General features: G+C 52.9%; 1 protein-coding gene across 3 annotated transcripts; it reads right to left on the reverse strand.

Moving 5' to 3' along the window:
- Positions 1–12,815: 12,815 nt before the first annotated feature.
- Positions 12,816–101,414, reverse strand: ARHGEF10 (Rho guanine nucleotide exchange factor 10). 3 transcript variants are annotated; one of them, XM_060085739.1, is made up of 29 exons: positions 101,330–101,414; positions 86,653–86,732; positions 81,134–81,322; positions 80,206–80,484; positions 78,472–78,535; positions 75,965–76,041; positions 73,889–73,945; positions 71,608–71,771; positions 69,230–69,346; positions 66,316–66,430; positions 63,371–63,477; positions 58,707–58,784; positions 58,300–58,479; positions 56,489–56,605; positions 54,378–54,470; positions 51,348–51,518; positions 49,704–49,849; positions 48,677–48,858; positions 40,277–40,392; positions 39,766–39,893; positions 39,492–39,592; positions 37,995–38,116; positions 37,164–37,250; positions 35,150–35,355; positions 34,397–34,554; positions 31,875–32,017; positions 24,080–24,254; positions 17,176–17,298; positions 12,816–14,524 (listed from the first exon to the last, which is right to left on the reverse strand). In XM_060085739.1, the coding sequence occupies exons 2-29, from the start codon at positions 86,687–86,689 to the stop codon at positions 14,013–14,015; spliced, it is 4,044 nt and encodes a 1,347-aa protein (XP_059941722.1). In that variant the 5' UTR covers positions 86,690–86,732; positions 101,330–101,414; the 3' UTR covers positions 12,816–14,012. The 3 variants fall into 3 exon arrangements, with proteins under 3 accessions (XP_059941722.1, XP_059941721.1, XP_059941723.1); XM_060085738.1 differs by having other exon boundaries at positions 86,623–86,732; XM_060085740.1 differs by lacking the exon at positions 69,230–69,346 and having other exon boundaries at positions 86,623–86,732.
- Between the last annotated feature and the right edge of the window lie 41,450 nt (positions 101,415–142,864).

A 142,864-nucleotide genomic window follows, 5' to 3' on the forward strand; every position in this document is an offset into this window, starting at 1 on the left:
GAGTTAATACCCTGAGAACATCCTTAAAAAACATCTTTGTTTACTTGCTAAGTAGAATACATCAAGATTTGGGTTAAAGGAAGCAGAAACTGAGCAAACTATCGGGAAATAACTTTTTTAAATGATTAGTTAGGGACTTCCCTGGCAGTCCAGTGGTTAAGACTCCACCCTTCCAATGCAGAGGGCACGGGTTCCATCCCTGATGGGGGAATGAAGATCCCACATGCTGGGTGGCCAAATAAATAAATAAAATTGAAAAAATATATATCAGTTAACGCTAGCGGAAACAGACCTTTTGGAGGCTGAAATAATTCCCATCATGCGCCATTTTTATTTTACCCATTGTATGTCAGAAATATTTTAGAATCTACTGGGATATTTTCAGTGCATCTCTCTTTACCTTTTTACATGGAGACCGCATGTAACTAGCTTACCCTCATGATTTAAAGATGTCTGGAGGGGAGTTTAAATGCATTTCCCCAGCACCCGTGCCGTCTTTTCAAGAGATACATTGCGCTGGCCCACAGCATCAGGGCTTCATCTGGCCTCCCCGCCCACCTTTGTGGATAAGCCTCCAGTGACCACCCAGCTTTCCCCAGTCACAGGTGCTATCCCCACAGAGGTCCTGGTCGGTCCTCTCCACCACTCTGCCAGCTTCCAGTGATCTGCTAATAAGTCATATTTAACTTCTCTTCCCACTGGATTTTACAGTGCTTGGCATATACTAAGTTCTCAATAAATATTTATTGAAGGAATGAAAAAATAAATGAATTAACTTAAAACATCCATGCAGCCTCTACACCATCTAGTAGAGGAGTGTGGGGAACCCCATTTATTTTCAGACTTTAGATGTTTTATTTTTTAAACTGCACTCTGGCCCCAATATGGTCAATGGAAATTGCAGAGGAACATGACATTTAATTAGGAGTTCATTCAAATGCCAGGGACCTCTAGATTTCCTGAAATTGAAGCTAGGGTATAAAAATGTCAAGAAGAAGGACTAGCTATCTTAAATATTTTTAAAAAACATCCATTTCAAGAGTATTTCAGGGGCTTCCCTGGTGGCGCAGTGGTGGAGAGTCTGCCTGCTAATGCAGGGGACACGGGTTCGAGCTCTGGTCTGGGGGGATCCCACATGCCACGGAGCAACTACGCCCGTGAGCCACAACTACTGAGCCTGCGCGTCTGGAGACTGTGCTCCGCAGCGGGAGAGGCCGCGATAGTGAGAGGCCCGCGCACAGCGATGAAGAGTGGCCCCCGCTTGCCGCAACTAGAGAAAGCCCTCGCACAGAAACGAAGACCCAACACAGAAAAATTAATTAATTAATTAATAAACTCCTACCCCCAACATCTTCTTTAAAAAAAAAAAAAAGAGTATTTCAAGAAAACTATTTTACTGTTTAAATCCTCCACAGCTCAGGGAGAGCCTGCTCGCGCACGGTAGACTTGAAGCGTGCAAACATCGCCACGCGACACTGTGCCCAAAAAATGGAACCGAAGCTCATGGAATCATCCTGGGCGTGATGGTTTACAGGCCCCTGAACGCAGAGTCTGGGGACCCGGGTTCCAGGTTCGGGGGACTCTGAAGCTGCCTGGAGCAGTGGAGAGAGCAAGCCTTTGGAATTCGGCCGGCTGGATTTCCAACACCAATTTCACCACTCCAAGTCCTGTGCATTTTGGACAAGACACTGTGCCCACTGTCCTTCTGTGTAAAGTGGTGGTATGGCTGCCCTCCCCACGGGACCGAGATGATGGGCACAATGCACTTCGTGCCTCGGGTCTTAATCTTGGGGGAGCACCACTCACACTTGTCGCTTCTGTCACTGCCCCCCTGGGTGACCTCCAGCAGATATTTTTACCTCCCCAGCTGTGTGCCCCCCATAGAGTTTGCATCGTGCGCCCAAGGGGGACTGCTGGTAAGTCGCAGCTGCTTGTTCCGAGCCCCGTTAGGACCCTGGATGGTGTTTTCCTACGTGTGCTACTGCCAGATAACAGATCATTTCCCCAAAGTTTCAACAGCTCATAAGAGTTCATGCACCACCCCCACTCAGCCTTCCAAAGGGAAAAAAAGAAAAGCAATTAAATTCCAGTAGCTGTCAGGAATTGATCCAACTGCTACAAAGCACTTTGAGTCTCTTGGCATGAAAAATTAATTAGAATATCTGTGTGTTGTCGTGGAAACCGCATTCCCTGGTTCATCCTACCCATTTTGTACAAAAGGAAAGCCCTCTTCCCCCCAGTGCCCCCCTATATTCACCCAAGCCCAGCCTGACTACTCTCTTCGGCTCTGATGAACTCTGGGTGCGTCTGCATCCTTTCGTAAGCTGCTCCTGAAATACTGGAGGCTCTTTTTCTCATGTCTGAGTGTTTCCAAGTATCTTATAAGCCGGTGCCTGAGAACCCTGTGCTCAGAATAGAGGATGCTGCCCAGCTCTCTGGAACATCACGGACTCTGGACTGCTAACGGTGCACATAGATGGCACCGTGCACCGGTCGTGTCAGTGCAAACATTTCATATCATACACAGTCCCTGGTCCAAGCTAATGCCTTAGTTACCCTGATTGGAACAGGACAACAGAGGCCTGTCTATTTAGCCTCATGCAACGGCCAGTACTGTGATGGGGCGAAGTCATCCTCAGTCACTGCCAAATCAGTGATCAAGTGATGCCTCGTTGGGCTGAGCGCCACTCTCTACTGCGCTGCACCACAGTCTGCGTGGACTCCATCAGGCGGTCCTGCACGCACTTTTCCTCAGCAGACTGCAAGCTAGCAGGAGGCGACAAATTCTCGTCAATGAGTCAATATTACCATCATTAAATGGACAATAAGTTTATTAGTATCGATCCTAGTAAATCTTCTTTTGGAAAAGAAACAAAAATTTGATAGTTATTTTAAAGTATTTTCAAGGTATGCATTTATAACGTTAGAACAAGTTATCTGCAATTAAATATGACTTCACAGAAGTCTCTATATAGTGTATCTATAGGTAAGTGTAGGCAGAGTTCTGCAAAGTACTACGTGTAGACACACACACACACATGCACACGCAGGACCCCAGGAGGAGGGGCCTCCTCCCATTTGACAGCTGAGGAGATTTAACTCTCAAAGGGTGTAATGCAACTCTTCCATTCTGTGTGAGGTGGCGCAGGAATTCTGGCCCAACCCTAAAGCCCTTGCTTATATTCACAGTGAAACACTGTCCTTCCAAATGAATGAATGACTCCACGCTTCAGAGAGCAAATCCAGAAGGCTTATGAGCACGAGAACCATACTCCTTGTCCCAGGAATCCGTGTGTTACAGATAAAATTGGTGTCCCAGCGCATCTTGTTGCTTCCTTTTACCACACTGACTTCCGCCCCGAGCCCAGAGAGGCTTTGTGCTGTGAGTTAAAGGTGAACCTGCAAGCTTACACTGCCCTTGCGGGGAGGGGTGCTGCATATGCATCTTGGGAGGAGTCTTGCCCTAAATGTCATTCCGCTCAAGACTCCTACTTCAGACAGTGAGCCTGGAGGAAGTTTCCACACAGGAATGTCATGATGCTTGCCCGTAACTCTAGTAGGAGACAGAGTGGGACAAAAGATGCTCCGGCCAAGGGGCCAGCACAGCCTGCAAACCTGGTGCTGATACTGGTGGGGCTGGAGGACCCCAGGACTCGGGCCGTTGCTGTTATGCCGGAAAGGGGGTCCCCAGAACCGGGGTAGGTCTTGTCGTCAAATAATTCTGTTCTCAGTCACATTGCTGTCAGCTAGTAAGGAATATAAGTGATGGCTTTGATGACCTGCAAGGTTACACAGGACAGAAATCCAAATCAGAAGGTATGCGCTGTGTTACTGAATGCCCCGCTGATTATACAGTGACTGCAAAACAGTTTTAATTTTTCAAGTCACCTTTACATAGTAAAAGCCTAACTAGTAAATCCTTCAAGGTATAAACTAAATAAGCACCGCTACCTGATAGTACATTCTGGTTAACCCCAATTGAAAGGTTCTTACAGGTGAACTGTGTCCCTCTCCCCGCCAAAAAATAATGTTGGAGTCCTAACCCCCAGGACCTCAGAACGTGACCTTATTTGCAGATGGAGACTTTCTGAAGGGAGCCAAGTTAAAATGAGGTCCTTACGGTGGGTCCTGATTCAATAGGACCAGCGTTCTTATAAAAAGAGGAGATTCAGGGCTTCCCTGGTGGCGCAGTGGTTGAGAGTCCGCCTGCCAATGCAGGGGACACGGGTTCATGCCCCGGTCCGGGAGGATCCCACATGCCGCGGAGCGGCTGGGCCCGTGAGCCATGGCCGCTGAGCCTGCGCATGCGGAGCCTGTGCTCCGCAACGGGAGAGGCCACAACAGTGAGAGGCCCGCGTACCGCAAAAAAAAAAAAAAAGATTCAGGCACACAACAGACACACGCAGAGGGAAGCCGTGTGAAGCCTAAGACAGATCTGAGTGGTGTGGCCACAACCAAGGGATCAGGGACATCAAGGATGACAGCGAACGCCAGCCCCTGGAAGAGGCAGGCAGGACCCTCCCCTGGACCTTCAGAGGGAACGTGGCCCTGTGACACCTTGATCTCAGACTTCTGCCCCAGGCTGGGAGAGGATACATTTCTGTTGTCTTAGCCCCTGTTTGGGGTGCTTTGTTCCAGCAGCCTTGGGAAACAAATACAGAGGTTTTGTGTCTTCTCTACATAAGCACTGCTTTTCAAACTGTCTGTTGTAATGAATCAGTTATTTCTTTCCTGTTTTCAATCTATGATAGCCCGACCTTTCCAAAATACAGTAAAAATGAATTGCTAGAAAAAGAAAATGTTTTAAATGACATGCAAAATGCAAAGCCACGTTCTTAGTGTTCAGTTAGACACACGATCTTTCTGTCCCACTGCTGTACACGTTTCCACACACTGCTTTCAGTTTTCGTCCTGGCAGGGGGTCGGCAGACGGGCAGTGGGCCACATGCCACCTTAGCAGGCCAGCTCCAAGGACGCCTGGGGATGGTGAGTGGGCAACTGTCCCTGGGAAGCTGATACTTTTTCATGCCCCTGCTAAGACCACAGCACACAGGGTGAGCATTTCCCTGTCTTCCCAAACAATGTCTTATTGTGGAATTAAGCAATGCACCTGTGAAAAATTAGTTGGGGGTTGGCCGTTAAAATGTTTGAAAATGGGCTCTAAACTACTTCCAATAAATCTACGTGGAAATCTAACAGCCGGCCAGGCGGGCCTCTCTCTCCTGCTGATCTGGGATTCAAATGGGCGCCAGGAAAACACTTTTGAAAAACCGCTAACATCAAACTTGTAGGGCCTCTCTCTTTGAAACCCCCAGGCCTTCTTCCAGGAGGTGGGGACGCCCTTGATGTATTTACAAGAGCGCTGGACACGGATTACTTGCTGTTTCCCTCAGGCCCCCAGCTTCTGCTCTCAGCCTCCTGGGAAGCAGGCCGGCAGCTCTTGGCGGGGAAGGATGGGCTCCCCCGACCGGGGACAGCTGCGGGCGCCAGGAGCGTGTCCCAGCAGCCACTTCCCCTCCGCCACCCCACCTCCACCCAGCGGTTTGCTCTGCAGAAGGTCCAGGCAGCAGAGAGAAGAGAGGGCCGGCTGGGCTGGGGCTCCCTCAGACCTCAGAGCCCCCGGCCCATCTCCTGCTGTGTCTCCCCCCTACCCTGGGGTCCTGTGGCCTCGAGGTCTGAGGCCACAAGGGCAGAGGACTCGGTTGGTGGGAGGGGACACGGGACGGCTTCTCTCCTCACCATCCTGGATAAACAGATAAAGGCCACCCTTTCCTGCCGCCCCGAAGGTGACAGTGCCACCCAGCCTGGCCTGTTCTCTCTGAAACCACCCGTAATCCTGTACGTGCCTCTGCACGCTTTCAGCAAGGCCCTGTCAGGTGCTTTCCAAGCCATCAGATAAACTCTTTGTTTATCTGAACTTTCAATACAGAAAAGAGGCTTAATCTCGTGGTGGGGGCGGGGGGAGGAGGGCCGGCCTCGCCCTCATCCCCACCCCCATCCTCCACCCCCAGGGAGCATCTCCCAGGCCTCATGGCCCTTCTGCAGTCACCACTTCTCCCAGCGGGACCACCACCCCAGGGCCCAGCTACCCTTCTCCCACCTCTGCTCAAGGCCCACCCCCTCGGTGAAGCCGCTTCTGGGGGCTTCCCACCCGCTCTGTGCCCACATCTCTGTTCAGAGCTTCACTGCTGCACTGGTGCGCCGGCCCAAAGCTATCTGGTTCCGGGTCCGTCCCCCCACCAAGGTCTCCTCTGCAAACCCAGCTCCCAGCACACAGGTGCTGCATGGACAACACTTTTTAATCCGTGTTTGTAGCTGCATATCTACATCACACCCTGTCTTCATCGGCTCAGGCTGCGGTCTGTTTCTTTTCGTTCTTTCTCACAGTTCTGGTGGCCAGGACCAGGGTCCTGGAGGTCTGGATGGCACCCTCTCCCTGTGTCCTCACGCGGCAGGCAGCCAGCACACTCCGGGTGTCCTCCTCTTCCTCTAAGGACACAAATCCCATCATGGGCCCCCCCTCATGACTTCACCACCTTCCTGAGCACCCCCCTCCTGACACCATCCCACTGGGGTACGGACTGGGGGACACACACAGGCCATAGCTCAGCTTTAGAGAAGAGCTGAAGGTCGTACACCATATAGGACCATCTCTGCCTGAGTATTTTGTTCTCTGTGCTTTTTCTTATCTCCCCCTGAAAGTATGTGGTTTTGCTTTTATCACTGGAAAGAAACAGTAAATGTGCTTATTTTTGACAGGTTTATTTGGAGAATAAGCCCCACGGGAACGCTGCTGAGCATCCAGTCCCTCAGCTGTCACCACTCCCCGAATCAGCCCCCAGTCAGCAGGCCTTGCCTTACGCCCCGTCTAGGAACCCCTCCCCGGGTCCTGCTGCCGAGCAAGGCCTCCCCCTGCCCAAGACAGCAGCCAGCCTGTCCTTAGGCCCCCCAGGAACTGGAGAGTCCATAAAAGGACTCACTGGGATCTGACAGGCCCCCCGGGGTCTCCCTGCGGGTGAAACGCAGCAGGCGGGGCTGCGGCGCTCAGGGGCTGGGGGTTCGGGAGCCTGGGCAAGCTTCCTGATCACACCTCCAGTCTCAGGGACCTCAGCCTGCATCTGGGTTCTGGCCTTGTCCTCAGGCACCGGACATGGGCAGGGCCGAGGGGAGCTGTGTGTGCCCGGGGGCAGGGCTGGATGCCCTCGGGGTGCCCTGCTGCCCTGGGGCCCCCACCCCCTCCCTCGCTGCAGAAGGCAGGAGGGTAGGGAGCAGTTCCCGAGCCTGGAAAGACCCCGGCCCACGGCCCACGTTAGCAGAGATCAAGTGAGCCGCCCCAGGTGCACCTGTACCCGCAGGTGAAAGCAGCCCCCCATCCTCAGTCTTCCACCCGGGCCTAAGGAGGACACGTCAGACAACGTTTCCTGGTGGCAGGCCTCCCTCCACCCTGGCGGGTTTCTGTTCTCAGCAACGGTGCAAAATGGGGGCGCGGGCTTCCCCAGAGTCCCCGGAGAGCGGCCCAGTGTGGCCCCGCTAACTGCCCCTACATGGGGTCTATTCCTATGGAAACGAGACTTTTTCTTTAGTCTACAGGACTGTATGGTTCCCTGTGGCTGCTCAGACAAACTGCCAAGAATTCAGTGGCTTAAAACAAGATAAATCTATTCCTTACTGTTCTGTAGGTTAGAAACCCAACACGGGTCTCATCGGGCTGAAATCAACATGTCGGCAGGGCCAATTCTGCTTGGAGAGTCTGGGGAGAATCCGTGTCCTTGCTTTTCCAACATCTAGAAGGGCCTGTAGCACCTCCATCCGTATCAAAGCTGGCAGGCAGCACCTTCAAAGCTCTCACTGACCTGTTCTGTCATCAGGTCTCCTTCTCTGGCCCCGACCCTCCCGCCTCTCTCCTATAAGGACCCCTGTGATGATACAGGACAGCCAGATGGCCCAGGATCAAATTCTCATCCCAAGATCTGTAATTAGTTGCAGCTGCAAAGTACCTTTTGCCACACAAGGTAACATATTCATAGCAGTGGATGACGAGCATGTGGACACCTTTGGGGCCATCATTCATCCAGTGCAAGAAGTTACTGAGATGGGGGTTGTTCAAGAAGTAAAGTGAACAGCCCAGTGGGGACAGCACGTCACCCAGGTCAGGGAGAGGCCCACCTGCCCTGAACACCCAGCACAGGGACTGGCCCACTGCACACAAATACCATGTATGTGTTGAAAGGGTGAAAACATCTAAATAAGGGAGAAACGGATGGGCTCATAAGGATAATCGTGAATTATAGGACCTCAGGTCCAGAGGAGAACAGTATGAAGAGAAACAGCTGCGGGGCTTCCCTGGTGGCACAGTGGTTGAGGGTCCGCCTGCCAATGCAGGAGACACGGGTTCATGCCCCGGTCTGGGAGGATCCCACATGCCGCGGAGCGGCTGGGCCCGTGAGCCATGGCTGCTGAGCCTGCGCATCCGGAGCCTGTGCTCCGCAGCGGGAGAGGCCACAGCAGTGAGAGGCCTGCGTACCTCAAAAAAAAAAAAAAAAAAAAAAGAGAGAGAAACAGCTGCTACGTATTGATACCGACTGTATGCCAGGCACTGAATGAAGACCCTCCAGCCATTGTTTCATCTAAATCTCCTGCCAACTTCATAAGGCAGCTTCTACTAACTCTGTGTGCAGATGAGAAGACGGAGGTTCTAAGAAGTAACGAGCCCCTGGCTGGATGTACAGTAAACACAGCAGTAAAGCCTGTGCTCTTACCCCTGGTTTGTGTTTCTAGAAAACTAACTGAAATGGAATTCAGACGCAACACAAACTTCACGCACCAGGAAGGTGGCTTCACATAGTTTCCTGATCATCAGTTTGGACAGTGGGATGGACCTTTCTCCCGGGGGGGAGGGGGGGAGGCGGGGGCGGGGATGCAGCACAGAGCGCGGCGGTCGGCATATTCTTTCTGGAAATTCACAGCCCCTGATGTCAACCGTGGACCCTGGGGAGACACGAAGTCTAGGCAGAGGATCCTCGTCTAAACACGTTCTGTGCTTGAGGAATTCAACAGCGCGTCTGTCGCGAGTGTGAGTATGTGGGCAGCCAGAGCTCACGTCCGTCGCTTGCGTAAATCTGGATACGCGTACGCTGAGCTTGCTTAAAATATCGTATATTAAGGTGTCTCCTGCCAACACGGGTTTCTCTTTCTCTCTCTTGGCCAAGTATGAATCCATATCTTCTTCAGGCTATAGAGTAGCCATTACAGTGAATCTTGCTTAAAGACTAATTTAAGTAAGGGTGTTTGAATGTGGGCTGTTTGCCCCTGTTCACCCCTGTTAGTCTGTAGGAAAAGTTCTGTTTCAGGACCTAAACAAGGTATTTTTATACTCAAATTAGAATAACACTGCTCAAATGAGACAGACCAGTGAGAAGTCGGGGACATCTGGGAACAGAACGGGAATCCTGTGTGTTCACATCACAAAAGACACCACACTGTGTGATGTCTGCAATGGGCCTCAAGGAAACAAGGAGGAACCTCCGGGACCTGACCTCAGCCCCGGGGATGTTCGGGGCGTCCTGTGCCCTGCGGGGTGCCTGGCACCATCCCTGGCTGCTATGCTCTGGATGCCTGTGGCACTCACACCCGCACAGCTGGTGACCAGACACTGCCCCATGGCCCCCGGGGCGGAGGGCCAGTTCACCCCGATTGAGAACCACTGAACTGAAGACAGAACAGGAATCCCATATGTTAGCACCAAAAAAGAAAAGAAGCAATTATTTTCAATGAGCAGAAGAAGATAAAGGTAACTCCCCATTACTTACGGACTGGAGCATCACACGCGCTGTCCCCTTCCTCGCCTGGCGCAGGTGTCCGGCCCTGACAGCTCACCTGCGGACGCTGGGGAAGAAGGCTTCCTGGCTGCTTCTCAGAGGCTTGCACCATCCCTTCGGGGGCTCCGCTGGCTCTGGGCAGGCCCCCACCACCTAGGCCTCAGCTTTGCTGCCCCCAGCCTGCTGCCCACGCTCCACACACGCCCTGGCTTTGCCGTCAGGCAGCAAACAGCATCCCGGACACTCAGGAAGGTCATCCCCTAAAAGGCAGCCCTACGTCCTTGGCTGTACACGCCAGACAAGGTGGTCTATGTGACCCTGACTTACCAATACCCCCTGGATGCAGGTGGACGCAACCGGGTTCGGAACTTCCAGGAGGCAAGACGCGCTAATGGGTGCTTGATTATCGCAGCAAGTGGCAGGAAACACTGAGGGAAGAGCTCCTGGATCCCCGATTTCCGTGGGCGGCTTTTCTGAGGTCTGTGCTCCCAGCCCTTGGTCTCCCTGCTCCGTGCCCTGGCTGGGCTCCAGGCAGCCGGTCACACAGTCCTGGCCACTCCCTAGCCTCCCAGTAGAGGCTCCAGCCCTTGTCTCCCTCCTTCCTCCTCTGTGAGTCCAGCCCTGTCATCCAAGATCTGGTAACTTCGGGGAAGCACGCGGGCCTATTCCAGTCCCTCTGCTGGCATCTCCTGCAGCCTCAGTGCACCCGCCAACTGGCCTCCCCGCTGCCCGGCCCAGCCCGCTGGCCCTTCTCCGAGCCGGTGTCCATCTGCGGGGGGACGTGAGCACAGCGGTCCTGGCCCCGTGTCTGCGAGGCTGCAATGAGCTGCCCTGGGCCCCGCACTGCAGTGGGGCCCGGGGGACAGGCGAAGCTCCAGGGTCACAGCCTTCCATTAACAGGTGACAACACGGAAGTTTCTGCCCTGACTCGGCCCCTGTCTACCTCGGAACCAGGACTCGGCCTGTTCTTACCAGAACCAGGCAGAAGTGTCACCAGATACGGGCCTGGAAGGCGAAGGAGGCACCAGGAATCCACCTGGAAGGACCAGGATGGCATTTCCCCCATTAAGATGCTGCAGAAATGTGCCTTCATCCCCCAGAAGCTGTCAGGCAGCAAAGAACTCACTAACCCACTTTGCAAGGGTTAATTCTTTCAGACTCTGAGGGCAGCCCTGCCAGCCCAACAAACGCGCTGCTGGGGCCTTGGGCGGGGGCCGCAGGGGTGTGTGTGCCCGCCGGCAGGGTGGCGGAGGGGATGAAGGGAGAAGAGGTTTCCCAGGGAGCAGGAAACGCCCTGGGCCTGGATTAGAACCGACACACAGGTAAGGAAACCTCCAGAAGAGCACCATGCAATCATCTACTCATTTTTATTTCCACATTCACTCAGGTTTTTTTTTTTTTTTTTTGCGGTACGCGGGCCTCTCACTGCTGTGGCCTCTCCCGTTGCGGAGCACAGGCTCTGGACGCGCAGGCTCAGCGGCCATGGCTCACAGGCCCAGCCGCTCCGCGGCATGTGGGATCCTCCCGGACCGGGGCACGAACCCGTGTCCCCTGCATCGGCAGGCGGACTCTCAACCACTGCGCCACCAGGGAAGCCCTCACTCAGTTTTTTTTTAAAAGAAAATAAGTGAAGTGGCTGCAATCTCCACACACTGCTTCCCTCAGGAGCCATGACTTGGCATCTGATGGCGGTTCTATGTCAATGCAGAGCTCCCACTACTTTGAAAGCTTTATGCCTGAAAAATATCCAGTTTTATGAAATGCTTTCATGCATGTATAAATCTAAAAGCCACCCAAAAAATGTGCAGTCGCTAGGGCTTAAATTATGTCCATTTGACAGATGAGAAAACTGTGGCTATAATTATCCCTCTGTCCCCAGGATCTAGAACATTTTTATCAAATTCAATATATGAAAATATTTACAGAAAAAGATACTTCGGGACATGATTTAGAGAATCAAATCAGATGATTCCACTTGCAAAGAATCCCATTTCCTGCAGCGTGTCAGAGAGAGAAGCAGTTACATGTTCTAATTCAGGGAGTCCTCCAGCCCAGCATGAATTCTGTTCAGGCCCGGAGTCCTGTCACCGGAAAGAGACCGTCTGGAAGGAAACCTCCTCTCCGGGCTCCAGGGTCCGGACTCCTGCTCTGAGCACTGCAGGTTCAAAAGGCACAGCGTCCCTCTCCCACGCTGGAACCAGGGGCTCTCAGCAGGGCCGGGTCCCGGAGTGACTGCTCACACTTTAATTAGAAGATGGGAATAGAATAAAGTGATGTTGAAAGCTTCACCACACAGCTGGAAAGTAAAAGCTGGTAAAGTGACAGATGGGCGTGAGTGACAGCAAGGCTTTCCTAAATACGTCACCAATATTACAATGTAAGTGGAAACCTCGGCTGGCACCATTTTTATTTTTTACTTATTTATCCCATAAGAAAATGTAGTAGTGGTAAGTTGAGTTTTCTGAGGTACTGATGAAGACCGAACAGTCTTTGAGCATCAAGGTTTAAGTAAAAGGCATATCCAAGTACTTCTGTTTTATGTGGACACTGAAAACACGGAGAAACTGTATATTTTTAATCAGTGCAAACAGTATGGAGCTGACTTTAGACACTTCTCTTTATATTTTATATATTTTAATATATAATATATATATTTATAATATAAATATAAAAAATATAAAAATATATAAAATATATATTTATATATTTTATATATTTTAAACTAATTCAACTCATGATGTCACTCAAAATAAAAACAGGCAAGTACACGCGCCTCTAGAGAGTTTCTCAGCACCGACTTGGAATTCAAAGCACTCTTTCACACGTACATTGTACCCGTCTCTGGAATCCACACGTAAACTCCCAAACCAGCACGTGGGGATGCCACATTGGAAAGGACCACCTGACCGTCCCTCGAACCTAACTGCCCATTTGCGTTTCACAGGAAAAAAGGCAACTCACAATATTGTATTTTTAAATAAAAAGACTTTATTCATGAAGTAAGATAGCAGCTAATAGTTTAAGGAAGGCTGGGGGAGATATTTCTTTCACATGGGGGCACACATGCACCTTGGAAAATATTTGGCAAAGTCATAAAATTAGCATTTTTAGTCACCTGTAAAGTGCTGAGACGTTCATCTCGGGTGGACCTGCATTGTTTATTTAAACATCCCGTAAGTAGAACATTGATAGATAACTACACGTGGAGCATAGCGAACTCACGGATCACTTGTGCACGACGCCCACAGACGGGGCCCTAAGTGCCCGTCTACCGACCAAGGGCCACCTTTCCTGTGTCCTGTGTCCGCCGCCAGCACCGGCGCCCACCCTGACCGGCACCGTGCGTCCTTTAGGACATGCATTCAAAGCTAGAAGCGTCCCCGGTCGACAGATGCAAACACAGCAGGAAAGGATGGACCAAGACACCTTCTACATCTCCTGAGACACTAAAACACACACGTCTCCAACGTGGATATTTTGGCATTGACGCTTGAGTCTAAATGTTGATAGGCACAGAGGAGTTTGGCTCAAAGCAAACATTATTTGTGAAATGTTACAGATAACATAGTGGCTAAAACTTCGTTAATTTTTTTAATAGAAAAATGCGATATAAAAATACTACTTTGTTAAAAATATACAGTACACGCATTATACCACTTTGGAAAACTCAGTTCAACTCAGAAAACATATAACACCACCTGGCCTGGTATGTGTTACCTGGCTTTCTTCATTGTTACAAATTCTATTCTGGAGTTAAAAGATATACAATATAAATAAAAGTAGTGAATCTGAATCAAGTACAATTACTTTAAGAATTGTTAATAAACCCCTCCACCAGTGAATATGCTGTATTTCCCCATGAGCTCTGAGTCTGAAAGCTCTCTAGGCGACAGGCTACGAGAACAGGTCTGCAGCGTCCCGTGTTTATTAAGGACCATGGGGGTCAGAGGTGCAGCATCCTCCCGGGACCCCCACCCACTCAAACACGGCGTCCACCCCCCTTCCTCGTGCGCGTTCACACGGGGCTCCCCTGCGTGGGGTGGAGGGAGGCGCTGCCGGAGAAGCCTCCTTGACGATATTGCACTTTTCGGCCCCGAGACGGCTGGCGATTCATGCCCAGGCAGCGCAGATGCGGCAGGACCGCTCCGGGTGTGTGACTTGGCTGAAAGGCCACCCCCGGATCTTGACCCTGGCTCACACGTTCAGCAGGGGAATCTGCCAGACCATGACGGACGAGGCCAGCTCCTCCGGCCGCTGTTGCCTGGCCTTCCTGCTCACCCGCCGGTGGCCCTGTCCCCCGCAGGCCACCAGCACAGAGCTGGCCTTGGCCTTCCTGGCCCGCCGCCCTCGGCCCGGGGAGCTGCAGGGGAGCCGCAGGGGGTCCTGGACCAAGCTCTCCTCTGAGCGGGGCCCCAGGGAGCCTGAGCCCTGGGAAGGCGTCGGGGACCCAGACGTGGAGGAGACGTCGCTGGCCTGGGCGAGGGAGCCGAGCGAAGACCCCAGCCAGATGGCGTCGGGGCCGCTGCGGCTCGGGCAGGGCCCGGGCCCCTCACTGGGGAGCGCGTCCCTCTGGTCTTCATCCTGGGGGTCGGCACCGGGGGGCGGGCTGTCCCTGGGTTTGTCTCTGTCCGCTTTGGGGGCGGCTGTGGCCACGACCAGGAACTTGACGGGCCCGTTGTGAGCATGGTAGGAGACCAGGCCTCGTCCTGAAAGGGCACAGTGCTCAGCAGGGCCCCGCATGCCAGGCAGGGCCCCGGGCACCCCCCATCCACACGGTAAAACCCAGCACTCGACAGCTCAGAGTGAAAACAGCTTCCAGACCACGTTCTCGTGGATTTCTAGTGAAGTCCAAGAATGCCCTCAAAACCATGGTCTAAAATACAACTGTGGTTTTCGTCAGCGGTATCTCAGCTCTGGTACTTGCATTGTACTTTGAAAGTGATAAAGTAGCTATTTTCCTGTTCTCTGTATAAATGCCTTCTCGTCTGCTCTAAGATAATATATTTAGGAAAAATTTTCCTAAATCTTGGTTTTAAAAACTTAAATGCCTGAAACATGTCAATGTTAGGAATAAGATGCCTAAACTAGCTTCCTGCCATTTTTCATTTCAAAAAGATTCTGTGGTTTAGAATAAGTTAGTCCTATGGTATTGATTAAAATGGGGGCTCTTGGGCTTCCCTGGTGGTGCAGTGGTTGAGAGTCCGCCTGCCGATGCAGGGGACACGGGTTCGTGCCCCAGTCTGGGAAGATCCCACATGCCGCGGAGCGGCTGGGCCCATGAGCCATGGCTGCTGAGCCTGCGCGTCCGGAGCCTGTGCTTCGCAACGGGAGAGGCCACAACAATGAGAGGCCCACATACCGCAAAAAAAAAAAAAAAAAAAACATAAAATGGGGGCTCTTCAGTTCAAGGGTGATGTGAATTGAATTTTAAAAGGAGCACCAGAAACTCCCTGTAGGTCTTTTTTATGAAATGCAGACTCCCCCATAACACCGAGACTCCAAGGGCCAGGCGGGAACGGGATGTCCATTTTTAAGCGCCTCGTAGGTGAGGTGACAGAAATGGGGGGTAGATGCCCTTTTCACCAAATGCTTTGAGGCTGAAACAGGGCCCTGGCACCTCCCTCCCACTCTGGCCGAAGCAGAGGACATTACAGGATTCCTCAGCTGGGCGAGGTGACTTCCTCAATGAGCTGAAGGACAAGTCAAGAACTCCACCAACAGCAGGTACTGGGGGAGGGTGAAGGGATGGGGACGCCCAGACACCAGGCATGGAGGTGTGATCTGACGCGACAGCCCAGGGGAACATCCCAGCATCACCTGGTGAACCTGAATGTGAGTGTTTCCTACACACCTGTGGTCCCCTCCCGGACACACAGCCAGAGGAACCCAAGTCCCTAAAAGAAGGGGTGGCCAGAGGAACCCCCACAGAGGCATAGCACGTAACACACAGAACAGGAAACAACTAAATACCCACTGTACGTCACATGGGGAACAAAGCCACGCTACAGAGCAGTGACACGCATGAGCTACAGTCACGTGACCAACAAGGACGCACCTCAGAAATAATGTGGAAAGAAAGCAGTTGGAGAGGAATACATACACTATGAGACAATTATAGAAAATGCGAAAACGGCACAATTAAAGACTTCTTTTTTTAAAAAGGTACAAGTTAGCAAAACTATGGAGAAAAACCAATGGAACGGTGACGTGAGACCCAGCAGGAGATCAGCTGTTTGGTTGTCGGGGAGGAACGTCCCCCCAGCTGTGACATGAAGGGCTTCTGACTCCTGAGCCTTTACCACTCAAACTGCCCATAGTCACCATGTACAGCTTCTGCGTGTATCACAGGCAGGTCATAACGGAGAGAGCAGTTAAGAAATGAATACACCAAGTTGGAATTCCATGATCCTAACAGGTGGATCATGACAATAGGAATTTATCTAAAGCACAGACCTATTTGCAGTAGACCCGTGAGAGCTTGTTGAGGGAAGGAAAGGCTGCCTGCAGTCAGAGTGAAATACTCCAGTGTTGACAGCAGGAAGAAACTATAGATGGAGATCTTTATTAACGTTTCAATGAGTTTCCTACAAATCTTTTTCTCTGAGAGTTATTACATAATCGACATAAAATTTTAAGATCTTGGTTTTACTTAACTTACGGAATTAACATTTCTCTGTATCATGCCAAGCTCTCTGCAAACATCATTTTCACTGGCTGTGTTACGTTCTAAAATGGCAACGTGACCACTGTCTTAAGCGTCTCCCTACTCCTAATTTTGGATGTTTAGGCTGTTTCTTGTTCTTTCTGCATCATGGTTTATTCCTAGATTTGGCTGCTTCACGAGACAGACTCCTGAATCGGAAACCCTGACTCCTGACGCAAAAGCATCTTCAAGTCCTAAACACCAATGTGCTTTCCAAAAAGGCTGTGCCCGTTTGAACTCCCCACAACACTGCAAAACAGCACAACTGAGCTTTCTCAGATGCTGGGCCTCCTCCTTTGCAAAACATAAAAAGCATCCATTTTCACTGAGCAAAACTGTATAGAATGATCAAAACCAACAGCTGGCAAAAAAGGTAACGTGCAAACACGTCTTGGGGATAAGGGTCTCCCTGGACCACTGACGTCAGAAACGGGAAGACAAAAGTATGACCTGATGATTCAAATTAATAGACATAGTCTTTATAGTAGGAAAGAAAGGAAGGAAGAAAGGAAGGGACGAAGGGAGAGAGAAAACCACCTACGTAATTTACACTGTTTAAGCAAAGACACAGCTGACCACAGACCCAGGGGCTTGACGAGAGTACAGTACAGGACGGAGGCCTGGGAGATGCAGGCGCTCGGGGGGTGTACTCACCAGTCACCTTAGGGATCCCCTGCAGACGAGGGACGGGCAGGGCCACCACGACGCCCAGGCTGGTGCCGACCATCAGCAGGCCGTGGCAGACGAGCAGGCTGGTCACAGACAGCCGCTGGTGTCCTGGGGGACAGGAGAGGCTTGTGCCCCACAGTCTGGCCTCTGCAGCCCACACGCTGGGGCAGGGGCCCTGGGAAGTGCCCGGAAGCCCTACAGACCCGCCAGAATGCTCCCCGGGCAGCCCCGAGCCCTCCCGGCCAGCGGGTGTCACCGGAGCTCTAGCCACACACTGCGACTCCTTCAGCCGGACGAGCAAGAGAGAGATCTGGGGGGCGTCCTGGCTGCACCCCGGCACAGCACGGCCACGGCCTCAGGACACGTGCACGGTGCTCTCAGCACCGCTGGGGTGGCCCTTCCAGAGCCGATCTCACACACCCCTGGCCCGAACCCTCCATGTAAATCATCCACTTCCAAGCAGAGCTGCACACACACACGTATACACATGCGCACACACGCACATGTCAGACGGCAGCCCTGTGTGAGCAAGAGCCCCCCTAGGCAGGTAAGAGGAGACCTCACAGGTAGGACGGGCTCCCAGCGCAGCCCGTGCTCAGCATCACAGGGGAGAGACGCAAGCGACCACCCAAAGGTTCCGTCGGACGGAGACCACTCACGGCCTCGGTGGGGAAGTCCAGGAAACGCGGATACCAAACACTGGAGTCCAAGGGCTTTGGAGCTTCTGGCTGTTTGCTCTGCTTTGTTTTGTTTTGCAGTCGAGGCTCTGAGGCCCAGAGAGGTGGGTCAGCCTGACAACGTTAGGAAGTGGAGTGAAAGGTGCGTGTCTCCCCGTGACTCTCGTCTCAGGGACTGAGTCTGGGCCCCGAGCATCCCACCCCTGCCCTGACCCTGCCCACAGCACCACCACCTTCGACAGGGGCTTTAAGCCCCTCCTGGCATCTCTGCTCAGCACTGAAGCTGGAGAGCAGAGAAGGGTCGTGCGGGCTGCTCCCAGGAGGGACTGGAGGGCACTTCAGAACAGCTGGATCCTTCTGCTCTCCAGAAATGAGTCATTTTCAGTATCTCTGCGTTTGATCTAAGTTCATCTCAGATAAAAAGCATGAAAACAAATGGTCTAAACACCAAAGCCAAAGGCAGGTCACCATGTCCACTGAAGTTATTTTATGGTTATTTAGGCAACGGAACACTGAAACCAAAGGAACACTGAAACCAAATCGAGACAATGGCTACAAAAACTAAAGATCTGGTTTTACCTCTAAATACAGGCATATTTTTTGAAGAAAAGCTAATGTAGTAAGTTCCCAGGAACCCAAATGCGTGCCCATGGGAGCAGCTGGGGCTTTAGAGATGCCTGGGACCTGCGTGTCTGTCTACACCTGGGCCGGGAGCTGTCATTTCCAAACGCCAGGGAGAACTGCAGAAGCCATTTAGAAACACGGCTTTGGGCACAGCTCACAACGATTGCTATCCAGGAGCAGGTGGTCCCATCGTGGGGCAGCCCTTTGGAGAGGAGCTCCATGGACCAGGGAACGTCCCAGGACACACGGGTGTGCCTTCCAGAGCAGAAGCCTCACCTGATGCCACGTGACCTAAAGATTCCCCACAGCTACGCTCGAGACAGAAAGCAAACCCGCAAAGCTGAGACCCTCCTCTCCAACCCTCCTGGAACCTTTGGTGGAAGCAGCTGGTGGAGGCGACTTTGGGAACTGGCTCACTGCTCTGTGTTTTGTTTTGTTCCAGGGAAGTACGGCCTCCGCCACTGCCCTGGTGCACGGGGGCAGCAGGTTACTTTCCATCTGGATATCTTACTTTTCAACACCAACGTGGAGAATGTCATGACAACAGGATGGACAGGGGACAGAGCTATTATTTCCCTTTTGCAGCCACTTTCTGAAGCCACCCTCCTGGAAGGAATATAGAAACTGGGGCAGTAGTATAGCCCTGTGGTCCTAGATGTGAATAAATTTCCTTTTTAACACACGAAAGTATTGGGAACAATAAAAACAAGCAGACTCTCATGACGTGGTCTCAGGGCTCGGTTCAGAGGTTGGCTGTGGGTTTTTATATCATTTAAGTCCACCCACACCCTCATTTTGGCAGCCAAGTCCTGCATATAAGCGAAAACTGTTTGTATGAATAAACTGTTTTGTGATTTATTTGATCGTCCTGAAATATTTTGGTCTGGGAAACTGAGTTTCCTTTAATTCTTCTCCAAAAAAGGAATTTGTGAGTTAAATTTTCTTTCACAGAGAATATATCATTTTTAAAATATTGGCCTAGGACTACTAAAGAAGCAAATGAAATACTTTTAATCTACCACTTGTCTTTAAAGAAAACTAGTGAGGAAAAGGGAATTTCAAACAGCCCACCTCCACAGTGAGGGTTAACAGATCCTCATAAAATATGATGTGAAATATTTCCAACCACTAATAAAAACATTAAGAAGATCTTACTTTCAAATTACAAAGGATAAAAGTTTACTACTGGGCCTCCCTGGTGGCGCAAGTGGTTGAGAGTCCGCCTGCCGATGCAGGGGATACGGGTTCGTGCCCCGGTCTGGGAGGATCCCATATGCCGCGGAGCGGCTGGGCCCGTGAGCCATGGCCGCTGAGCCTGCGCGTCCGGAGCCTGCGCGTCCGGAGCCTGTGCTCCGCAACGGGGGAGGCCACAACAGTGAGAGGCCCGCATACCGCAAAAAAAAAAAAAAAAAAGTTTACTACTTATTTTCATTCATAAATGCATTCTGAAAGTGACCTTTTATCCCCCTTAGGAATCTTCCCGCCTCTTTGCCTGTAAATAGCATATTAGGAACATCTGACTTTTCGTCCTGTCTCCAGCTTTTACATCTGTGTTACGTTATAGGCAGTGAAAATCTGGGAAACTCTTTAGTCTTTGTAAAGAAACTCCTCTCTCCAGAAGTGGATCTTTCTAAAGAGAAAGGACAAAACAATTCAAAGGCACAGAAGGTGCCCTGTGTGGCGTCGGGATGGGGAAAAGTCAGCGTGTGGGGAAAGGTTACGAAACATGACGAGAAGGGGAAAAACTACATGGTCGGTGGGAAAGACCAACGGAAACAACCCCGGGGCTTCTGGGAGGTGCTCCTGGGAGGACACCCCCAAACCTTCACTTCATCATAACAAACACGAAAGCAGGGAAAACCGGGATGTTTTTCTTTCTAACTAGTTTGAAAGCCTTCAGTTCCAGCGAATGATGGTTTGTTCCATTTTCAAAGTGGTCTAGGATTCATCTTTAATTTCACATATGAAAGTTTAACTGAATGGTAACTAGGGAACGTGGACATTTTCCCATTCCGGAGGGTCTGCAGACAGAGCTGCTGAGAGGTGTCCAGGCTACTCCTTGTGGAAGCGCCAGCTGGGGCCTTCTGAGCTGGCCAAGCTGCGGGCAGAGGGGCCACCCACTGAGCATCAAAGGGGGAGGTGGGGCGGGAGGGGTGGGGCAGAGACGCCTACAAAGGCTGCAGTTGGCGTGGGGCGGCAGTGAGTTAGCGACAGGAAGGGGCAGGGGGAGCTGGCGGCTGTGTGATGCGCGCTCTCCGGGGACCCCACTGTCCTCTCACACGGGGACACAGGAGCACGGGGAGGCCGGCCAGGTTTATTCAAATGCTCGCAAGAAACACACAAACAGGGGAGAGAGTAGGAGAAGCAGCCAGTCTTCCAAGTGTGCTTGGAAAGGCTATGACTGGAACCCACTCCTGGCTCCCAACCGGGACAGAGACCAGGGAGGCGGGCAGCTTAGCGCCAGATCAACTGCTGGTTAAGGAAGCTGCCGGTTAGCTCAGGATCATCTGCTGGTGAAGGGGCTGCTGGTTAGCGCAGGATCAACTGCTAGTGAAGGGGCTGCTGGTCAGCTCAGGATCATCTGCTGGTTAAGGAGCTGCTGGTTAGCTCAGGATCAACTGCTGGTGAAGGGGCTGCTGGTTAGCATGGGATCAACGACTGGTGAAGGGGCTGCTGGTTAGCACGGGATCAACTGCTGGTGAAGGAAGCTGCTTGTTAGTGCAGGATCAACTGCTGGTTAAGGGGCTGCTGGTTAGTGCGGGATCGACTGCTGGTTAAGGGGCTGCTGGTTAGTGCGGGATCAACTGCTGGTTAAAGAAGCTGCTAGTTAGCTCGGGATCATCTGCTGGTACAGGAGCTGCTGGTTAGCAAAGGATGGCACCAGAGCCCAGGGGACACGAAACCCACTCCTCGGTCTGTTCCCTAACTCATAATTAACCTTGAGTTTAGTTTAAGTTGCTGAATTCCCTTATGATGTGGTTGATGGTTCTTAGAAGTTACACTGACTTTTGTATTAGACAGAAAACTGTGCCACTTCATTTGGTTACGTCACCCCTGGAAAGCAATGTGCTCACTCAGTGGGGACCAGGTAAGGCTACTCTGACGGGGGGTGGGGGTCTCAGCACTTTTTCATCCAAATACCCTCCCCTGACTGTTCTGGACGAAGAGGAAACAGCTGCATCCTGACGTGACTCATGCAGCCTCATGACCCGGAGGAGATGCCGCCCTCTGAACCATGGGCTGTAACCACCTCGGGGGCCGGGAAGGTTGACCAACGGCCCCTCGAAACGTGTGTGCTGACCCCAGGCATCGTCATCCACTGTGTCTGCCAAGTATGATGTGGTTTATGGCAAAGCGCTCGAGCTAATGGTGCTCAGAACAGAGCTCCACACCGGACAGAAAGATGCAGCTCATCACACGAGTCACAGTCCACAGGGGAAAGCACACTGAGACCTCTAGGGAACTAAACAGGGTTCTCAATTCTGCTACAAAAAAGGCATGAGTTATAGTATAGTATAGTAAATTTCTTTTTCAAATTGTGTTCTTTCTGGCCTGGGAAGTCTTCATCTCTAGAACCTACTGGAATTTTATATTCCAGTGAGAGCACGAAAGGACAGTTTACACGTTATTGCCGTATATACGTAAAAAACCCATTTGGGCAACGTCACGAACACAACTCTAGAATGAGGTTTACATACGTGTGTCCAGGATGATGGTGGTCCAAGGACCTGCAATTCCACAGGCTCACACAGGGTGCAAACACGCACTGACACAAGTATCTAAGTGTCAGAGAGGACACAATGAAACACTTCTCACCGTGAAACACTGGCCCAAGGGTAAGACGATTCAAAGAAGGACAGACAAGACATGGGTGTCTGGCCTCCCTGTTATCAAAAATGTAAGAAAATCAGACCAACGTCAGACGCCTTTCTGAGGACCACATTCAAGAGCCACTGCCCGGGCGCAGCAAGAGGACTCTCATTCTAAGTGTCCCTGATTTCTGCTCTAACTGTCCACCTTCCTCACAGTCCACCAGGTCCAGCAGCTACAAACCTGGGAGTAAAATATGAGATGCAGACAAAGCACAAAATCCCCGGATATTGGTGAACTTGGAGGTATTTCGCACACAGCAGGCAGATGTGGGAGAGCACGCCACCCAAAGGCTCCTTCTGCATGGGACGCGGGCTCGGGTGAAAGAGCCCTAAGTCCTGACACAGGGGTAGGAGGCCCAGGGTGGCGGGGGCCCCGAGGAGGGAGGCAGGGACTGTGTGCAGTGATGGTGACAGCAGGCGGGGGCACACCTGCCAAGGGGCCCGGGGACATGGGGCCACCAGGTGTCCCCACCTGACCACACGGTCTCCTGGCTCCACAGGAACCCAGGAGGATCCTGACCTGAACAGTGAAAGCCACGCGGGTGGATGAGAAACAAGGGAGTCGTTAACTGGGGGGTGGAAAGAAGGAAAGAAAACAAGGTGAAGCCGGTGGCCCAGGTGCAAACAGGTTATGTGGTCACGGGTACGTGACCGCTGGGCTTTGCTCCAACGGGGACTGGGGACTCGAGCGCCCTGGGAGGGCTTCCTGCACAGGTCTGTTCACGTGGTGTGGGTGGGAGCCCACGCGCTGCACACCAGATCTTTCTCTTCTCCAGCTGGGAGCCGGGAGATGCAGCCAACGTGGGAAAGGAGGGGAATGCCGTGCGGCGTGAGCCTGGTCCTTAAAAGGCCTGTGCAGATGTGGGCCAGTACACACCAGGCACACACACCTGTACACAGCAAGCAACGCATACACATACGAGTTACATACATACACACATTTGCAACATGCTTATATACACTAGCCACACGCCCGTACATAACAAGCCCACACGTGTACATACTAGCCACACACCCGTACATAACAAGCCCACACATGTACATACTAGCCACACACACATACATAACAAGCCCACACATAAAAAGCCCACACGTGTACATACTAGCCACACACCCGTACCTAACAAGCTCACGTGTGTACATACTAGCCACACACCCATACATAACAAGCCCACGTGTACATACTAGCCACGTGCCCGTACATAACAAGCCCACACGTGTACATACTAGCCACACGCCCATACATAACAAGCCCAGGTGTACATACCAGCCACACGCCCGTACAAAACAAGCCCACATGAACATACTAGCCACACGCCCGTACATAACAAGCCCACATGTGTACGTACTAGCCACACGCCCGTCCGTACCTAACAAGCTCACGCGTGTACATACTAGCCACACACCAGCCACATGCAGCTCCCACACCCCGCTCCCGCACCTTGGCTGGTTTGACACCCGCTGCCAGGAACACCCTTCCTGCGTGGGGCTGGCGGAGCCCCGTGGAGCCCCCCAACCAGAGAGTCTCCTTTTCTCTGACCTTCAACCTCAGATCCTTGCCCCTGCCCCCTGCCCCAGTGCTTTATTAACAGCACTAAACCGTCTGCGATGGGTGGCTCTGACCTCTAAGAAGGGCGCTTTAGTTCGGGTCACGCGACAGCCCCGAGCCCCGGCCCCGGGGGATGTGGCACCGCCCACCAGCGCCCCAGGGCTCACCTGGCAGCATGTGGTGGACCGGGGTGGCGACGTTGACGTCCTGGAGATGTTTGAGCGTCTCTGTGTGGAAGAGGCGGAGCGTGGACCCTGAGGTGAAGGCGATCCAGATGCCCACGCCGGCAATGGCCATGTGTGAGACCACCATGCCCTCCTCCTGGTGGGCCTCCAGCTGGCTCTGCGGAGACCAAGGAGAAGGCGATGGCGGGTCGTCGGGGGTACAGCACGGAGCTGCATCCCATGTCGCCGTCACGGACCCGCCCTTTGGGCTGTGCATGAAGCCTCGGGTGGCGCTGTCGTCCCCCCCATGCCAGGGTGTCCAGCTGGCGCCACGGATCTCACCTGCCCTCAACCACCTACAGCAAGGGCACCGTCACCCCAGATCCGCAGGTGCTGAGCAGTGCCCCTGGACACCTGTGGACCATCAGCACCCCCAAACCTGAGCAGGAATGAGGGCCACGTCTGCCTGCGAGGAGGCCTGTACAGGCAGCTAAGCCCCGGCCGAGCTCTCAGGGTTCCCTCGGTGTCCAGCCCCGTCCGGTCCCCGGGTGGCCACCTGCAGCCTCTCTGTTTGACCAGGTCCTTCCCGAGCCTCCGGGCTGTGCTCTGCCCCAGGTCTCCATCCTGACAACCCTGCTCCACGGGGCCCTCGAGAGAGAACTTCTGGAACTTGTCCCCATGGTGGACGGGCCGGTGCTGGGCAGCTGTGGTGCCTGCCTACCAGGGATGGGGGGGCAGGTGGGGTGAAGCTTGGAGACACAGTGAGAAGAAACACTAGCCTCAAAGAAGTCCTCTTAGCCCACAGCAGGTCACAATCCTGCACAGCTCTCTAGCCTGAAAAGAGGTAACTTAAAACCCCCTAGGAAAACAGGCTTACACCTCTGTCCCCTTCCTCAAGGACTGAGAACAGTGCGGGAGGCTCTTTACGACCCACTACGTGGCCAAGGGGGCCGAAGGCGCTGTCCCTGCACGCCTACCCGCGTGGAAAGGGCTCGCCGGTTAGCCCCTCACGCTGCACCCACGCCGTGCGGCACTCCCGAGCTGGACCGAGGCGGACACGTGAGTCTCTGATTTTATCGGAAGGGAGGCTGCCCGTCCAAGGGCACCACACCTTGTTTTAAGTGAAGACTGCAGCTGGACAGGCAGGGCTGGAGAGCGGCCTGGGGGTCGTCCTGAAGCCGGGACTCAGGCGTGACAGTGATCCTGGAGTTCGCAGACGCCCCCGACGACCTGAGTGCCCAGTCCTGCCATCACCACCTGCCCGGGGCCACGCGTTCCCTCCGGGGTCCCCGCGCACCTCCCGGGAGGGAAGACGAGGACCCTGCTCTCGGGGCGGGCAACTGGCTCGGGCCCTCGGCCCCTCCCACAGCCAAAGCTGGGGGGCCGCCGTTCCCTCCAAGACGCCCGTGCTATGCTCACCTCCACAGACGCCTCCGTCCCCGCACGTGTGCACCCTCCCACAGAGCGACCCCGATCATCACAGGTCTAATGTAAACACGCGTCAGTGGGGACGGGCCGGTGCCGGCGGTTAGGAAGGAGCCCCGGGTTCTTACAGAGTGAGACCTCCTGAGTAAACACGTATGACTGGAAACGCTGGGCCACACGGCAACTCCACGTTTCACTTTTTCAGGAAGGACAGACTGTTCTCCAGCAGCTGCCCCGTTTCACGTACCCACCAGCGATGCATGCAGCTCTCGACTTCTCCACGTCCTCTTGGCACTTGTTAATGTCCCTTTTCTATCGCTGTCATCCTCGTGGGCGTGACGTGGTGCCTCATGGTTGCTTTGGTTTGCATTTCCCTAAGGACTAAGGATGGTGCACACCCTTCCCTGTGTGGCCGACTGTGTATCTTCTCTGTAGAAATGTCCGTTCAGATCCTTGGTCCGTTTCTGAACTGGACTATTTTTCTTTAGATCGTTGAGCTGTAAGTTATAGAAGCTGTTTGTTATGCACACTTGGCAGATACACGATTCGTAAGCATTTTCTGCCATTCCGTGGGTCGTCTTTTCACTTTGCGGACAGCCTATGGAGGTGGCTTGGGCTGCCCTGTACCACAGAAACAGACATGGCTTTCCTCTCCGGCAGGCTTCAAGGGGAATAGCTTCCATGCTGTTTTGTGAACCGGTACAGAACCCCTCAGAGGAAGCCCACTGCCGAGACCAGGGCTGCAGGAAGCGGGAGCACAATTTCGCGTCCCACTGCCCCGTGTATCACCGAGCAGTTAAGGTTTCGGTAGCAGAGCGGCCCACCCCACCCACGTGTGCTGAGACTTGGCCTCACAGCTCTGTGTCTCTGAAGAGGAAAGGCCCGGCTGGTCCTTCAGGTCAGCTCAGGACAAAGCGCTCACGGCTCCCGGAAGGCCATCTCTGGCAGAGCAAGGCAGCTCCCAAAGAGAGGTTAAAAAGGGAAGAAAAGGGCTTCCCTGGTGGCGCAGTGGTTGAGAGTCCGCCTGCCGATGCAGGGGACACGGGTTCGTGCCCCGGTCCAGGAGGATCCCACATGCCGCGGAGCGGCTGGGCCCGTGAGCCATGGCCGCTGAGCCTGCGCATCCGGAGCCTGTGCTCCGCAACGGGAGAGGCCACAGCGGTGAGAGGCCCGCGTACCGCAAAAAAAAAAAAAAAAAAAAAAGGGAAGAAAAACGTTACATGACACTGAGAAGTCCTTGTGCTACCTGAGCGTAAAGGAGCACAGGTACTCGCTCTCCTTCTGGCTGCTGGCTCTTTCACAGTTACTGTTGAAACTTCTTGTGGAAGAAGCGAGAAAGTCATGGTCTGCTGGTCCTCAACCCCAGTTTCTTTCTAAGCACTCAGCAAGCCGGGGGAGGAGGGAGCCCAGAGCCGCTGCTGGTTGGGGCCCACCCGCTCCCTGCCCTCCGGTGGCTCCGTTCGGTTACTGCCTTGGCCGATCCACTCCCATCCTCTGTCTTGCGGGCCATCTTGTCCCATGCGTCCTGCATGCTGCTTCCCGGCCGTCCTGTGGCCACTTCCACCGCTGCAGCGGCTGCCCGGATCCACCATTGTCTGCTCACGGGACTTCGGCGTCTCACAACTGGCTGTTTTGCTTTACAGAAGTGCCTCATTCGGCAAGATCTACCTCAGATTCTCCCTCTCTGTCCTCCACCCACGGGGAGTGGAATTTTCCCGACAGAGTTCTGGAACAACCTTCTCAGTGAGTCTTCAGTCCCCAATCTCACCCCTCTTTCAACTCCTTGCAAAACGAAAATCCTCGGAGGAGACAGATTTCCTGGCGTCTGTCCCTTGGTTAAATCCCCACACGGCCGCCGTCGCGCACAGCGTGGCGGGGCTCAGGACGTCACGCGCCGATCTGCCCCGGGAACGGAGCCAAGCGCGGTTGCCCTCACGGTCACGGCCTCAGCCTCGCCAGCGCTGCCCAGACGGGCCCCATAAGCACTCACGGCAACAGAGGCTGAAACCCCGGGAACCGAGGAGGGGCCCGCACGCTCCTGCGTGCGAGGGACCAGGTGCCCTCTGACCACACCTGCGCCAACCCCACGTCCCCACGCTCGGACTCACCCTGTTTCCGGGCAAAGGTCCTCCAGGAACCGCCTTCTCACGTCCTGACACACAGCACTCCTCCTCTGAGATGTCGTGCGTTTCTGCCGCCTGCCGAAGTCCTCCTCTACCCGGACAGGGCAGCTTTTCGGGCCTGTGACCCTCGCGGGGTCTCGGGCTCAGAGGGCTCCGCACCTGGTATGATGCTCTAGCTGCTGGCATCTCGGAGTCTGGGCTAACTGACTTTGGACACGGGGCCCTGCAGACGCCGTAGCCAGTCCTGACCCCAGACCTGCCCCCAGGGGCCAGGTAGCTGGTGTTGCCCTCACCTGTTCTGACACCGCACCTGGCCTGTGAGTTCTTCTTGGGCTTTGGGTTTTTTGTACAGGACCTGTACTTCTTAAATGCATGACACGTTTGTGCTGGATGATGGGTGATGTGAACAATAATTTATCTCTGGGATGCTGGCCATTGTCTCCCACCTTCTCAGAGGCTTGGTTTTCTGTGTGCAAACAGGAACTTCGGGCAACAGGGTGTCTGAGTCTCCTGCCACCTTGAAATCACGCGGATCTGAAGGTCTCTGCAGAGAAGCAGGGCCGGGACCGGCAGAAGGTGTTCAAGAACCGGTCTGCCTGCCAGCTTGGGCCTGTCGCCTCTGTGCCCTGCATTCGTGTCTTTCTATACGAGGACGGGAATTTGTCTCATCAGGAAAAAAATGCATCAACTCAGAAAATGCTCTGCTACTAGGTCACCTGTAGTACCTTACGCATTGCATTCTTTCGTTCTATTTTTCTCTTCAACGCCGGGGGTAGGGTTGGAAGGAAAGTTTTTTCTCCTTCTCCTGTCCTTCTGTCTGTCTGTCCTGAGTCAGGAACACTGCACATTGCAGAAAATCGAGAGTAAGGAAGAACAGGTCTTACTTTAAACAGCTCCAGTAATTAAACCGAAACTACCTATGAAATCGGGGCTCCGAGGAACAAAGCCGTGAGGGCAGCACCTGCAGAATCCAGAACAAACCGCCTGCTCCTCAACGTCAGGTTGCTTTCAGAGCTGCGTCCGTGTTCCTAAAGCTCAACGCTTTCTTAAAAGGCATGAAATAAACCCCGTGAAGAGGGCCCTACGTAGCTGGGAAGGAAGAAAGGCGGCGCCCCCCACCCCAGATCCAGGTGACTGCAGCTTCATTACGTGCATTTAACACTTACGCTTCCCCGTCTGCTTTCCCCGACCTGGCGGGAAGGCGGGGAGTTTTATTCCTGCCGCGCTGGGCACGCACAGCCCGCCTGGCTCGGCATCCCTGGGTGAGGTGCTCAGCGCTGCCCCATCAGAACGCCAAGCTGGCGCTGCAGCCCCGCTGTCCCCGCTGCAACCGTGCCAACCACGAGAACATTCACGCCCCTGGACCTCAGACCTCACACCCTGCTCAGCCCACCGCAGAGCGAGCACAGCCTCGTGGCCCCACGTCGCTGGCCCTACAGACAGGGCACATTCAGGGAGTTTCCCTGTAGCAGCTGCCCTCACCCCAACCAAAGAGGCTGCGGACACGCTGTGGTTTCAAGCCTGCAGAGCTGCACCGGTACCCCAACTGTGGTTTCCCTGCCCGGCGGAACTACTGGATAAATTACGTTTTTTTAATAACAGAGCAGATTTTGCTTCTCTCTCTATAAACACATTTACTCATTTTGGTACTAAAAATGCACAGAAGGGAGGCTTTTATTTAAATCCAAATATGTTACTTCTGAGTCTTCAAGATTTACAGCATATACATCCTGGGGAGCACGTGGAAATAACCCTTTAAGGTCATAACGTAATGTTAGTCTGGAATCGCCTTGGTGGCAGCTACAGAAACCATCATTCCGGCTTTCGGTACGAATTTATGGCAAAATTAACGTATTGGTTTTGGAGAGATGTTCTAAAGAAAGATTGTTACGTTATTATTCCTTCTCTGTGAAAAGAAACAAATACAGACTAACAGAATGCTATTTCTGGCTCTTGTATATTTACTCTAATGATAATTGATTCTAGTCATAAATAGCAACCACTACTGGGGCACTCTTTGCTATAGCAATATTACCTCTCATTTTCATGAGGAAGTTGGTTGATCGCCAGCTTATGGATCAGAGCCTGAGGCCTAGGTAAGCGGCTCACCTGCGACCACCGTGCAGTGCAGGGTTGAGTTAGGATCTGGACTCTGACCCTCACTACGTCACCGATAAGGTGCGACACTGTAGGTGTACAAGGCAGTGGAACACAACCCAGCAGTGGTTACAGCATCTATAAAGTCCCCTGCACAGGGGCCGTGGTTAATGACCCCTCCACACCCCACTGAGGGCTTCTTATTACTCTGAGGCATGTGAAGTAAAAAGGAGCAGGTGGAGAGAAGTAGAAACAAGAAGTTACCATAAAAATACTGGGCAGGGACTTCCCTGGCGGTCCAGTGGTTAGGACTCTGCACTCTCACTGCCAAGGCCCTGGGTTCAATCCCTGGTCAGGGAACTAAGATCCCACAAGCCACGCGGTGCGGTGGGGAAAAAAACAAAACAAAACAAAACAAAACGAGGAAAAGCAATTTCACAGGTTTGTCTCCTGCCTCCTATTCTGGACATCAGCCCCATCTCCTCTACGGCTGGCCGGCTGACTGGCTGACCCCGTCACTTGAGGAGGCTCCGTCCTGCGGGCCCCTGGGGAGGTCACGTCGGAAACAACACAGATGGAAGAACAGTTTGCGGTCTGACAGCAAGAGCGCCAGCCTGGAGTCCACGCAGGACCGAGCTCCTGGCCGCAGCACCTCGGCTCCTGGGCGTGGACCTGCTCCCCAAGCCGCCCACAGGGATTCGGGGCAGCATCTGAAGAGGCCCCGGATCCACAGAGAGATGGGCCCACCCCCTGCAACCCTCACCTGAACACACTTCTCTTCCCACTACCTTCCTTGTGAGGGTCGCGAGATTTTCACTTGTAGTTCACTGGCTGCAAAAGCACCCGTGTTATAGGAGTTTCCTTAGGGCAGAGCGGAGCGATTTCCTACCTGATGAACAGGTAGGAAATAAGTAGGTCTGTCTCGTCTTTAACAATAGAAGGCCTAATATGGCTAAACATATTACACGTGTATCGCATGTTTTAGTAATGTGGCTAAAACATTCAAGAGGTCCAATGAGAAGTGAAATTCATCTTCTCCACGTGTATATATGTACATACACACATACACGTATGGCTACATGTTTACGTACACCCACGTGTGAGTACACTGTGTGTGTGTGTTGTGAGTACGTCGCCTACTTGTAGTTCTTCTTCTGTGAGCTGCCTTTTCAGGTCCTTTGAACGTTTTCTATTAGCTTGGTTTCTTCTTCTTCTTTTTTTTTTTTTTGCAGTACGCGGGCCTCTCACTGTTGTGGCCTCTCCCGTTGCAGAGCACAGGCTCCGGACGCGCAGGCTCAGCGGCCATGGCTCACGGGCCCAGCCGCTCCGCGGCATGTGGGATCTTCCCGGACCGGGGCACGAACCCGTGTCCCCTGCATCGGCAGGCGGACTCTCAACCACTGCGCCACCGGGGAAGCCCTCTGCTTTTTAATTTAGCAAAAATTCTCTTTATATGAGAACACTTGGTGGCAGATGCAGCAAATATTTTATCAATTTTCATTTACGAGAGTTTCAATACAAACAACACATAGTAGATGTTAAAAAAAAAAAAAAGGTTCTAAAACTTTACCAAATTTATCATATTCTTTACCATGGCAACTTCTAGGTATATGACGTATCTGGAAAGTTCCCTCTGCTGCAAAGTAACGGTACCATCCTACTGTTCGTACCTTGTAAGTCTGTGGCTTTGTTTGTATTCTAACACCCCTCACTCCGGAATGCCTACGACGGTGAAGAGCTGGGGCTTGAGATGCAGTTCTGGTTTCTTCCAATGACTATGATCTCTACTGAATAATCCATTTATCACACTGACTTGAAACGCCTCTTCAATCAAACACTAATTTTCCACATGTCCCTGAAGACTTACTAGTTCGTACTGAACACACCTTTTAAAGTAACGTTTGTATTAACAGCAGGTAAATAATGGACAATCAGTCCGTGGATGTGGCTAGACAAGGGCTGTGGGACTTTTGAGTTAATCCTTCCTTCTAAGCCACACTAGGAGGGGTTTTCTTTCAGCACAGAGCCGCAGGCAGGACACTGCCTGAGCTCTCTACCCGCGAGAGGCGATCCTCGACATCAGCCTGGGAAGTTAGTCGGACTGGTTCTGAAGTGCGTCTTCCCGCACTGTGTAACCACGTAAGATGACTTACCTCCACGGCATGAGTCTCCACGCTGATTACAGACACTTGACCTCCAGACGCCGCCCACAGTGTGTCTTCCATCATTAGCAGACTTCGAACTGGGAGGACGCCTAATTTTATCACTGTTTGAGGTTCGGAATTCCAGGATCCATCTTAAAAGAAGATATTTCTTTCAATTTCATTCAAATCCAGTTTCTCAAACAGACATTTCTCCAAAGAGGAAATACAGATGGCCAACAGGTACATGGAAAGGTGCTCAACGTCACTCATCATCAGGGAAATGCAAATCAAAACCACAATGAGATATCACCTCGCACCTGTCAGAATGGCCATCATCAAAAACACAAGAGGGCCTCCCTGGTGGCGCAGTGGTTAAGAGTCCGCCTGCCGATGCAGGGGATACGGGTTCGTGCCCCGGTCTGGGAGGATCCCATATGCCGCGGAGCGGCTGGGCCCGTGAGCCATGGCTGCTGGGCCTGCGCATCCGGAGCCTGTGCTCCGCAACGGGAGAGGCCACAACAGTGAGAGGCCCACATACCGCAAAAAGAAAAAAAAATAAATAAATAAAAACACAAGAAAATACAAGTATTGGTGAGGATGTGGAGAAATGTCAACCCTTGTGCACTCTTGGTGGGAATGTAATAAATTGGTGCAGCCACTGTGGAAAACAGTATAGAGGTTCCTCAAAAAACTAAAAATAGAACTGCCGTATGATCCAGCAATCCTAGTCCTTGGTATATAACCGAACAAAACGAAAACACTAATTTGAAATGACACTTGCACCCCAATGTTTAATGCAGCACTATTTACAGCAGCCAAGACCTGCAAGCAACCTAAGTGTCTATTAACAGAGGAATGGATAAAGAAGATGTGGTACCTATATACAATGGAATATTATTCAGCCATAAAAAAGAAAGAAATCTTGCCATTCGTGACAACATGATGGAACTTGAGGGCATTATGCTAACTGAAATGAGTCAGACAGAGAAAGACAAATACCGTATGATCTCACTTCATGTGGGATCTAAGAAAGCCAAACTCATAGAAACAGAGAGTAGAAGGGTGGTTGACAGGGGCTGTGGGTGGGAAAATGGGAGATGTTGGCAAAGGGTTCAAACTTCAGTCATGAGATGAATCAGCTCTGAGGATCTGGTGCACAGCATATGATTACAGTTAATGACACTGTATGATACACTTAAAAGTTGTTAAGAGACTAGATCTTAAATGTTCTCACCACAAAAAAGCAACAGTAAGTATGTGATCTGATGGAGGTGTGAGCTGCCAGACGGCGGTGATCATTTTGCAGTATGTGTCAAATCAAGACACTGTACACCTTAAACCTACACAATGGTATATGTCAGTTATAGCTCAATAAAGCTGGGAAAAAACGTTCAAATACCCCCCTCCCCAATTAAATAAATCAAAATAAAGCCTAAATAAATTCATAACACTGGAAGAAATGGACACAGACACTCCAAATCAAGTTGGGAGGCTTGCTGAACCAGACATATTACAGTAATTTCAAAATTTCAACTAGTTAATAATTCCCATGAAATTTAACCTCTACCGGAGCAGTGGGAAAAACAACTTGAATGAGCAAAGCCGTGCTACCAAAGCCGGACAAAGGTCGCAGAGAAGAGAAACAGAGAATCCCACGATAAACACTCACACGATTCTAAATAAATGTGTATTTAAACACAAATCACATCCAGCAGGAGAGAAGCAACGCGTCCTCGGCAGAGTCATCATGCCCCGAGGTGCCCCTGATCCCGACACCCACCACCCGCCCCCCGAATCCACCTTTAGAAGGAACTGCTTCTGCCCGTCCAGCCCCTCTCGTCCCAGGGACCTGCAGCAGCTCCAGCCTCAGGACCCCCGGGATGGACGCTCATCCTCCAGGGCTCGCTTGACTGCCGTCCTCCAAAGAGCCTGGACCCCAATGCCTGCAGGCGCTCCTCCCAGGGCTCCTGAACCCCCCAGTCTCCCCACCAAGCTGGCCTAAGCCCTAGTTTTATGGTCTGTTTATGGTACAACCCCTCAGGGTGTAAGAAGTAGGATTCTCTCGAATCTGTGGCCACAGGGGATCAGCCCAGGGTCTCCTGAACCAAGCTGATAATCAGATTCTCCCTGTGGTGATGATGACACTGGGCCCCCAGCCTGGGGGGGGGGGTGTCCCAGGCACCAGGCTGGTGACAGCCACACCACACCAAAGGGGCATGCACCTCACTCCATCCCAAAAGAGAAGCCCCGAGGGCCTTGAGCAAGGGCAGGATGAAGGCCTGCACTGAACTCATCACCCTGGGGAACACAGAGAAGCCAGCGGGAGGGCTGACTTTGCAAGACGTCCGCTGCTCTTGGCGGGTGGCTCTCTATCTCACACCCTCCTTTAAGGACCGAGCGAGGCACAGGTACCTCAGGACCAGGGGTGATAAAAGCTGACGAGCCTCGCGTTCTGCGTGAAAGTCCCTCAGCCCACCCCAGGCGCGGCGGTGACCCCTGCCACCCTGCAGATGCGCCTGCGTCACGCTCACCGTCCGCTCTGGCGTAGACAGCCACGGCCCCGTTGACCAGACCGGCATACAGGCTGTGGGGCGTGCAGGCCAAGCTCATGACTGTGGATTTCTCGGGAGTGAAGAAGTGCTGGAGCCGCACCTTCTTGGAGCCTTGGCTGCTCTTATAAATGGAAATGCTGGAAGAGAATGTCAGCTCATGGGTACATTTGCTCACAAGGAAAAGCGCAAGCCTGCCGAGCAGGAGAGCCACGTCCAACCCTCCTGTCCGTCCCCCGCATCCTGCCACTCCTTCCAGAAACATCCCACTTGGCCATATTGTAAACGCTGCTACCACTTTGATCTCTCTTTTTTCTTTTAAAAGAGAAGTTCTGCGTTATTAAACAAACAAACACCTTAGTTCTTCCTATAGATCTAGGAACTTCACATCAGGAAAATCATCGTAACTCTCCTTTACACTCTGACCACGTTCCGTGTGAGAATAACACAGAACCAGGCTCTGTTTCATTCCAAAGTGTAAGAGTGACGTGCACTTTAAAGCATGAACAAGAATGAAGCGTGTCCACGGCAAAGGGCAGGAAGAACTATAACTTGCCCCGCAAGGAGTTGCTGCCCCCGGGGTTTCCTAGGGTGACTTCCTCACTCACTGGCTCCTTCAAAGTCCTGGACCCAACAGTCTCCACCCACGTCCCAACAGAGGGGGGTCAGGGAGGGGCCGGCGGACTCCGCCGCCTCGCGGCTGGTAAAGCCCAGGGGCCCATGTGCGACGCTCACCTCCCCTCCTCCGTCCCCAGGCAGACGGTGGGGACGTCCAGCACTCGGCCCCCCATGCTCTCGGGCTCCCGGGGCCTGTGCTCTGCGGGCACGTACACCATGCACAGGACGCGGGACTCCACGTTGAAGCACTCGATGACCTTGGGGCAGGAGTTTTGAAAGGAGACGATGGCTATCTGACCCATCTGACTGGTGCAGCTTCCGATCTGGGGGGTTCAGGAGGGAAGAAGTGGGCTAGAAGGGGCGCCACAGCACGTGCACGGCCGACACCCCACGGCCACGGCAAGATCCGGCTCCCACGTGGGAACCAGCTGGCCGACGACGACCAAATAACCTTTAAAAAGTCTGCTCACAGAGCCCCGCTCCCTCTGCAACATGTTTGATTAGGTCATCTTTTTAATTTTAATAACAAGAACACAGTTTTGTTTTGGTAAAAGTCACATTTATATCCTTTAAAAACCACAAACCTAGCACCACAGGATGGTAAAGGCCTATCGGTTCACAATTCAAAGTCTGAAAAAGCAGGCTGGTATCAATTTTAAACCAGGCCTTGCCTGAAAAAACAAGGACTTAAAAAGAGACAAAAGGGGGTGAGAATAGATCTCAAAGTTGGTCCCCAGCATTTAACACGTCAGGGAGTGTTGTTGTTTTTCTAGAACTTGTACTACCGCTGCCTTGATATGTATGAGCCCCCTGTTTGCTGGATCACTTAGGAACACTCAGCAAGGTTTGTTTCCCAACTTAAACCTAAATTTGATTGTCTTTTCAGTGGGAAGGAGCCGGATCCTGTTACCAGGAAGAGCTCTACATGAGAACGCTCGCCTGGTTCCGGGTGGTGTGCACTCTTCACAAATTCCTCTCCTTTTCCATCAATATTGAGGATGTCGTGACCCTCTCCTTATTCTAACGGATTTTCCCCTTCTGATCAATAAGCATCCCGCCTTTCCCGGGACAATGTCAAACTGCCAAGCCCACCCGGGCCAACAGGAAGCGGGGGTCTGACCAGGTGCAGGTCCTGAGATGGAAAAAACCTCCTCTAAAATTCAAAAACCCTGAGGGAATTCAGCCCATCCCTTCGTTCTGGGCTGAGTGCAGAGAGTTATCAGCTCATCAGGCTGTTTTCTTTCCAAAACTCAACCAGGGACTCCAAGCAGGCCAGCGCTCTGGCTGTGAGACGGGGCGGGGTGTGTGGGGAGTTACGTGGGGTCAGGACACCCGGGAGAGAGCCAGGTGGGGCTGGAAAAAGGACAGAGGGCCCATCGTGGAGGAGGTCTGGCAGCTCCCCGCGAGGGGGGCACCAGGAGACCTGAAAACGCACCACACGCGCAATGCCTCTGGTTTGCACGAGCCAGCAATGTCTACTGCAAACGCAGGACCGTTCAAAAGCAGCGCTTCATTTGGAAGAAACTAATTTTAACTGTTAAGTTCCCAGAGTAAACAGCCAGCACGGTCTTGGAAGAGAAAAAACTCCATGCTGTTTAACCGCTCAAATTGAAAAAAATATTTCAGTGATTCTATTAGTTAATGGACATTGGACTGAATTTAATCTGGTTACGTTTTACAGGAAAAAGAAAAGAGAGAAATGTTTTAATGCCTTAGAATTCGACACCTTTTCCAAAAGTGATCAGCCCCCTTTCCTGTTTGTGACCCCCATGTTTATAAACACAATTTGAGACACACCAGCCACTAACAATGAGCTATCGGACCACTCAAATCTGTCACTTCTCATCTCATTAGCTGTGGATATGGATTCTTCGTGAACTTGCATTGAAAACAACCAAAAGGGGCTTCCCTGGTGGCGCAGTGGTTGAGAGTCCACCTGCCGATGCAGGGGACAGGGGTTCATGCCCCGGTCCAGGAAGATCCCACATGCTGCGGAGCGGCTGGGCCCGTGAGCCATGGCCGCTGAGCCTGCGCGTCCGGAGCCTGTGCTCCGCAACGGGAGAGGCCACAACAGTGAGAGGCCCGCGTACCACAAAAACAAACAAACAAAAAGCAGACAAAAGCATCTTACCCACAGGAAACCATGAGCCGTGGAAAACGAGTCTGGCTGATTCTCATTATTTAGGTAAGGCTCAGGATTATAAACGGCGCATTCGATCTAAAGGGGAGAAAACAACCAAAGGCCTGAATTTAAAATGGGCCTCTAAGGAGGCAGAAGGCACGTCTTACACGATGACAGCGTCCTGACATAAACCACAGCAACTCCAAAGGCTAAGAGAGGGAAAGATCGATGTATGAGTCTCAGAAATTTGCTTTTTAGAAGCAACACCTAAGTGTGCTCCGGGTAGCTGCAGCTCTGGGTTAAGGCCACACCGACAGGGCCCTTGCCTCTCCCGGGGAGCAGGCTCTGCCAGCGGGAATGGTCCCCATCAGCTGAGGGAGCTCCAGGGAAGCCCAGGTTCCAGGACTGAGTGTCAGCCAGAGACCAAAGTGAGAAAGAAAAATGTGTTTCTTAGAGAAAGACACACCCACACGTCTCTGCAGTCTGTGTGGACACTGGCCGCAGTGCTTGAGTCCACTGCACAGGGACACTGACAAAACGCCACCCGCAGACGGGGCCTGCTTCAGCCAAGAGTGGGCAACATGCTTCAGGCCACCGGAAGGTCTCCAATTATGACCACGTGGGAGCCGAGCTGCCCAGCGAGGGGCACGGAGCTGCCGGACCTGAGCCGTGGGGCCTGATCGCAGGGCCTCGGAGGAAGGCCCAGCACCGGCTCCGAAGAGCAGCCTCTGGCTTCAAACCACCACCCTCCTAAATGACTTCTGCACAAACGGGCCCTGGAGGGGCCACGCCCAAGGCTGCCCCGGCACCCCTTCCTGGTAACAGCCCTCCGCCCGTCACCTTGAACTCCTGCTGCTTGGCCACGGTCACGGGCATGTGTCCCACGAGGAGGGGGTGCCTCTCTTTCTTGATCTGATTCCCGTCGTCCTCCACGTAGAACCAGCCCAGATGGTTCTCTTCCTCTGTGCCCGCGCGGGGGAAGGGAACAGAGGTGGGCGACGAGCACAGGCCCGGGGGCAGGGGGAGAGTCTGGCCCCTCCTTTGGGTAAGACTGGAGAACTGAGGGTTTTCCTTCTGGAAAACAGCGCAGCCTCTTCTCACGGGGGAGGCTGCAGACTTGCGGCTTTATGAGGTAAGCGCTCTGGCCCGAGTCTAATGGACGCCCACCGCCCCATTCCCGCCTTGCGGACCAGCCATCGGCTGGGGGCGGGGGCACCACGAACCATCAAAGCGCAAACCACCCGGGTCTGGTCTGTTTTCCTCTGTCCCTTTTTCAAACTAACTGAGATGTTTAGATTCAAACACCAGGGACAGTGAGAAGTTCTCTAACATGGCACAAAACCATGGGCTAAAAAAGTACGATGAAGTGAAGAAATGTTTTACTACAAAGCAAGTCGTCCGTCTCAGCTTTGAAAACGTGACGCATCTGAAGATAAACGGGAGCTTATCCTCAGAGCCTATCCGTGTCCCTGTTCACGGGGTCACCCTGAACCTGGCCTGATACACCACTGAGTCATTCAGGGAGGGAGGGAGCCCTGTGCCGAGGATCACAGGCCATCCGGATGGCCCTCCTGCCACCAGCCTCAGATCACAAGGCCTATTTCTCTTCCGTATTTTATTTTCGGTTAACATTTCGGATTGTTTTGCACCTGAATGAGAGTTTTACACACACATGGATGCAGGACATCCCCGTGTTCTGAGTAACAGAACTGTGTGTGTGTAAATAACATCCATGTATCTTATCCCACCCACCCATCTATGTAAATGTTTGATACACGGATCAAAAGAAGGCAAGGCTAAAGGGACGTAGGGACAAGAAAATAATCAGAGTCACTCCCATCTCTGATAGGACCACAGGACTTATTTTTCGTGCTTAGAGGGTCTTCTGGGACAATTCGGTCCACTCCTGTGTCACCTGATAGTTTCCTTTGAGGTTTATTTCACAGGTGAGGGGTGAGGGAACAGGCTGAGATGAACCATCACTTTCTCATCCCGTGGGCCAGACCCAGGGCTGGGTCCTGCCTCACAGGCCACAGACTCAAAGGACTTTCACTTGGGTTGAACCAGCTCAACTAATCTTAATGTTTTGTTATAATAAAAGTGAGTTTTTTTCCCTACAACCCTTAAATTATAACACAAACGTCTTAAAAATCACCGCACTAGGGTTGATTTTTCCCACGTGGAAACATTCTTTCAGGTGAATGGATGAACCTGTTGTGAAGTTTACTGCTCAGCCATGACCGTATCCTCTTGGGCGTGCATTTCATCACAGAATAGGAACGGACACTGTGTCTTGTCTGAACATGCCTCATTTAGCTGAGATCAGCTGGCTCTTACCTAGGGCGAGCTTGGCCATCTGCAGGTTGTTGATCCAGGACTCCTTGATGGCAGCGGTGAAGGTATTGAACACGGCAGTGAAGAAAGTCGGCCGGCCGGACCTGCCGGGGAGAAGAAAAGACAATGCACTCCACGCAATGGGCTCCATCGTGTGAAACCCAGTCACGGGGCCTGCCCCTCAGATACAATCCCCAAACCGCGAAGACATGCACGTCATGACAAAGGGCCCTGTTCTTAGCGCTGGCCCGGAGGCTCCCTTCCGACATTTACTGACTTGTCCTGCTTCCCCGGGAGCTGTAACTGGATCCGACAGCAGTCGGCCGCTCTGATCTCCTCTTCCTTCTTCAAAATAAGTCTCTGTAAACCCGAGGTCCAGTCGTGGGCTACCGACTGGTTCAAGTTCTAGGAAGGAAATACACAAGCACACGTAAAGATGTTAATAAGACAGGACCATCCCGAGGGAGAGAAAAAAAGTGATGCTGAGACATGAAAAACCCAGGGAGACCAGTAACACTCATCTGATCAGGAAAAAAGCACCCTTGGGAGGCAGGTCACGTGGTGCAGGGACATTCCTAAGGGAACTGACACTCAAGTCAGCCTCCGGATGAACAAAAGTTACACCAAAAGCGCTTCACCTTCTCCGAAATAGGAGAAAATACACCATCAGATCGATTCTTAAAGTAACATCAGTTCTCGCTTTTGGCAGAACTGGGAAGTGGGATCACATGCTGACAACGACTTAGAAATTAAAAGAGAATTTTAAGCCAAGTGGCTTCGACTGTTACCTGATAGTTTCCTTTGAGGTTTCCAACCAGTTGAGAGATTTGACCGATGACATTTAAGTCATGCAGCAAGTTTTGTAAGTCTTGATACAGCTGCCCCGGCCCCATGTAAACTCTGTCTGCAAAACAAGACAACGAAAAGAGCACAAATCTCAAGCGTGTTCAGGCCGGGGCTTGAGGAAGGAGACACAAGAACGGAGTCTAGTTCATCCAGATTTTTCTAAAAGTGAACGTTTTCAAGTAAGTAGATGCTTTTCCCTTTTCGACCTTTCATTTTGACATAATTTTACACTTTACAGAAAAGCTGCAACAGCACAGAGTTCCCTGCACCAGGTCTTGGATGTTAAGCTCATAGAACCACAGAAGCATCGTCCAAAGCAGAATTCACATTGCTGCAGCACCACCAACCAGCGTGGGCTCTACTCAGACCTCACTAGCTTCCCCACGGAGGTCAGTTTCCCAGGGACCCAAAGGCGGGTCCCACGACGCATGAAGTTGTCACACCTCCTTAAGTCTCCTCCAATCTGCTAGGTCAGTGCCACAGGCCATCTCTCCCTCATGACCTTGACATTTTTGAAGGACGCTGGTGAATTAGTCCATCGGATGAGTCACAATTTGTATTTTTAAAGCACTGTTGATGTAATCACTATTAGTAAAAGGTCCCTGGTCTCTAGAAATGACCTTTAATCGCAACCAAAGTTTCAACAACCGCGCTCTTCCCAACGCCAACGTGAGCGCCCCAGTGAGCCTTCTTTAAACGCTTTTTTAAAACGATGGAGAGGAGGCCTGCAATGAGCTGGATGGGTGCACAGGCTCCCAGCGCCCGCGAGAACAGCACCCACCGCTGACTCGGGCTGATCATTTAGCCAAATGATCTAAGTCTGGGGGGACATTAAGCAAGCGGTTAGCACACAAAGAGCTCTGAAGCTACTGGAGGGTTTTGGGGGTGAAGTGGGTGGATGGTAAGGATGGTGACTTTCTTTTTTTATTTTTATTTTTTGCGGTACACGGGCCTCTCACTGTCGTGGCCTCTGCCGTTGCGGAGCACAGGCTCCGGACGCGCAGGTCAGAGTCCATGGCTCACGGGTCCAGCCGCTCCGCAGCACGTGGGATCTTCCCGGACTGGGGCACGAACCCGTATCCCCTGCATCAGCAGGCGGATTCGCAACCACTGCGCCACCAGGGAAGCCCTGGATGGTGACTTTCTACGCACCTCAGTGTAACTCCTGCCTGACCGGTGGAGTCATCTGGAAGCCCTGTGTGAGCAGCCATCCCAGGGGGACAGTGCAGAGATTTGGAGCTGATTTAGAACTCTGCCTTCTGTGTCTGTAACCAAGAGGATCGTAAATGAATAGGTACCTGGAAAGCCTCTTTACTCTTTATCAGAGAGTAGGTAAAGTGCAAGGTTCACACAGAGACGGCAGAACAAGAAAGAAAAGGAAGGAAGGAAGGAAAGCGCGGATTCCTCTGCGCAGCTTCTGAACACAGGGACGCCCCGGAGGTGGGCGGATGGTCCTCGGTGTGACAACAAGAAGGGCCCGGGCAGCCCCAGGGCAGCCGCACTCGGACTCCTGGGTCAGCAGGAGCCTCCTGCCGACCCGACACACTGGACTGATGCCATCCACTGCTCGGCCCAGCCTGTCCAAGCAGAGGGAGGGCAGGGTGGGAGCCGGGGAGGACGAGGCCCAGCGTCCAGGGTGGTCTAGAGTCACGTGTCGGAGCAGAGAGGTCGGCAGGCGCCCGGGACAGGCTCTGGAGACGGGGAAGGACAGGAAACGGGAGGTCACAGGACCGGGCCTGGCTCCTCCTTAAAGCTGCGTTCACGAGGCCCCACCAGCCCCATCCTATCTCATCAAGGGTAAAACTAGCGCTGCCTGAGTCACCCCATCCCCAGAGGAAGAAGAGGCCTTTTCCTGGCGGGTTAGAGAACCTCCCTTATCGGGACTAGAGTTTCTCCGCCTTTACGCGACGTGAAAACATCTCAAAGTGCACACATGTGGTGAGTGTAAGAGATGCTTTATGGAAGGGCACGCTGGGGACACAAACACACAGACAGCAAGTAAGATGCTAATGAACCCAGAGGACGTGCACGAAACACCAAAGCATCCACTCAAGTCACACAAAACGGAACAAAGAGCTGTCGCTCTTTTCCCAAACGCTACTTGCAGTTGAGGAAAGAATCTCTTTTTCTGGCTAAATTCATAGAAACAACAGATCTGCAAATCAAGATTTTTGTTGGGTGGATTTCCCACCATCTGGTCACAATGCCCAGCACCCTGGGTTTCTGGGAGCAGACGGCTTCTCACTGCGCCCGTCTCCATGGAAACCCCTGCACTTTGGCTTGAAAATTCAGGGTTTGAAAGCTAAGTGGAGTCCATGTGGCCAAGGAAACAGCAACACTGTCCAGAGACTCCCCGTGGTGCGGACTCAGGCCCTGGCGGGTGTGGACCGGCTACAGCTCTGAGGCCGAGGCCCCTGAGTCACACCAGCCACCTGGGTGGTGGGAGAGTCCGGGGCCGGGGGTCTCCAGGCAGGAGGCGTGGCGAGGAGGAGTCAGCGGGGTACGGAGGCACTGCAGGCGGAATCCAGCCCAGAGACAGTGGGCGGTCCTAGGGGGGCGAGGGGGACGCAGGGCGGGGGCTGAGTAAACACCCCACTGAACGAGAGACGCAGACCTGCCCCACCCAGCAGTCAGCAGGCCTCGGGACAAGCTCTCCTTTCCAGAACTTTCCTTTCATTCAGAAAAGTTTGATATCTTACAAATCAAGGACTTTTTACCGAGGAAGAACGGATTGTTAAAAGTTAACACACCTTCAGGGCACAGTCTGGCGACTGGATACGCACACGTCTGTGGGAGCCTCTCTCCCACCCTCCCGCCTGGACCGCGCGGTGGCCTCTGCCCGGCAGACCAGCCCCCGCCGAGCACCCTGTCCCTCTCGGGCAGCTGCTTCCGCCTGGGGAACACACTTCTCTGCTTCCTCTGATGGCGAGGCTGGTGCCTACAAAGGAGCCCGGGTCTAACAGGGAACTTTCCCTCCTTTTCCTTCCAGAACGGAGTCGACCCAAAGTCGCATCTGCAGCTGAAAGAAAGCTTGACGCCCTGCAGAGCGAGCATCAGCTCTGGGCCTGGACCCTGGGTCCAGGGCCCCCCAGTCTGCCTCTGAGAAGCAGCAGAGCTGGCCTCACGTGAAAGGTTAAAGCCGACCCCACGCAGGTGTCACTCCTGTTTGTATCATGAAGAGCACCTCCTCCCTGCCCCTGAGCACTTGCTTCTTGTTTATTCTTCGCACTTTGTCTTCAGCTGGGTTCACTTCTCCAGTTTTCGGTTTTATCTGCCCTTCTCCCACCCCGGCCTCTGCACTTGACTGTGGAGACCCTCCCTCCGTCCCCAGAGGGGCTCAGTCCTCCTCATCCCCTGCAGGGATGCTGCTCCCTGGAGTGTAAGGATGCTTAGGTCTCTTCCAGCTTTTTTTTTTTTTTTTAAGATTTTTTTTTTTTGGATGTGGACCACTTTTAAAGTCTTTATTGAATTTGTTACAATGTTGCTTCTGTTTTACGTTTTGGTTTTTTGGCCGAGGAGGCATGTGGGATCTTAGCTCCCGGACGGGGGATCGAACCCGTTCCCCCAGCATTGGAAGGCAAAGTCTCAACCACTGGACCACCAGGAAAGTCCCTCTTCCAGCTTACTTTTAATCATGGCAGTAGCCCCCTCCCTCGTTCCTGAGCTGCTGTACCCACTGCCCCGGCTTCCCCCTTCACAGCCAGATGGCAGGGATCCGGGCACCTGTGTTAGATTTCAGCCTACAGAGGGCACGCGGTAAATGCTTCAGGATGGGAGGTGGCACTGGTCCAGGCAGGCTGTCAGGCTGGCCTCCCATTCTCTCTGCGAAGTTCCTGATGGCAAACAAGGGCCCCATTTCCAAACAGGGGCGCCTGGCTCCCTGGAACTGCCATCTGTCCCCCTGCAGGCTGCCGGCGGGGGGCGGGGGGCACAGGGCAGACCACCGCCGACACACACGTCAGCGCCATGTCCACCATGGTTCTCCCTGGCCTGCATCCCTGCCCCACGACAGGAAAGCTCCACAGCTGGACGCTGGTCCAGCCGCTCAGCGCCCCAGAGCCCAGGCCGGTCCTGTGCCCCTGCAGTGTGTCTCACTCTGCGACAAAGAGGCCCAGCTACGCGTCTGGCTTTTACTGCCCGTTTTAAGGATTAAGTAAGAAGTGGAGAGCCGTGGGCACGATTTTTACAAGACGGCACGTGTCAGTACTTGCACATGAAAAAGTGCTTCCCTTGAAACCAGATCTAGCTGCTTCTCACCTGCTGAAATGTCTCAGGAACCTCTCCTTGGGAAGCGTTTGCTGCTGGGTGGTGAAGGTTTCTCCTTCTTATGTACGTGACTCTCTGAGGGTCCGGCAGCTCATCCCCCCAAGGCCCCTGCGGAGCTGGTACTGTGGCCACGGCCCCTCACACCCTCCACGGCGCCCAACTGGCACAATTCCTTGCAAACTGGGGGCGCTTTAGGGCCCACTTGTGGGAATGAAATGAAGAAAACACTCTACAGCGTCACCTTATTTCTGGCAGAAGGGAAATTTATTTTCTAATAAACCCACCTCCTGAGAAAGCGTGGAGCAGGGTGAAAATAAGATGCTATTAGCACAGAATTTTGCAAAGTCAGTTCCCGGGGTTGGAAGCTTAAACCAACCCAGGGAGCCCAGCTTGCAGGGCCCTGCACTAGAGGTAAACGTTTAAGGCCATCACGTGTCACAACTCAAGGACACGGAGGGTGCAAAGCAAAGGCACGCAGCAGGGGCCACGCTGTCTCCACCGCTGAGTAACAGACCCAATCTTGCAGCACTGAGCTTCAGAACAGAGTCGTTCAAACAGCAGAACAGTCACATGAATATCAACGGGGAACAGGACTTCTAACTTAGCTGACGGGGCTTGAGTCCCATCTTCCAGCACATACAGAATTAGCAAACTTTAGTTTGTTAAAAACCATTTTTTTTTAATCTAGAAGGCATTTTGAAAACCATCTACTCCACACTCCCCTTTCACAGCTCAGAGCTAAAAATTAAACCCACTTTAAGGATGAGGAAACTACAGAGGCACGCACTCAACCAGGATCCCAGGCAAACATCTGCGCCCAGGGCGCTGACTGCGTCTGCCAGCATCGCCCCTGATCGCCAGACTTGGTACCCAGAGCATCCTGTCCCCCGCCCCCACCCCCCCACACTGTCTGTCCACTTGGCACCTCGACTGGTAACACCCTGCACTTAAAATGGGTGAACTGTGTTCATCTGTATCATTTTTGGGGGGATTCCGCATATAAGCGATATCATATGATATTTGCCTTTCTCTGACTTACTTCACTCAGTATGACAATCTCTAGGTCAACCAGAGGGAAAGAATCGGGGGGAAGGATCGTTAGGGAGTCTGGGATTGACATGTACACACGGCTGTATTTAAAACAAATAACCAACAAGGACCTACTGTGTAGCACAGGGAACTCTACTCAATATTTTGTAATAACCTATAAGGTTAAATCTTACAGGGAAAAGAACAGATATATGTATATGTATAACTATCACTTTGCTGTACACCTGAAACTAACACAACATTAGATTGTTCATCAACTATACTCCAAAATAAAATAAAAAGTTTAAAAGAAGCAACATGTAACTAGGACTATTAAGAGTTTCGGACAACGTGAACACCAGGCTGGGCAGTGGCTCTGCGAAGCGCCCTTCCCAGGACACCTGGACCGAGAACATGTCCTCCCCGGGACTCTCCCCACCTGGATACCTGCACCAAGACACCAGCCAGTCAAACTCCCACTGTCACAATCTGCTGATGATACAGACCTGTTAAGGCACCTATGGGCACCTTAATTCTTTCTCCTCAAGAAGCCAGCATTGCCTAGACATTAACAATCACCTTCAGTCTGATCTCCTTTATTCCAAGAGACAGATATTTTACTGTGTTACCAGCAACTGTTTTGTTTTCCTTCTCTGACCTTAGCCTTTGTTCTCCTGGCGTCCGACCACACATGTAATGGAAACCGTAAGAGTAAGAGGATCCTCGGATGGAGACGGATCAAGGGCCCCCGATTCTACAGCAACTTCTCAGGTCTTAAGGTCTATTTGGGGACCACTCAGGGGTCTCGGTCCGGCCTTTAAGGACTTAGCAGTATCACCAGTTGTAAAGCCAGAGTGAGCAGCTAGATAACCTGGAAGCCAAGTTCTCCCTCAACTCAGAATGAAGAAAAAGATGTACTCTACAGAGTGACACACTTTCTTTGATGGACAATGCGGACTACGTATCTGCATCTGCCATAGCTGACAGGAGCTCGTGACGACATCTAGGGCTCAAATGCAGCAGTAAACTTAGTCCAGGTTCTTTCTTGCGTGTAATGTTTTACAAATTAAGTCATCCTGCTTTCTGCTTTTTAATACTGCTGACTTGAATCTTATTCTAAGTTGGCTCAGTACGAACCATAAATTAGAAGTGGAACGTGAGAACGCAGTGTTCCCTGTAACACAGCATCTATTTCATGGATCGAAGGCATCCTTGGAGATCTGAACACAATGAGACAATCTTGATCACAGATCCACCTTGGGATTGCTTCCATCGTAATACACACAAAGGCATTATTTTTGTTCACAAAACCAAGACATAAATAGGATTTGCTATACTTCCAAGTAATTTAAACGGATTTTTAAGAACATTTAACACACAAAATCTTCACGTGGCTCTTACTAAGTAAAATTTTAATCAATCAAGTCAACTGGGAGACCACCTCTCCCTCCCGCCCTTTCCCACTCTGTCCCCCTCCCAAAACCACTCCTCGGCTGGTCCCTCCTTACAAAAATCTGTGATACAGTTTGGTATTTCGATGGTTAGTTGAGACGGTATGCACTCAAAACGGTTATTTAAACAGGAGCATGATTTTTTCATTAGCAATTCAGGAGTTCAGGAGCATGTGCTCAAGGAACTAGCATCCCAAGCAGACACCAAACCACAAGACTGTTAACATCAGGCGAAGAAGAAGCACGAACAATAAAAGAGACGCCCCATCAGATGGGACCCAACAGTCACCGCGACCTGTTCCTGTAAACCCAAGTGAACGTGCAAGTTCGCTCAGAAAAGCTGCACCTTTCAAAAGCAGCCTCCTTCTGCACGTGTCAGAAACAACACAGTCTAAAAGGTTATTGAACGCACTTTTTTCTTTTCTTTTTTTTTTTTTGCGGTATGCGGGCCTCTCACTGTTGTGGCCTCTCCCGTTGCGGAGGACGCACAGGCTCAGCGGCCATGGCTCACAGGCCCAGCCGCTCTGCGGCATGTGGGATCTTCCCGCACTGGGGCACGAACCTGTGTCCCCTGCATCCGCAGGCGGACTCTCAACCACTGCGCCACCAGGGAAGCCCCACACTTTTTTTTTTTTTTTTTTTTTTTTTTGCGGTATGCGGGCCTCTCACTGTTGTGGCCTCCCCCGTTGCGGAGCACAGGCTCCGGACGCGCAGGCTCCGGACGCGCAGGCTCAGCGGCCATGGCTCACGGGCCCAGCCGCTCCGTGGCATATGGGATCCTCCCAGACCGGGGCACGAACCCGTATCCCCTGCATCGGCAGGCGGACTCTCAACCACTTGCGCCACCAGGGAGGCCCCCCACACTTATTTTTAATATTATAAATTTAAATATAAAGGCTCATTTTATATATAAAACAATTTATGGAAAGTTCCCATTCACTGTACTCTAAGTGCTCCACAATTCAGGGGCCGAGGCCAGTGAGTAAAATTTAGCCAGGCTTTACTTGGATAAAAACAAAGCAAAACAAAAAGAAAACAGAAGAAGAAAGTAATGATTATGACACCAAGTTCAAAATCTAGAATCTTCAGACCGTTTAGTAACAATAACTATATTATAAGACTGTTGAGCAAGTGCTGGGACCCTCTTCCCCCGATTCTCTGTGAAAGGCACAGGCGGGCACCACCTCCGTGGAGACCGAAGGGGAAGGGGCGGCTGAGACCACCACCCAGGCCCATGCTCTCTGGGACCCTCTCTGCATCCACTCAACGCGCCCTCCGGAGAGAGCAGGGCCCCTGCCGCAGCTGCTGGCGGGAAGTGCAGGACAGGACGCGAACCAGGAAGAAGGAATGCATCCCAAGGGCAGGGGCCCCACCCCCGGACCCCGACAGGGACAGGCTCAGAGAGGAGCCTCCCGGCCGGCACGTGTGTCCACGTGCGCCAGCCAATGTTAAGCACAGGCTCTAGGACCGTGTCACCCGACAGATTTACCGTCTTAACCAGGTCTCCTGACACGGTGAGGGGCTCAGGACCGAGCAGGTTACATCAGAGCTATGGTGGCCCCAGACCTGCAAGCGCGTCCGAAATGCATCACTCACTTGGCTTGGTGCCGGCCACCACTGCCAGGCTCTCGGGCGCGGGCACCACGGGACCCCTGCCATTCTCCCCCGTGCCCTCGCTGCCGCTGTATTCTATCACTTCCACGTGCCCGAGAGGGACGCTCCACTTCAACAAATACCTCTGGCCGGTCGATGTCAGGGCACCGCTGTCATGGGAGGTGCTGCAAGGGGCAGAAACCCTCGTGTCAGGCACAGCCAAGGAATCAGTCATGGGACGCCTCATCCCTTGGAGACTCAAGAGAGACGCCTCTGAACTGCGGGCCTGAGTGCTTCTGGCGTTCTCACCAGGACTGACCATGCGGTTCCACAGTGGGTTTTCACAGAGAATAAATATACCCAAATTTTATAAGAAAAGCCATCAAAAACATATTTATAGAGAAGCAACTAATGAGAAAGGATTTGAACGATGATACGGACAGGAATCATAGCTGATTCAGGATGGCTAGAAACGGAGTTCGGTTCAGTTTCCAGCTCTGACATCTGCCTGACGTTTACAGAGAAAACCCACCCACACGCCCCTCAGCTCCACCAGCAGAGTCAGGGACCCTCCCTGGAACCATGCAAGTCACAGGGCGAGAGGCTGAGCTCTGCATACACATCTGTCCAGAGTGAAGGGGAAGTGAAGGCATCCACTCACCGAGACATAGACCGCCTGTGACCACGGAGCTCCCCGTGGGGCCGTGCATCTTACTGGACACTGACCTACTGTGCGCTGACCTGCCAGGTGCTGACCTACTGGGTGCTGACTTACTGGGTGCTGACCTACCGGGCGCTGACCTGCCGGGTGTTGACCTACTGGGTGCTGACCTGGCGGGCGCTGACCTACTGGACGCTGACCTGCTGGGCGCTGACCTACCGGGTGCTGACCTACTGGACGCTGACCTCCTGGGCACTGACGTACTGGGTGCTGACCTGGTGGGCGCTGACCTACTGGATGCTGACCTGCCGGGCGCTGACCTACTGGGTGCTGACCTGCTGGGCGCTGACCTGCCGGGTGCTGACCTACCGGGCGCTGACCGTGGCGCACATGAGCACATCATTCAGCATGAAAAGCCGGCGCTGCTTGGTTTTCACAATCTCCCCGCGGTCGTTGTAGACGGTTTCTATCACGTCGTCGGAGCGGACGAGGTAGCGACTCCCGCTGCTGAGAAGCTGGACGTTCAAAGACCACCGAGAAAAAGAAGAACAATGAGAATGAAGCCTGGCAAAATACACACGCAGACGTCAAGGTTTTACGGATTCTTTTTCCTCTACAGATAATCCCTATATCCCCAATCACGCTTCGTGCACGTATGGCATAGAGTTCAAAAAGTGGCTTTTTTTAAAGGAATCTACACAGTGGCAGGGATCTAACTTCCTTACGCGAGCAGTTTCTCTAGCTATGAGATGCTGACGCGGCCACGAGGGCTCCGCTGGTTTTCACCTGTCACTCAACGTGCTCTCTTTCAGTGACTCCTCGGAATACACGCTCCAACCCTTACAGACGGTCACCCCAACCTTTCTGTTACTTATTAGGACACCGTATCAACTGGGAATGTCTGTAAGTGAAAGTCATTATTCTGTGATTTTACTTTTCCCAAGGACGGCATACGGAAGAAAACATCCTGACTGCTCATGGTTGGCCATGTTTTACTTCTCTGAGCCAAACAAAGTACTCTTAGTTCTTTGGAAAGTGGCTTCATAATTATTAGTAAAGTGACATAGGTCATACAGAACTTATTTTAGCCGTTCAGCCCAGCAGGAAATACGGAGTCCTTGGCCCAGACGTCCACACTGGCCGGCCGAGCTCACGGGGATGAGGCTGCATCCTCACTAGCGCAACAGTAAGAAATGTGTCACCGCCGAGGGCCCTCGGGCTGTCGGGGGTTCCCATTCGGGTACCATAGGGAAGCAGGATTTTAAACGACATGAACCACCTCGAGAATATCAGTGAAGGGAATTTTCTGCTTATAAAAATTCCTGTACAAATCCTTTGGAGAATCAGGGAAAACCTAAGCTTAAAACATATGACAATAAAGTTCTTGTAGTTAAATCACTGGATGTCAGTATCCAGTAGGAAAGTACCCCTGCTGACAAAACAAAATTATTTAACACAGCTCATATCCATTAACCTCTTCCTGTGGACTAGAGCTTCAGATGAAAACGGCAAAGCCTATGTGAAATTGGATTATGGTGGCAGGAAAATGGCTTTGTCAATATGAAGCTGGGGTACAGCTTTGCTGAGGAACTGCTTGCATGCTGTGTTCTGCGTTCCTGCTTCATGATAAATACAGCCCAGTCCACGCACCGTGGATACAAGTAAGAATGTATGTGAATATCTATGCTTCAAGTAGGACTAAGATGAAACACTGCATTTTGAAAGTAAAATTCGGCTAAAAGAGTGGCTCTTAACCTTTTTGGGGTCCTGGGTCCATTTGAGGACCTAGTCAATTTGCGAGCCCCTTTCCTGAGAAAACGCACAGACTACGAAGGCTCTGTGCACACTGTGCAGCGTTCGTGACCCCGAGGCTCTCCATGGAGCCTCAGTCAAGGACTCTGGGCCAAGGGACTCGCCGACAGGTTCCAGGAGGTTAGTACTAAGTGGCTCAGACAGCGAAGGCTCATTAGCACGAGGCAGAACAGCCTCTGCGCGGAGTGGAAGGCTCCCAACCTTGTTCAGGTACCGCTCGTTTGTGGCTTTTGCTATTTGTTTGATTTCGCAGCGTTGATCCGCGTCCCTCTTCCTCTCGTTTAACTTCTCTGCAAGTGTCTCAAGCTCCGTCAGCGCCATCTGGAGGGGCAGCCGGTCGGGGTGTCCTCGGGGCGTGTTCTTCAGCATGTCCTTGAGGAGAAACAAGGCAGAGGGGAGGCGGACGTGTGACGCGGCGGTGGGCGCAGCGGGCGGTCACCACGCACCCCCGCCGACAGCATCCCGTGACTCTGGCAGCCAGAGGCTGGCCCTGGCATCCGCTGCTTCTGGGGAATAAAGTAAGCCCTGGGAAAGGGTAACTAACTCAGTGAGTCACAATTTGGCTGAACGTTCAAAGCTCCTTTTGCAAAAACAAAACCGCCTTATTAAAACGGGGATGGGAATGGAAACAAGACACCCGTTTCCAGGAAGGGACCCATCCCTACTGCGAGCTCGCCAGGACCTCAGAAAGCTCTGCTCGCTGGTTAACGGTCAGGCTGCTGCTCTCAGCGTAAGCCAGACCAGTGGACCCACAGACGGCCAGAGTCCCCTTCCCGCCGGCGGGTCTGCGTCCTGAGCGCCCGACTCTGAGCCGCTGGTTCGGGCGGAGCGCGGAGGCGCGGCAGGAGCACAGCACGGGCACCGACGGCACCGCGGGCGTGGTGAGAGCCAACTCCAGGCTCTGAGTCAACTTTCGAGGGGGACGTCTACGCGCCGGGTGCAGTCACCTTGCCGGCTTCGCAGAGGAGGGCGAGCAAGACCAAGGCCTCCCTGCCCGGGCCACCCGGCCCACCCGCCCCCGGGAGCTTCAGCAGCAGAGCCCTGTCTTTTTAAGCTTCCTGTTCTCTTCGGTCTGGAAAGAACTCGCCTAACGATAGCACATTCCCTGTTTGAATGAACAATCACACACTGCTCCACGCGATGGTTTCCCTGTGAACCACATCAAACCCTATAAAGCAAAATGAATCATCTTCACAGGAGCTCTGGTACCAGCAGGGCAGCTAGGTCGTGCCCGCCCGGATCCCAGCACCATCTGCAGAACCAGCGCCGCACGTGGACAGACAGCTGAGCGGAGGAAAGGGGGGTGCGTGGCGGCTGCCAGGCTGTTACTTATTGGGGTACAATACGGGGGAGAACATGGGAGTCAGGATAAAGACAAAGGCTCCTGGGGGACTACGTAGTGGAAACCGGCAGGCCCAGAAAAGCCACGGCCACAGCCTGATCCCGAGCTCTGGGGGACGGCTATAGGGTCCTCGCAACTACAGGTGACAGGCCCCGAGAGCTAAGGAGGGTCAGGTGTGGTGAGACGCGGAGAGGCAGGGGAGCGGCCGGGGGTCAGAGGCACGGGCCCCTCCACGCCGCCCCCCTTCACCGCCCCCTCGGCGCACGCGGACGCAGCAGGGCTCGGAGCTCGGCGGGAGGGGAGCGCCTGCCCCATCTTCCACCCACTCCTCTCCGGGACCAACTCCCAGGAGCACCTCACCCACAGAGCGGGGTCCCTGCACGCGGACCTGTACGTACCTCTGACGTACGGAACTACAGAAGTGCAGACACGGCCCCTCTCTGACGCCGACCGCGTTCTCCTAGGAACCGGCCCTGCTCTGTCTGAGCCCCCTGCCCCTGTGAACTGCCTGCGCTCAGACAGCAGGAGGGACCGAACACCTGCCCGCGGGAACCGCGTTCACACAAACCTGGAACCAGCCGTCTGGGTGCTGTGCCGCCATCAGGCCGGGGTGAAGGCTGTTTTCTGCCCTGGAGGGTCGGGGGCTGGCACCCAGGTGGTGCGGGGGTGGGTGGGATGGGACGAGCTGTACAGGAAGCTCTAAGGAACCCGGGAAGGGCCAGGCCAAGCGGCCGCATCTGTCCACGAGGACGTGTGCTTAAACCAAAAGCCTGGAGTCTATTGTAACTGGATTCGGACTTTAAGAATTTTCATCTGTTCCTGCTCAGCAAACTGGAACATTTAGAGGTAAGTAAAAATAAAAATAAAAGGAAGGAGCAAACTTCTTACAAGAAGCAATTTTTAAAATTTGGAGCCGTGTGACGGGTGGGCCCAGCGAGGCCTCAAGGCCTTTGACGCACCCTCCCTGTCCCTGGGGATGATTTCACGGTTCACCGTTCATCACTTTTAATGACCCGGCGAGCCAACAAGTCGCCTGATTTAACTATAGAAACGAGCTGAGTGTTCACTGAGAAACCGGAAGGGGCGGAGGCCACTGCAGACCCTCCTGGGAAATAACCGATTCAAACGCCTGACGCTCATCTAAGGAGGGTGAGCCCTGAGCCCCCAAGGCGCGCGGGTCCCAGGTCTCGGGGGCCTGACAGCACGTCACACGGCAGGGCAAGGCCCTCCTGATCCGACGATGCTTTATCTCTGCACTCAAAGCCAGTTCTACTCTAAATGAACGCACGTACCTAACTGAGAATTCTTAGTCTGAAAAAACACAGGGTCGGAGTATCTGGGAAATCTCTCTGCGCAGCTCCCGCTCTCCAAGCAGCGGGCCGGCTCCGCGGCTGACCGGCGGCTTTCTGGGCCTGCCCCTCCCCTCTGGGCACACACCTGACCCCAGAGCAGGACCCTGGACATCTGGTGTCTACCTGCCTGGTGACCAGCCCGCCTCCCCCAGTGCACGAGCGTGTGTGGTTAATGAAAACTCACTCGGCTTTGCCCCAGTTCAGGTCCCTGGCCCGGGGCCCCTAAAGCCCTCGGAATTTCCTGAGTGATGGAGGGAGGGGCGTCTGGTGTTCATAACAAGTCCCTCTCACACCCCCAGAGTCTATGCTGATGAGGGGGGTCCCAACGGGCCCAGGAGAGGAGCTCAGCACGGGTGGGGGCCACAGGGACCGGCAGCTGCAGGCTGGGGTCTCGCCGCCCCCAGCGCTGCCCTGATGTAAGCGACCCGGGAGCGGGGGCAGCTGAGAGCCTGCCGTCTCCACGAGGAGATGCTTGGTCACGGAGGGACGGACGACGGCAAGACGGGACCACTGGCCGAATCGCGCAGGAGGCCTCACCTGGAGCAGCAGGATGAACTGCGGGAACCTCTGGATGGGCTTCATCATCAGGCTGTGCAGCGTGACGCGGTCAGGGCTGGCTTCCTGGCACTGCTGCGGGGTGACAAAGGGCCAGCACTCGCGGCTCCCGCCTGGACGCAGCCCCCAGGGGGGGAGCTCGCACCTCCTCCCCTCTATGGAGAGGCTGCCTCCAGACCTGCTCCAAACACCTTCTACACCTCATACACCGCCAACGCACACTGACGTCATTCAGTCTGCAGCGAGCCCTGGCTGGTTTCTGAACTGGAAGCTTCAATGTTTTTATTTGATGTTAAGAGCCATTTATGAGCTAATTTCAATACTCTAAGAGTCAAACTAGTTTCTAAGATTCTACAATCACAACAAAGTGCAGCTACAAAAAAAAAAAAAAAAAGAAAGAAGAAGAAAGTGACAAAATCCCAAATTGGAGTAGCACGGGCCCCTAAAGGCACCTGCCCTGCACCTGGGGCACAGTCCCTGCGGCTGCCACGGCTTGTCCTGCATTGGGACAAACCTCCCCACTTCAGCCCTCGCTCTGCTGTGGAGATTCGGGGAGCGGCTGGGGCGTGTCCGTGTCCTGGCAAGTCTCCCCAGGGGAGGCCAGGGGGAAGGGAGTCCAGGGCCAGGCGCCCCCCTCCCTCCGCAGGGGAGGCTTCTCTGGAAGGAGGGGATGCCCCAGGCTGACCATTTACAAACTGGGGAGGAGTCCCCAGCTCTCTCCAGCCGAGGGGCCACATGGTGCAGAGCCTGGAGCCCGGCTTGACCTTGTGGACACCAGGTGCCTGGGGTAGGACAGGGGACTGGATGGCCTGCCTTCCCAGGCCGCCGGGGGCTGGCGGCCTGACGGTGGGGCTGCGGTGGCCTCCTGTCAGGTACTGTTGGCACCAGCAGGACCACAACAAACTCCTCAGAAAAAGTAGACTTTTTTTTTTTTTTTTTGCGGTACACGGGTCTCTCACTGTTGTGGCCTCTCCCGTTGCGGAGCACAGGCTCCGGACGCGCAGGCTCAGCGGCCATGGCTCACGGGCCCAGCCGCTCCGTGGCTATGTGGGATCTTCCCGGACCGGGGCACGAACCCATGTCCCCTGCATCGGCAGGCGGACTCTCAACCACTGCGCCACCAGGGAAGCCCTGAAAAAGTATACTTTAGATCGTCCCGTGTTTCCTTTCTCCTGCTGTGACAGGGGAAGGCCAGAGCGCCGACTGCAGCTTTCCAGAGTGGGGTCGAGCTAAGGACGGGCCACCTCCACCCGGGTCCTGCTTCAGTGGGAGCCACCATAGCACATGAGAGGGAGGGGGTGTAGCTCAGCCTAAATAAGCCTTCACCCTGGGCGAGGATACCTCCCAGGGTTCACTGTGCAGGTGGTAGAACCTTCCAAGAACACAGTTCAAGTAACAGGAACAGGCTTTGGTCCCAGGTCGTAATGCAAACCAGAGCCTCAGGCAGATGAGACTCCGGCCCCGGGGACTCAGTCTCTGAAGGGGAACTTTATCCTGGTTCCACGGGCGGCGAGCCCTCCGGGCACGTTTACACCCCAGCCTGTGACGGGCGTCTTCTGACGGGGATGCCGCTGATTCAATGTCACCCATCAAAACCCACCGGGGACTCTCCACAGCTGCCCTTCCCGGGAGGATGGGGAGCCCCCCACCCGATGTCAGAGGAGGAACGGACCATGCAGCCCCCCTACCCACTGCGGGGGCTCATCTTTAGGGGGTCTGCTCACTGCCTGACCCAAAGAAGCCAAGGAGCCCCTGACCGACTCCAAAGGCCCCTTCTAACCCTGTGCTGAGCAACAGCTGGCCACCTGGTTTGGGGTCTGAGCTCCACTTTCTGAACCCTCCCACCTATCCACATATGTCTAAGGATGTGCAAATGAAGGTTATTTTCAAAGAGCTATGTTGTCACTAAAAACCTCATCATCCTTTCCAGCATTGATCCAACACCTAGGGTCCTGCTGGTGCTAAAATCTTTACAATAAATAACATTATACATTTAGAGGGAAGGTTTGGTGAAATTTCACTACAAAGTATTTTGACATCAAACCTGTTATCAGAGGGTGATAAAACACACAAAAAATGTTTTAAGTGCCTACCTTTAAAAATTCAAGGAAAGCAGGTTTTGTAGCACACGTTTTCTTAAGGATGGCCACAGCTGTGCTAAAATTATTCACATATTCACTGTAAGCATCCAGCACCATGGACTTAGAAAACTGAAATACAAGAGGAAATTGAGAAATGTAAATAATGCAGAGTCCAACTGCTTCCTCCCCAAGCTTACAATAAAAGGGTGGAAACCGTGCCAACGATAACCTCTCGGTCACTGTGATGTTTTCATGGGATAAACTTCACTATGACTGTGTGTGATCACTGTTTTCTTTAAGCAGACTTGCTAGGAATTTTTCAACAGCTGGCTGATCTTATTTGCCAACGCTCTTTAAGGCTGACCTGCTCAAAACTGTGGCAGTTTGGGTTTCAGTTAAGAAATGTTCCTGACTACAGTCATATAAAGATGGTGTTTACAGACATCCTCCTTTAAATTCCTGCTGACTGGCGCACTGTGGATTTCACCTCCAGGACAGAATGTCCTGCACCTCAGCATGTGGGGGTCCCAGCATCCTGGCCTGACCATCCCCTGGAGATGCTCAGGGGAGGACAGCTGACTGCACCTGTTTCCCCAGGCTGAGGGGCAATGCCACATAGGTCCACTGCCCAATTTTCCCAGAAGCACAAAGGTTTCCAGAGGCAGAGACATTGGCCTCACTCCCTTTTATTCTTCTAAGATCCCACATATTCTTGAGGATGGACAGCAATTCCCGTAAGTAGATGTGGGGCCACTTAGAAAAGAAATGCTTTCATCTAAATTATATATTTTTAAAAAAGATTTTCTTCTACATTAAAAAAATGTTCCCAAGGTGAACATGTTAAGAAGGATAGACTAAGAGTTGAAACTAATATATAAAATAGGCAGAAATGCCATAAAAAAGTAAATGTCCAATATCTCTTTTTTATTTTTCATAAAGATCACTGAAGGCGATTATGCAAATTAATTTTAGTAAGAACTCTCTTTCCACGTTATGTTCAAAGCATACTTTATATACCTCAGTAAGCACACGCACAGAATATATAGAAAAAAGGTTTCACGTATCACATTACAGCATTCCTCTAAGTATACAGACACTTAAAAATCTTTCAAGTTCTTGTCCCTTGACAGCGCTGCCCTCAATCAACTTCAGAATTCCTCTGCTACCTCTAGATAGGAAACTAGCCAGTCCACAGTGTGGACGATTCACAAATGGGCTGAAGATAAATGGCTCAGACCCACCCAGTGCTGGAGCTCGGGGCTGCGGCGGCTCCTGCTGGGAAAGGTCAGTGCAGCTGTGGGACCAGCTCATGTCCCCTCGCGTCCTGTGTCACCGTGGGGCCCGGAGGCTACGTCCGCACAACGGGACACCAGGTCAGGGAGCACAGGGCTGAGGGAAACAGGTGGCTATCTTCCCACAAGGCAGTTCCCAGGAGGGGTGAGACCCTGCGAGGGCTTAAAGCCGACAACCCCACAAAACCGTTCACAAGCAGGGCCCTGACTCGGCGACGAAACCATCATCAAATTGCCTGTGATGCCTCCCAAGCTTGACGGTGTGTAGCCTAAAGTGTTCCAGGGGCAGCTCCACCGGAGCCTCTGGACGTTTCTCTCTACATCCTTCCCCTGGGCACACACGCGTGCTCAGCTTCCTGACCTCAGACCGGCCCCTGCGGAGAGCTCCGCAGTGTGGGCCGGGGTGCTGTGGGGTGCAGCTGGGCTCGGGCCGGCAGGACACCCACCCACCCTGAGGCATCCGTGGGAGAAGGGAGGGGCCCTGAGCCCAGGGGAGCCCTGCAGACCCTCTGGGCACACCGGCTCGGTTACCGAGGCCACGAAGACGTCTCCGATCATCTCCACCGAGTCCCACTCGGCCACGCGGCTGGCCAGCGCAATCTGGAACATGCAGTGGCACTGCAGGACCTCCTTGACCCGGTAGAAGACCGTCTTCAGCTTCCTCTCGCTCAGGATCTTGGGCTCCATCTCAGACAGCGGCTTCTCGTATTGCTGAGGCAGAAACGCACAAGGACGGCCCAGGCTTTTCCCAGGGTTCATGAAAGAACACGGAGAAACTCACCTGTGCAACTACGTTTGTGTCCAAACAAACCACGCAACTTTTGATGTCAATACACAGACACAATTCTCAGATTCTTTTAAGAATTTTGCCAATTTGAGTATTTTATAATTCATAGGTTCACGAAACATATCCATTATACAATGTGGCATTTAGATACCTCCAAAATCCTCGTAAGAGCATCCACGTAGCTCTTTTCACTGTCGACAACCGAACCCAGAATATATCTTCTTACGACCTGTTGAGAATTTGAAAAGACAACAGTCAAAACCTGCCTCAGGGCTTCCCTGGTGGCGCAGTGGTTCAGAGTCCGCCTGCCGATACAGGGGACACGGGTTCGTGCCCCGGTCCGGGAAGATCCCACATGCCGCGGAGCGGCTGGGCCCGTGAGCCATGGCTGCTGGGCCTGCGCGTCCGGAGTCTGTGCTCCGCAACGGGAGAGGCCACAACAATGAGAGGCCCACGTACCACCAAAAAAAAAAAAAAAAAAAACCTGCCTCAGAAAACACAACAGATAAATTTGACTTCTGTTGAGGCTTGTGGACAAAAAAGATTTTTGTTTTCAAGACAGTACATAAATGAAAACTCCCAAGGCCTTAAAATATATTAGTGCATTAACTACCGACCATTATGGGCACAAAACATTGGTTCCCCATCATTACAATTCTGTTATTCGTAAACCTCAAATTATAAACCACAACTACAGTAACACAATTAAATTATGGCATTAACAACAATTTCATTCACTCATCCAACAATAATGAACTAAATTAACGGATTGTATTTTATGTGCTGAGCATGGAATTACATGGTATTTCATGTATACATTAAGCACAGAAAAAAACCCTTCCAGTCTTGACTCAAAGAATGCTATTACCACACATCTAAAATCATTATTCCAAAGTTATTAAAAAACTTTTGGAAGGTGGAGGTATAGTTTTGTTTTGTTTTGAGGCCATTCGAAGCCTACAAGGCTAAGAACGCAGAGAGTAAATTACCAACATCAATTCCAGGTGCAAAAACTCCTCCAGACCTGAGATGCCTGCATTTCAAACAGTGACATCACTTTGGGATTTGTTTTCATGACTAGAGGACACACAGGCGCAAGTTTCTGGCTGTAAGATGCCTGTTTAAGGCCAATGACGACACTGGGAACTTTTGTCCAGTTTACACACCGTTTGCAAATAAACGTCAAGTGGAGCATAGAAATGACAAGGCTGCTCCTAACCCCACCCCCGGCAGCCCCATCCCAGGAACTGCGACGCCACCTGGCGGCAGAAGGCACATCCTCCGAGGGCGCGCCTCTTGCCAAGTCACCGACATCCACAAGGGAGCGACTCCTCTCCTTACAAAAGGGCTGCTCCTTCACAAAATGAAGGAAAAGCGCAACCTTCAAGGACACTTAAGGAAGAAAGTGATGTGTGTAAAAGGTAGATGAGTCCGGAATTAAAGCACAAGCACATGCGGCCGCAGCGATGACCCCTCCCTCTGAAACGAGGGTGGCACCCCACGACCCAGACACCCCCAAACTGCGGATGGTCAAATTTGGACCCGCCTTCTCCCAAAATTCAGATTCCCCCACACTGTCGCAACTCTGGGATCAGGATATTTGAGGATTTGGGGGGCGTCTAACCTGGGAATTAAATATGTTTTTTTAAGTCCTGAGATGACAGTAATGTGTCAGGTCAAAGGACCTGGAATTGGTTTTACTGAAAACTACAGAGTAAAACCCCAAATCTCCCCCAGATCCCAGGGCTCCCGCAGGTCGGGTCGGCCCCTCAGTTAAACTCAGTGCGCGGACAGCACGGCCAACACGGGCCCCCAGGCCTCAGGCTTCCCGGGACCCTGACCCCGAGGCTGCAGGGAGACCTCAGCCCTGGACCAGCTTTCCTAGGAGGCCATGGGGACCCGCAGGAGACGTGCCTGTGCCAGGAGGTAATTAGAGCAATGGAGGAGGAGAAGGAGGTGGGGGGGGCAAAGGGGAGGGGAGGGCAGGGAGGGGGAGGGGGAAGAGGAGGAGGAGAAGGGGGGGTAAGGGGGGAGGGGGAGAGGGGGGAGGAGGAGAGGGGGAGGGGGAGAGGGGAGGGGGAGGAGAGGGGGAGGGGGAGGGGAGGGAGCCGGGGAAGAGGAGGAGGGGGAGGGGGAGGGGGAGAGGGGAGGAGGAGGAGGAGAGGGGGAGGGGGAGGGGAGGGAGACAGGGGGAAGAGGAGGAGGGGGAGGGGGAGGGGGGAGGAGGAGGGGAGGGGGAGGGGGAGAGGGGAGGAGGAGGAGCGGGGAGGGGGAGGGGGAGGGGAGGGAGACGGGGAAGAGGAGGAGGGGGAGGGGGAGGGGGAGGAGGAGGGGAGGGGGAGGGGGAGGGGAGGGAGACAGGGGGAAGAGGAGGAGGGGGAGGGGGAGAGGGGAGGAGGAGGGGAGGGGGAGGGGAGGGAGACAGGGGGAAGAGGAGGAGGGGGAGGGGGAGAGAGGAGGAGGAGAGGGGGAGGGGGAGGGGTAAATGCGAGGGGGAGGGGAGGGAGACTGGGGCGGGGGAGAGGAGGGGGTAAAGGGGAGGGGGAGAGAGGGGGAGGAGGAGAGAGGAGGAGGACAGCAGCCCCTCCCAGTGCCTGGACCCTGGATCAGAGGCCAGACGGCAGAGTATGCTGGCCTCATCCTTCAGCTTCAGTGCCACCTTTCAAGTAAATGACAACCCAGGAAATAAAGGTTTTCCTCCCACCAAACAGGGCATGTAAAGAACGCTTCATATGCAGCATTTTTCCTGACAGTTATGTTACCTTATATCAGCTTTGGAAGAAAAAATTCAAAGAGCACTGACATCCGGGTTTAATGTTTTAATGGAAAACTCCCCGGAGAACAAGCAGTAACCAGTGGGGAAAGCAACCTCTGTGAATCAGGGGGTAAGGAGGAAGCCTGCGGGGAGCGGCGCAGAAACCAAAACACAAACCCTCTCCGGCCGTCGTGAGCCTGGCGTGGCACGTTCAGCCGAGGGCCACCACACGCGTCACGTCACTGTCTTGTCGGGCCACGAGGAAGACACCGCAGACGCCATGTCCCCGTTTCAAGGGAAGGAGGACGGCGCTCGCGGAACAAGTGAGCAGCCTGGCCGGAATCTCCCCTGCCCCAGTGCGGGGCCCGGGGTGGGAACTGGGCTGCAGTGGTGGCGCCTACAGAGGTGCCCTTTCTGCACCAGGGACCCGTCCTCGCTGTCACCACCCGGCCCTCTGGGGGACAAAACTGACTGGCAGGTGTGTGTATCTGTTGAGACCCTGCGGGGTCAAAACTCCCTTGTCCCCCGTCCCCTGGCCGACCCGCATGCCCCTGCCGTCTCCAAGTCTCGGCCTGGCCGGGGACGCCCCGCGGCCACATGCATCTGCACGGCGGCCACAGTCCCTCACCCGCAGGCCCCCCACGGGGAGGCTCCACGTGCCTCCCGACCACGTGACCCCCACACTGTCCGGGAAGAGGACCCAAGTCCTGGAGCCCCAAGGGAGGCCTCCCAGGAACATCGAGAGTATTTCTGAGCAATCGATGCCCTTTTTCAGACTTGCGAGGCTAAAACTAGGTGGGCGAGCCAGGAACTTGGGCAGCCAGCAGGGGGCAGTGAAGAGCAGCCTCTCTGCTCCTGCAAAAACCGTCGGCCCGTCCCTGCCAGCAACGCGGCCACATGTCAACCCCAGAAGCACGAGGGAGCTGAGGACACGGGATGCAGGGGGCACGGGACCCGGACACACCCGCTGCCCAATGCCGCCTGACCACGAGGCCCCTCTGGGCCTGGGTGTCCTCCTGTGACTGTGCTCCACAGGGGCGCACGCAAGGATGAGGGGGATGACCTGTACACCTGCCTGACATGTCCCCTCCCGAGCACACAAGCCTGGCCTCTCACAGCCCAGCACCCACACACCAGACACTTCACCAGCACCTTCAACCTGCTCTGCTGCCCCCTGCAACCCAACCAAGTGCCAGCTTCCTACTCCAGCCTGACCTGTGGCTAACAGCCCCTTGGCAGCCTTTTCAGCACAGCTTGTCATCTTTCTTACTAGACTCTGAACTTACCACAGAGGATTTTTATGTGGTTCTGTCTGCACGCCACATCTGTGCACGCGTGTCATGTGTGTGATGCATGCATCTATCAACCACCTTGTATACCTATCACCCACCTACGTCTATCTACCTACATCATCTATTTACAACATCTGTCATCTCTCTCAGTCTCCATGACCGGCATCAGGCTGCCCACGTGGGAAAAACTCAAATCACACCCCACCCAAAACCATCAACCCCTGCCCCCAATCCCCCCAACTCTGCGGTACACCCTTGTCTCTGACGCCCTTGTTTCTGAAGTTTTCCTTTCCTTTTACCCAAAGATAATCAAATGGAAACCACGGAATATCTTCCCTCTGCTACCTACAGTATTTTCATAGATGAAGAAATTCATTGATATTCGGCTAACTTCGTGAGTTGCTGGAAATCTATCTTTTAATCTCAGACTCAGGCACTATGTACACACACACACACACACACATGCACTTTACAGTCACATCTAGTCCCTTTGTAGAGGGGACACTGTCCCATCAGTGTGAATGAGTATGAGTATAAATGACCCTCACAAAGAATGCAGACATTCCACGCATTTTCACAATTACACTGGGGCTGATACTCAAAATATTTAGGCCCGCTGCTGGGTTAACCCCTTCCTTGCTGGACCAGGAGAGGCCAGTGGATGAGCCCAGGTGGATGGAATGGCTGCGAGTCTGTGCCAGCAGGTAATTCCCAGCCAGCACACCCGTCCTGGTATAAGCATGGGGGTATTCGCCCTGCGCATCCTACCTGCTGCTGAGACAAGCCTTCGGGCATCGGGGTGAGGATGGCTTCTGGGTGCTTGCAGTCCACGTCAATGAACAAGTTCTGCTCCTCTTCAAGACAGGATCTGTGGTCTTAAAGGAAGACAGAATGTGCTAGTTTCACACTGAAACAGGATATAACATCACAGCTCAGTAAAGCTGCTGTCAAAGCAACACCTTGGGCAGACACCTCAGTTCCACGTCTCCTTTCCACCCAGCAATGAGTAAAGTAGTTTTAACAAACCCAAGAAAATATCCTTCCCACAAGAGGAATGTGGTGTTTGTCGATATTTGAGATTTTCAATACTTGAAGTCTAACTTCAAAAAGCCGAGGTGTCATTTGAACACCTAGATGGCAGGGTAGAAATACATATTTCAATTTCTTAATCTATAACATATCAAAGTCAGAAACAAAGAAAAGCAGCTATGAATGACTAAGAACCAACACTCCATAGTCAGGGAAAATGAAGGTAACTTCCTGAATTTCTCCCTTTCTCACTAGAAATCTGAAGAAGCACAACTTCCCCAAGATCAAAAATTCTAGACCAAAATTAAATTCGTTTCTAAAAACTTAGATGTAGCTAAGTAATCTAAAGAATTCACAAAACAGCTAGAAACCAGAAAAGCACAGGAATTTTTAGGTAATAGGAACCTAGAGATGATCTAATTCAAAGATACAAAACCCCAGCTGCACAGAAGAACTGTCAGAGGAGCTTTAAAAAGCCTACAGTGTCTATACACCTATTGGAACGGCCAAAATCCAGAGCACTGACAACAGTAAGTGCCGGTGCGGATGTGGAGCAACAGGAACTCTCATTCATCGCTGGTGGGGATGCAGGATGGTGCAGCCACTTTGGGAGACAGTTTAGTGCTTTCTTATAAAACTAATCATACTCTTGTCACATGACCCCGCAGTCATGCTCCTTGGTGTTCACCCAAAGGAGCCAAAAACTTATAACCACACAAAAACCTGCACACGGATGTTTACAGCAGCTGTATTCACAATCGCCAAAACTTTGAAAGCAACTAAGATGTCCTTCAGTAGGTGAGTGGATAAAATAAACTGTGGTCCAGCCAGACAATGGATATTATTCAGCTAAAAAGAAAGGAGCTATCAAGCCATGAAAAGACATGAAGGAACCTTAAATGCGTATCACTAAGTGAAAGAAGCCAATTTGAAAAGACTACAGACTGTATGGGTCCAACTAGAAAAGGTAAAACTATGGAAGCAGTAAAAAGATCAGTGGTTGCCAAGGTTTGGGGGGAGGGAAGGATGAACAGAGGAGTTTTAGGGCAGTGAAACTACTCTCTATGATGCTATAATGATGGATATGTTTCCTTATCCATTTGTCCAAACCCACAGAAGGTACAACAGCAGGAGTGAGCCCTGATGTGAACCATGGACTCTGGGTGATGGTGATGTGATAGTGTAGGTTCACGACTGTAACACATGGACCACTTGGTGGGGACGGTGACAGTGGGGAGGGGAGGCTGTGCATGAGCGGGGCTAGGGGTTTAGGGGAAATCTCTGTACTTTTCACTCAGTTTTGCTGTGAACCTAAAACTGCTCTAAAAACAAAATAGTCTTTAAAAAACCCACAACATCCCAGCGTGAGGACGTCTCCCACAGAGGCCCACTGACGGTCTGGGGGTGGAGGCCTGGCACCGCTATTTGTAAGAGCTCCCGGTTCCTCCCTGTGAACTCCAGGGCTAAGAGCCGCGACTTTATTAGCCCAGGCTTCCCACCTGACAGCTCAGGAAGCTAAGGCCGCAGGGCTCAGGGGTGTGTGTAATGGGTCGCCCTCCCCCCAAACCAGGGACAATCCTGTGATACTCTGCTCACTGTCCCCCTGGAGCTGGCTTCCGGCCTGCCCCGTGCACCTGGACCCCGTTCCCTTGCGATCCTGGCTCAGGGGTCTCGGGTGGGCCCGAGTCGGCATTTCTGAGCAGCCCCCCAGACTCCGGGGCCCCTAACCCCAACCTCTGCACCTGTGGGGCTCTGCCTGTGTGCCCTCCCACGAAGGGCGCCCTCTGGGGCACCTGCCCCGCTGCCAGCTCCCCACCGGGGAGCACACTCTATCTGAATCCACATCCCCGTCTCAGCCCCTGACACACTCTCCATCCTATGTGAAGAGGCTGGCGGCTCCGTGAGGATCGCACCTTCTTTAAAGGCCCAGGTGGCTTTACGGCCAGTTACAGTCTTCCTGGGCCATTCGCAGGGGAAACACGTGACCTTAAAGTCCTCTCCCTGCACGGTTATCAGCAACCCTGCACTGAGCCAGGCACCGGCTTTGCACATCAGAAGTTCGTACCGGCAACAAAGAAACGTGCTTCTGAAGGACCAAGTCAGAGTCAGGACGGTCATTCCGCACGTAAATGCTCAGCTGCCCGCACAGCCGGGTACCTCCTACCACACCAGCGCACAGACGTGCTCAGACGCTGGAGAACCCTCGCCCGGAGCTTGCTGCCGACGTGAACACACCCAGACAGGCTCTATCTTTCTGACACACAAGCGCCATGGGCTCCTGCCCTTGAGTGAAATGTTTCACAAAACCTGAGAATTCTAGAATCCTCTCACCGGCACAGAGGATCCTGAGTCCCCACTTTGAGCCCATCGTACTCAGCCTCAGCCGTGAAGGGTCAGGAAACGTGCCCAGGAGCCCCAGGCACCGTGAACGCACCCCCGTGACTGTGTTCTATTATCAACGACCCTGCTGAGAATCCAGGGGCTCTGTGGGGGGAGAGCAAGCCCCCGGGGGGACCCCCGATCACCCGACTGCTGGGAGGAGCCAGTTAACGGCGGGGGGGGGGGTGCGAAATCCACCCCCTGCGAGAATTCACTCAACTTCCTGCCGCCCCCGGAGTCTCCGCTGCCGCTGCCCGCGCCGGCCCTGAGCCCAGGCAGCCTCCCCGAGGTCGCGCCCCGCAGACCTGCAGAGACGAAGGACTTCGTCCTGATGAAGGAGCGGCCCCGCTTCACCACAGCCTTCGTCTTCTCCAGGCCATCCTTGGTGCCCTCCTTGGCGGCCTTCACGAGCTTCTGCATCTGCAGGAAAGGCAGGCCGGGTGAGGGTGGGATGACTCGGTAAAGCCTCCTTGTTGCTTTTACTCCATTTTAAAAGAATACTGTCAAGTAGTTTGCGCTTGAAACATCATCTAAAATTGGCTTTTGATCTGGGAGAGCTTTCTTGGCTGTTGTGAAAGTGTGTGTGTGTGTGTGTGTGTGTGTGTGTGTGTGTGTGTGTGTGTGTGTGTGTGTGTGTGTGTGTGTGTGTGTGTGTGTGTGTGTGGTTTGGGGCTGTTTGGTTTTGATTTCGCTGGTTAAAAAAAAAAGAAGGAAAAACAAATTTACAAACAGAGCCCTTCCTTAACATAGTTTTTAAAAAGTCTCCTGCTGTGTTTAAAAGTCAGTCTTCGTTTTTATTACAAACACTTGCAAAGAGCTTTGCAGAAGCCGAGTGCGGAGAGCTGAGGCCACAGGTGTGAACAGTTTGCCCAAGGTCAACGGACAGACGGCAGGAAACAGTGGAGCCCCTGGCTGGAGACCCACCAGCTGGCTCAGCTGCTGGGCACTCCCCAGCCTCCCCCGGGCTCCCCGTGGAGGCCGGTCCAGCGGCTCACGGGCCCTTCGTACTGATGGTCGCAGGAATGGCCAGATGGAGAGACCTGCCGGGATACAGACAGAGGGACAGCCTGCGGGAGGGGTCGGCAGACCCCCTCCTCCACGGAGACTGAAGGGTTGGAAAGACCACCGGCCCCCGCAGGTGGTCCATCCTGGTTCCCTCAAGCCAGGGTCCTGGAATAACACTTAGACTGGCCGTTAGTGCCCAAAGCTTCCAATGACGTGCTTTGGCATTTCACCCACATTTCTTATCCTTAGACTCTAACGTCTGAGATATTGGCCACTGGGTACCGAGCGACTGATCCTTTAGAGAAAACCCAGATGGCCTCTTATGACACAAGCCAACACCCTTCGGGTCTGTCTAGGTGCCGGCCTCCCTGCCCTCCTGCGATCCTCCCCTGGGGGAGAGGCTTCAACACCCGCCCGCTCCCCTCCAGGGCTTCGCCCAGCCTCCCTCCGGCGGCCCTTTCTACGGGGGGCCACTGCCCAGTTGCGCGTTTGTGCAGAGCAGCGCCGGCTGAGGGGCTCTCGGGGGCTGAGTGGGCACCCTGGACTTGGGAGCTGTGCCCCTGGGGGGTTCCCACTTGAGGAGCCTGCAGCCTGGTGCCGGACACTCGTAACTCCAGCCCTGAGCGACTCTGCAATCCCTCGCTGTCCCCGCGCCTTAGGCTGCGTCCCTGAGGATGTGCCCCTGGCCCACCACCCACCTCGACGGACACCAGATCCACATCACACTGCCTGGCTGACCTCGACCCGGACGCCCAGCCACTCACCACCGCTCTACCCGCCAGGTTAAACGCGGCAAAGCCACTCTGCCTGCTCCGAGTCCTGTATCCCTTCATCCAAACGCGGCTTCGTCCGCTGACAACCCTGGACAGCAGTCCGCTGACAACCCTGGACAGCAGCCCGCTGTCCCCGCTTCTCCGCAGCCACCGCTGGTGCCTTGTGCCGCCTGTGCGCCCCTGCCCACCCGGCTGCCGGGCGCCCCTCCTTAACTCCCTACCACCCCGTCGTCCACATCCCGCCGCCCAGACCCGGGCTGCACACGCTGTCCATGCTCCCTCCAAGGAGTCAGAGAACTAGGGACAGACGGATGGCCAGGGAGCCTGCAGGGGGCCGAGCCCCGGCTCCAGGTGAAGCCACACAGGTGCCGGGTTCCGGGCGGAGGGAACGGCCGCCCAGGGTCGCACGGCTGCAGCAACACGCCAGGCCCTGCTTCTCCTGCGGAGGACGGCAGCGCGTAGCCAGCCCCAGACGAGTCACCCTACCTGCTCCTTGCCGCTCTGCCGCCGTCTGATCGTGCACATTCCCCTCTCTTTGCTGAGCTGGCCTGCCTCGTACCCCTTCCTGGATCACCTGGCCCTGTGCTCCCTGGAAACACCCCCACCCCCAGCCTCCAGATTATCCCAGGGGCTCCGCCTGTTTCCTGCACGGAACCAGCCCGACACTGTGCCGGAGGAGATGCCATGATTCCAGGGGCTTCGCTCTGGCACCGAAAAGTGTGGAACAGAGCCGTGACGTTCCAGAGACGTTTCTGAGTGAACACCTGCCTCAGGTAAGTGCCTTTCAACACGTGTGAACAAATCACAAACGTCAGAAGGACGAAGATCCCACTGAAGGAAAGGTTACTTGACAGTGCCCTTTTAAAACATCTCAAACAGTGGACACCACGACATTCACACCCAGCAGTTCTCGACTTTGTGGTCTCAGGAGCCCTTCACACTCAGAAAAGTCATCGAGCAGCCCAAACGGCTCTGGTTTACCTGCTTCATCTATGTTATACTACATAAGGAGTTAAAATTGAGAAAAATGTTGAATATTTTTATTAATATTCATTAAAAAAATATTAGACCTATGACATTTTGTCTCAGGTAACGTTTGATGAAAAATTACTACATTTTCCAAAACAACAAAAAAAGTGCATTGTTTTGCACGTGGGGGAAGCTGCCTCGTGTCTGGCGTGGAGACGGTGGAGCCCACGTCCCAGCAGGCGTAGGTCACGCCCTGGGGCCTCCGTCCACACGTGGGGGGACGGGGCGGGGACAGAGGCGAAGGATACCCCGGAATTGACAGGAACTCGCCACTGCCCGGGTGGCCCTGGGGTTCCCTGGACCGCACCGTGAGAACCACCACCCCGGCAGAACTGGGAAGCTCTGGGGCTGAGTTTTCTCGTTAAAGGACAGTCTGTTTTTGCAGAAGCGTTTTCAGCGTGAACCACACTACCTTCAGTTCATGTTTGTGCTTTAGCTGCTGAATCTCTACCGCGCCCACCGCGTTTGCCACCAAATGTCTCATCTTTTTCTCATAGTGCTCCTTTAAGCGGGTTAGGTCATGGGAAAGCTACAGTACAAAGAGATACAAGCTTTTCACAACACGCTCTTCCCGGTGCTTTGAGACAATCTTACATTGAAAGGACTTGAGCAGCGTCTGGTGGGTGATGTTCACGCACCAAGGTCCTACTGCCCTGGGCGCCCCCTCCTAGCCCACCGGCTCTCGAGAAATAAACACATGAGTGAGGAAAACACATCATCAGAAGACAAACTCCAGGTGAGGCAGACTGGAGACTCTTCTATGCTAAACAAGGGCAAGTAAATGCACAGAAGAATGTGGGCACCATCACGCCTTTACGTTTTGGTGAAATTAAAATGATCAAAACTGTAGAAATATATATAAAATTATTCCGTTGTGTCAGCACCAAAGCAAAAGAAGCTTGAATTCAAGATTGCATTGATGGGGGAAATGATTTGGGGATGACCACGTAGATGTTTAAGTCTCCAAACTGACATAACTTTCTCTGCAGCCCACGGGGATGGGGTGAAATCTTGTAATTCACTCCTCACGTGATCACAAACGTCTCCAATATGCAAACCGCGGCCCCTGATCCTTAATGAGTGTTTCCCATGTCAACCCAGACAAGGACACCTCAGCAATTTTTTAATAAAATCTGAGACTATGAGGTGAGTCTTAAACGACTTACAGTGTCATTTTGGCAGCTTCTAAAATACGACTTTTTAAACTAGGAAACTTGGTACTCCTTAGAGCTGCCCTCAGGACGCTGCCCCACAGGACGGACGTGTGCTGGACCTGGTGAGGACTCTGCACTCACAGCCGCCCGGGGCTGGCCCTCCACCGTCTCTGCTGCTGGGCCACCCGGCCTCCTCTGTCGGCATTGCTGGTGGTGCATCTGGGAACACGGGTCCAGCTGGACGGCCAAGAGGGCAGAGTCTCCACTCAGTAATCATGCCCACGGCTCAGGGGCCATCGCCTGACCGGCCCAGTTTGCACGTCATCCACCAGGCCCGCTGAAGACGAAATTTACAAGCGTTTTAACCGCTCTCCAAGGCCCCACTAGGTGCCCCATCCTGCTGAAATCAGGCCCCAGTGCTGTATTTAAAATCTCCATTTAAACCTGGAATGTTGGACTCGGCTGTAACAAGCCAAGTGTCACCTTAGTTACCAGCTCCGTTTAAAAGTACAGCTGTAGCTTCATTCGCTGCTTAAGTCTCAGCTGTAATAACTCCGGTGACAGAGACAGCTAAGTTCTGGGGAAAGCTTGTTAATAATATTGAGTAGCTGAGTTGACCACCACCAACTGGTAGAGTCTTCTTGAGTTTCAGGACAAGATTCCAGACTATGCGAACACTACACGCCCGTAGTAATCTGTAAGCCGCACCGACGGGGAGGCCACGTCCAGGGGCCCAGCGGCCTGGTTACGGGGCTGCAGGCAGGGGGAGGCGTAACTGATCGATCGTGCCGTGACTTATCGATTCTGCTGTGATGACGAGGCACTAGCCACAGCATCCACCAGCGTGCAGCCTGCATCTAGACCTCACGCAGAAAGGACATGGAGCGCGCTGACGTGACCGTGGACGGCAGTGTGAATCACCCTTTTACCAATAGCCAAAACACCCAACGATGAGTATTTGGGGTGGCCAGTCACCCCTGGACACCGGACACCTCAGTGGGGTGATTTCCCTCAGCAGAGCCTCTCTCAGGTCCCCACCCTCCAACCTCCAGCCCTGGAATCCACTCCTGCAACCTGGAGCTTCTCCCTGGACCCTCATCTCGGGAGCTTCACACACACACAGCCTCCCTCCCTTTAAGGCTGCTCCTGGGCGGCTCGGGCGCTTTCGTCCTGTGACATCCTTTTGTAACATGTTCTATTTTTATATCTTCCTGTTTGTGTTGAGAACACTGAGGTTCAAAACATCCCGTAAAGGACAGCAGGGCTGTGCTGTGTCCCACCCGGCCAGGCTCCATCCATGCAGCGGGCTGGGCACAGACAGCCTTATGTGTACGCAACACAAATATCCAGGGAATGCTTATTTACGTAAGTAATTCAAGATAGCGAACTCGCTTAGGGCCTCTGGAGGGATTTAGTTTATATAAATTTAATTTTCCCATCCTGCCGAGATTCTATGATGTGAAATAAGGGGCGCCTTCTCTTTTGCCAACACCTCGTGCTTTTCTCAAAGTACATATCAACGGCTTAAAAAACGACCGTTTAAAATAGTATGTGAATGAAAATGACATCTTAGAGTCGCGTCCGCACGTCCACGTGAGAACGTTTTCTCTCTCAGGCGCACAGACCGGACACGTACCTGCTTTTTGTGGTCGCTGCGCAGGAAGGACCGGGGGACCCCGTTTCTGCTCTCTGAGTCACTCTGCTCCCCGTAGCTCTCGAATTCGCTCGAGCTCCACCCGTACTCCAGGGAGCTGTTGCCACCTTCGTCTCCATTCTCAACATCATCATAAATCATTTCATCTGAATGCATAAATGCCAAAAGGAAATTTAAAACGTAGACCCTCACTGGCTATTGTTCTGTTTGTGCAGGTTCGTCATCTGACCACATCGCTGGGAGCTGGCACCTCGGAAAAGCTGGGAGGAACGGAACCTCAGGTGTGGTGCCCCCGCCCCGGAAAGGCGCTGGACTGATGGGCGTGGGGTGGCAAAGCTCTGATAAACCCCCAGCCCCATCCGCGTCCTGAGGACCACTGGTCTATGAGAAGCCACCACAGTTATACCAAATGACGTCTTGCCCATAGAGAACTTCTGACAAAGGAAGATTTTTCTTTAGATAAACGTATGGAATAGAAACAGATTAGACATACAGACAGATTAACAGATCACAGACAGATGGATGATAGAGATATTTCAATATGAATGCAAGTGAAGCTTACCGCAAACAATTATAATTTTTGCTTTCGTGCTAAAACTAGCCCATAGTACCTATAACCTGTTAACTGTATTTAAATATCTTCATCACATCAGTCGTCTTAGAATTAATGAAGAGCACATCTGTATACGCCGCCAGATACGATGCCAAAGGCACTGCCTGCAGAGGGGACACACCGGTCTAACGGAACAGCTGTCACCTTCAGCAGGGGCACCGCCAGCCCGCCTTTTCTTGCCGTTTGGTTTCTGAGACCCCAGATCAGCCCATCTGCGCTGGGAAAGGTCTACCAGGGAGGATCATTTACTCAAAAATGCATTTCAAACTTGGTTTTACAGCAACCTGCCTTTAGTCTCCACGTTATTTGCAGCAGGGACTTAAATAACTACCCCGGAGCACACTTACTCTAAGGACCTGGCAGGTTTATGTAGAAAGAGGGCCGAAGGTAAGCACGGGTCTCCTGTCACGTAGGAATCTCGGGAGGAGGCCTCCGTTAGCTGAGGCCCTAACAGTGCTGGGGACCTGACAGCGTCCAAAGCATTTGTGGGATGAATACATGAATCCACGCTTTTAATTAGGAAGTTTGCCGTCGGTTTGAAGAACATGTCCTCTATTGGGCTGGGAAAGTTCCCTCCTATCAGGAGTTTTGAACACTGGAAGGCATGGTACCAAGTACATTCTAAGCGTGTATCAGGATGAGCGTATGGTTTGTGTCCTTCGCCTGGTTCTGTGGGAAATGACACCTAAAGAACCAGCCGATGGTGAAAGATACCTGAACTCTGGAGACAAACCTCCAGGGTTAGGATGGGCTTTGGCTCGTTTGCCGAGATGCTGCCAGATGTGTTTTCCTGACATTTCATTTGGGGTTGCTCTGCATCACGCCTTTCGGGCAAAGGGGGCCCTAAGCTTGTGCTAACACCCTCAGGGGGATCAGAGGGGGTCAGTTCGCTTGCTCACTACTCTTGCCTGCTTTCTATGGGGTTCAGTACCCCTTCCCTTGAACTATTCCTCTAGGGTCTACAAGCGGTCAAGCTCTCCAATCTGCGTCTGAGGTTGCCTGTTTCTCTCTTGTTAAAGGACAGGACTTTGGTTGGATGTAAAGATGTGGGCCAGACACCGAGTTTTCTTCAGCATTTTGGGAACATCCTGCTGTGTCCCAGCCTGTCGAGAAGCTGCTGTTTTTCCCAGATTGCAGTTCCTCCCGGGTGACTGCACCCTCGCTCCTGTTGCTGTTAAGATATTCCCAGTGGGCTGTGCTCGGCAGTTGGAATTGTACATGCCTCGCGGCGGATTCATGCTCATCCTGCTTTGAATTTGTATTTCTACAATCCGGGAACTTACATCTGTAATTCTGGAAAATTCTTAGTAATTCCTTCCTGCATGACTTCCTGTATATCATTTATTAGAGACATGCTGGCACTTCAAGCCTCCATGTTTCTTCCCTTCCCATTCATATTTTTCACATCTGTAACTCCTCCTGCTTCTTTTTAGGGTAACTGAGAAAATTACCCTACCTTGAGGGCTGGGATATAAACATGCGCACACACAAAACTGTACCGCACAGCATCGGTGAGACACCGTAATCTTACAAAACGTGATTACAGACACACACAGCTGTGCACCTAAGGCTTCTGCCTGCCTGCCTACATCCGGAGGGAAAGACGGTAAACTGCATCTCATAAAACTCCACCCCAGACAAAAATCAAACCTGGCTCAGAGTCTGAATTTTCTCTTGGCACGTCATCATAAATGGCTTCTTCCGGATCTGGAAGAAAAGGAAGGGAAACTTTAAAAACCGACCCCGACCCAGGGAGAACATCCTGCACTTCCTGCACATCCTGCACAGAGCTACAGACTCCTGTGATGCTACAGCTACTCAAGAAGTTAGTGTTATGATAAGGATGACTCATGGGGCCTTACCAAAGCATGAGCACTGTTTTTAGGGCAGAACATTTCCTTGGGATGGAAGGACATCTCTAAACAAAGCGGTTGTGAAATGTATTCAACAGGAGTTTTATGGTCTCCAAGCCAATTTATTCCATGATTTTGCATTAAATTACACGTCTCTATGCGGCTCTTTATAAACATTTTTAACTTTATGCAGTTGATGTGTTCTGATACACAAAAATTACAAAGGTGGCGTGCAGTCTCAGAAACAAAGGGACAGCTTCACTGCTGCTGTCGGGTAGGAAGCTTTAAAATCAACCAATGGCTTCATCTCATTTTTCACCCCTGCAGATGAAACGTGGCCACACGCGCATATAAAAATGCTGAGCTTTGGGGCTTCCCTGCTGGCGCAGTGCTTGAGAGTCCGCCGGCCGATGCAGGGGACACGGGTTCGTGCCCCAGTCCAGGAAGATCCCACATGCCACGGAGCGGCTGGGCCCGTGAGCCATGGCCGCTGAGCCTGCGCGCCCGGAGCCTGTGCTCCGCAACGGAAGAGGCCACAACAGTGAGAGGCCCGCGTACCACAAAAAAAAAAAAAAAAAAAAAAAAAAATGCTGAGCTTTGAGGACAAAACCTCTCAAACTGCATTACGTGAAACGTTAGCATCCTAGGAAACTGTAAGGTGTTTTCTTTAAAAAAAAAAAAAAAAAAAAAAAAAAGGAGGGATCCTCCCCGGGCAGATGCTCCATGTGAGTGTCAGTGGTCCTCCAGGAGATCAATGGGGTTTGAAGTTCATGCACGTATTCGTAAGAGCTCCATGCTCTACAGGGAGGCCAACCAAACTACAGGGTCCTCCATCCTGGAACCCACGAAGGTGACTGGTTACTAACCAACGCAAGCCAAGATGACATAAATACAGCCTCGCCCTCCTCTGACGTGCGGCCACCGTCCCCTCCCCACATTCCCAGGACCCAGCTTCTTCTCGTGCTGTGCTCAAGCTCCCACGTCAGAGAGGCTTGCTGTCCCGGAACAATGTTTCTCGACTGTGACCACGGTATTTGCACCCCCATGAGACAGTGTCGGGGGCTGCTGATGTACAGACCTTACTTTCAAATACAGCTGTTCTACTAATAAAAACGAGTCATGGGAGAACGTCAGATTTTACTTGGGAAATAAAATTGCTTGAGGAGAGTGAGGTGACAACTTAATCCTGTAAGGATCCAGAGGTAATAGCCCCTTAGTAGAAGCATCTACTTATGCTGAGTTGTTTGTTCTGACAATGTCATGATTAAAACCAGAATGAAACATTCCAGGGGAGAATTTAATAATTAGGAGATTAAGATGGTTCTACCTTGTAAGTCAATCATATAAGATAATTACACAGAAATTAGTGAGCCAGTGGATAGTAAAAGGGATAATTAGAAAAGCCTCACTTAAAAAAAATAATAAAAAACAAAATTAGCTCTGCTTTCTACACCACACATGGAATAGAAGGTCTGCTGTACCATCTGGTCAGTGGCCTGGCTTAAGCATCCACCACTCCCTCTTCAAAACGGCACCATGAGAAATCATCTCATTGGGGATGACAAGAAACAATGTCTTGTTAATGCCTCAGTCCCCAAATCTCTAACTTTTATGACAAAAACCAAGATCTGTACTAGAAAGAATCAATCAGGAAGAGGGAGATGCTGGGATGCAGAGAGCAGAGATGATCTGATGGGAGACAAAGTGACAGCTTCACAGGGCCCTGGGGAAGCATCTACACAGTCAGCTCTGGTCAGTACTTCAGGTGAATGGACGCAGGACAAGAGAATAATTGGCTGAGGCTGACAAATACACACTGTCCCAGGGGGGCTCAGGGGTGGCCCTCCAGACTCCCGGCAGCCGTGGTACTCACTTTCCATCCAGGCTGTATTGGCCGGATCTGCAACCCACCGGGCGAGGGCACTGTCCTCCTTATGGACTGGACCTTCACTTAAAGAAAACACACCAGAACATCAGGATGTTGACAATCCCTCTAGTGATTAAAAAGTCACTGTGCATGCAAATTGGGCACTTTCCCAGGTAGCATTACGGGATACGCCAGGTTCAAGAGTTCCTCCACAACCATGTATAAATAAGTGCTTTTGAACGCCTACCACACACACACCACATGTCTAGCACAGCATCCAGTGCAACAGGACATGAAGAAATGCAGTCCCTGTCCCAAGAGGCCTGACTCATCCTCCTGTTTCTCAGATCTTGCAGAGGGTCCACTATGTGCCCCAAACGATGCTGGGTTGTACGGACACACCCAAGTGAGACTTGGGCCTCTCAGCTCCAGCAACAGGGCAGACTTCAGTACAGCACTTTCAATATTGGATAGAAAAACCAGGCAGGAGATCAATAAGGAAACAGAGGATGTAAACAGCACTACCGACCAACTGGACCCACCAGACCTCTACAGAACACACCCCCCAGGCTTAAGAGCTACAATTATAAAACTCTCAGAAGTAAATGACGAAAAAGCTTCAGGACATTGGTTTTGCCAATAATTTATTGGACAGGACAACAAAAACACAGGCAATAATATGAAAAAATAGATAAACTGGGCTTCAACAAAATTAAAAACTTTTGTGCCCCAAAGGACACTACCAAGAGAATGAAAAGACAACCCACAGAAAGGAAGAAAATTCATGAATCACTTATCTGATAGGGGGTTAATATTGAGACTATATAAAAAAATACCTACAACCCAACAACAAACCCAATTCAAAAATGGGCAAAAGGACTTGAATAACATTTCTCCGAAGAAGACATGCAAATGGCCAATAAGCACAGAAAAGATGCTCAACATCATTAGTCATCAAGGAAACACAAATCAAAACCACCACGAGGTACCACTTCACACTCACCAGGATGGCGATGATTTTAAAAAGCAGGAAATACGTTTTAAGCTTAGAAAAATTGGAGCCCTCACACACAGCTGGTGGGAATGTAAAATGGTGCAAGCTGTGATGGAAAAAAGTTTGGCTGTTCCTCAGAAAGTTAAACATAGGATTACTGTGTGATCCAGCAATTCCACTCCTAGGTATGTACCCAAAGGAATTGAGAGCAGGGACCTGAATAGATACCTGTACGCCAACGTTCACAGCAGCGTTATTTACAGTAGCCAAAAGGTGGAAATGACCAAGTGTCCATCAGTAGATGGGAAGATAAACAAAATGTGGTATATACACACAATGGAATATTACTGAGCCTTAAACAGGAAGGAAATTCCAACACACACTGCAATACGGATGAACCTGGAAAACATGGTGCCGAGTGAAATGAACCAGACACAAAAGGACAAATACTGTACAATTCCAATTATATGAGTTACCTAGAGTAGGCAAATTCATGGAGACGGAATGCAGAATAAAGGTTACAGGAGCTGGGAAGAGGGGGGATTGTGGGTAGGGTTTCTGTTCGAGATGATGAAAGAGTTTCAAAAGTAGATAGTGGTGATGGTTGCACAACAATGTAAATGTATTTAATGCCACCAGATTTTAAACTTTAAAATGGTTAAAATGGCAAATTTTATAGTATATATTTTTGCCACAGGTTAAAAATGAATAATGCAATATACCAAAAACCACAGAATGGTCCACTTTAAATAAGTGAAATGTACTATGGTACGGGAATTATATCTCGATAGAGCCGTTTAGAAACAAAAAAATAAACACACCTACCATGCACCAAGCATGTTCCCATGCTAGGTGGTAGGTGCTCTAAGACTTGGTAAAACCTGGTCTTTGTCTTTGAAGAATTCAATCTAGTAGCAGAAAGGGCCACAGAAATAACAGTGGGAGCACAAAGCCATCAATCAGAATGCAGGTGTGTGCACACAGCTCTGGAAATGCAGAGGAGGACAGTTTCATGAAACGAGACATTTAAGCTGGGTTTTGAAGGGTGAGTAGGAGTTTGCCTAGGGGAGGGGATTTTCCTGGGAATTTCGAGCAGATGCAACAGCATTTGTGAAGGCAAGTGGCATGAAAGAAAGGCTTATAATCAAGTCAGTTTCAAGAATTTTAGATGAAAGCTGGGTTAGACAAAGTTAAAGATCCTTTCTCCCCCTCGGGATTCTGAGAACCTTTACAAGGTTAAGTACTCTGAACGTCTCTGGCAGGGAGACGGGAGTGGCGCGTCATCCAGCTCTCTGTGGCTGTGGACCCACAGTTTTCTCTTTTTCTGCAAAGCATAATGTTAACGTCTTAAAGAGTCCTAGTGTTCAGGAAGACCCGATCTGGGGTCCCTGGGCGAGAGGGCAGAAAGACCACGGGGCGGGGGAGGGGCCTGGGCAGTGAGAGCCTCGGAATCACTGCGCACGACATTTCGGGAAAAGGTCTGGGACTCAGAACATCTGTGGAAAATTAGTAAAGATACCTGTTGGTTGGATCCTCAGAACTCAAGGAATTCAACTGGCTGTCTTCTGTTCCTTCCTGTGTCTCTGCCAGGAAAGAGAAAAAGTTCACATTGTTTTATGCCCGAAAGAAATGTTGAGGAAGTTGTTTTTTATCCTCAAAATGGTTTCGTATTTTCCTTTCTTATCAATGAGAGGTTTACCTTATTGTGAAGATGATCAACTGATAGATTTAAGATTTTCAGTTTTTAGATCAAACGTATTCAAAATAGGATTATGATGAAGAGTGACACCCAAAGGTCTTATGAAACTACCTGAAATAAAACGGTGCCCAAAGAAACCAAGCTAGAGAAACACCATAATTCTCTCCTGTTTCTTAAGTTTTCATGGGAATTTGCAATTGTGATTTACTTGAAAATGTGTCTACATGACAAGCTCAAAAGATTCCCAAGGAAGAAGTACTGACGTTGGTGGTACCTGACAACCAAACTCCCTGTTTCCCTCAACTGTCTTAACTGGGAAGGAAAGAACCCTCTTACTGAAGTTTCACACAAATATGTCCTGATCATGCTCCTGTGACACCAGTGTCCTCGGGGCTACTCCTGCCCATCAGGACGTCCACACCTGGGACAGTCCTCACGGTGCGTCCCAGCGCAGAACACGGAAGCAGAGCAGGTGAGAGAAGGGAAAACTCAGCCGAGATGCCTTTACTGGGCTCATAGGTTCAGGGCCCTGATAAAGGACCCCAGAGAGCCCCCAGCCCTTCCTCCAAGGGAGGACACAGAGAGAAGATGGTCTATGAACCAGGAAGGGACCTCTCCAGACACCGCACCTGCTGGCGCCTTGACCTTGCACGTCCAGCCTCCAGGCTGTTGTCCAGAACCGACTGCCCTTCTCCAGAGGAGGGATGGTTTGTGTCTTCAGCTGCCCTCCTGACCTGGACGTGCGGGGGGTGGGAGGGGAGGAGGGAGTGGCAACTGCCCACGGGCTTTGGCCGGGACAACGGTGAGCTGTACACTCGGGCCCCGGCTGCTCCCACAAAGCACCGCCGTCTGCGCAGCTTATGGACAACAGCCTGGAGGCTAGACGTGCAAGGTCAAGGCGCCGGCAGGTGCGGTGTCTGGTGAAGTCCCTTCCTGGTTCATAGACCATCTTCTCTCCGTGTCCTCACTTGGAGGAAGGGCTCGGGTCCTTTATCAGGGCCCTGAACCTATGCATGGGGGTCCATCCTCATGACCTCATCACTCCTGACACCATCACCTTGGGTGTTTGTTAGGTTTCAACATGTGACTTTCGGGGAGACACACACTCTCCCTTTAAACCTAAAAACTCAAGCCCTGCAGAAACAGCTGATGCTGAAGCAACGCAGGCGAGGGTCATCTGCGCAGATGACGGAGGCGGATGCTTAAACCACGTCCTCGAAGCTACACACCTGCTCCTTCCCGCTAAGTGGAGGTGAAAGCCGTGACTCACTGAACCAAAACCCCGGTCACGGAGCTGGGCCCCCTCAGCACTGCGGCCCCCGAGAGCCGATATCACAGGTGAGGGGACAGGCTCCCTGCACCTGCCCGGCTTCCCGAGGAACCTCCTGATTCTCCCGACTCCTGCCCCTCTCCCGGGTCCTCATGTGCCTGCTACACACGCACGCACACGCACGCCCCAGGTGTGCAGTCTGCCCTGAGAGACAGAGAGCGCCTTCTGCCCTCCCCCCCACCCCGCCCGCCCCGCGAGGTGAGGCACAGGTGCGGCAGCACTACCTGCGGGGCCCGCGGGGGTGAGGACAGGGCTGGAGTAGGCGGGCAGCAGCAGGGGCAGGCCGGAGGGCACGGCGTAGCCGCAGGGCACAGGCACCGAGTACCCGCTGGGCACGTGCAGGCCCCCGCCCTCCCCCTCGGCCTCCGCGTCCGGAGGCGGCGGCTGGTCCTCATGGAGGGGTGTGATGTCGATGATGGAGTAGGGGTTGACTCTCGTTGGGCCCCCGGGTCTCAGTGGTTCTGCCAGGGCGTCTGTGTCTGCTCCCGTCCCATTTTCGTGTCCTGAGGGTGAGAGGAGACCGTGGCAGACACCCGGCCGTCAAGGGCACGGCCGACACGCCCTGCTGGGCTGAGGGTCCCCAGGTGACCCCCAGGCGACCCCCAGGCCTGGAAGCACTGTCCTTTGGGGCATCGGTGGGGTCAGCGCAACCTTGGGGGCGGGGCACGCAGCCTGGCTGAGCCCAGGGAGTCTCCTCCAATGAGGCGAATGGGTGACAAGCCGCCAGAAGTGGGGGGTCACTAACCGTGTGGACAGGTGGTGACGGTCCCAACCAGACCATCGGTGAGTGAATGAAAGTCACCAACTCCACCCCCAAATTTTAAAATATCAATTAAACCTCTACATTTCATCTCAAATGGCATTATTTCGAAAAAATGTTTTATGCAACACAGTGACAAACTGGTGAGGCCATTTTTATTAGAAAATGACAATACCTGTTTCCTCCAAAATATAAATAGAAAGGTAGGTAGACAAGACTGAAAATCATGGAAAATAGAAAACAAATAAGAGAATCTCAGCCAAACTTGAGTCATTTCAGCTCACGTCGTATCACAGAAACATCACACATCTCGGGCTCCCGGACCCCACCTTCCCCAGGACGTTCCAACCCGCAGGTGGGCCGGCTGGTCGCTGGGTGGCCCAAAGACGCACCTGATCCGGCCGCGGTGTTGGTGGCGGGGACAGTGGTGTTGGCGGCGGGGCTGTCTGCTCCCGTGTCCCCAGCCTCGGGGGCGGCCGGAGCCCGTCTGTCTGCTTCTGGAGCCTCATCTACGCCGTCGAGATCCAGCTGTTCCCCCTCCTCTTCCTCGTTGTTGTTAGTGTCGTACTTGGCTTCATTCTCTGAAGTTTAAGGTAACGTAAACCACAGTGTTAGCATTTGTTACCGGAAAAACAGCTTCCACGCTCCTAAACACACAGCAGCCAAAGTCAGCCAGCGATGAGCACCCAGATGGGCACCCGGAGGTGTTGGCGGCGCCAGGACACGCCCTTCCCCCATCCCCCGCCGGGCTGGCCCACTGCCTTTCTTTTTTTGGTTTTTTTTTTTGCGGTACGCAGGCCTCTCACTGCTGTGGCCTCTCCTGTTGTGGAGCACAGGCTCCGGACGCGCAGGCTCAGCGGCCATGGCTCACGGGCCCAGCCGCTCCGCAGCATGTGGGATCTTCCCGGACCGGGGCACGAACCTGTGTCCCCTGCATCGGCAGGCGGACTCTCAACCACTGCGCCAACAGGGTAGCCCTGGCCCACTGCCTTTCTACTGGGAAGAGTTTCGTGCCATCAGGCTTTGGGGCAGCGATCTGGGTTTCCTCTCAAAAGGACCCACAACTCACAATCTGGAAAGAAAAAAGCAGGAGAGACAGAAAGGAAGAGAAAAAGCACTTCCCACATTTTACACCCTGGACTTAGAACCACATTAGTAAAAATCAAGTTGGAATAACATTAAATAAACCAACTGGCGAGGAACAACGTGTAATTCAGCAGTTCCTACGCGATCAGTATAATGATTTCACCCCTTCTGTTCATCCCGGCGGGCGGCGTACCATCCTCACGGTTAAAATCCACAGCTGTGAGCTACCCGTGTCACCTTGGTCATGAGAATTCTTTCCAACACTGCTCTCTTTGGGGGAAAGTGAGAGGGGATGCAAGGATTTGCTCATATAAGGGCTTTTACATGACAAACAATAAGATCCCTCATGCAGACTTTTAAAAGAAAAAAAAAAGTCAGTTGAATTTAAAGGATCAGAACATTGTACCTGCCCTAATCTCAAATCACTAGGGGGTGACTTTCTTTAAAAGTCTTTTTCAGGAAAAAAAAATGCATATGCTGGAATTAAGATGTGAAATGGCATTAAAATCCTCTGTGTCTACCTGAGTTTGCCCCAGCATGTAGCTCGGAGTCCGAGCTCTCAAGAATCTCAACCCTGCCCGGCGTGATTTGTTGTTACTAAGTCAAAACATAAGCTGTTTTTTTCCCCATCACTTTTGTCAGGGTATTTAACTGGTATTATTTCCCTGTCACATGCCTTTGGCAAACATGAATTTAAGGAAATGATGACAAGTGTATTTAGAAAACGTTCTGGAAAATTTTATTTTTCTGTTGAAGAGATGTTTTGCTCTAATATGTGTTTGTCGGTTTATTTCAGTGAATAAACTGAGTACCTAATGATTTAGCAACAAAAGAAGGACAGAAAAAGGCAGGCAGCTGCAGGGAAAGCGGTGGGGAGGGGAAATCCGTCAGTCCCAGCCCAGCCCGGCAGATCGCAACTCCTGGCAGAAGTTAGGACCAAAGGCCACACACAGTCCACACAACTGACCAGGAGCCCCGGGCATCAGAATGGACTGGCTGGGGTCCCTGGCACTCCCAGCGGGAGAGCGCTGGCCGCAGGGGTCACCACTCCTCTGTGAGCAGACAACCCTCCAGGACAGCTGAAAACCCATGAACACCTTTTAAAGATGTGCCACAAATTAACACATTAAGGGAAAAAAATAAAAGAGTATTCGTAAATTCAGAGATCGGAGCTAGGCATATTGTTCCTGGGGCTTGTAAGACCATAGCTGATTATAATATGCAAGCTTAACCCAAGATATGTTTCTCTTTATTTCAAATGAAGGCTATTTGTTTCTTAATTCCTTTTACTGTTATGAAGGCGAGCTTTAAGAAGCACCAGGCTGCGAACAGCCCCACCAACAAGGGGCTATTCACAGCCGTCCTCTGCTGCCCCTAGGCTCTGCGTGTCACAGCTGGGACCAGGCCCCAGAGCAGCAGGGTTGCGGAACAATGCCGCCCCCGTCACCCGCTGGCACACCACCCGCTGTCCTTCACTTCTGCCCGAGCTTGTCACTGTCACCGGGCACCTGGTGAGGACTGTCCCGAAGCAGCAGGAACATGGTGACATTGCTGACTTCCTTTCCCCACCACGACTCACTTTTTTTTTGTTTTGCTATTAATTATAGAAAAGCTTTAGCTGGTAGTGACTTTAACCATCATCAAAGTGTTGAGTTCTGCATCCTGAGACATCCTGGACCATCTTGTAATACAGTGTTTACATCCCGGAGCATCTTCTAACTTGACTCTCTGAGGGCCTCCAGGGGCCCCGCCTCTGTTATCCCAAAGGAGAAGGAAACTGAGGCCTGGAGAGATGCACACATGCCCCCGGTCATCCGCTTGCACACCTCAGGGACTACGCTCAAACCCGAGCAGCCATGTGCAAAGCCCTCGAAGCCACAGGTTTCTCCGCCGCACCCCACCTCCTCCCAAATCCTGCTTTACCCGGACGATTTGACTTGTCGTCAAGGAAGCTTCTGGAAAAGGCACAGGCGCCTGAGGACAGGTAACGATGTACATGGATAGAGTTACCTCACCTGACATGTATGACACTGTGCACAGGATACTATGCAGCCACTGAGAATGACAGCTGTGAAAGCTACGTGATGACACGGAAAATACTGGTAAAGTTTCAAGTATGACACAAAAATGTACACTCAACAATCTTAAAAATATAAATTCAATGGCTGCAATTATGCAGAAAAGAAATATGAGGGAAAAGACAGAGAACGGATGAAAACACACGTGTCCCAGTGATGCTGGGGAGAACGGACCTGGGTGATTTCCAGCCCCTTTGTCATGTTCAAGGGAATTTTTTTTTAAAGATTTAATTTTATTTATGTTTGGCTGCATTGGGTCTTTGTTGCTGTGTACGGACTTTCTCTAGTTGCGGCGAGCGGGGGCTACTCTTTGCTGCTGTGCTCGGGCTTCTCCATGCGGTGGCTTGTCTTGTTGTGGAGCACAGGCTCTAGGCATGTGGGCTTCAGTAGCTGCAGCACGCGGGTTCAGGAGTTGTGGCTCACGGGCTCTAGAGCGCAGGCTCAGTAGTTGTGGCGCACGGGCTTAGTTGTTCCACGGCATGTGGGACTTTCCTGGACCAGGGCTCCAACTCGTGTCCCCTGTATTGGCAGGTGGATTCTTATCTACTGCACCACCAGAGAAGTCCCTCAAGGGAATTTTTAAGAGGACAGTTTCATTTTCACAATGGGGGAAATTATACCTAAAGCATCACTGAATCATCAAAAACGACGCCAGGCTGTTATCCCCATTGCTAATCGTCACAAGTGTTAACTACCCAGAAAATCTTGTATTAGAGTATAATCATGTTTAAGGCATGGTACTAACATGTTTAAATCGTGGTCTTAGCCCTGGGCTGTCAGCCAGGAAACAGCCATCGGCCCGGGGAGATGATGGAGCTGGTCCTCTCCCGGCATCCTCAACACCCCACGTCGGCAGGACCTCCCCAGGCTCCCCAGAGGAAACCTCCCAGGCGGCCCATGTAGAAGGTGGTCCACGTAGAAGGTCCCACCTCCTCCCAGCTGCAAGTCATCTCCCAGCTAAGAGGGGCCCTGCCTGGGGACAGGGTCGGGGGAGTCACCCGTGAACAGCCTGGCCGGATCAGCTACGCCCCGGGAGCGACAGGCCTTGCCGGTGAGACTCGCTCGCCACCGTGAAGACAGCAGGCGAGCAGTGCCCGGGAGCACCTGGTGCTGGAGCAGCAAGGGGTGGGGTGGGAAGCGGCCCACCGCGGGGAGAGGACGGAGGGCGCCCGTGGGAAAGGCGGTGAACTCTGCTCGGCCCTTAGCGCCCCTCCAGCCCACCGAGGGACCCTTCGCTCTCTGCGCCCATCCTCTTCCGTCTTTATTGAGGTATGAATGACAAATAAAAACTGTGTATTTACGGGGCAGACTGGATGATTTGATCCACCTGTACTCTGTGAAATAATCACCGCCATCAGCTAGTTAGCCTCCAACCCACACAGGTACCGCCTTCTCTCTTCTCTGCTTTTCCCGCAGGCAGAACATGTAAGCTGCCCTCTCAGCAGACAGGCCTAAGCATCTCATCCCTGTGGCTGGACCTCGGACGCGGCCGCCTGCCAGCTGAGTCCCCGCACAGGCCTGGCTGCCACCTCGTGGTGCCCGGGTGTCTGGCCGTGTGCCCTGGGCCGAGGCCTGTCCCAGGCTTGCAGGCCCGCCTGCCAGGACGCGGTGCTGCTGGGCCAGGCCCTCTCCTCCCGGGACCAAGCGCAGAGGTGCCTCTGGGGGTGAAGGTGGACGGGTGTTTCTGCAGAACTCGGGGAGTGACTGGGAGGCCGAGTCCCTGGGGGGTGAGCACTGGCCGACACCGGGCGTTTGCCGAGAGCAGGGCAGGCAGGCGTGGCCTCCTCTGCGGAAAGCAGACCGTGTCCTGGAAGGACAACGCACCTGCCACCAGGTTTGAGCAGCACGCACGTCACCCACAGTCCTAAAAACCAGGTGCAGGTGCTTCTGGGCCTGCCTTTTGTATTCTGATGCCCCCAACAGCCGATGCCCCCTGAGCACCTCAGAGCCCGGCAGCTCCCTATCCTGCATGGGTGCTGAGGGTGCTGGTGTCCCTTAGAAACAGCGAAACGGCACAGAAGACAGCGATGGCTGGTTTCAGTGAAAGGCCAGGAAGGAAGGAGCGGGAGGGCAGTCAGAGGGTAGGAGGGAGCCCACTGCCCGGGCCACGCTCGGGAGCGTGCGGCCAACACCAGGAGACAGCCCAGCGCACAGGGGGCCGTGGGGACCCCAGGCCTGTCTCCGAGAGGCCACGCTGCCCGGCATCGTCTGGGCATCACCTCCTTGACGGGGATGAAAAGTGGTGAGCGGTGTTGGTCTGTCTCGCTTTCAGTTCCAACAATCAAAGTCGGGTCTAGCCTGGAAGACCCCAAAGGCCAGCCACTCACACTCAGATCAAACTGCGGCCCAGAAACAGGCCCCAGAACCCCTGGCAGACCTGGAGGGAGCCGAAAAGGAGGCTGCCTTAAGCTCCGCTGGCAGGTGTCCAGTGGCCGCAGGGTTCGGCCTAAATCTCGTCTCTGAAATGGGCCGTCACTCCCCTTACCACCTCCAGGTGGTTCTGATGGGTCGGGTGAAAGTAAACACAGGAGACCCTAGACACTGGTGTGGGCACCACAGGGACAGGTGGAGGGGCTCGGCCAGGACCCGCAGGCCTCCGCCCCTGGGGTCTGGGTAGACCCTCCTCCTCCCCAGGAGCTCCTAGCCCAGGCCCCACCCCAGAGGCTGTGGGTTAGTGATGCCCAGGGCATGGAGCCTGGGAAACAGACCCAATTCACCTGCTGCGCCACCGGCCTGCAACCTGTTACCTTCCCGGGCGGGAGCCGGCGGGCCCAGCTGGTCCATGCTGCCGTGTCCACCTCGCTCCTGGGCTCGGAGGATCCGGGACCTGCGAGGAAGAAACACGCTGTCAGGGCCGGGGGAGGGTGGCCCTGGACGCCTCTGGGCACCCCGCCGACAGCCTGAGAGAAGGAAAACGCAGACTCCATCCCTAGCTGCAGCAAAAGACCTAAGGACGTGAGGACCGCAAACCACCTCGAAATAACACTCAGGGCCAAGCCAAATGGAGACTGCCAGTGTCTTGACGTCACCTTGAATTGCAGCCAGGGGTTGATTTTTGCAGCTGGATTCAATGGCCGGACCCCTCCCGGCCCAGGACGCCTTGATTCCCTGCTTAATTTCACACATGTTCTAAGGGGAGAAATGGACACATAAGTCCAATGGTTTTTCTTCCTCCTTCAACTAAATCTTTAACAGTTTTGAGTGAAGGATTAATTTCTGAGGATGAAGGAGGAGGCTGACCGTTTCCTCAAGCCCTTTCGAGCCAGCGGGTCAGTAAACCCTTGGGTACGGGCCGGATGCCTGCGTCCTGCTTTGTTTTCTTTCTTTTTTCTGCTCTTCCTGTTTCCTCGCAGGCTGGTCTAAGAATGAGTGTGAACCACCAGGCCGTGAGAAGGCTGGTCCCGCACCCCTCCGCATCCTGTGAACCAAGGTCCCTGTTTATGGATATTGACACCACCAACACCTGCCTGGATTCTTCTAGAACGGTCGCAGGAAAGCAAACCTCACTCGGGAAGCCACACTTTGCAGAAGCACCTTCCCAGTTCTTGGGGTCCCAGATGAGGCCCAGGGAAGCCCCTTGGTGACAGCCTAGCCCCACGGATGACACACGACACTCAGTGACGCCAACCGAGGCAGTTCACCCTCTCAGAGAGAAACTGCAGCGCTGTTTCCAAACCATTTACGACAGACACGTTCAGAGCACATGGGTCAGGGAACTCGAGTCCCAGAGAACCTGGAACAGTAAGTGGACGACCAAATCTTTCTCCACGGGGAGACATGCCGGCTCCTGAGAGCGAATGTAAAACGACTGCTTCCGTTTCAGTCAACAAACCCTCAACCAACACCTGCCACATCCTGGTCTGTGAAGTCACAACAAGGGGACATGCATGCACACATGCACAGCCATGTGACCGAGGTGTGTGCACACACACATGCTCACACGTGTGCACACACATGCAGAGGTGAGTGCACACACATGCTCACACATGTGCACACGTGCAGAGGTGAGCGCTCACACATGCACAGAGGTGAGTGCACACACATGTTCACATATATGCACACACATGCACACAGAGGTGAGTGCATGTGTGCACGTGCACGCGCGCGCGCCCACACACACACACACGGAGGCCCAGGGGGCTGCAGGGAAGGAACAGGAGGGAGGATGGGAGGATTCGGGGCCTCAGAAGCACACAGAACCGGGGTGATGTCTGCCGCCGTGTCCTCTCCCAAGAAGTAAATCAAAATACCCGAGTGCGTATGTAACATCCCGTTGGATTCACATCGGCTTCATGTGGCGCCAGGCCAGCAGTGACATGACACAGACACCCGGACCGCGCCCACGGTGCTGAGCCTTAGGTGACGCCCGAGAAGGAAGCAGGTGGGGCCGCTGGGCGGCCCTGGACCCGGTGGTGCCAGGACCCCACAGGCAGTGCTGGGCAGGACAGACGTGGGTCCGCAGGAGGAAGACAGTGCCATCCCCGCCCTGGGAGGAAGCGAGGAGGAAGAAACTGGTCGGGGCTCTGGGGCGATGGGGGCTCCCGGGGCGATGGGGGTTCCCATGTTACTTCCCATCCTTACCACTGACTGAGGACGGAGGCTCCGCCTCGCTCCCCCAGCATGAACCAGCCAAATCCAGAGCAGTCCGAGGACCCGCCAGGTCGGTGAGAACAGGGCCCAAGCTGCCAGGGAGCTGGGCGTCAGAGCAGAGCACGCCCCATGCACCCCTCTGTGTGACCCCAGCACCGTCCCTCGCAGACACTGCTGGCACGTTGCCCGGGCTCGTCCAGAACAAGTGGGACACACAGGCACGCGGGACCTGACGGCCACGTGGCTTTCCGTGTCCTATAGGTTCGGGTTTCTCAATCACGTCATTTACTCACCTTAAACCATGCTGGGCAAATCTCATTACTGCTACTTGTTTCTACTGAAAATGCACAAAACAGAGTCAAATTGACTTCTCGTTTCCCACTGCTAACGTGTGGGACAAAACAAAGAAAGACTATGCCTGTGCTTTTTCTTACTCTGATGCCTGATCCTATTAAACCACCACCGCTCACCCTCAGAGCGCTCCCAGGATGCCAAGATGGACCTCACAGCCATCCTAGTCATCCTACCCGAGGGTGAGAAGCTGAGAGAGCGCGGCTCTTGTCTCCAGAGGCAGACCTGGGACTGGAACCCAGGCCCCTGGTGCCTCGGTCTGTGTGTGTGACTGCGTATGAATTTCAGTCAGAGCACGATACTCAGGGACTGTTTTCTTCCAAAATCAGCATCCATGGGAAACTGCCTTCCTGGAAGCTCACACACACACACATACACAGGATCTGCCTCTGGATTTGGGGGGCCTGGGTGTCCGTGATCTGAATTCCAATCCGTGCAGGCAGGCATCACCCAGCACTGAAGTTTCAGCCCCTGGACGTCCCAGCAGCCCTAGGAAGCCTGCTCCCCGAAACTGGGCACCTGCCGTCTCCCGGCTGCCCTCCAGGTGTTTTTAGGGACGGGATGAAGCCTGATCGGCCCACGACCGACCTTGGGACGGAGGTCAAGTCTCGCTTTCACAGGGCTCCTCCCCGGCAGACGAGCAGCAGGAAATAATGCCAACCTGGGCTGCAGGGCCGTGGGGATTATCACTGTCATTTCCCAATTTAAGCATCCTAAGGAGAGATTTCATTGTGCACTCAGGTTGTGGTTTCCAACAAACAGATGACACATGCAGTAGAAGCCGCAGCCCGGAGAGACGGGCACAGAGGTGGTCCCTGCAGTGCGGCTGTAACTCTGCCGCAGAGCCTGGGCGGCGACACAAGGGCCCCAGTCACTTGATTTTTTTAATTTCATGGAAATAGCCTGAGCCTTTGCTCCAGTGAGGTTTCCAGCACCTTGGCCGTCTCTGCAGAGCTGCAGGGAGAGCACCGTGGACGTGTGGATGCTCTGAGGGGCGGGACCCGCCGCCCCTCCCAGCAAGTATTCCCTGAGCAGGGGGCTGGGATCCTGGACTCGGGAGCCAGTCCGGGGAGACCCTGCTCGGGTCCGACCCTCCAGCTGGACAAGCTCGGTGTCCTCGCTGTGAACCGAGGTGACAGGGACATCTCTGCCGGCGGCCATGGGACTGGGAACAGACAGCACTGAGGTTGGTTCCCCAACTCCCACCCCGGCCTCCGTGCTGTCCAGTCACAAAAAGTTGGGGGACAGACTGCAGGCTGAGCCTGCCCCCGATCCACTCAGCTGGGACCCGTCGAGTCCACGCACCAGGGACTGCGCCACGGTAGGTCAGGGGCACCCAGCGTCCCGCACGAGGGCTGGCTGTCCACTTGGAGCGCAGCGGGAGCCAGTGCACCTCAAGCCCGGGGACAGAGCCTGGGGTCAGAGCCCGGCGATGCAGGGGACGCAGGAATCCTCACGGCTCACGGCCGCTGGCGCTGGGTCCACCGTTGCCTAAAACCACGAGCTTCCCAGAGACCTCACGTCAGGAAGGTTCTGTCTCCACATGGAGATGCAGGAAGGAAAAACGAAAAGCTCACAGGACCTACGGTATGAGTCCTGATGGAAAGGCTCCATCTAAGTTTAACCAAACAAACTCCAGGGCAAACAAGCACACCAACCCTTTGCACTGAACATTGTCATAGATTTTTAAGTGGACATAATGCTCACAGAAACAAGAAGGAAGGAAGGGAGTGGGGAGAGAAGGAGGGGAAAGAAAGAAAAGCACAGCTTCTCCCTAAGCCGAGCACAGAACTTAGCCGTCAGGGACGTCTATTTTGTGCTCGTCGAATCTGGACCACAAAGGGCACAGCAGTGCAGAGCACACGTGGGGCCTCGCTGGGGGTGTGTCCTGGTCCCGTGTTTCTCTGCTCACGTCAGACTGAGGCCACTTCCATGGGGCCTCCTCCCCTCCCCTCAGAAAGGAAAAACGTGAATAGAAGTGATTTATTCCGTGTGGCAATGGCCATTACACAGCATCCAACCCACAGATGTTCACCTGCTCACCATCTTTTCCAAATGGTCCCCTGTCCAGCGGATCAACCCCTCAGAACTCCTGGCGGGGTGCTCCCCTGGACGGAGGCTGGGAATCGTGTCCCCCCCCACCCCAGGCAGCGCACGCCCTGCCGTCCACACCCGCACTGTCTCGGCCCTGCTGCCCTGCCTGCAAATCTTTATGGACCAGCTCCCTCCTGCACACTCCTGACCCGAACTCTCACCCTGCGAACAGCTCCCGGGTCACCTCTGCGTGTGTGTGTGTGGTGTGTGTGTGTGTCTCTATCTCCCTGTGTCTCTCTCTCTGTATCTCTGTGTGTGTCTCTGTCTCTCCATGTCCTCTCTCTGTGTCTCTGTCTCTCCGTGTCCCTGTCTCTCTATCTCCGTGTCTCTGTCTCTGTATCTCTGTGTGTGTCTCTGTCTTTCTCTGTATCTCTGTGTGTGTGTCTGTGTCTCTGTCTCTCTGTATCTCTGTGTGTCTCTGTGTCTCTCTCTCTGTCTCTCTCTCTGTCTCTGTCTCTGTATCTCTGTGTGTGTCTCTCTGTATCTCTGTGTGTGTCTCTCTGTGTCTCTCTGTCTCTCTCTGTGTCTCTCTCTCTGTATTTCTGTGTGTGTCTCTCTGTGTCTCTCTGTCTCTCTCTGTGTCTCTCTCTCTGTATCTCTGTGTGTGTCTATCTGTGTCTCTCTCTCTGTCTCTCTCTGTGTGCCCACCCCCTGGGGAGTCCACGTGGCTTGGGAGGGGGATACAGCCCTGGAGCCTCCCCAGACACTGTCCCTGCAAACACCACAGGCCGCGACACATGGGCCCAAAAGAATGAACACGTGGAAGCTTGGCTGATGCCCAGGCCATAATCTGCACTTTTATGGGGTGAAAACATGCATTTAATTATTTATTAGGGCCTCCTAATAAGGAACAAAATGCAGAACTGTGCCTGACACGGGGTCTGCTTTCAGAAGAACGCTTGTGGGGGACAGGGGTGGACAAGGGGGAGGGGGAGGGGGAGGCGGGGCGATGCTCCTGCCCCCACTCTCCCTTACCTTCTCTGCCCCTCACTCTTCCATCCCTTAAACACCTGGACAACAGGCCTGGCCTGGCCCAGACCAGACTGGCCTGGCCTGGACCGGACTGGCCTGGACCAGACTGGCCTGGACTGGACTGGCCTGGACCAGACTGACCTGGACCAGACTGGCCTGGACCGGACTGACCTGGCCTGGACCAGACTGGCCTGGACTGGACTGGCCTGCACTGCTGCTGTTCTGTGCCAGGTCCCTCCAGAATCCAGCAGGCCCTGCCCCCAGCCGCAGGTCCACATCAGCCGGGATGCATGCGCCCCGAGCCAGACTCAAGCATCAGGAAGACAGCTACCCCACTGCCCCCCGAGGACCAAGGCACCCAGAGACTCACAGCACAAACGCTTCACGCCCCACGGACTCCTGAAGCCTGCCCGCATCCAAGGCCCCCAACACGGCTGTCCATGGCCACACAATCCAGCCTGAGAGCCTTCTCTCAAAACCTCAAAACCACCTAGACAAAAGCACAGTCGCTTCATTTCAAAACTTACCAAGGACGAAGTTAATTCTGCCTTTAATTGGCAGTGTCTTTGAGAAATGTTTTCATCAAAGGGGGTATTATATTCATAAAACAAAACAGAACAAAGTTACTCTTATGAGGGGGTCATCACCGGACTGGCCTCTGTGTCTCCGTGTGTGACATTCTGTGCCCTCTCAGTCAGCTGGTGGGCATCTCTTCCTCCGATTAATTCTTGGGCTGCAGCCTGTCCTCTGTCTTGTCCAGGCCTCCCTGTCACATCCCCTGCCACACATGTTGCTCCAAGGACAGGCACAGAGCACCCCAGCCGCTGGCAGTTCAGGACTTGACCAAGGACGCAGAGCAAACAGGCACCAAATCACCCCAAGGAATCAGGGGAGGAGGGCGGCAAGGGGGGGAGATGGCAGGGAACGCCCCTCCCCCCTCCTGTGACCCACACACGCAGCAATTTCTTGCATGAAGTGAACCCCAACTTTCAGAAGCAATCCTTACAGACAAGGACATCCAGCCTCAGGAATGGAAGGAACTTGGGAAAACCCTGAGGCTGACGTCCATCCCCCTGCCTTCCTTGCAGGGGCACCTGGGTCAAGGTCAAGGGTGACGGACTGTGAGGGCCCTGGCCGAGGGGCTCACATTCCGGCAGGAGTTCCCGTTATTTACAGGAAACACAATGAAATTCCTCCACAGAGAAGGAAGTGTGCTGTGCGAACGTGTAATTACATCAGTCGGATGCAGACGAAGCCACTGTCCCCGCAAAGCTCCCTGGAGCCTTTCATCACGCGTCCAGGGGGAGCAGCTCAGCCCGGTGTGGGGTGGCCTGGCTCCACCTGGTCCCACCCTACAGACGCCGTCCCCTGGGATGCTGGCACTGCCCACACACCCAGCACTGGCTTGGGCCACACTGTGGACCACTGGGGGGCGGGAAGGAGGGCTGTGTCCAGGCAGCATCTGCAATCACATCTGCCCTGTTGCAGGGGGGCTGAGACTCCCCTAGGACGGGAGGAAGGAGGGCAGAGCTGGAGTGCAGCCTCAGTGTGGGGAGAGGAGAGAGGAAGACTGAGGGGAGAGCAGCACAAGGCGAGGGCAGGCCGAGGAGGCGGGCCTGAGGTGGGGACCTGTCCAGGGCGGAGCCCTGTCCTCAACTCAGAAGGCGCCACAGAAGGTGTTTGATCAGGGACTGATGTGGCCAGAGTTGCCTTTTCAAAAGGCCACGCTGGCATCGGGTGGACAGGGCATCGGGGAGGAGGGCCAGGTGGATGGAGGCCATCCCCCAGGAGGCTGTGGGGCAAGAGGTTAGGCTCATGACCACGAGGATGATGGGAATGAGGAGGGGGAGGCAAAGGAGACGGCACAGAAAGCGCAACTATGGCAGCCAAGCTACAGGGATGGGCGCCTTCTGTGAATTTTCCCGCTTTCTTCTGGTGGTTGATGAGCAGTTTCACACCATCGTGGTCAGAAAAGATGCTTGATATGATTTCAGTCTTCTTAAATGTGTGAAGACTTGTTTTGTCGGCTAACGTGATCTATCCTGGAGAATGTTCCATGTGTGCTTGACAAAAATGTCCATCTGCTGCTTTTGGATGGAATGTTCTGTACATATCTCATAAAATTCACTAAAGTTGCAGAACATAAAGATGTCACAAGAAAAGAAACTTATAAGCCAATATCCCTGATAAACACAGATTCAAGAATCCTCAACAAAATACTGGCAAACCAAATTCAACATTATGTGAAAAGGATTTATTCCAGCAATGCAAGGAAGGTTCAACATCTGCAAATCCACCAATGTGATGCACCATATTTTTTAAAAAAATGAAGGACAGGGGCTTCCCTGGTGGCACAATGGTTAAGAACCTGCCTGCCAATACAGGCAACACGGGTTCGAGCCCTGGTCCGGGGGGATCCCACATGCCGTGGGGCAATGAAGCCCATGTACCACATCTATTGAGCCTGCGCTCTAGAGCCCACAAACCACAACTAGTGAAGCCCACGTGCCTAGAACCCATGCTCTGCAATGGGAGAGGCCACCGCAATGAGAAGCCCACGCACCACAACGAAGAGTAGCCCCCACTCACCGCAACTAGAGAAAGCCCGAGTACAGCAACGAAGACCCAACACAGCCAAAAATAAAATAAATTCTAAAAATATATAAAATAAAAAATAAATTTAAAAAGGATAAAAATCATATTATCATCTCAATAGATGCAGAAAAAGCATTTGAGGGCCTCCCTGGTGGCGCAAGTGGTTGAGAGTCTGCCTGCCGATGCAGGGGATACGGGTTCGTGCCCCGGTCTGGGAGGATCCCATATGCCGCGGAGCGGCTGGGCCCGTGAGCCATGGCCGCTGAGCCTGCGCGTCTGGAGCCTGCACGTCCGGAGCCTGTGCTCCGCAACGGGGGAGGCCACAACAGTGAGAGGCCCGCATACCGCAAAAAAAAAAGCATTTGACAAAATTCAACACCCATTCAAAACAAAAATTCTCAACAAAGTGGGTACAGAGGGAATGTGCCTCAACATAATAAAGGCCATTTATGACAAGCCCACATCTAACATCATACTCAAGAATGGAAAGCAGAGAACTTTTTCTCTAAGATCAGGAACAAGACTAGGATGCCCACTCTCACCACTTTTATTCAAAATAGTATTGGAAGTCCTATACAGAGCAATTAGGCAAGAAAAAGAAATAAAAGGCATCCAAATCAAAGGAAAAAGTAAAACTGTCACTATTTGCTGACGACATTATATATAGAAAACCGTAAAGATTCCACCAAAAAAATTGTTAAAATAAACAAGTTCAATAAAGTTGCAAGATACAAAATCAATATACAAAAATCTGTCGCATTTCTATATGCTAATAATGAACTGTCAGAAAGAGAAATTAAGAAAACAATCACATTTACAATTGCATCAAAAAGAAAAAAATCTAGGAAAAAAATTTAACCAAGGAGGCGAAAGACCTATACACTGAAAACTATAAGACACTGATGAAAGAAACTGAAGAAGACACACATAAATAGAAAGATATTCTGTGCTCACGGACTGGATGAATTACTATCATTAAAATGTCTATACACTACTCAAAGCAATATACAGATTCAATGTAATCTCTATCAAAATTCCAATGGTTTTGTTTTCACAAAAATAGAACAAACAATCCTTAAATTTGTATGGAAACACACAAATAGCCAAGAGAAAGAAGGACAAAGCTGGAGGCATCACATTTCTTGACTTGAAACTGCACTGCAAAGCTATTGTAATCAAAACAGAATGGTACTGGCAAAAAAATAGACACATAGACCAATAGAAAAGAACTGAGAGCCCAGAAATAAATCCATGTGTATATGTTCAATTAATCTGCAAGAAAGGAGGCAAGAACAGTTAAAGAGGAAAGGACAATCTCTTCAATGATTAGTGCAGGGAAAACTGGACAGCTATATGCAAAAGAATGAAACTGGGTCACTACCTTACACCATACACAAAAATTAACTCAAACTGGATTAATTACTTGAATGTACAGCCTGAAACCATACATCTCCTAAAAGAAAACACAGGTGATAAAGTCCTTTGCATCAGTCTTAGTGATGAGGTTTTGGATTTGACACCAAAAGCAAAGGTAACAAAAGCAAAAATAAACAAGCGAGACCACATCAAACTAAAAAGTTTCTGCACAGCAAAGGAAACCATCAACAAAGTGAAAAGACGACCTACAGAATGGGAGGAAATATCTGCAAATTATCTATCTAATACGGGGTTAATGTCCAAAATACATAAAGAACTCATACAACACAACAGCCGAAAAACCACCCATCTGATTTTTGAAAACACGGGCAGAAGAACTGAATAGACATTTTTCCAAAGAAGAAATTCAAATGAAAAGATGCTCAACATCACTAATCATCAGGCCATCAACAGACAGACAAGAAATAACAAGTGTTGGTGAGGATGTGGATAAAAGGGAACCCTCTTGCACTGTTGGTGGGAATGTCAATCGGTGCGGCCGCTATGGAGAACAGTATGGAAGTTCCTCAAAAATATAAAACATAGAGCTACCATATGACCCAGCAATCCCATCTCTGGGTATTTATTCAAAGGAAGTAAAACCAGGATATCACAAAGATATCTGTCCACGCCCCCTCTCTCCTCCCCCCCCTCCCTCTCTCTCCCCCCACCATCTAATCCACCAGCAAATGCTGTCAGCTCCACCTTCAGAGCACACCCCCAATGAGGTGAGCCGTCTCTCCCTCCCTCCGTGGCCACCATCCATCTCTTGCCTGAGTTTCTGTAAAAGCCTTGTACCTGGCCTCCCTTCCCCCATTCCTGCTCCTCTGTAACTTTCTCGAGGCTGCACTCAGCGTTCGCACCCCTTTCTGTCACTTGTCTCCTCCCCAAGGTGGAGTCCTGCCTCAGCCTCCATCACTCAGCACTGCGGCCACCAGCCTTCCTGCTGCTCCCAACACACTCCTGCCGCAGGGCCCTTGCACGGGCTGCTCCTTCCGCCCGCAATGCTCTTGGGTGGACATGAGCACGGCTGTCACTCTCCATCAGGTCCTCACTCGAACATCACCTTCCCGGTGAGGCCTTACCTGCCACCTTTGTGAGCAGCAGGCCCCTCCCCCCAGCACCCCCAGGCCTGTCTCCTGCTTTATTTCTATCATCATCTAAAGTACTATCTACTTTCCTGTCTATAGTGTCTCCCGGGCACAGGACACAAGCCCCATGAGAACAGCACCTGGTCCATCTGCTCACTGCCTAGTCTTGGGACTGAGGGCACTTGGTAGTCAGCACCCAGTAGGTGCTCACTAAATATCCATCAAATTAATAAATCCCTTCCAGATTTGCTGCATCACGTGACCACCTGCACCTCTTCCCATCTGTAAAAAGGTTGTTCCTTTTCTTTAAAGTTTAAGTACAAGAACTTGATTTTTAAAACGCATGAAAACAAAATGACATTGAATGTATTTCATCAGGGGAGAGACGGAGGCCTAAGGTGATGGCCTAACATTGGATTCCCTGCTGGAAGCTCCGGACAGACGGCAGGCGCGCCCAGGGAACGGGGCCACGGAGCACGCCCAGGCGCCGGCAGGGAATGAGCCGTGGGCACAGCACCCTGGTGTGAACCCTCCTCACCTTCCCCGGGGTCCCCACCCTCCTCCCACAAAGGTGGAGAAGGCGGCGGCTCTTCCGGGGCGAGCAAGAGATAAGGCAAGGGTCCCGATGCCCTCCTGTCGGCCCAGACTGGCTGCAGCGGCCGCACACCCTGCAAACAATCTCTCCGGCCTGCAACTACCTGGGATTCGTTTCCAAAATACTTCTGTCGTCTGGCAGATGCTGCACCTTTCATTCCTTCCTATTAAATCACCAGGAGCAGCACGTGTCTAAACGCTCCTGCAGAGCAGAGGCCGGCGGCAGGCCCAGTGGGCTCCCTCCAGACCCCGGCTCTGGACCTGAGACGGGGACTCTGTCCTCCGCAGAGCATGGACCCCAGCAGCCTGAGTCTGATTTTAGTTCCAACTGAAAAGCGATCTAGGGCACGCCAGCCGGGACAAGAACTCTGAGACGGAGGCCCATGCCCGGCACTGCTCTGGGAGAAGGGCCCCACTGGCTGAGTCCCTGGCCACGGAGGTGACGTCCAGCCCAAGCTTCCCTGATGGACGTGAACTGGTACTGCCCATGTGGCCGCTTCCCAGCGACCTGCGGAGCCAAGTGCTTGAGAACAAAGCATGAGTCAACATCTTATCACTTTTGCAGCAAGAGGGCCGGCCGGCCAGGGCCAGGGGCCAAGTCTACATCCTCGGGAGGGAGCAGGCGGCCAACCCCACGACGAGCTCCAGCCCGGAGCAGGCGCCGCTACCCGGCCAGGCTCAGACCTGCACACACAGGGAGGGAAGAGACACGCCAGATTCCTGCCCTCAGAGCTCGGCGTTCCTCACCCAGAAGCAGCCTCTGGCTCCCGAAATGGGATCGCAGACTGAGAAATGACTCAAGTTCAAAGTTCGTATCTGTTTGACTTTGGACTCTGAATGTCCACAGTGCTTTCTTAAAAAAAAAAAAAAAAAAAAAAAAAGATGATGTCCACACATGAGGCTCTGGTTCCCCACAGCCTGCTGGCCTCCAGCCCAAGAAAAAGAGCGAAACCTCAGCCCAGGAAGCACAGCCTGCCCTCAAGACCCTGACACACCTCGCGTGTGAAAAGGTCCGCTGCTCCATGTAGCTATCAGTGTACAGAGTATTGGGGAAGCCTCACCTATTCCTTTTGTTTTCTTCCTAAATGCCCAGTTCAGGGTCACAGGTGACTCACTGAGCCAAGACCCTGGAGTCTCGGACAGGCCACCAGGTCACTAGCCACCACCCCCACCGGTGGAAGGCTAGCTCAGCCATCTGTGCGGGAGTGCAAAGCATCACCCTCACCCACCCATGACCTTTCTTCACAGCTCCCTTTCCCGAGGGCACTGCAAGGCTGGAGAAGCTTTTGGCGCTGCATTTTACTTCAAAAAGTAATTTCTAGTATCAGAACGTAGCTCATGGAAGAGAAACACTTTAAACCTAAAAAAAAAGATAAAAACTTTAAAAAAATCTTTTGAACATTCTTTAATGAAACCATAAAACATCAACAACTCAGAGAAAGCACCTTCTACTAGCAGGTACGCATTACTTTCATGATATAAAGAAGAACAGGAAATGAAAGAATAACACCAGTGCCATGACAGCTCATTTTTATAATCAAAGTTTTGAAACCGTGCACACAAAAACAAAGCAGCAGCAAAAACAAACTTTGATGTCTGGATCTTTGAAAAGCCTGAGTTGGGAAGGAGAGACAACGAGGTGGGGTATGGTGGGTAGGGGCTGGTGGCAGATAAGAGGGTCCTTTGCCAGCTCTCCTGTGCCTCACTGCTCACAGCCATCACCCCAGAGCTGGCCCTGCCCCCCACCCACAGACCTGCACGCCCCTCTGTACCGTAAAGCTCCCAGAACTTCCCGCCTCGTTTTCTCAAATTACACTTCCAGAAGGCTTAACTGAGAGAGCAGTAACCCTACCCCATAAATGTTTAACATCTATGTTCCCCTTCTATCTTGTTTCACTCCACGTATGTTTCTACCTGTGCAAACTATGAATGATGTATGACGTATAGATGAATATGCTCTGAATATCCCAAGATGTGAATTTTTCATTGCAGCTTTTCTATCATGCCTTGTGCAATAAGAACATTGTATTTTTCAACAGGGGTCTGTATTATTGATATTACAGAGTAATACAGCCAAACTCACAGCATTTTTATTTTGCTCTAACTTATGCAGAACGTCCTTATTTTAAAGCGCATTTCCACACACTTGCGTTCCAGCAATTTCCAAAGTGAGTAAACAAATTCTGTGGGGACCTGACTCCCCAGGGTGGGGTGAGCGGTTCCAGAACTCAGCCCAGGGTCCAAATGCCACCAGAATCCCTCGATCTCCAAGAATTCCCAAAGAGTCAAGAAGTTCTTCTAACCCCGCCCGAAAAGCTGCAGAGAAAACGCAGCACGTCAAAATAACAAGATGACAAATTTGGTAAAACGAGAAAGTCAAGTTCGACTTTTAAAAGATAAAAAGCTATATTGAATAACTTTGGATTTTACCTCATCCCTAAATGTCTATAACTGCTTTGATAGAATCTGGCCTGTATGGAGAGACTAATCTATTACGAAATACCACTTTCTATGAGTGACTTTTCTTATGGCGTGAAATCAGGAAACCATAAAGAGTCACTGAGTCACCTAACTGCACATGTGGCCACTAAATCATATCCCAAGGCCAATCAAGTAAACACGGTGCGAGCTTAAGGGGTAAATTATATTTTAAAATTACACAGAGTATATCTCATCTTTCCATTATAATAAAAGTTATTTCCTAGAAAACAATTGTCCAAAATATATTTTTTAAGCAATAAATGAACAGTGAAAACGTTATCCCTCCCAAAGTTCTACCTGAAGGGATATCAAGTAACTCTTGCACAAAATCCAGAACACTGATGACTACTTTATTTTTACTTTGTGGCTCAACCAAAGAAGAGCTGAGCTAAAAATCCATTGCATTTTGAGTTAATGAGAATTTTTACCTCTAGTAATTGAAAAGAATATTACATTGCACCAGGTACGTCTGCTGCTTTCTCAGAATGTTCACGTCCTATTAAAAGCTGAAACATTTACTCAGATTTTTACGTTCAAACCGAGGGTCTCCCAGAGGGGAGGTGTGGCCAGGTGGGGATGAGCAAGGCACCTGCCGACCACTGGCAGCACACCCGCTTCAGTCTCCCCGGCAATGGTAGATGGGGGGAGGGGGAGGAAACACGTACGGGTTTTTTCAGTACAATAGTAATTATTTTCACCCTAAAGTGGGCCAAGGACTTTTTCCTCTATCGGAAAATATACATGACTGTTCCCCACCTAAACACCCCAACTCGCCACTCCTCCTGCAACGTCACTGGGGCCCCGGCCTGGGGTCCCTCCTGCACCCTCCTGACAGCCGGTGGGGTCTCGACCCGGCTCCCGTTACCGCCGGGACTCGCGGTAAATGGAGGCTGTCCCGGGCCTCAGCTCCGCCACCTGCACGGTCCGTGCCCGGGGGCAGGGTGCACCCCGAGTGGCCCTCGCACAGTCACCCAAAACCTGGGGCGGGCGGGCAGCCTGGACTTCAAGGAGCGGTGGGATCTGGCCAATTCGGGGGAGTTAGGCAGAAGTGCAACTTTCAAAGGAAAAAAAGGAAACTCCGAATCCCCGCGATAGGTGGGTTCGCTGGAGGCGCCGTTCAAGGACCCCCGCCCGCCTCCGACCCGGTCTCACCCCGCAGGACCCCCACCCGCCATCCGCCATCCGCCTCCCGCCCGCGCTCAACCCACAGGACCCCCACCCACCCCCGGCACACACTCACCCTGCAGCTGGGACAGGACCCCGGCCCGCCGTCCCTCCGAGGACCCCTCTTCCCTCCTCTTGTCCGCGGCACCGGGATGCGCCCGGGCCCCGCCCCGCCCACAGGGAGGCCGGCCCACCCACACGCCGTGATTGGCCTGATTGGGCGGTGCCGGGCACCCATTGGCTGCCGTGCCTGCCCGTTCCTCGGCGGCGCCCCGCCCCCGCGCCCGCGCATTCCTGCGGAGCCACGTGGCCACTCGCACCCCCTCCTTCGGCTCAAAGCCCAGCCTGGCTTCGCCCACGTCGGCTGGGGGCGCCCGACAGGGTCCCTAGACCCGTGTCTTTTCCCCGCGGAGCCCTCGGGCTGCTCACTCGTGGGCAGGGAGGCGCCAGGCAGGGCACCCCCAGACCCCCAGACCCCCATCACTTCCCCGGGGAGCCCTCGGGCTGCGCGTGCGTGGGCAGAGTCCGCCCGGCAGATCACACCCCTAGATCTCCCCACCCCCCTCGCTGTCCCCAGAGCACCCACCCCTTCCCTTCGCTCGCTGGCCCTGCCAGCAGGGGCGTTCCTGGCTCTTCAGAAGGTCAGCTGCCCCAAGGCCCGCCAAGTGTTTGGAGTTTGGAAATGCAATGATTTCACATATTGCCGAGACAATTTTTAAAGCTTGCCTTTTACTGGAAAGCGCTCATTTTCACCTTTCCCTCGACGGTGAACATGGGTTCTAGAATTCCGTATCTTGTAAGAGCCAAAAAGCAATGCTGTAAGAGAGAGAGCTTGACCCTGCGTTTTCACCCTTCAGCGCTTATTGGGCCTAAAAATCATCCTTATACTACGAGCCCATTTGAGGTTAAAAATCCACGCATATGCTTGGTTCCTCACAGAAGCGCCTAAGATAAACAAGAATTCCCTTCTGTGCTGTTGGAATTGTTTGCCAGGAGCATTTCTTTGTTTTATAATTTAAAAAAGGAAGCATAGGGCTTTCCTGGTGGCGCAGTGGTTGAGAGTCCGCCTGCCGATGCAGGGGACACGGGTTCGTGCCCCCGGTCCAGGAAGATCCCACATGCCGCAGAGCGGCTAGGCCCGTGAGCCATGGCCGCTGAGCCTGCGCGTCCGGAGCCTGTGCTCGGCAACGGGAGAGGCCACAACAGGGAGAAGCCCGCGTACCGCAAAAAAAAAAAAAAAGGAAGCATATTATTGCTCTAATTTTCGCTATAGGACAAAACTCGAGACAAAGCATCTTAAACAAGAATACAAACCAAAATGACAGCTGAAGAATGTTGCCTGTTACCTGGTGAACAAGGTAAACAGATGAGTCATGCCCTAAGCTCCTCTCCCATCTCCTGCCCAAATCTCTCAATCATAGAAGTAATTTAAAGTCAGAACGTTAGAACTGCCAGACACCTTAAAGATCTAGGGTACCATTCACTAGGTTTATAGAAGGAAGACAATGTAGCGAAATGTCAGAAAGCTAATTTGAACGTTGAGTGCCTTTAAAGCCCCCATGCTCTGTAAAATTTCTTTCCCTGCAAATTGTGATTCATATAAATCATAGCTACCATATAAAGACTACAATGGTTGGGAAAAAATAATAGTAGGTAAGGGAATATTTTAGCAATGTTTATTATTAGCATTCTCTAATTTTATGGAAAAAGACTGAGCTGTTTTTAAATACTATTTCAGACCTATCTTAGAGCACCCTGGGAAGATACTAGAGCCTGAATCAATTGAAAAAGATACTTCCTCTCAGTGTCTTTAATATCAGAAACATTATCTGGGGTCTCTTTTCCTAGGGCTCTTTGAGTAGCTTATTCAAAGTTCTCCTACCCAATTTTCTTAGTAGCCATGGTGGACAGAGGTAGAAAGACCAAGTGAATTAGTTCTGTTCACCACACAACAAGAAAATCCTGTTACATGTTGTGTTTCTGATCTAGTGGAGCAGAGATAAGAGGGAAATTATACTGTATATGGATGAAACAAGGGATTGGGAGTCGATGTGGGGATCCTATTTTGGTTTCTAACATTAACAAAATCCTGTGTGACTTACACAGGTCTCTGAGCTTCCATCTCACCATCTAGAAAATGGGACTAATAATATCTACATCATAGATAAGATGTTTAAAAGGGAGAACTATACAAAGAACGCAGTATGATGTCTGGGAAGAGTAGATGCTCACTAAGCCATAATATAAGTTGGATCTAACTTTTTTTTTTCAGGAGCAAGAAAACATATTGAATCACTATTTCTAATAGATGGCTCACAATTGCATTTTAAGAAACTTAAGGAAGTTCAGGAGGCTGCTATTGTCATCATTTTTCACTCAGAAATCATGTTATTTTGGACCATGGGGACAATACAGTAGCAGCATCATAACTAGAAGCACAGAGTGCAGCTTCCCCATTTCCACAATGGCTGTGTTGACCCCCTAAGCTCAGGGCCACCAGGAAGGGCAATGCTGAAGTGGGTGGGGCATGGTGCTGGGGCAGAAAGAACTCTGATTGAAGCCTCCAGTGCTGTCTAGTTTATTCTAGTGTTCTTCAGATATAGCACCATTCCCTGTAAGCCCTGCTGTGGAAGAGGATCAGAATTTCCACTGCAATTTCCTCTTTGACCGGTGGGATATTATATACATATATGGAGAGAGGGAGAGGGAGAGCGGGAGAGAGAGAGAGAGAAAGGGACTGAATATGAGGAAGTGGCGCACACAGGTATGGAGGCTGACAAGCCCCAGGATGTGCCACCTGACTCAGGAAAGCCAGTGAACCAAGGGAGCCGATGGTGTGAATCCCAGTCGGAGGACAGGAGAAGATGACCTGAGATGACCCAGCTCATCAATGAGGCAGAAAAATGGGGAATTTCTCCTTCCTCCGTCTTTTGTTTTTTTCAAGCCCTCAGTTGATTGGACGATCCCCATGCACATGGGGTGGGGGCCATTTACTGAGTCCACGGGCTCAAACGCTAATCTTCTCTGGAAGCACCTGGAAAAAATGTTCAATCTGGGTAACCCATGGCCGTCAGTTGCCCCATAATATTAAGCATCACAACTACACATTGTTGATGGGAGTGTAAAATGGTACAATCATTTGGAACATTTGTTTTGCAGTTTCTCGTAGGACAAGCACAGCAACCCCCCTCTTAGGTATTCCTTCAAGGTACAGGAAAACATAAGCCCGTAAAAAGACCATAAAAAGAATTTTTTAATTCGTTAACAGTTCAAACTGTTCAAAACAGTGCACATAGTTCAAAACTGGGAAAAGTCAAATTGCATCAAAGGGTGGCTGTAGCCACGAGGTGTGATCTGGTCCCACAGGAGAGCGCTGCGTGTAACAGTATCAGAAAGGACGGGAACAGAAAGGAATAAACTGCACGCAGTGGCTGAGATGAACCTCAAACACACTGCGTTGCATGAAAAGAGAACAGACCTGGAGCACACCCTCTGCCCAGAGCTGCGTGTCCGTCTCTACAGAAACGACCGCTGTGGCGGGTGTGTGCGTGCCTTCGCTCAGCCCCAAACCAGCGGGCTGGGCCGGAGGTGGCTGGCGAGTGGGAGGGGCTCCCAGACCCTGTGCCCTGATCGCAGCCTGCCTGCGGCATCTCCACTCCGCCCCGCCCCTACCCGCGTCCCCTCCGAGGGCCGGCAGCCCAACGGGACACGAGGGGGCGGGGGAGGGAAAGCAAAGCCAAGAAGCGGCGACGAGGCGGAGGAACCCGGCAAGATCAGTGAGGCGGGTCCCGCGGCTGCTGTTCCTGGCGTCACGGGAATCTGGAGGGCGAGAAGGAAGCATTGTTCCAGGCGGAGACAGGGCTTTTCTGTTCCCAGAGCCCTTGCCGCGAGGCCCGCGCTGTTTTCTCGCTTTGCTCCGTGTCCAGCGGGGGAGGCGAAGGGCCCCGAGAAGGGCAGGCATCGCTCACCAGCCGCAGACGTGGGTCGGGAGCTGCGTGCAAGGCCTCCATCCCAGGGCTTCAGGTTCACATGCAGGCTCCTCTGAGGCCGGCAGGTGACACCTGGACTTGTGTGGGCTGGAGCGCTGTGTCTCTTCCCTCCCTCCATCCCTCCCCCCACCTCCTCTCCTCTGGCAGGATGGTTCAAAGTTTGGGGATCTGGAGCTGGAAAGGAATGTCCAAGAAGGGACAGAGAAGGAGGACGGGTGTTCTAGACGCTTCTTTCCTGCTCGGAGAGCCCTGGTCCTGCCCAGAATAAGCTCTGATTCTCAGCAGGGTGAGCACAGGGGTCGTCGGTGCCGAGGAGACACGCAGTCAGGAAGGTGCCATGATTCGAGGAGCCCAAAGGAACGCCCCGCACCCCACTCCTGTGTGTAGGTACATCTGTTTTTCTGACCTGGTGGCCTGAGCTTCTCTGCCGGTGAGAAGTAGGGCATCTGCAGCCCCTGCCATCCTGTAAGAGGCCAGCACACCTCAGGGTTGGGCAGTCAGCCACCTTGACCTTATTATCGTCCAGGACTGCTAGGAAGAGCAGGGGGAGGGGGAATGCAGGGGGTGGGGGAATGCAGGGGGAGGAGGAATGCAGGGGGAGGGGGAGGACCGTGTCTAGGCTCTGGGAATTCTGGTGCCGAGTGGTCCGAGCAGCGGAGGAGAGGAAGGAGGCTGCAGTGGACAGAGGGGCTCAGACTGACCCCACCTGCAGTCCCGGCTTCTAGTTCTCCCCCCCTGTTTCTGGAGCTGCGTCACCCAGGACGAACCTCGAGGATGTTTCCTTCGCTCGGGTTCATTCCCATCCCCACAGGGATGATCCCAGCCTTGACCATCCCACGGGGCTGACCCCCCGACTGACCGCCGCTTCTCCCTCTCAGCAGGACGCTGACTCCCATTGTATCTAGAACTGCTGAGGCAGAGGGTGACCTCCCTTTGCCCACACCAGCAGGACGTGAACGCCGTTCTCGGAGACACGTCGCCCCGCTCCTGCCCAAGGCCACCGCGGTTACTTTGTAGTCCAGGGTCAGACCTCTGCTCTCTCTCTGCTTCCGTCCACCCCACAGATCCGCACCCCAACTTCCAGACCTCCATCACGGTGCCTGCAGGCGGGCCCCACCTCTGTTTCTGGGACCCTTCACGTGAACTCTGAACGAGGGTGTGTGTCTGCAGAACCCGAGCTGAGATGCCCACCGCTTCAATTCCCAGCTCCCCTGCCCGCTGCGCCCCCTCCCGCCTGGCTGTCGTGACACAGCTGTGACCTAGCGGACAGATGTGTGTCTGCCCCCAACGCCCGACACAGAGCTCCGCAGTCCCCTGGGACTTCCTGGGTGATGGGAGCATGTTTGTTCTAGTGAGGCAGCTCCAGGATGGCTCAGAAATACTGAGCCAGGATGAGAGGCTTGGCACTTCCAGCCCCACCCCCATCCTTGGGGAGGGGAGAGGGCTGGAGATTGAGTTAACAATGGGTCGTGCCTACGTGATGAAGCCTCCAAACAAATTCACAAACTATGGGGTTCGGAGAGCTTCCAGGTGGATGGACACATCCCCAACTCCCCGGGACCTTGGAAGCTCCTGCCCCCGGGACCCTCCCAGACCTCGCCCTCTGTGCCCCTTCATCTGGCTGTTTGTCCGTATCCTTTAATCTTATCCTTCAGTAGGTAATAAACCAGAAAACATAAGCAGTGTTTGCCTGAGTTCTGTGAGCAAATCACTGAACCCAAGAAAGGGCTTGTGGGGACCCAAGTCAGAAGTGTGAGAGACCTGGGCTGGTGTGTGGAGCTGGGCACCGTGATACCAAGCCCTCAACTGCAGGACGTGATGGTAACTCCGTGTGGATGGTAGCACACCCAGCTGGTGTCGGAGGATTGGTGGACGTGCGGAAAAACCCACGCGCTTGGTGTCAGGAGTGTTGTGAGTAGAAGTTCTTTCTCTGGCCATCACTCTGCTGAAACATCTGGCTGAGGACCCGGTTGGTCCCCGGCTGCTGCCCCCAGGCAGCGAGCGGGCAGCTCTGTCTCTGTGCCGAGCTCTGCACCCTGAGGCCTGGCTGCTCAAAGCTGCCTTCTCCCTTACCTGACGCGGTGCCTTCCTGGTTAAGGTGTTTTCAGACCTGCCCGTTTCTCCGCCTACACTCTCTCCCGCCCTACAGTCAGCTTTCAGGATCAGAGTCTGGGCTGTGTCATGTGTCTCTGTGTTCCCTTTTTAAGTTCATCCTCCTGATGGCCAGTCTCTACACAGCAGCCAGAGGATGCACAAAGCAGATCAGATGCAGTCACGCCGAATCTCAGAGACCTAGGATGGTTCCCTCCCGAACTCCAGCAGAATCAAGTCCCAATCTCTACTTTACAGAAATGTAAGCTCAGGTGAGCAGACGGATGCAAAAGCAGGTGGAAGGTGGCTTGTGCCTCTGCCTTGCTCTTTACCTGCAGGCTGCTGTGATCAAGGGCAGCTTGGAGTGTATAATTGCAGCTGACCCTTGAACGGGTTTGAACTACAAGGGTCTGCTTATATGTGAATTTTTTTTTCAATAAGCGTAGTACCTGTATTTTCATTTTACAGATTTTTAAGTTGACTAAGTTTGGGGAAAGTTTGTGTTTGATTAGAGATCACAATATGTGGAATCAAAAGAACTAGGGGTTGGGCTTCCCTGGTGGCGCAGCGGTTGAGAGTCCGCCTGCTGATGCAGGGGACACGGGTTCGTGCCCCGGTCCGGGAAGATCCCACATGTCGCGGAGCGGCTGGGCCCGTGAGCCATGGCCGCTGAGCCTGCGCGTCCGGAGCCTGTGCTCCGCAACGGGAGAGGCCACAACAGTGAGAGGCCCGCATACCGCAAAAAAAAAAAAAAAAAAAAAAGAACTAGGGGTTGAGTCCTGATCCCATCCAGACTGTTTCAGCTTCCTGCCCTTGGCTGAGTCATGGACCATTTCCTTTGTTTTTGAGGCGGAGATAGCAGTACCCATGTTTTCGATGGCTTGGGGGTCAGTGCTCCCACCCCCCCATTGTTCAAGGGTCAGCTGCATTGGTTTCTGCCTTTCCCACTAGACCGTGTTAGCAGGTCACACTACAGTTTAATTCTTGTAGTTATTCGAAAGATTAACTAATGAGGCAGCTCCTGGAATGATAAAGTGGCGAATTCTGACAACACCAAGTGTTGGCAAGGCTGTGGGATGACTGGAATTCTTGTATGTTGGTGATGGGGGCACAGATAGGACATTGTATTGGGAACACCACCTGCAGTCTCATAAATTAAGTGTATAAGTGCCATCTGACCCAGCCATTCCCCTAGGTATTTATCCCAACTACATAAAAAGACTTGTACAAGGAGTGTTCTTGGCAGCTTTATTCAAAACAGCCCCTATGGAGACAACCCATCAATAAATAGGTGACTAGATAAACAAATCCTGTTACATCCATACAACGGAATGCTACTCGGTAATCAAAAAGAACAATATTGATAAATCTGCAAAGGTTAACTGAGTGAAAGAAGTCAGACACGTAGGGCTGTCTATTCCCATGTATATGAAGTTCTGGAACAGGCAAAATAATCTACAGTGAAGTCTAGGGCAAGGGGGGGATGGCTTAGGAGGAGCTCCCCCGCCGGGCACTTGGGGTGATGGAGATGCTGGCTGGCGTACCAGTGACATAGGTGTATGCGTTTTTCTAAACTCATCTCACTGTATATTTAAAATGAGTCCATTGACTTTATAGTATGTAAATTGTACCTCAAGGGAGTTCTTTTTTTTTAAATACATTTATTTATTTTATTTATTTATTTTTGGCTGCGTTGGGTCTTCAATGCTGTGCGCAGGCTTTCTCTAGTTGCGGCGAGCGGGGGCTACTCTTTGTTGCGGTGTGCAGGCTTCTCACTTACTTCTTTGGGGGCAGCAACATTTGATATAAACTTTAAATAATTTCATGTTCAATTCTATTATTTTTCTCTTTGGTTTACTTATGTGGATAGAAACACTGTGTTTTATATTATAGTTCCAAATGCATGGTATTGTAGCTTTGTTAGGTTTTGTGTGCTTGCCTGGGTATAAAGCAATAATCAGAGCAATACTGTCACAGATATTAACTTCAACTAATGATCAGGATAAGTTCTGTGTCACAAACCACCTTCAGCTTAGGGACACTCAGTCTACCAGACACTCCCCCATAAGGTGCCAATTTTACTGGCAAGCCCTTAGTACCAATAGATTCAGTTTTCTTACTACATCCCAAATCAGAGATTTTAATTAGCTTTTATCACTTTTTACCTTTTTTGGTTTTCACCTAATTATCCCCCAATTTAAATCTGACTGAATTATTTAACAAGCAGACAACAAAGAAGCTATTCTCAAAAACAAAGAGCCCTACCCTTTCTGGTCCTTGTCCCCTGCTGGGTCAGATCCAGCCAAGATTTGAAAGCATTTGTGGAAAAGCTATGACTCAGTGTATGCTCACAGTATTGTTGTTTTCCTATTTCCTTCTCCAATGAAACTTAGACAAGACCACCATGTTGCCGAAGATGAAAAAAATCAACAAACTAGTTTGAGGGGGAAAATGATACCATTTTCTAAAATCTCCTAAGCATTTCCTTTTCTGAAAACAGAAATCTTAATTGAATCTTAATTGAAAATGATAAGCTAGTTAAACATTACTCATAAGAAGCAACATCCTGTGGTAATAAAATGTGCATTTGGCTGAAAATAGAAAGATGTATGTCTTCACCTTAGCCATGCTTCAACTAGTTGGATGACTGGATAAAGTGTTTAATTTCTCAGCCCTGTGAGTTGGGATGGATGATCTCACACTTCCCGCCAGTAATACAATGGGGAATAGATAGCCTCTTTTTCTGATAAGGGGTTCAATACCCAAAATATATATAAAGGACTCATACAACTCAGTAGCCAAAAAAAAACCAGACAATCTAACTAAAAATGGGCAGAGGAACTGAACAGACATTTTTCGAAAGAAGACATACAAGTGGACAACAGACATATGAAAAGATGCTCAACATCACTAATCATCAGGGAAATACAAATCAAAACCACACTGAGACATCACCTCACACCAGTTAGAATGGCTGTTATCAAAACGACAAGAAATAAGTGTTGGTGAGGATGTGGAGAAAAGGGAACCCTTGTGCACTGTGCGTGGGAAAGTAAATTTGTGCAGCCACTGTGGAAAATAGTATGGAGATTCCAAAAAAAATTAAAAATAGAACTACCATATGGTCCAGTAATCCCACTTCTGGGTATTTATCCAAAGGAAACAGAACTGCTATCTGGAAAAGATATCTGCACCCCCATGTTCACCACGGCATTATTTACAATAGCCAAGATATAGAAACAACCCAAGTGTCCATCAACATATTACTGGATGAAGAAGGTGTAGTGTGTGTGTGTATATACATATATATATATACACACACACACACACACACACACACACTTATGTACACATATATGTGTATATACAGAGATTGTATTGACAGTTGCCAGAGATGAGGGTGAGGAATGGGCGAAATGGGTGAAGAGGGTCAAAAGCTACCAACTTCCAGTTATAAGTTCCAGGGATGTAACGTACAGCATGGTGACTAAAGTTAACAATATTGTATATTTGAAAGTTGCTGGGAGAGTAGATCTTAAAAGATCACAAGAAAAACATTTTGTAACCATGTAAGGGGATGGATGTTAACTAGAATTACTGTGATGATTATTTCACAATATACACATACATCAAATCATTATGTTGTACACCTGAAACTAATACAATGCTATATGTCAAATATATCTTTTTTAAAAAATTGAAAAAAACCAATAAAAGTCAAGCCTGAACTTCCTTGTAAATGTAATGAAGTCTTTCATGACACAGGGGAAGAACAATAGTGGTGGTGGCTGTGCTCTTATCCCCTGTATCACTATTTATTACTTGTGCTACTATTTATTGCTTGTATCACTATTTATTACTTACACTATTTATTGCTTTTATCATCACTATTATACTACTATTTATTGCTTGTATCACTATTGTATCACTATTTATTACATATACTATTTATTACTTGTATCACTATTTATTGCTTGTATCACTATTGCTTGTATCACTATTTACTACTTGTATCACTATTGCTTGTATCACTACTGCTTGTATCACTATTACTTATACTATTTATGGCTTGTATCACTATTGTATCACTATTGCTTGTATCACTATTTATTGCTTGTATCACTATTTACTACTTGTATCACTATTGCTTGTATCACTACTGCTTGTATCACTATTACTTATACTACTATTTATGGCTTGTATCACTATTGTATCACTATTGCTTGTATTACTATTTATTGCTTGTATCACTATTTATTACTTGTATCACTATTTATTGCTTGCACTGCTGTTACTTGCACCCAGCTGATGCTGAGGGATTGTTTTGCCAGGCACCGCAGGAAAGCGGGGCGGATTCCTACTTCATCTCTGCTGAAACTGGCCCCCAGTCTGCTCCCTTCTCCCTCCATGAAGCCCCAGTTCTAGAAGGTGGTCCAGCCCTTCTCCTTAAACCCACACTGATAGATACTGCCCCCTGAACGAGGTTCCTCACTGCCCTTCTCCTACTGGTCCACAAAGTGGAAGTACAGGGCTTGGTGAGTGGAGCTCTTGGCTTTCAGCTGCCACAAGTCCCTCGTGCAGTCAACAACCTGCAGGTCCATACAGGCCACACCTGTGCTCTCAGAGCTCCCATCTAACTCGGGGCTTAAGACTTGTCTCCGTTGTAGCCCCCGCCGCCTAGCGGTTTCTTCTTTCTCTGAACACCTATAGGTCAGGTTGTTTGCTTATGTGATGCTCTAAAACGCACTTTAAACTTGGGTTGTATGATTTTTAAGGCCACTTCCGTTCCTGAGGTTCTGATCCTCGGAAGAGCTGGCTGTCAGTTTAAAATATGAGAGTAAGTCGAGATATTTGCTTTCCTATATTAAGTCATTAAACACTCGTCGGAGGCATTGCCCCAGGTTTCAGGAGGAGGAAGCGGGCATGAGACACTCTGTGTCCCCACCCAGACCCTGTTATTAGTCGGGCCAGGTTTCAACCCCGGACACTGACCGTGAGCAACTGAACGTCTCCTAGCGGCTCTATCTCTGTGAGCAATCTCATTTTAAAACCTCATAAGTCAAGGATCACAGCCACTTCCCTCGTTTGAGGCTCAAACTGAAACCATGGGTAATGAGTAAATCCATTGCACCTGCCCTCACTAATCAAGGTTATTTTAAGACTTCATGTCCTCCAAGCGGCAGGGAGCCTAAACAGTAAGCTGTTTGCCCGAGCTGTTTTCCAGCAGCTTGGAGGCTCAGCTGCCTCGAGCTTAGACTGAGCTGGTTGAGTCTGGAGAGGAGCACTGATCCCTCAACTACGCCTGCCCAAGCACTGGTGACCTTGGGCAGGGCTGGCGCCTAGTTACGCCTGCGCAGAAGGACCATTACGCACCTTCTCCTCATCCCTTTCCCCGCGCCCTCCCCGCACTGCCCAGGCCCCACACCTGCCCCACGCCGCACCCAGACTCAGCCCGCCCGCCCTCCCACGTCCTCCACGCCCCCGCACCTCAGCCCGCCCTCCACGTGCCCCACGCCACCCGGCCTAAGCCCGCCCCCCCACGTCCCCCACCTCAGCCCGCCCACCACGTCACCCACGCCCCCCACCTCAGCCCGCCCAACACGTCCCCCACGCCCCGCCCACCGGACTCAGCCGCCCCCACGTCCCCCACATTGACCCCCCCCGCCTCAGCCTGCCCCTCACGTCCCCCACGCCCCGGCCCCCTTCCTCAACCCCCCCCCATGTGCCCCACCCCCAGCCTCAGCCTGCCCCCCACGTGCACCACACCCCCACCCCGCCTCAGCCGGTGCCCCACACGCCTCACGTTTCAGCCCGCCCTTACGTGCCTCACGCTTCAGCCCGCCCCTACGTGCCTCACGCCTCAGTTCGCCCCCACGTGCCGTACGCCGCCCAGGCCCCACCCCTCCCAACCGCTTTATCCCTGACCGGGCGAGGCCTGGCTTTCCCTGAGGTGGGCTTGAGGCTCCGTTTCTTCTCCTGGTCTGGCTGTGAGTAAACCTCTCCTTGCTTCCAACCTCAGTTTGCTGTGCGTGGAGCAAGACGACCTTGGTTTGGTAACAGTTTTCGAAGCCGGCCGGGAGGGAGTCCAGAGGAACCTTGGCCCGAGGGTCGTGGCCCCTCTTGGGTAGCGGGAGCCGGTGGCCGAGCCTGAGCCTGGGGTCCCTTGGCTCCAGGGCCGTCCCCCAGTTCCCCACCAGGCACCCCGACGTTTAGTTCATGTTTTGTTTTGTGCCAGAAAAACGGTTTTGGGGTTAGGATAGGAAGACATCTTCTGGGTGAGTGAGCTCGTTAAAGAAACGCACCTGTGTCTTGATTGTTGACCCGATGGTGGCTGGAGGCCCGGATGGCAGGCGTTTGGGGGACAATAGAAAAAGTCGCGAGTGCTGAGGTACCGGGGTTGGAGGCTGGGGCTCTGGTTTCTCGTCTCATGTGTTCATGTCTGTCTATGTCTGATTGTGTTTTGGCGGTTGTTTGTTTGGTTTTTTGCGGTACGCGGGCCTCTCACTGTTGCGGCCTCTCCCGTTGCGGAGCACAGATTCCAGACGCGCAGGCTCAGCGGCCTTGGCTCACGGGCCCAGCCGCTCCGCGGCATGTGGGATCCTCCCGGACCGGGGCACAAACCCGTGTCCCCTGTATCGGCAGGCGGACTCTCAACCACTGCGCCAATTGCCTTGTTTTTAATCGGAGGGACCAGGTTCAGGAGAAAAGGGAACAAAGGAGAATGAAACAGGTTATTCTGCTCTCGGCCGCCTGAACCTAGGGAAGAGCCGGACCAAACGGAGGCCCCCATGAGGGGCTCCGCAAAACGTAGGAGGCCTCAAGCCACCCCTCCCCCCGCTTGCATGCGGAGCCTGATAGTGGGACCCCCCAAATGTGGATATTGCAGGCAGGAGGGACGCTGGAAGAGTGCCCCATCCTGAGACTCTTGAAGGTAAGCAGGTGGCCCCTCAGGTGCCCCAGGTAACGGCTGATGCCAGTGACCAAGGATGATCGCTCCGAGTCCACCATTGTCTTCCATATGGGTGACGTGACAGTGGGAAGTCAAGGGTGGGGCTTATCAACACAGGAGGTGGGGGGAGCTTGGTTTTAAATATCCGGCTTTCTGAAGTTTGTTTTGAGACTGATAGTAAAGGGGTGTGTGGAGAACCCTCGAGAAAACCTTTTCTCCGGCTGGGGAAGAAACACTGGTAGCTTTCCGTCCATGCCTGATATCTTCACTCCCCGTCAGGGATGAGATGGACTAAATGAAACAACAGGGTTGCCTTTGCACCTGGACGCTGAGTGGACATTAAAGCACCAGCAGAGCAGACCTGCACGCTGCAGGCTCTATCACTCTCACCTCAAAAACAGCCTGCAGTGATTCCGGGAGCGATACCACAGAGGGTGAGTCTGGGGGATGGGCGGGTGGGGGGTGCTGGGGAGAGCGGAGGTGGCCACACCTGTGCGGGTCAGGCTCTGCAGGGGGGCAGACATTCCAAACTGAATGCAGTATCCATTAAAGTAGCCAGCAAAGCGTGGGGTGAACTCCTACCAGCCTCCCTGCATTATGACCCAATGTGCTCTTGCTGGTCACGTGGTGATTGACTGGTCCACAGGTGAATGTGATACATGATTGAAGAGCAATTAACAAGTTGTAGGAATTCATCCCTAGCCCCTAACCATACTCCACTAATGACTCTTTGCACAGACCCTTGTTGGGTTACCATCTTGGACTCACACCCTTGAGTTTTGAATCCCAAGAGTTGTCTGCTTTCGCTGCTGGAGAGTGCTTCCTCAGGGAGTTAAAAATTCTCACAATACTTGGAGAAATCCTGGGGAGACCTGAAGGACCTTGAACTAAACAGGGGAGCCCTGCTCCAGGATGTGGACGATGCCCTGATTACCAGTGAGACAAAGGACTCCTGAGACCAAGGTACGGGTTTGACTTCGAACTTCTCGGCTGAAAGAGGCTGTAAGGTGTCCAAGAAAAAGGTAGATTCTCAGCTCTCTGTTAACTATTCTGGGGTTTTGAGCTCCAGGACAGAGAGCTGCTCCCTGCCGGGAAGGGAGCTCTAGCCAGGACTGCAGTTGCCACCAGGAGACGACTGTGGGATTCCTGGGAGCGACTGGGCGCTGCTACACCTGGACCCCCAAGTTTGGACTCATAGCCAAACCCTTGTAATGAAGCTTGTAAAGGCAGTTACACAGAAACCCTAGGCTGAAATCTTGAAGGATAAGCATACAGGAGACCGGCTTCATCCCTGCTGGACGGGACCTTACGAGAAATGCGATGGGAAACGGAAACCAGGCTGCAGAAGGAAAACGGCGACCAAGTTCATCCAAACCTTGCCTGGTTCCAGCCCCCGACCCTGACTTCTTCCAGGGGCAGGTGAACCCCGACAGATCTTCAGGTGCTATTCAGAAGCTGCGAGAAAGAAATCAAGGTGAGTGGGTTTGCTGCAGTGGTGGCTTTGATCACATCAGACGCTTCAGAAGGCAATTTAAATAACTTGTTATAAGAAGGATCTGTTGTCTTGTTAGTCCTTTGTTTCTGACTTCCCAGGCTTGGAAGGACTTCTACTTTGGTTGCGCTGGTAACCTATCAGGCTGATCACCTGACCCCTGTCTTTCCCTGGATCCCTCAAAATCCTAAATGTGAACCATGGCTGGCATTCTCTGTGCCCCTGAGGGGTATGTCTTTGTAGTTTCAGTTAGCAATCTTGGTCCCGTGGCTGCCTTGACAGCTGGTGCCTGGGTGGTATTTGTTTATTGGGATCAGTGTTAATGTCAAACCAGAAACAAGAAAATACACTCAAAGGAGCGCTTGACAGTTTGACTTCTCAAGCCCTTGTTGGATCTGTGCCCCTTATGAGCAGGGAGTAGCCAGAGGCATCGTCACCCCTCTCCCTTGAGGTGGAGGCACGATGAGAAGATGGGGGTGCTGAACCTTGAACCCGTGGGTTAAACGCACTCCACCTGCCATCCCTAATGAGGGTTGTGAAGACGTGCGTGTCCTCCAGGCAGCCTGATCAGTAAGTGTTTGTCGGAGTTGTTCTCCAGGAACTTGGGGTCAGCTGTGTCGAGTTAGGGCTGAGCCAGTTGAGATGGGCTAGGACCACCGACCCCTCAACTGGGCCTGCGCCTGCACCAGCACTGGAGACCTTGTGAGCGTGCAGAGGCCTGGAGCCTAGTTACGCCTGCGCAGGAGGACGAGTACACAGCTTTTCCCAATCCTGGTAGGCCTGTTCACTGTCCCATCAGTACCCCAGCCCCTTGCCTTCTTGGAAGCAGATCTGAGATTTGTTCTGCAGCTTCCTTGCTTGGCTGCCTTGCAGTTAAGCACTTTCTGCTGCAGACCTCGGCAGCTCAGCGTCTTGGCTGGCTCTGCAGCAGGCAGAACGAACCTGGTTCAGTAACTGTGACTGATCCACTTGTGACGTGTCACCTAGGAGGGTGCTCGAATGCACCATCTCCAGAAAGCCCCTGATGGGAAACCTGGTCCAGCTGGGCTCAGCACCCTCAGACGCCGGGCCTTCCCAGTTGGTCTGAAGACACAAGTAACTCGTTAGCAGAAATAGCTAGTCTTTCAGTTGCTTAGTTCTCAGAACTCGGAGGCAGCTCCTTCCTCCCAGGCCCGCAGTCCTCCCTTCCCTCCTGGCTAGAGCACTTCCTGAGTGGAGGATGAAGGCTGGAGGAGCCCAGGGCACCGGATCCGGTGGATGTAGACCGCCCCCCCTGCCGCGAGGATGGACACCAGCTGGTCCCGTGGACCGGGCCAGCATCTCAGCTCCCAGGGAGGCGAGCCTGACCCGGAGCGAGGAGGTGACTGCCCGAGGTAGACATCTAGCTTTCGGCGGAGAGGACTAGTAAACGGCTCTCCTAACGACTAACCCTTCACGGCACATGAAGCTGGAGGGGGAGGCTGACGCACTGCAGGCAGAGCTGTGGGCTGCAGGGAGGCTGTCCTGGGGGACAGAGGTCACCTGCTGAGGGAACCTCATCTGCGCTCAGCCCACTTGGGGACCTGAGGCTTCTACCCATCCCCAGCCCCCTCACCCTCGACACAGACTGGGTCCTATCTGTCTGTCCCTGGCAGCACGGATACTCCTACCCGGCTGTTCTCGGGTGAGCCCAGGGGTGAGTCTGTGGAGCCAGAAACTCTGCGGCTGTGAGGACCAGGCTCAGCTCACAGATGGAGGAAGAAGCCGGAGGGAGGGCCAGCTGCCCATGGCCGCAAGGCCAGTCGTCGCAGCTGAGATCCAGGCCCGGGGCGCCGGGCTGTGTCCCCATGCGCCGTCCTGTGCTCTGGGCTGAGCGGGTGTGCCCTTGGTGCAGTGGACGGAGTGCGGGTCTCAGCCTGGGGCTTCAACACGGTAAGACGAGGTTTGTGGATTTCATCAGCAGCTGTGACACAGGATTCCCTTTCCCTGATTGTACAGGTTTTTAAAATTAATTAATTTTTGGCCACGTTGGGTGTTCGTTGCTGTGCGCGGGCTTTTTCTGGTTGTGGCGAGCGGCGTCTACTCTTCTTTGTGGTGCACGGGCTTCTCACTGCGGTGGCTTCTCATTGCGGAGCACAGACTCTGGGCGTGCTGGCTTCAGGAGTTGTGGCACGCAGGTTCAGGAGTTGTGGCTCACAGGCTCCAGAGCCCAGGCTCAGGAGTTGTGGCACATGGGTTTAGGTGCTCTGTGGCATGTGGGATCTTCCCGGACCAGGTCTCGAACCCGTGTTCCCTGCACCGCCAGCGACGTCTCTGATGGTACAGTTTTCAATGTAATAGAAACCACAGGTGTACGTATTTCAGGGTCTTCTGAGCTACGAGGAAGTGGGGTCACTTCCCAAGACGTAGGTCGCCTGTGCTGCCAGTTCAAAATGAAGATGGGACAGGCAGGATCCCCTCCGGGGTGGATCACGGTAAGGCACTCAGACTCTACACAGGGAACCGAGTTGTCACGTCCCGGCTGACCCCGGGGCGTTGTCGCGTGACCCCCGGGCCAGAGCTGGAAAGGGGGTCTCACCCCAGCAAAGCCTCCGTCGGGGGAAACTGCTCACCTTTAAAAGTGAGAAGCGGACCCCGTGCCGTCAGAGCGCCGAGTTCTCTGGAATTACCTGGGGCAGCAGTGGAGAAAGGTGGCCCAGGCCTCTGGGGTCTGGAGGGCTGGCCCGGGTCTGGCCTGTGCCAGCCCCTCCCGATCAACCCAAGGGGCCGACCTGCAGGCTGGAGCCCTGAGGAACCAGGTATGAGGCAAACGGAGGGTCAGTAACGCTTTTGCAAGAGATGGCAGGCTGTGAACGTGAAGGACAAAGGCCGAGTCCCCCGACCACTGCGGGAAATGCCGTCGTTTGCAGGGCTGAGGGGAGGGCGGCGGGCAGCTGTGCCTCCTGCACTGAGGGTAGGTGCCCCTTGAGTGGGACCCTGGGTGACTTTCCTGGCACTGGGTCAGTTAACACATTTCTCCCAGGTAGCTGCTGCTCACGTTTCTGCTGTTCCCCACGGGCTCTGGCGACCACTGCTCTGTGCTCTGCAGATGCTGCTGCGTTTCTCACAAGTCCAAGATGTGTGGCAGTCCTGCGTTGAGCAAACCTGGTGCCGATTCTCCAACTGCATGTACTCACCTTGTCATGTTTTAGTTATTCTTAGAGCGTTTCAAACTTTTGTCATTTGATGTGTGACAGTGATTTTACTGATTCCGACTTGGAAAACTCAGGTAGGTGCTGGTTAGTTTTTTTTTTTTTTTTTTTTTTAGCGATGAAGTGTTAAGTTGTATAGGCTGTTCAGATGTCAGTCTGTATACATAACACATTGAAACATAGCGTGAGCAAGGTTTCTATGCACCGGGACACCCACCAAGTCACGTGATTTGTGTTATTGTGATCAGTTTCCGGTGATGGAGAGATCTTGGGTTCACATCTGAGGTCTGCCTGTCACACGCCCCGGGGGAGCGTGTGGAGCTCTGGGAACAGGACTGGGGCCCCAGGAACACTGTGGCCCCCTGCACCCTGTAGAAGGGACAGCCTGGACCAGTGTGGCAGAAGTGACAAGTGGTCTGGAACAGAGGAGGGCCACTGTCTCTCCTGGACCAAACCGGCTGGGCTCCTCGGAGCAGTTCCGAACTAGGCCCTGACCCTTCAGGCTTCAGCGTCTGGGTTTTCATTGTTCATTTTAGCAAGATTCCTGTTGTGTCCGTTTAGCCAGAGCTCCCCAGGCTCAACCTCTGACCACCGTCAACATCTGACTGGATTCCTCATCCCGCTTCGTCCCCCTAATGAGGTCTCACTCCCTCGTCTGCCCTCGGCCTGAATCCTGTATGTCGGTTCAGTGCTGTGATCTGAATGTGTGTCCCCCATACTCCTGTCGAATCCTAATGCCTGACGTGATGGTGTTGGCCTTTGGGAGGTGATGATGTGATGAGTGTGGAGCCCCTGTGAATGGGATCAGTGCTCTGATGAGAGCCCCCAGCCCCTCCCCCATGTGAGGACAGGGAGAAGACGCTGTCTGTGAACCGGGAAGAAGCCTCACCAGACGTTGAATCTGCCGTCGCCTTGATCCTGGAAGTCCAGTCTCCGGGCTGTGAGGACTCGACTCGTGTTTAAGCCCCCAGTCCGGTCCTGTTAGAACAGCTCAGACAGACACCTCGACCCCTGCTGTTTGCTCTGACTTCCCGTTGCGGGCACCACCCTGCTCCCGGCTGTCACCCCCGCAGTGGGAGGTGAGTCCGCCTTGTCCCCCATGTACAACCCCAGGGCAGGAATGAATCCCTCTCGCCTGGATCTTTTTCGTCTTGACAAGTGTTGGTTGAGACAGCGACGGGACCTAAGGATAGAGGGGTGGCTGCCGTGCGTCCTGTCAGGCAGTGTCCTCATGTTTTTGGTCTCAGGAGTGGACAGCTCCTGACTTTACAGAGGAGAGTGTGGGGCTGTATCGATAGTTGTCTCAGTTTTCATTTATAGTAATCACGAAAATACAGTAAGCCCATGACATACTAACGTAAAACATTTCCTGTTTTATGAGAACTGCTTTCCAAAAACAGCCCTCCACTGAGAAGAGTAAATTATACTTTTTTGTCATGTTATCCTCGACTGACAGAAGCGAGAAGTGTTAACACCTGTTTCTGAATTTGTTGGTCGTAACGGTACCAGTGCCTGGAACCCTGGCCAATAACTGGGGGAACGTGAGTGCGGAGGGAATAATGCCCTGGGGCTGATGGTGATCCAACTGTGACGTCTGGGGCCCCAGGCCACCCCTGGGGAACTGCGTCGGCAGCCTGGCCGGCACGTGAGGTTTGCAGCTCCGACCCTGAGGGCAGGGCTGCTGGGGGACCTTCAGCCGAGGGCAGCCGTGTGCCCACTCTAGCAACAGGGCCGTTCTGCTGTGTGGGCCGGACTGTAGGGAGCAATGGGACGGCGGCGGAGGCCGGGGAGCTGGGGAGACGTGGGTGGAGGTGACGGTGTGCCTTCCGGGTCCATCCTGCGGGCAGAGCCAGCGGCTCCTGCTGACGGAGTGGATGTTCAGGAATCAAACGGCGGAATCGAGGCCGATGCCAGGAGTTGTGACATAAGCAGGCAGGAAAGATGAAGCCTAAGGAAGACGGGCTGTTGAGAAAATCAAAGCTGGTTTGGGGTGAAGTGGAGCCTGACGCCTGCCCGACACGCCGGACGAGATGTTCGAGGGAAGCTGGCTGTGCAGCCGGGGCGGAGGTAAAACCTAGGAGCCTGTGGGGAACAGATGTGGCTGAAAGCTGGGCCGGGGGACCCCCGTGGAGGGCATGATGGAGGAGATGCTGGGAGACGGGGGAAAGCAGCGGGAGGATGGAAGGATGAAGACGGGGTCGTGTCCAGGACCCCCAGGAGGAGCCTCGCGAAGGGGAACGAGGAAGTGAACGCCGTCCGGGTCCGGTACCGGTGTGCATGGGGTGGGGACGGTGTGGCAGGAGGTGGTGAGGGAGCCAGGCCTGTCGATGGGGGGGCAGAGGGCGTGGGGGGCCGCGTGTATGGGAGATCCTTGCCGGGTGTTCCGTGAAGAGGGAAAGTGGCGGTTGGAGGAGTGAACTCCCGAGACCTCTCAGCGTCGGGAGCTGTCGCTGCGTCTGTGGGGTAAGCTTCATAAAGCAGAAGAGGAGACGTCTGGTCAGGTGCAGGGGGAGGGTGGCTGCTGAGAAAGGCCTGGACGGGCTCCCGGCGCCAGCGCGAAGAGGCCTTAGACGGGGCGCGGACGGGGCCCTGGATGCAACGGGAGAGGTGGACTTGAAGGTGAGAAGATCTGGATGTTTTCTTCGGTGCAGAGGCTCAGATCCCCTCCCCGCCGCCTGGGCTCTGATCTCCGAGACCCTCCGGACAGCCTTCTCTTACAGGGCCGACTTGATCTGCCTCTGACCGTGGTGGGTCCCAGCTCCTGCCCCGTCCTCCCCAGTCCCCAGCCTATATCCACACAGGTGCAGACTACTCCCGGGCGCACAGTCAACACTCGTGTACCCAGCAGCGTGTCCACAAGGTGAAACCTTTACCTCTAAGATCTTGTTTTTTGTGTTCTACCCATAAATACCCAGGGGCAGGATTTTGGGGTCATGGGGCAGGTCTGTTAGCTTCCTGAGCAACCTCCCCAGTCTGACAGAAAGCGACCAGGTGATGCAAGAGGTGGACACCTGGAATGACCCCCAGGCCGGGCAGCTCCGTGACCCTGCTGGGCGGGGCCCGGGGGAAGCTGAGCGGGGAGGGTGGCGGGATGCAGGAGGGTGGGCCGTGGGGCTGTGTGTGGACGGAGCCACAGCTGCGGGTTGGGGAAGCCCGGATCCTGCAGGTCCTGGTCGCGTCCTGTCCTGTGCGGACAGACGTGCACGAAGGCCTCCCGTTCTGCTCCACGGGGAAGGATGCCGGCGACGGGGGTGGCCGGCCTGGGAACACGGCCACCTGCCCCTGCCCCTGCCCCAGCGAGGTGACCACACGCAGAGCTGGTGACTACTGCTCCTCGCCCGCTGAGGATTCTCCAGAGACGCTTCTTCCGCTGCCACTGCTGCGACAGATGCCATCACCTCCGTGCTGCCTGCTGAATGCGTACCGCACAGCACGTGCTGCGGGACCTGGAGCAGGTCGTCCCAGGGGCGCTGCAGCAGCCCGTGTCACAGGGAAGGGGGGACCCGGTGGGGAACTGTCTCTGGCTCCCGACATGGCCAGGACTGGCCCCAGGCCCCTCGCTGGCCGGCTTGAGTTATAACGCCCACCGTGCTCATGAGTCTGGGTCGGCCTGGGCCGGGCCGGGTGGGTCTTAGGTGCCTCCTCCTCACAGCCCGGTGGGTGGGCGGGTGGCTGACAGAGCAAAGGCCGGAGCTCTGAGGCCGCCCACCCCCTTCTCCTGGGCGGGCATACAGGGCCGGGAGTCGCACGCGGCCGTGCTTAGACCTCGTCCATCTCAGGAGCAGGGCCGGGGCTGGAACCCCGGGAGCACGCACCTACCCGCTGTGCCACGTTAACGCTGGAGAAGGGTCACCTACAGATGCCCAGGCCAGGCTGAGTCCTGATCTCTGAGAGGAACAGCCTGAGGCAGACGAGAACTGCCTCCCCGCCCAGGAAGAAGAGTCTGGAGAGACGGGAAGAAGACCCGGCAATGCCAGAACGGCGGGGACTGCAGGTGACCGTGAACAGTGTAGGGGATGGGTCCCCTGCCCCACCCTCACAGTCGCGTCTGCATAACCGCACCGAGGTGTAGTCAGTTGGCAGCGTTCCTTTCGGCTGTACAGTGTGGCGACTCCGAACGTTTACATCCTGCTCCGCTTACAGTTACGGTGCAGCCTCGCCCGTGTTCCCTGTGTCGTACAGTACGTCCTTCAAGCCTACCGTGTACGTAGTAGCTGTACCTCTTGATCCCCTCCCCCAGCGTTACCCTTCCCCTGCCTCTCCTCGCTGGGAACCACCAGTTCCTTCTCTGTTTTTTGTTCACGAGTTTTATTTTTTAGATTCCACATTTAAGTGAGACTCATACAGTGTGTTTTTCTCTAACTTATTTCACTTAGCAAAGTATCCTCCATTACATCCATGTGGTTGCCAAATATCCTCCACTACATGCATGTTGCATGAGGTTTGGTTTAATCCACCTCAGCCCCCAGTTAAGATGGATAACAGGGCTGTAGAAAATACGAGGTTTAGGTTGACAGAGGGTGAGATGTGATGATGTAGTACTGACGGGGGTGCGGGTTTTTGTCGTGTTCATGGCACTGAGCCTGCTATTAGCAGGAGGCACTGAGAGGTGGAATGGGGATAGGCCTGGTTTTATGGTTAGGGCTGTCGTTGCTGCTGTTGGATTGAATATTTGTGTGATGGTTCATTGGCCGGAGTGCACGTTAACAATAACTGCTATTATAAGTAGTATTGATGTGGCAGCTTGTGTTAGAAGATGATCAGTGGATACTTCTATAGCTCGTGGGTTAAATGTTTTTATTATAATGGGAATAATGGCTAGTATATTTATTTTGAAGCTGATTCAGATTAATAATCAGGGCGAGCTGGTTATTACAGTTCCTGAGATAATGGTGGTTAAGACGATACTAAAGACGATGGGATTTATTAGTGCAGGAAAGGCAGAAACCAACATTTTTGAGGCCCAAGAGCTTCTTTAGCTGACCTTATTATAGAATACGGTGTAATATGGAAGCAGGAAGAATTCTGAAGTGTAGGTTCAATTTCTGTGGTCCCCAAAATAAGAGGATTTAAACCTCTATCATTTACTCTATCAAAGTCTTTTGTCAGACATATTTGTTATGTTTGTGGAGGGATGATTGTTTTTATAATAGGTGATGAGATGGGACATATGCATAGGGCTAGCGTTAGTGGTAGGAAATTGTTTCAGAGCAAATGTGTTAATCATTTCAGTTGAGAATAGGATGCTTGAATTCGTAGGAAGGAGACTTAATAGTAGGTTCTTTTAAAATTTATTTTTATTTTATTTAATTTTGGCTGTTTAAGGTCTTTGTTGCTGCATACGGGCTCTTCTCATTGCGGTAGCTTCTCTTGTGGAGCACTGGCTCTAGAGCGCAGGCTCAGTAGTTGTGGCGCACGGGCTTAGTTGCTCTGTGGCATGTGGGATCTTCCCGGACCAGGGCTCAAACCCGTGTCCCCTGCGTTGGCAGGCGTAATTCTTAACCACTGCACCACCAGAGAAGCGAAATAGTAGTGTTTTGATGATAAAATTGGTTGTATAGAGTTCTGGTATGTATAGGTTGTGGAATGCTTCTAGTAGTAAGATTGTCGTGAAGATACTTATCATCATAATGTTGGCATGTTCTGCTAGGAAAAACGTGGTGAATGGGCCCACTGCATGTTCTACATTGAAACCTGATGCCAGATCAAGATTCTCCTTCTGTCAGGTCAAAGGGGTCTCAATTAGTTCCTGCTGGAATGGAAAGAAATTATATTGTAGCCAGTGGTCATGATGGGAAAATTATAATTGCTCCTGTGTTGTGATGAGGGTTGAAAGAGTGAAACATCCATTTATTAGGAGGACCGATAAAAGAGTAATTGCTGGTGTTACTCCATATGAAATTGTGCTGCTGCTCGTAGGGCTCCGATTAGTGTGTATTTTGAGTGGGAAGCCCACCGGGATCATAAAGCAGAGTGTACAGCTAGGCTTGATATAGTTAGTATAAATAATACTCGCAGGTTTTTATTAATGAAGGAGCACGGGGACTCGTGCGGGTAGGGCTAGCTAGGTTTGGGGCGATGATGAGTATGGAGATGGAGAATGTAGCTGGTAGGAGCCGTTCTTTGATGAACAATTTCACTGCATCAGCAATGGGTTGTAATAGGCCGTATGGTCCCACGCTATTTGGCCCTTTTCGCAGTTGCATATAACCTAAAATTTTTCGTTCAGTTAGTGTGAGGTGTGCTATGGCTAAAAGAATAGGGATAACAAGCATTAAGATGTTGATTATAAACATTTTGCTGGGGAGAGGATTTGAACCTCTGGTCATAAAGGTTTAAGTTTTACGCCATTACCGGGCTCCGCCGCCTTAACAAACCCTGGTCCAGGTTGGCTATTTTGTATTTGTTAATTAAGTTAAGATTATACCATTAATTATTTTAAGGTGCTTATGTGAAGAGGGCCTTATTTCTCTTGTACTTTCATACGGGGAGAAACATGTAATAGAAACTGACCTGGATTACTCTGCTCCGAGCTCAGATGACGTAGGACTTTTCTCTCAACATCTTTATTGGAGTATAATTGCTTTACAATGTTGTGTTAGTTTTTGCTGTATAACAAAGGGAATCAGCTATATGTATACATACATCCCCATATCCCCTTCCTCTTGTGTCTTCCTCCCACCCTCCCTATCCCACCCCTCTAGGTGGTCACTTAGCACCGAGCTGATCTCCCTGTGCTATGTGGCTGCTTCCCACTAGCTAGCTATTTTACAGTTGGTGGTGTATATATGTCCATGCCACTCTCTCACTTTGTCACAGCTTACCCTTCCCCCTCCCCACGTCCTCAAGTCCATTCTCTACGTCTGCGTCTTTATTCCTGTCCTGCCCCTTGGTCCTTCAGAACCACCTGATCCAACATTGAGGTCATAAACCCTGTTGTTGGTATGAACTCTGAAATACGATTGCGCTGTTAATCCTAGGGTAATTTGTTCCGTTGATGAGTTTTTGGATCAATAAGGGATACTATGTTTTTTGTTTGTTTTCTTTTTGCGGTACATGGGCCTCTCACTGCTGTGGCCTCTCCCGTTGCGGAGCACAGATTCCAGACGCGCAGGCTCAACAGCCATGGCTCAAGGGCCCAGCCTCTCCGCGGCATGTGGGACCCTCCCGGACCGGGGCACGAACCCGTGTCCCCTGCATCGGCAGGCGGACTCTCAACCACTGCGCCACCAGGGAAGACCGATTGCTTTGTTTTTAATCGCAGAGACCAGGTTCAGGAGAAAAGGGAAAAAAAGGAGAATGAAACAGGTTATTCTGCTGGCGGCCGCCTGAACCCAGGGAAGAGTCGGACCAAATGGAGGCCCCCATGAGGGGCTCGTCAAAAGGTAACAGGCCTCAAGCACCCCCCGCTTGCATGCGGAGCCTGATAGTGGGACCCCCCCAAATGTGGATATTGCAGGCAGGAGGGACGCTGGAAGAGTGCCCCATCCTGAGACTCTTGAAGGTAAGCAGGTGGCCCCTCAGGTGCCCCAGGTAACGGCTGATGCCAGTGACCAAGGATCATCGCTCCGAGTCCACCATTGTCTTCCATATGGGTGACGTGACAGTGGGAAGTCAAGGGTGGGGCTTATCAACACAGGAGGTGGGGGGAGCTTGGTTTTAAATATCCGGCTTTCTGAAGTTTGTTTTGAGACTGATAGTAAAGGGGTGTGTGGAGAACCCTCGAGAAAACCTTTTCTCCGGCTGGGGAAGAAACACTGGTAGCTTTCCGTCCATGCCTGATGGTCTCACTCCCCTTCGGGGATGAGATGGACTAAATGAAACACCAGGGTTGCCTTTGCACCTGGACGCTGAGTGGACATTAAAGCACCAGCAGAGCAGACCTGCACGCTGCAGGCTCTATCACTCTCACCTCAAAAACAGCCTGCAGTGATTCCGGGAGCGATACCACAGAGGGTGAGTCTGGGGGATGGGCGGGTGGGGGGTGCTGGGGAGAGCGGAGGTGGCCACACCTGTGCGGGTCAGGCTCTGCAGGGGGGCAGACATTCCAAACTGAATGCAGTATCCATTAAAGTAGCCAGCAAAGCGTGGGGTGAACTCCTACCAGCCTCCCTGCATTATGACCCAATGTGCTCTTGCTGGTCACGTGGTGATTGACTGGTCCACAGGTGAATGTGATACATGATTGAAGAGCAATTAACAAGTTGTAGGAATTCATCCCTAGCCCCTAACCATACTCCACTAATGACTCTTTGCACAGACCCTTGTTGGGTTACCATCTTGGACTCACACCCTTGAGTTTTGAATCCCAAGAGTTGTCTGCTTTCGCTGCTGGAGAGTGCTTCCTCAGGGAGTTAAAAATTCTCACAATACTTGGAGAAATCCTGGGGAGACCTGAAGGACCTTGAACTAAACAGGGGAGCCCTGCTCCAGGATGTGGACGATGCCCTGATTACCAGTGAGACAAAGGACTCCTGAGACCAAGGTACGGGTTTGACTTCCAACTTCTCGGCTGAAAGAGGCTGTAAGGTGTCCAAGAAAAAGGTAGATTCTCAGCTCTCTGTTAACTATTCTGGGGTTTTGAGCTCCAGGACAGAGAGCTGCTCCCTGCCGGGAAGGGAGCTCTAGCCAGGACTGCAGTTGCCACCAGGAGACGACTGTGGGATTCCTGGGAGCGACTGGGCGCTGCTACACCTGGACCCCCAAGTTTGGACTCATAGCCAAACCCTTGTAATGAAGCTTTTAAAGGCAGTTACACAGAAACCCTAGGCTGAAATCTTGAAGGATAAGCATACAGGAGACCGGCTTCATCCCTGCTGGACGGGACCTTTCGAGAAATGCGATGGGAAACGGAAACCAGGCTGCAGAAGGAAAACGGCGACCAAGTTCATCCAAACCTTGCCTGGTTCCAGCCCCCGACCCTGACTTCTTCCAGGGGCAGGTGAACCCCGACAGATCTTCAGGTGCTATTCAGAAGCTGCGAGAAAGAAATCAAGGTGAGTGGGTTTGCTGCAGTGGTGGCTTTGATCACATCAGACGCTTCAGAAGGCAATTTAAATAACTTGTTATAAGAAAGATCTGTTCTCTTGTTAGTCCTTTGTTTCTGACTTCCCAGGCTTGGAAGGACTTCTACTTTGGTTGCGTTGGTAACCTATCAGGCTGATCACCTGACCCCTGTCTTTCCCTGGATCCCTCAAAATCCTAAATGTGAACCATGGCTGGCATTCTCTGTGCCCCTGAGGGGTATGTCTTTGTAGTTTCAGTTAGCAATCTTGGTCCTGTGGCTGCCTTGACAGCTGGTGCCTGGGTGGTATTTGTTTATCGGGATCAGTGTTAATGTCAAACCAGAAACAAGAAAATACACTCAAATGAGCGCTTGACAGTTTGACTTCTCAAGCCCTTGTTGGATCTGTGCCCCTTGTGAGCAGGGAGTAGCCAGAGGCATCGTCACCCCTCTCCCTTGAGGTGGAGGCACGATGAGAAGATGGGGGTGCTGAACCTTGAACCCGTGGGTTAAACGCACTCCACCTGCCATCCCTAATGAGGGTTGTGAAGACGTGCGTGTCCTCCAGGCAGCCCGATCAGTAAGTGTTTGTCGGAGTTGTTCTCCAGGAACTTGGGGTCAGCTGTGTCGAGTTAGGGCTGAGCCAGTTGAGATGGGCTAGGACCACCGACCCCTCAACTGGGCCTGCGCCTGCACCAGCACTGGAGACCTTGTGAACGTGCAGAGGCCTGGAGCCTAGTTACGCCTGCGCAGGAGGACGAGTACACAGCTTTTCCCAATCCTGGTAGGCCTGTTCACTGTCCCATCAGTACCCCAGCCCCTTGCCTTCTTGGAAGCAGATCTGAGATTTGTTCTGCAGCTTCCTTGCTTGGCTGCCTTGCAGTTAAGCACTTTCTGCTGCAGACCTCGGCAGCTCAGCGTCTTGGCTGGCTCTGCAGCAGGCAGAACGAACCTGGTTCAGTAACTGTGACTGATTCACTTGTGACGTGTCACCTAGGAGGGTGCTCGAATGCACCATCTCCAGAAAGCCCCTGATGGGAAACCTGGTCCAGCTGGGCTCAGCACCCTCAGACGCCGGGCCTTCCCAGTTGGTCTGAAGACACAAGTAACTCGTTAGCAGAAATAGCTAGTCTTTCAGTTGCTTAGTTCTCAGAACTCGGAGGCAGCTCCTTCCTCCCAGGCCCGCAGTCCTCCCTTCCCTCCTGGCTAGAACACTTCCTGAGTGGAGGATGAAGGCTGGAGGAGCCCAGGGCACCGGATCCGGTGGATGTAGACCGCCCCCCCTGCCGCCAGAATGGACACCAGCTCGTCCCGTGGACCGGGCCAGCATCTCAGCTCCCAGGGACGCGAGCCTGACCGGGAGCGAGGAGGTGACTGCCCGAGGTGAACATCTAGCTTTCGGCGGAGAGGACTAGTAAACGGCTCTCCCAACGATTAACCCTTCACGGCACATGAAGCTGGAGGGGGAGGCTGACGCACTGCAGGCAGAGCTGTGGGCTGCAGGGAGGCTGTCCTGGGGGACAGAGGTCACCTGCTGAGGGAACCTCATCTGCGCTCAGCCCGCTTGGGGACCTGAGGCTTCTACCCATCCCCAGCCCCCTCACCCTCGACACAGACTGGGTCCTATCTGTCTGTCCCTGGCAGCACGGATACTCCTACCCGGCTGTTCTCGGGTGAGCCCAGGGGTGAGTCTGTGGAGCCAGGAACTCTGCGGCTGTGAGGACCAGGCTCAGCTCACAGATGGAGGAAGAAGCCGGAGGGAGGGCCAGCTGCCCATGGCCGCAAGGCCAGTCGTCGCAGCTGAGATCCAGGCCCGGGGCGCCGGGCTGTGTCCCCATGCGCCGTCCTGTGCTCTGGGCTGAGCGGGTGTGCCCTTGGTGCAGTGGACGGAGTGCGGGTCTCAGCCTGGGGCTTCAACACGGTAAGACGAGGTTTGTGGATTTCATCAGCAGCTGTGACACAGGATTCCCTTTCCCTGATTGTACAGGTTTTTAAAATTAATTAATTTTTGGCCACGTTGGGTGTTCGTTGCTGTGCGCGGGCTTTTTCTGGTTGTGGCGAGCGGCGTCTACTCTTCTTTGTGGTGCACGGGCTTCTCACTGCGGTGGCTTCTCATTGCGGAGCACAGACTCTGGGCGTGCTGGCTTCAGGAGTTGTGGCACGCAGGTTCAGGAGTTGTGGCTCACAGGCTCCAGAGCCCAGGCTCAGGAGTTGTGGCACATGGGTTTAGGTGCTCTGTGGCACGTGGGATCTTCCCGGACCAGGTCTCGAACCCGTGTTCCCTGCACCGCCAGCGACGTCTCTGATGGTACAGTTTTCAATGTAATAGAAACCACAGGTGTACGTATTTCAGGGTCTTCTGAGCTACGAGGAAGTGGGGTCACTTCCCAAGACGTAGGTCGCCTGTGCTGCCAGTTCAAAATGAAGATGGGACAGGCAGGATCCCCTCCGGGGTGGATCACGGTAAGGCACTCAGACTCTACACAGGGAACCGAGTTGTCACGTCCCGGCTGACCCCGGGGCGTTGTCGCGTGACCCCCGGGCCAGAGCTGGAAAGGGGGTCTCACCCCAGCAAAGCCTCCGTCGGGGGAAACTGCTCACCTTTAAAAGTGAGAAGCGGACCCCGTGCCGTCAGAGCGCCGAGTTCTCTGGAATTACCTGGGGCAGCAGTGGAGAAAGGTGGCCCGGGCCTCTGGGGTCTGGAGGGCTGGCCCGGGTCTGGCCTGTGCCAGCCCCTCCCGATCAACCCAAGGGGCCGACCTGCAGGCTGGAGCCCCGAGGAACCAGGTATGAGGCAAACGGAGGGTCAGTAACGCTTTTGCAAGAGATGGCAGGCTGTGAACGTGAAGGACAAAGGCCGAGTCCCCCGACCACTGTGGGAAATGCCGTCGTTTGCAGGGCTGAGGGGAGGGCGGCGGGCAGCTGTGCCTCCTGCACTGAGGGTAGGTGCCCCTTGAGTGGGACCCTGGGTGACTTTCCTGGCACTGGGTCAGTTAACACATTTCTCCCAGGTAGCTGCTGCTCACGTTTCTGCTGTTCCCCACGGGCTCTGGCGACCACTGCTCTGTGCTCTGCAGATGCTGCTGCGTTTCTCACAAATCCAAGATGTGTGGCAGTCCTGCGTTGAGCAAACCTGGTGCCGATTCTCCAACTGCATGTACTCACCTTGTCATGTTTTAGTTATTCTTAGAGTGTTTCAAACTTTTGTCATTTGATGTGTGACAGTGATTTTACTGATTCCGACTTGGAAAACTCAGGTAGGTGCTGGTTAGTTTTTTTTTTTTTTTTTTTTTAGCGATGAAGTGTTAAGTTGTATAGGCTGTTCAGATGTCAGTCTGTATACATAACACATTGAAACATAGCGTGAGCAAGGTTTCTATGCACCGGGACACCCACCAAGTCACGTGATTTGTGTTATTGTGATCAGTTTCCGGTGATGGAGAGATCTTGGGTTCACATCTGAGGTCTGCCTGTCACACGCCCCGGGGGAGCGTGTGGAGCTCTGGGAACAGGACTGGGGCCCCAGGAACACTGTGGCCCCCTGCACCCTGTAGAAGGGACAGCCTGGACCAGTGTGGCAGAAGTGACAAGTGGTCTGGAACAGAGGAGGGCCACTGTCTCTCCTGGACCAAACCGGCTGGGCTCCTCGGAGCAGTTCCGAACTAGGCCCTGACCCTTCAGGCTTCAGCGTCTGGGTTTTCATTGTTCATTTTAGCAAGATTCCTGTTGTGTCCGTTTAGCCAGAGCTCCCCAGGCTCAACCTCTGACCACCGTCAACATCTGACTGGATTCCTCATCCCCCTTCGTCCCCCTAATGAGGTCTCGCTCCCTCGTCTGCCCTCGGCCTGAATCCTGTATGTCGGTTCAGTGCTGTGATCTGAATGTGTGTCCCCCATACTCCTGTCGAATCCTAATGCCTGACGTGATGGTGTTGGCCTTTGGGAGGTGATGATGTGATGAGTGTGGAGCCCCTGTGAATGGGATCAGTGCTCTGATGAGAGCCCCCAGCCCCTCCCCCATGTGAGGACAGGGAGAAGACGCTGTCTGTGAACCGGGAAGAAGCCTCACCAGACGTTGAATCTGCCGTCGCCTTGATCCTGGAAGTCCAGTCTCTGGGCTGTGAGGAGGACTCGACTCGTGTTTAAGCCCCCAGTCCGGTCCTGTTAGAACAGCTCAGACAGACACCTCGACCCCTGCTGTTTTGCTCTGACTTCCCGTTGCGGGCACCACCCTGCTCTCGGCTGTCACCCCCGCAGTGGGAGGTGAGTCCGCCTTGTCCCCCATGTACAACCCCAGGGCAGGAATGAATCCCTCTCGCCTGGATCTTTTTCGTCTTGACAAGTGTTGGTTGAGACAGCGACGGGACCTAAGGATAGAGGGGTGGCTGCCGTGCGTCCTGTCAGGCAGTGTCCTCATGTTTTTGGTCTCAGGAGTGGACAGCTCCTGACTTTACAGAGGAGAGTGTGGGGCTGTATCGATAGTTATCTCAGTTTTCATTTATAGTAATCACGAAAATATAGTAAGCCCATGACATACTAACGTAAAACATTTCCTGTTTTATGAGAACTGCTTTCCAAAAACAGCCCTCCACTGAGAAGAGTAAATTATACTTTTTTGTCATGTTATCCTCGACTGACAGAAGCGAGAAGTGTTAACACCTGTTTCTGAATTTGTTGGTCGTAACGGTACCAGTGCCTGGAACCCTGGCCCATAACTGGGGGAACGTGAGTGCGGAGGGAATAATGCCCTGGGGCTGATGGTGATCCAACTGTGACGTCTGGGGCCCCAGGCCACCCCTGGGGAACTGCGTCGGCAGCCTGGCCGGCACGTGAGGTTTGCAGCTCCGACCCTGAGGGCAGGGCTGCTGGGGGACCTTCAGCCGAGGGCAGCCGTGTGCCCACTCTAGCAACAGGGTCGTTCTGCTGTGTGGGCCGGACTGTAGGGAGCAATGGGACGACGGCGGAGGCCGGGGAGCTGGGGAGACGTGGGTGGAGGTGACGGTGTGCCTTCCGGGTCCATCCTGCGGGCAGAGCCAGCGGCTCCTGCTGACGGAGTGGATGTGCAGGAATCAAACGGCGGAATCGAGGCCGATGCCAGGAGTTGTGACATAAGCAGGCAGGAAAGATGAAGCCTAAGGAAGACGGGCTGTTGAGAAAATCAAAGCCGGTTTGGGGTGAAGTGGAGCCTGACGCCTGCCCGACACGCCGGACGAGATGTTCGAGGGAAGCTGGCTGTGCAGCTGGGGCGGAGGTAAAACCTAGGAGCCTGTGGGGAACAGATGTGGCTGAAAGCTGGGCCGGGGGACCCCCGTGGAGGGCATGATGGAGGAGATGCTGGGAGACGGGGGAAAGCAGCGGGAGGACGGAAGGATGAAGACGGGGTCGTGTCCAGGACCCCCAGGAGGAGCCTCGCGAAGGGGAACGAGGAAGTGAACGCCGTCCGGGTCCGGTACCGGTGTGCATGGGGTGGGGACGGTGTGGCAGGAGGTGGTGAGGGAGCCAGGCCTGTCGATGGGGGGGGCAGAGGGCGTGGGGGGCCGCGTGTATGGGAGATCCGTGCCGGGTGTTCCGTGAAGAGAGAAAGTGGCGGTTGGAGGAGTGAACTCCCGAGACCTCTCAGCGTCGGGAGCTGTCGCTGCGTTTGTGGGGTAAGCTTCATAAAGCAGAAGAGGAGACGTCTGGTCAGGTGCAGGGGGAGGGCGGCTGCTGAGAAAGGCCTGGACGGGCTCCCGGCGCCAGCACGAAGAGGCCTTAGACGGGGCGCGGACGGGGCCCTGGAGGCAGCAGGAGAGGTGGACTTGAAGGTGAGAAGATCTGGATGTTTTCTTCGGTGCAGAGGCTCAGATCCCCTCCCCGCCGCCTGGGCTCTGATCTCCGAGACCCTCCGGACAGCCGCCTCTTACAGGGCCGACTTGATCTGCCTCTGACCGTGGTGGGTCCCAGCTCCTGCCCCGTCCTCCCCAATCCCCAGCCTTTACCCACACAGGTGCAGACTACTCCCGGGCGCACAGTCAACACTCGTGTACCCAGCAGCGTGTCCACAAGGTGAAACCTTTACCTCTAAGATCTTGTTTTTTGTGTTCTACCCATAAATACCCAGGGGCAGGATTTCGGGGTCATGGGGCAGGTCTGTTAGCTTCCTGAGCAACCTCCCCAGTCTGACAGAAAGCGACCAGGTGATGCAAGAGGTGGACACCTGGAATGACCCCCAGGCCGGGCAGCTCCGTGACCCTGCTGGGCGGGGCCCGGGGGAAGCTGAGCGGGGAGGGTGGCGGGATGCAGGAGGGTGGGCCGTGGGGCTGTGTGTGGACGGAGCCACAGCTGCGGGTTGGGGAAGCCCGGATCCTGCAGGTCCTGGTCGCGTCCTGTCCTGTGCGGACAGACGTGCACGAAGGCCTCCCGTTCTGCTCCACGGGGAAGGATGCCGGCGACTGGGGTGGCCGGCCTGGGAACACGGCCACCTGCCCCTGCCCCAGCGAGGTGACCACACGCAGAGCTGGTGACTACTGCCCCTCGCCCGCTGAGGATTCTCCAGAGACGCTTCTTCCGCTGCCACTGCTGCGACAGATGCCATCACCTCCGTGCTGCCTGCTGAATGCGTACCGCACAGCACGTGCTGCGGGACCTGGAGCAGGTCGTCCCAGGGGCCCTGCAGCAGCCCGTGTCACAGGGAAGGGGGGACCCGGCGGGGAACTGTCTCTGGCTCCCGACATGGCCAGGACTGGCCCCAGGCCCCTCGCTGGCCGGCTTGAGTTATAACGCCCACCGTGCTCATGAGTCTGGGTCGGCCTGGGCCGGGCCGGATGGGTCTTAGGTGCCTCCTCCTCACAGCCCGGTGGGTGGGCGGGTGGCTGACAGAGCAAAGGCCGGAGCTCTGAGGCCGCCCACCCCCTTCTCCTGGGCGGGCATACAGGGCTGGGAGTCGCACGCGGCCGTGCTTAGACCTCGTCCATCTCAGGAGCAGAGCCGGGGCTGGAACCCAGGGAGCACGCACCTACCCGCTGTGCCACGTTAACGCTGGAGAAGGGTCACCTACAGATGCCCAGGCCAGGCTGAGTCCTGATCTCTGAGAGGAACAGCCTGAGGCAGACGAGAACTGCCTCCCCGCCCAGGAAGAAGAGTCTGGAGAGACGGGAAGAAGACCCGGCAATGCCAGAACGGCGGGGACTGCAGGTGACCGTGAACAGTGTAGGGGATGGGTCCCCTGCCCCACCCTCACGGTCGCGTCTGCATAACCGCACCGAGGTGTAGTCAGTTAGCAGCGTTCCTTTCGGCTGTACAGTGTGGCGACTCCGAACGTTTACATCCTGCTCCGCTTACAGTTATGGTGCAGCCTCGCCCATGTTCCCTGTGTCGTACAGTACGTCCTTCAAGCCTACCGTGTACGTAGTAGCTGTACCTCTTGATCCCCTCCCCCAGCCTTACCCTCCCCCTGCCTCTCCTCGCTGGGAACCACCAGTTCCTTCTCTGTTTTTTGTTCACGAGTTTTATTTTTTAGATTCCACATTTAAGTGAGACTCATAGAGTATGTTTTTCTCTAACTTATTTCACTTAGCAAGGTATCCTCCATTACATCCATGTGGTTGCCAAATATCCTCCACTACATGCATGTTGCATGAGGTTTGGTTTAATCCACCTCAGCCCCCAGTTAAGATGGATAACAGGGCTGTAGAAAATACGAGGTTTAGGTTGACAGAGGGTGAGATGTGATGATGTAGTACTGACGGGGGTGCGGGTTTTTGTCGTGTTCATGGCACTGAGCCTGCTATTAGCAGGAGGCACTGAGAGGTGGAATGGGGATAGGCCTGGTTTTATGGTTAGGGCTGTCGTTGCTGCTGTTGGATTGAATATTTGTGTGATGGTTCATTGGCCGGAGTGCACGTTAACAATAACTGCTATTATAAGTAGTATTGATGTGGCAGCTTGTGTTAGAAGATGATCAGTGGATACTTCTATAGCTCGTGGGTTAAATGTTTTTATTATAATGGGAATAATGGCTAGTATATTTATTTTGAAGCTGATTCAGATTAATAATCAGGGCGAGCTGGTTATTACAGTTCCTGAGATAATGGTGGTTAAGACGATACTAAAGACGATGGGATTTATTAGTGCAGGAAAGGCAGAAACCAACATTTTTGAGGCCCAAGAGCTTCTTTAGCTGACCTTATTATAGAATACGGTGTAATATGGAAGCAGGAAGAATTGTGAAGTGTAGGTTCAATTTCTGTGGTCCCCAAAATAAGAGGATTTAAACCTCTATCATTTACTCTATCAAAGTCTTTTGTCAGACATATTTGTTATGTTTGTGGAGGGATGCTTGTTTTTATAATAGGTGATGAGATGGGACATATGCATAGGGCTAGCGTTAGTGGTAGGAAGTTGTTTCGGAGCAAATGTGTTAATCATATCAGTTGAGGATAGGATGCTTGAATTCGTAGGAAGGAGACTTAATAGTAGGTTCTTTTAAAATTTATTTTTATTTTATTTAATTTTGGCTGTTTAAGGTCTTTGTTGCTGCATACGGGCTCTTCTCATTGCGGTAGCTTCTCTTGTGGCGCACTGGCTCTAGAGCGCAGGCTCAGTAGTTGTGGCGCACGGGCTTAGTTGCTCTGTGGCATGTGGGATCTTCCCGGACCAGGGCTCAAACCCGTGTCCCCTGCGTTGGCAGGCGTAATTCTTAACCACTGCACCACCAGAGAAGCGAAATAGTAGTGTTTTGATGATAAAATTGGTTGTATAGAGTTCTGGTATGTATAGGTTGTGGAATGCTTCTAGTAGTAAGATTGTCGTGAAGATATTTATCATCATAATGTTGGCATGTTCTGCTAGGAAAAACGTGGTGAATGGGCCCACTGCATATTCTACATTGAAACCTGATGCCAGATCAAGATTCTCCTTCTGTCAGGTCAAACGGGTCTCAATTAGTTCCTGCTGGAATGGAAAGAAATTATATTGTAGCCAGTGGTCATGATGGGAAAATTATAATTGCTCCTGTGTTGTGATGAGGGTTGAAAGAGTGAAACATCCATTTATTAGGAGGACCGATAAAAGAGTAATTGCTGGTGTTACTCCATATGAAATTGTGCTGCTGCTCGTAGGGCTCCGATTAGTGTGTATTTTGAGTGGGAAGCCCACCGGGATCATAAAGCAGAGTGTACAGCTAGGCTTGATATAGTTAGTATAAATAATACTCGCAGGTTTTTATTAATGAAGGAGCAGGGGGACTCGTGCGGGTAGGGCTAGCTAGGTTTGGGGCGATGATGAGTGTGGAGATGGAGGATGTAGCTGGTAGGAGCCGTTCTTTGATGAACAATTTCACTGCATCAGCAATGGGTTGTAATAGGCCGTATGGTCCCACGCTATTTGGCCCTTTTCGCAGTTGCATATAACCTAAAATTTTTCGTTCAGTTAGTGTGAGGTGTGCTATGGCTAAAAGAATAGGGATAACAAGCATTAAGATGTTGATTATAAACATTTTGCTGGGGAGAGGATTTGAACCTCTGGTCATAAAGGTTTAAGTTTTACGCCATTACCGGGCTCCGCCGCCTTAACAAACCCTGGTCCAGGTTGGCTATTTTGTATTTGTTAATTAAGTTAAGATTATACCATTAATTATTTTAAGGTGCTTATGTGAAGAGGGCCTTATTTCTCTTGTACTTTCATACGGGGAGAAACATGTAATAGAAACTGACCTGGATTACTCTGCTCCGAGCTCAGATGACGTAGGACTTTTCTCTCACCATCTTTATTGGAGTATAATTGCTTTACAGTGTTGTGTTAGTTTTTGCTGTGTAACAAAGGGAATCAGCTATATGTATACATATATCCCCATATCCCCTTCCTCTTGTGTCTTCCTCCCACCCTCCCTATCCCACCCCTCTAGGTGGTCACTTAGCACCGAGCTGATCTCCCTGTGCTATGTGGCTGCTTCCCACTAGCTAGCTATTTTACAGTTGGTGGTGTATATATGTCCATGCCACTCTCTCACTTTGTCACAGCTTACCCTTCCCCCTCCCCACGTCCTCAAGTCCATTCTCTACGTCTGCGTCTTTATTCCTGTCCTGCCCCTAGGTCCTTCAGAACCACCTGATCCAACATGGAGGTCGTAAACCCTGTTGTTGGTATGAACTCCGAAATACGATTGCGCTGTTAATCCTAGGGTAATTTGTTCCGTTGATGAGTTTTTGGATCAATAAGGGATACTATGTTTTTTGTTTGTTTTCTTTTTGCGGTACGCGGGCCTCTCACTGCTGTGGCCTCTCCCGTTGTGGAGCACAGATTCCAGACGCGCAGGCTCAACAGCCATGGCTCAAGGGCCCAGCCTCTCCGCGGCATGTGGGACCCTCCCGGACCGGGGCACGAACCCGTGTCCCCTGCATCGGCAGGCGGACTCTCAACCACTGCGCCACCAGGGAAGACCGATTGCTTTGTTTTTAATCGCAGAGACCAGGTTCAGGAGAAAAGGGAAAAAAAGGAGAATGAAACAGGTTATTCTGCTGGCGGCCGCCTGAACCCAGGGAAGAGTCGGACCAAATGGAGGCCCCCATGAGGGGCTCGTCAAAAGGTAACAGGCCTCAAGCACCCCCCGCTTGCATGCGGAGCCTGATAGTGGGACCCCCCCAAATGTGGATATTGCAGGCAGGAGGGACGCTGGAAGAGTGCCCCATCCTGAGACTCTTGAAGGTAAGCAGGTGGCCCCTCAGGTGCCCCAGGTAACGGCTGATGCCAGTGACCAAGGATGATCGCTCCGAGTCCACCATTGTCTTCCATATGGGTGACGTGACAGTGGGAAGTCAAGGGTGGGGCTTATCAACACAGGAGGTGGGGGGAGCTTGCTTTTAAATATCCGGCTTTCTGAAGTTTGTTTTGAGACTGATAGTAAAGGGGTGTGTGGAGAACCCTCGAGAAAACCTTTTCTCCGGCTGGGGAAGAAACACTGGTAGCTTTCCGTCCATGCCTGATATCTTCACTCCCCGTCAGGGATGAGATGGACTAAATGAAACAACAGGGTTGCCTTTGCACCTGGACGCTGAGTGGACATTAAAGCACCAGCAGAGCAGACCTGCACGCTGCAGGCTCTATCACTCTCACCTCAAAAACAGCCTGCAGTGATTCCGGGAGCGATACCACAGAGGGTGAGTCTGGGGGATGGGCGGGTGGGGGGTGCTGGGGAGAGCGGAGGTGGCCACACCTGTGCGGGTCAGGCTCTGCAGGGGGGCAGACATTCCAAACTGAATGCAGTATCCATTAAAGTAGCCAGCAAAGCGTGGGGTGAACTCCTACCAGCCTCCCTGCATTATGACCCAGTGTGCTCTTGCTGGTCACGTGGTGATTGACTGGTCCACAGGTGAATGTGATACATGATTGAAGAGCAATGAACAAGTTGTAGGAATTCATCCCTAGCCCCTAACCATACTCCGCTAATGACTCTTTGCACAGACCCTTGTTGGGTTACCATCTTGGACTCACACCCTTGAGTTTTGAATCCCAAGAGTTGTCTGCTTTCGCTGCTGGAGAGTGCTTCCTCAGGGAGTTAAAAATTCTCACAATACTTGGAGAAATCCTGGGGAGACCTGAAGGACCTTGAACTAAACAGGGGAGCCCTGCTCCAGGATGTGGACGATGCCCTGATTACCAGTGAGACAAAGGACTCCTGAGACCAAGGTACGGGTTTGACTTCGAACTTCTTGGCTGAAAGAGGCTGTAAGGTGTCCAAGAAAAAGGTAGATTCTCAGCTCTCTGTTAACTGTTCTGGGGTTTTGAGCTCCAGGACAGAGAGCTGCTCCCTGCCGGGAAGGGAGCTCTAGCCAGGACTGCAGTTGCCACCAGGAGACGACTGTGGGATTCCTGGGAGCGACTGGGCGCTGCTACACCTGGACCCCCAAGTTTGGACTCATAGCCAAACCCTTGTAATGAAGCTTGTAAAGGCAGTTACACAGAAACCCTAGGCTGAAATCTTGAAGGATAAACATACAGGAGACCGGCTTCATCCCTGCTGGACGGGACCTTTCGAGAAATGCGATGGGAAACGGAAACCAGGCTGCAGAAGGAAAACGGCGACCAAGTTCATCCAAACCTTGCCTGGTTCCAGCCCCCGACCCTGACTTCTTCCAGGGGCAGGTGAACCCCGACAGATCTTCAGGTGCTATTCAGAAGCTGCGAGAAAGAAATCAAGGTGAGTTGGTTTGCTGCAGTGGTGGCTTTGATCACATCAGATGCTTCAGAAGGCAATTTAAATAACTTGTTATAAGAAGGATCTGTTCTCTTGTTAGTCCTTTGTTTCTGACTTCCCAGGCTTGGAAGGACTTCTACTTTGGTTGCGCTGGTAACCTATCAGGCTGATCACCTGACCCCTGTCTTTCCCTGGATCCCTCAAAATCCTAAATGTGAACCATGGCTGGCATTCTCTGTGCCCCTGAGGGGTATGTCTTTGTAGTTTCAGTTAGCAATCTTGGTCCTGTGGCTGCCTTGACAGCTGGTGCCTGGGTGGTATTTGTTTATCGGGATCAGTGTTAATGTCAAACCAGAAACAAGAAAATACACTCAAGTGAGCGCTTGACAGTTTGACTTCTCAAGCCCTTGTTGGATCTGTGCCCCTTGTGAGCAGGGAGTAGCCAGAGGCATCGTCACCCCTCTCCCTTGAGGTGGAGGCACGATGAGAAGGTGGGGGTGCTGAACCTTGAACCCGTGGGTTAAACGCACTCCACCTGCCATCCCTAATGAGGGTTGTGAAGACGTGCGTGTCCTCCAGGCAGCCCGATCAGTAAGTGTTTGTCGGAGTTGTTCTCCAGGAACTTGGGGTCAGCTGTGTCGAGTTAGGGCTGAGCCAGTTGAGATGGGCTAGGACCACCGACCCCTCAACTGGGCCTGCGCCTGCACCAGCACTGGAGACCTTGTGAACGTGCAGAGGCCTGGAGCCTAGTTACGCCTGCGCAGGAGGACGAGTACACAGCTTTTCCCAATCCTGGTAGGCCTGTTCACTGTCCCATCAGTACCCCAGCCCCTTGCCTTCTTGGAAGCAGATCTGAGATTTGTTCTGCAGCTTCCTTGCTTGGCTGCCTTGCAGTTAAGCACTTTCTGCTACAGACCTCGGCAGCTCAGCGTCTTGGCTGGCTCTGCAGCAGGCAGAACGAACCTGGTTCAGTAACTGTGACTGATCCACTTGTGACGTGTCACCTAGGAGGGTGCTCGAATGCACCATCTCCAGAAAGCCCCTGATGGGAAACCTGGTCCAGCTGGGCTCAGCACCCTCAGACGCCGGGCCTTCCCAGTTGGTCTGAAGACACAAGTAACTCGTTAGCAGAAATAGCTAGTCTTTCAGTTGCTTAGTTCTCAGAACTCGGAGGCAGCTCCTTCCTCCCAGGCCCGCAGTCCTCCCTTCCCTCCTGGCTAGAGCACTTCCTGAGTGGAGGATGAAGGCTGGAGGAGCCCAGGGCACCGGATCCGGTGGATGTAGACCGCCCCCCCTGCCGCGAGGATGGACACCAGCTGGTCCCGTGGACCGGGCCAGCATCTCAGCTCCCAGGGAGGCGAGCCTGACCCGGAGCGAGGAGGTGACTGCCCGAGGTAGACATCTAGCTTTCGGCGGAGAGGACTAGTAAATGGCTCTCCTAACGACTAACCCTTCACGGCACATGAAGCTGGAGGGGGAGGCTGACGCACTGCAGGCAGAGCTGTGGGCTGCAGGGAGGCTGTCCTGGGGGACAGAGGTCACCTGCTGAGGGAACCTCATCTGCGCTCAGCCCACTTGGGGACCTGAGGCTTCTACCCATCCCCAGCCCCCTCACCCTCGACACAGACTGGGTCCTATCTGTCTGTCCCTGGCAGCACGGATACTCCTACCCGGCTGTTCTCGGGTGAGCCGAGGGGTGAGTCTGTGGAGCCAGAAACTCTGCGGCTGTGAGGACCAGGCTCAGCTCACAGATGGAGGAAGAAGCCGGAGGGAGGGCCAGCTGCCCATGGCCGCAAGGCCAGTCGTCGCAGCTGAGATCCAGGCCCGGGGCGCCGGGCTGTGTCCCCATGCGCCGTCCTGTGCTCTGGGCTGAGCGGGTGTGCCCTTGGTGCAGTGGACGGAGTGCGGGTCTCAGCCTGGGGCTTCAACACGGTAAGACGAGGTTTGTGGATTTCATCAGCAGCTGTGACACAGGATTCCCTTTCCCTGATTGTACAGGTTTTTAAAATTAATTAATTTTTGGCCACGTTGGGTGTTCGTTGCTGTGCGCGGGCTTTTTCTGGTTGTGGCGAGCGGCGTCTACTCTTCTTTGTGGTGCACGGGCTTCTCACTGCGGTGGCTTCTCATTGCGGAGCACAGACTCTGGGCGTGCTGGCTTCAGGAGTTGTGGCTCACAGGCTCCAGAGCCCAGGCTCAGGAGTTGTGGCACATGGGTTTAGGTGCTCTGTGGCATGTGGGATCTTCCCGGACCAGGTCTCGAACCCGTGTTCCCTGCACCGCCAGCGACGTCTCTGATGGTACAGTTTTCAATGTAATAGAAACCACAGGTGTACGCATTTCAGGGTCTTCTGAGCTACGAGGAAGTGGGGTCACTTCCCAAGACGTAGGTCGCCTGTGCTGCCAGTTCAAAATGAAGATGGGACAGGCAGGATCCCCTCCGGGGTGGATCACGGTAAGGCACTCAGACTACACAGGGAACCGAGTTGTCACGTCCCGGCTGATCCCGGGGCGTTGTCGCGTGACCCCCGGGCCAGAGCTGGAAAGGGGGTCTCACCCCAGCAAAGCCTCCGTCGGGGGGAACTGCTCACCTTTAAAAGTGAGAAGTGGACCCCGTGCCGTCAGAGCGCCGAGTTCTCTGGAATTACCTGGGGCAGCAGTGGAGAAAGGTGGCCCGGGCCTCTGGGGTCTGGAGGGCTGGCCCGGGTCTGGCCTGTGCCAGCCCCTCCCGATCAACTCAAGGGGCCG

Source organism: Mesoplodon densirostris, chromosome 20 (genome assembly GCF_025265405.1).
Source record: "Mesoplodon densirostris isolate mMesDen1 chromosome 20, mMesDen1 primary haplotype, whole genome shotgun sequence".
Classification (NCBI taxonomy): Eukaryota; Metazoa; Chordata; class Mammalia; order Artiodactyla; family Ziphiidae; genus Mesoplodon; species Mesoplodon densirostris.

Excerpts from the sequence above, each read along its gene's own strand:
- ARHGEF10 (XM_060085738.1), bottom strand. The coding sequence starts at position 86,689 with ATGGACCAGCTGGGCCCGCCGGCTCCCGCCCGGGAAGGTAACAGGTTG. Across the intron at positions 63,478-66,315 it reads GAAGTCCTTCGTCTCTGCAG|ACCACAGATCCTGTCTTGAA; the intron begins GTCTGCGGGGCG and ends TCTTCCTTTAAG. Across the intron at positions 58,480-58,706 it reads CTCTTACGAGGATTTTGGAG|CAATACGAGAAGCCGCTGTC; the intron begins GTATCTAAATGC and ends TTTCTGCCTCAG.